Source organism: Pelodiscus sinensis, chromosome 24, assembly GCF_052426305.1.
Source record: "Pelodiscus sinensis isolate ZL-2025 chromosome 24, ASM5242630v1, whole genome shotgun sequence".
NCBI classification, from domain to species: domain Eukaryota; kingdom Metazoa; phylum Chordata; order Testudines; family Trionychidae; genus Pelodiscus; species Pelodiscus sinensis.
In genome coordinates this window covers 9,034,310-9,176,039 of record NC_143075.1, presented here as the reverse complement: position 1 = coordinate 9,176,039, position 141,730 = coordinate 9,034,310, and the positions used below count along the sequence as shown (strand labels likewise).

The following is a 141,730-nucleotide window of genomic DNA, read 5'->3' as shown; positions in this document are numbered from 1 at the left end:
TTGGACATTGGGAAAAACTTCCTACCTGTCAGGGTGGTTAAACACTGGAATAAATTTCCTAGGGAGGTTGTGGAATCCCCATCTCTGGAGATATTTAAGAGTAGGTTAGATAAATGTCTATCAGGGATGGTCTAGACCAGGCATGTCCAAAGTCCGGCCCGCAGGCCAAATGCGGCCCGCGGTCGGATTTAATACGGCCCCCCGCTTCTCCCGGCTCCCCGGTGCTTTTTTTAACTGGCGCGCTCAGCGCGCCGCTTCGGGCCGCCGCGGTCCCAAACCCTGCCCCTGCACTCCGCTTTGGGGCTGAGAGTGCAGGGACAGCCCCCGCTTCCTCCCCCTCTCCTGGCTCCCCGGCGCTCCTCTGACTGGCACCGCTTCCGGCCGTGCCGCCGCCGTCCATGGCGGCCGCTGCGGTCCTAAAGTCCACCATGTAGGGCACGTCCGCAGCCCCGCTCACCCGCTTGGCTATGGGTTCGCCCTGCCCCCGGGCCGCCGTGAGGCCAGCGTGCCCTGCGCTCTTCGCCCGCCTCTGACCCTGCAAGCCCTCTACCTTGGGGCTGAGAGTGCAGGGACGGACTCCGCAGCTGCTGAGATCAGGGACGGACTCCGCAGCTGCTGAGATCAGGGACTGCCTTTGAACCAGACCTAGCCTATGTACTGCAGTCCAGATCTCAGTTTCACCCTTCACATTAGTGTAGGCAAGTTTTTTTTTCAATTGAGATGAATACATTGTAAAATCTCAGTTAATGTCAGTTGGTCTAAATCAGTTATAAATATATTTGGACACAACATGTATAGTTGGTGTTATGCCGTTTGCAATAAACTTTGCATAAAATAGTTAATTTGCATTTAATTTTAATGGTTCAAAGAATGTCAGGCAAAATGGTCGGCCCTCACGCATGTTCACTTCATCAAATCTGGCCCTCTTTGAAAAAAGTTTGGACACCCCTGGTCTAGACAGTACTGGGTCCTGCCATGAAGGCAGGGGACTGGACTCTATGACCTCTCGAGGTCCCTTCCAGTCCTAGTATCCTATGATTCTATCAGAACTAAACTGCACAGGGATGGGTGTTGAGTGCATCGGGGGCCTGTGGGAATCTGTATGGATGGAGGTTGGGGGGGAGGGGGACAGGCATCATCTACCACCTTCCATTTCCCAGAGAGGAATCCCCATCAGCAGTACAAGATGCTGGCAGCTGAGATCTAGGACATGCATCCAAAAGACATACTCCAAGGCAAAGACTAGCATTACAAAGACAGGGGAAAATCTCCAGCTGCCACATAGAAAAACACTCTGCTCTCAGGCCCCAGGGACAGGAGAACAGAACAAGACCGGGCCAAAGAAATGGGGACCTGGGACCAAGAGAGCAGCACAGATCGCCTCCACCAGCTCCCACCCTCCACTGATGAGACCGATGTCAGAAAACCCTTTCTAAAAGGTACAGTTTGGGTTCCTTGCCTCCTGGTTGTTGATCCTTTCAGCTACACGCAGGGCAGGTTTTTCTGCACAGCCAGGAGGGCTAGAAACTTTATCTTGAGATTCTCACATCACTGTTTGCCTCCTGGATGTGTAATTGTAATCCGCACACCTGCTGGGGGCGGGGCACTGTCCCACCTAGTGGCACCGAGACCACTTCCAGAGACAACAGCGAGTCTGCTCTACAGAGACTCATGCACTAAACTCCAGAGGTACAACGTTCCATTCTGCCCTCAGATGACCGGGGTCTGTGGGAATTTCAGACTTTAAAGTAAAACACCAAATATCACAAGGGCTGGCCAGTCGGAACGTACCATCGAGAAGTCAAAAGAGCAAAATGCACTGTTCTGTTGGCAAAACGATAGCCAGGTTGGCACCCAGCTTGACTTACTGCAGGAGTGCCCGGTCGTCACACGTGAATGTGAAAGCTGGTATGACATTCCCAATCCCCTATTTGTTAGTATCAGGTTTAGCGCACACAAAATCTAGCAAGGACTGGCTGAAATACCTCACCCTAATCTTTGGATAAGCAGCAGAAAAATGCATGAGCCCTGAGGCACCCAAACCTGATTGACTGGTTACAAAAGCTGAAGGACATTCAAAACCCCAAAGCAATTCAAATCCATCTCTGACTCAGAGATGTCATTTTATAAAGGGATAAATAACTGCCCAGCTGCGTTCCCTCTTCTCTATTCCAGCCTTGTGCAAGATACATTTTATGTACACCAAAGCAGGTGGGAATGTGCACCACAAGTCGAAGCACAAAACCTAGCTGTGGGTGCTCTGCTAATCGGCTGGGTGCTGTCTGACTCTCTCTGGAGTCGCTGCATGAGCACACAGCTTCCTGGGAACACTTGCTGCTTTAGCAGCTGTTTCTATCCCAGATTCCATGCCCACTTTGTAGGGGCTACCCAGCTGCCTAGCCATGTGGGAGAGGGTTTTTAGGGGAGGCAGGCAAGGCATGGGACAGCAAACCCCAATAAGTCACTTCCCATGGACCACCAAACTTCTGCCAGGTATCAGGGGTTCGTGATCACTGCTGAGCCCAATGAAATTCATCCCGGTGGCCTGAAGGGGGGAAGGCTGTTTGTTCTTCTCCTTGGACAAGAGGGAGCTGTTTTCATTGCAGTGCCAGCTCACTGTCCCCGGGGAAAGCAATCAGCACTAGCTAGATAGAAAGAGACCAAAGCCAGGCTTGTCAGAAGGTCCTAGGAACATGGGGAGAGTGAAGAGAAAGCTACTAAAAATCACTCAACTCCATGCTTCCTTTAACATCTTTTTGAAATCTTTGGACCGATTCCTCTCCTCCCCCCCTCCCCTGTTGTCCAATCATGTGCACTCAGCAGTCACTGCCGGAACTGTGCTTAGAGAAGATTAAGCGAACAAACGCGAAATGGTGCCAAGACAAGAGGAGAAGAAAAGGATCTGTCAAAGCTCCATTTGTGGGATTCCTGGCGCACCCCCTTATCAGCAACTCCCCAAGCCACCTGGGCAATTCCCCTCGCCTGGTTCACATCAAACCGGCCCTGACACTCATTGGCTTTGAAATGTTTTCACACCCTTAGAACTGGCACCTGGCCACTTTCCCTTTCTTTTCTGTGTGCCGAGGGCTTGAGTTTTGCTGGGGGGCTGTTTGGATAAGGGAAAGAAAATAGATTTTGCAGGAGTTTCATGGAAATTGGCAGCGCTGAAGATTTTCTGGCCCCTGATTCGAGGCAAAATGAAAGAGCAATTTCATTTTTCTTCTGAAATGGGAAACTTTCACTGCCTGATACCAGAGTCCATCAGGTGGGTTTCAGTTCAGTGGAGGGTGCTGGATGGGAGCATGACCTGGACACTCTGCTTATCCCCAGAAAGCAGCACAGTGACTTAGCCAGAGGAGGACTCCTCTGGATGCAGAGGGTCTCCCTTCACACCATGGCAGGGCCTGGCTCTATCAGGTTTGATGGAAAAGCCAGCAACTTTGTTCTCTAAAATGTCTGCCTGTGGACAGTGATCTAGCCTGGGAGATCAGACAAGCTCCAGGGGTGGTGAGTGCAGGTAGGGCTGGGGGAAGGCAAGCCCCCAGCCCTGCCTCTAACTCCATCCCTTCTGAGGCCCTGCCTCCACAAGAGCCAAACTATCCTCCCCAGCACCACGGGAAAGTGGAAGGCATGTGGCCAGAGCACGGGGAGAGGGGTGCTCAGGAGCAGCAACACTCTGCCCGCAGTACCTACTGTATGTTACCTACCAGCCCTGTGCTCTTGGGGCCCCAGGGACTGACATTCATGGAAAACCATCCTCCCCCCCCCCCCCGTTCCCCTAGAATCAGATGAAAAGGCCAGGGAAGACACAGCCTAATCTAAACACCCCAGCCTTCAATCTGCATTGAAGATAGAACAGAAGGACATCTCATTAGCATACAGAATGGAGACCAGCTCTGCCAAGGCAGGAACCGCAGTGAACTACAGGATACCGAAAGCAGAGAAACACTGCGGCTATGTCTACACTGGCATGATTTTCCGAAAATGCTTTTAACGGAAAAGTTTTCCGTTAAAAGCATTTTCGGAAAAGCACGTCTAGATTGGCAGGATGCTTTTCCGGAAAAGCACTTTTTGCGGAAAAGCGTCCATGGCCAATCTAGACGCGGTTTTACGCAAAAAAGCCCCGATCGCCATTTTCGCCATCGGGGTTTTTTTGCGGAAAACAGTACTGTGCTGTCTACACTGGCCCTTTTGCGCAAAAGTCTTTCGGAAAAAGACTTTTGCCCGAACGGGAGCAGCATAGTATTTCCGGAAAAGCACTGACAATTTTACATGAGATCATCAGTGCTTTTCCGGAAATTCAAGCGGCCAGTGTAGACAGCTGGCAAGTTTTTCCGCAAAAGCACATGATTTTGCGGAAAAATTTGCCAGTTTAGACACAGCCTGCCTGATGGGAAATCTCTGCTCCAGATGCTAATGAACCCAGGCCTGCTCACACCCAAATTAGTCATTATCAGACCAATTCTAGTAACAATCCTATTGACATCCAAAATACTGAAGCTGCCCAGTTGCACTCTGAGCTTGTTCAAAGAACATCACCCATAACCAGGGGTGATCAGTCTCTATTGTCTCGCCTCTGTTTCTCTTCAAACTATTGTCCTATCCCTATAAAAACTTTTTCTTGGGCAAGGATAGAACTGTTCTGATACCTGGATTTAAACTGCATCAGTTCCATTGCGACTTCACCTCCTGTCTGATCGTGCTGGGGGCTCTGCTCTGCTCATCTCCTGCCCTCTGGACCCCCAGCTCCCATCACCATCTGGGAACCCCGATCAGTGCAAGCTCCACGGAGTGGTGAGGTTGCATCCAGTGCTCCCCCGCAGTTGGGGAACCCGCGGGCAGCGAAGCCGGCCACGGTAGCATCCATGTCACGCAGGCGGATGACTCTTGGGAGCAGGACGTCATTGATGGCGTGGACGACCTGCAGAAGGGTGCAGAGAAACACGGGAACACATCACATAAGGCAGGGTGAGTGTGCGCTCCTTTGGGCCCCCCCCCGCCCCCGTGATGCCCTCTGTGCTCTCTCTTTCTCTCTTTCTCTCACACACACACACACATATACCAGGGCCCCCTCGCCCCACAGAGCCCCCCTCCACCAGCAGGCCTGTGCAAGGGAGGGACGGCCCAAACCCCCGAGTGACCCAGCCTGGAGTCTTGGCTGTCCCTGGGCATGGAGTGCAAACACCCTCCCCGCACCCAACTCCCCGCTCCCCCTGGGACTTACCTCCATCACGATGACACCGACGGTGGATCTGCCCACCCTGAATTGCTGTGCCACCGATCGGTAGCTGTCCGGGGTGGCCAGCTCCCATAGTGCAATGGCGACTCTCTTGTCGTCGGGGATGGGCACCCGCGGCCGGGTGGTGGCTCTCTGGAGCGCAGGGGGAGCCAAGCACACAGCTCCAGGATCATCCACTTTCACATGCGAAAGTTCTGGAGCCATTGCTGGTCGTCCCATTGCCCAAGGACCAGCCGGTCCCACCAGTCCATACTGGTGTCCAGTCTCCACAGTGGCCTCTCCACGCTGCGGTGGGGATGCCACAGGGATGCCATGGCCTCCGTGGTGAGGGAGTCCAAAGCGATCTGCACTGCCAGGTCCTGGAACAGGAGGGCAGCAGCCTGGAGCACCAGCTGCAGGCACTCACTCCAAAATGGCCGGCAGGGGCCAGAGCAGGGACATGGCCACCCCTGGCTCCACGGCAGAAAAAACAAGGGAGATGAAAAAAAAACCAAGCAAAGGCTCTAAGTGACAAAAGGCAGTGGTGACCAGAAAGGCAGAGGGCAACCATCAAAACTGCTCCGGCTGACAGTCCCTGCAAGAGGTCCTATAGCACGCAGCAGGAGAGAAACGGCTGTCCAGGGAGATCCCTTTAAGCACGTGTCTCAAAGGAGCTCCAACCCCCGCCCCTGGAAAGGGCTGGTGCCCTTTTGCCCTCTTCAAAATGGTTCCGGTTAGGTGCAGCCTAATAAGAGACTCAACTAGTGTCTTCAGGCTACATTTTAGGCCAGTCAGCAAAATGTCTATTCTCTGTTGCAGTGTGTGGACAGATGTTTTGAGACACTCTGAAGAGAAGCCTGAACCCTGGGCTCAAATACTGCCTGCAACTTTGAGAAAATTGGAATTTGATTCCAAACTTTGGGACTTGTATCTTGTGGCAATGGATCCTTAACTAGAGTTCAGAAAGAACCAAACCAAAGACCCAGCTACCTCAGAACTTTGCTGTGGCTCACAGCAGTTCAATTTAAAAAAAAAAAAAAGCAGATGAACTAGAGCCAGGTTCAGAAACATTCCTGAAACTTGGCAGCAAAGCAGGGCTCAGTTCTCGGAAGCTGGGCTCAGCTTCAAGCCAGCTGAGCAAGTTCTCAGGTGGAAAGGTTCCATGCCCATTACCAACCACCTAGGCTATCAGTATGATCCCATTTAATGACTCATGTAGGGTTGTCAAAACATCAGTGCTTGTTTCAGGGAAAAGATACCTCAAGAGCCTCAAAAGAGGCTGAAGGGAAAACTGATGGGTGTCCAGGTATTTGTGCTGCTCTGTCACCTGCCAGCCCAGACAGCCTGATGGAACCTTTCTGTGGCTGGTGTCACATGAAAAGAAAGGATTTGCAACAACCTGGAATCACACAGCTAAAATCTGCTTCTGAAAGGAAACGTAAGAGAAAGCACGCGCTGGCGTACGTCCAGCTTAGCGGGAAGTCCGGTGTGTTGAACGGAATATTGAGGAACTATTGACTTTGATTTTTATCTGCTTCCGTTTAAGTACCCATTCTCCAGATGCTTACTGATGCTCTGTCTCTCACCTCCCTCCCTTTTTCTTCCCTCCCCTTCCCCTCTCCTATTTATTTTGAGTGTACACATCCCAAACTCATAACTCCAGTCATCTGAAGAAGTGGGCTGTGCCCACGAAAGCTCATGATCCCATCTACATGTTATGTTAGTCTATAAAGTGCTACCAGACCATTTGTTGTTTTTTTCTCAACCCTCAGTGACCTTTAAGAGAACGGCTTAGAACCTCTCAAGAGCAAACAAAGAGCAGGCCACTGGAATGTAGACTCTCACCAGCTTTCTGTTAAATACAGGTGGGGAGTTTACTGGACTCATTAGGAACTGCAGACTCTCAGCTCTCCCCCTGGAAGCTTGAAGACCCTAAGAGGGAAGACTCCAGAGGGGCTGGGTTTCTGCCATTCACCTCTAGTGTGGGAAGCCAGAACTGGTTTTGCAATGGGATCGACACTCACCTCACAATAGCGCCCCCTTCTGGTGTAAACTTCTAACAGAGGCCCATCCCAGTGCCCTCTGTAGTGCATCTCCATTCAGTGCCATTCCCTTAGTTTGCTGGCTCACTCTGAAGGGGAGTGGTGCCCCGAGGGCTTTCCCTCCTGGAAACAAGCCCTTTGCCCCTTACTCAGGGCTTAACCTTCACATCCATGAGTCTCATAACAGCTCTCAGCTGGGTAGACAGGCCAGGCTGGGCTGACCTGACCTCTCTTCCAGGTCTGGGCTGTAACTGAGCTGCCTCTAGCCCTGCAGCTCCTCTTATATAGTCCCCTTCTGACCCCTGATTGGCTGGTTCCCTCCTAGCTACTCTAAGTGCCCGGAGAACTTCTCTATGGCCCTTTTGGCCGTAGGGTCTAGCCCCATTACACGTTCCCATGTTGATGGTTCATTCAACTCTGTGCTGTAGAAGGAGATGGGCTGAAAAAGACCCTCCTTTTCCACATCACTTTAACCAGTGGCCATCCACTACACCGTGGAAAGGGTGCCCTTGAGAGTTGGGGAGGTGGTTGTGATGCTCACCCACTTCTTGAGCTCTGCTGAGTTAAACCAGGAGTTGACTTTGGCATGTTTTCCATTTTCAGGACACTTCATAAGCAAGAGCCAATGAATTCTGGCCACACGTCTGGGAAGTGGAGAAGTGAAAATGGTTATCCTCAAATTACGAAGCAGGACCCAGCGTGAGAGACTGTGGCCTACCGGAGACCTCTTAGGAATCCTCCCTGTTGAGATTTAACTTCAGACGCGGTTTTGTGCAAGAAAGCCCCGATCGCCATTTTCACCATCGGGGCTTTTTTGGGCAAAACGGTTCTCAGTTGTCTACAGTGGCCCTCTTGCGCAAAAGCATTTGCACAAGAGGGCTTTTTCCCGAATGGGAGAGTCATTGTATTTGCGGAAGAACACTGACAATCTTACATTAGATCATCAGTGCTCTTGTGCAAATTCAAAGCGGACAGTGTAGACAGCTGGGAAGTTTTTCCGCAAAAGCGGCTGCTTGTTCCCATTGGCCAAGAACAGTGATCCATAGTCAACAGGAGCTGCAATCACAGTATCTGTGGCCACACAGGTAAATAGAGTGGTGGGAGCCCGTGAGGAGCTATCCCTGGCAGACCAGACCCAGCCCGTGGGCCGATATTTGCCCATTCCTGGTCTACAGGATCTCAGTTTTAAAACACCACCCCTGCGCCTGTCATTTTCCACTCCAGTTCATCTGATGACGTGGGTTTTACCCACAAAAGCTGATGCCTTCATACATGTTAGTCACTAAGGGTACGTCTAGACGACAGGCTTTTGTCGACAGAGGCTTTGTGGACAGATACTGTCAACAAAGCTTCTAACGACAAAGAGCGTCTAGACGACAGCCAGTTCTGTTGACAAAGCAAGGCGCTTTGTCGACATGAGAGTGTAGATGCAAAGGACAGCGTAGATGCAATAATGCCTTCTGTCAACAGAACTCTGTCGACAAAAGGTGTTATTCCTTGTAGAATGAGGTTTACCGCCGTCAACAAAACTGCCGAGTTCTGTCGACGTCGTATCGACAGAACTCAGCTGCAGTGCCAGAGGTTCCCCACTCATGTAGTCTAGACACATGCTAAGGTGCCACAGGACTCCTCCTTGTTTTTGCAGATAGAGACTAATACGACCACCCCTCTGAGACCGAAAGGGGTCACGGCTGATTACGAGCCAGCCCCACCTTCCCAAAACCTGGATGGTGCACCTGCTGGTGCTTTGGGGTCAGGTCTGGCCCTACCACGAGGTGCCCTACCGGACGCCTCAGGTGCCAGATTGTGTGTGGGGGGCACCACTAGGACCCAGAGTGTGGAAAATTGTGTCTGGTGCTGGTGCAGATGTATTCTCTCTGCTCTAGATGCACAGAGATGCTGGAGCGCTGTGGTGGAGGAAGGAGGGCAGAATAGAGACCTTTCAAAGTTTTGGCCCAAGCGAAGGGGTATGGGGGCGTCATTTGAGCTCCCTGCCTCAGGTTCCAAAATGTTGTGGGCCGGCCCTATTTGGGGTTGCACATCTTGCAGAAATCTTCCCTATGGCATGTGTGCAAGCTGCTTTGGCACCGCTCCTGCCATTATATCAGCACTGCCAAGCTTGGCTTGTGCCTAGCGGGAGCCCCGGCCTGGTAACAAGGCCCATTAGCATAGATCTGATTAGAGAGCACAGGCCTTTGGCCCATGCCCTAGCCCAGTTGGATGAAAAGCAGGGGGTGGGAAGGAAGGAGGATTCCTGGAATACCGAGGTTAGATGCTGAAGCACAACTGCCCTTCTAAAAAGTTGTGTGTGCGCCAAATAAATCAGCCACATTCACCAGCTTCGGTCTGCGGCTCCTTTTGCACAGTCAAAGGCTCTTTTCTTCCATGACCGACCCAGGCCAGATTCTCCGCCGGTGGAAACCGACACGGCGCTCCTGCAGCCAATAGGGCTGCACTGGATCACAGCAGCTTCAGCTACCTCATGCTCTGGCTTCACCTTGCAGCAATTTCTCTCCATTCTTGACCGTTGCCATGACCCTGTGGAGTTCCCCATGGGGTTGTTGTTGTTTTTCCTCAGCAAGAACACGTTGTTCATGTCTAGAACAGCATGTTCCTTTTCATCCTAAAATATACTCCATTCGGTCTGGGGCAGCACATGCGCCATGCGCCCGGAGGCGGGCCCGCGTGCCCTGGGGGGCGAACCTGCGCATGCGCCATGTGCCCGGGGTGCCAAAATGGCTTGGGCCGGCCCTGCTCAGAGATTGATAAAGCGCAGTTAGTGGAAGGTTCAACATGTAGCCTGCTAAGATACATCTCCTCTATCCTAGCCTTTTCTTTTAATATTTTTTCAATAGTATGCCAGTAAGGAAATGCTTGCAGGACTTAATTTACTCTGTATAAATTAGCTTTATTGTGATAAAGTATAGGGTTAAAATTATTATTTTTATTTCCTGTTACTCTTTGATATGCATTCTGTGAGGATGATGAAAGATCTTGCAGTTAAACGGTTTGGCTAGAGATGGACCATTACTCAATATGGCGTGAGACGAGAAGTTCAGATCTGCAAATTCCAGCAAAATTTAAGAGACCAGATTTCCTACGACCTCACCACAAGATTTCCCACCTTTTCTTTGTTCCAGGAATCGGTCTAAGGAGAAGTCAAGTGGATCATGGTAGGGATATAATAGTGTAGTTGATTAACCAATAAGCATAAGCTTATAGGTCCATGCTATAGACTACACGCGTATTTCCTTCCCCCAGCTCCTGCCAGTAACGTTTTTAGCAGTGTGGCCAGCACACTGGCTCAGCCCTGGCTTGCGACGAGTCTGGGACCTACCCCTGCTGCAGCTCTGCATTTCAAGTATATTAGGAGGCGGGCAGGCAGGCAACCCAGCTCAGTTCTGGCTCGCTGGCTTCAGGCCAGATGACATTAAGCAGCAGGCCAGAGGTTCCCCACTCATGGGCTAGATGAGCCATTGTGTTCTTACCGTGTTTGGATTAGAAACACTTCGGACGCATCAAGGTTACTTCGAGGTACTGACTCTCAGATTTTGTGTACACTGAATAGTCCAAATAGCCATTGAAGGGTGAAATTATTTGTTTTGCTTTGTGTGTGCAAAACACAAGTAAAGGCAGGTAGTTTGCTGGCTTTCAAACGGATAAAACAAGAGACCGGCTTGGTTAAAAGTAGTTAGCACAGCTCTAGGCTAGTATTTCCCACCCCCCTCAGACTCTTCAATTCTATTCCTGGGCACTGCGCAATCCTAATTTAAGTGCTAGCGTTTTCCCACAACTCAGCATATAGACAATCGCTTCTACTTGGGATACGTAGAAGCAGGCATTGAACATACCTAAAGATCAGACCCTCTAGTGAGACTAGTAATGTAAAATAATGCAACATTAGCAAAACCCAAGTGCATATAAAAGCTATTGTGATGAAACTATCCAGTAGCTACATGGAAAGCTAGGTAATCCTGGGATTTTACAGTAATCCTTGTGCACACAGACTTCAACTTGGGTCCAGCTCTCTTCACATCAGCTGCAAAATTAGACTGCATGCTGTGTGAGGGATAGGTGAGTCTTTCGTGTTTGTAGGAGGTTCCCATAGCTCCCCCACGGAATGTTGTTCTGATGAGGGGGTGGTTCCACAGGGAAGATCAAGAGGTAGAATTCCCCACGTAGACAGGACATTTGTATCTCCAAGGAGAGCTCTTTTCTGATACCCATATTGCTTTCAAAGCAAATTAAGATCAGAAAACAAGGACTCTTATTCAAGGAGACTTGCATTCACACGATTTTAACTTGAGCATTGTACTGATAGAGCTAGACCAGTAACTGTCTCTACCTGGACATCATGTTCTCATAGAAGATTACAGTTCCTTTCAAGAAATACTTAAGTTTCTTCTGCTCCAGTGTTATTCTTTGGAGAGGCTGAGACTTGCTGGATGGAATAAAGCTTAGTTAGTGGTTTAAGTTCAAGTTAAAAAATGAGAGGACATGCCAATAAACTTATCCACAGGACTTAATGGAGAGAGACTAAACAATGGTGCAGTTAAGTTTACCTCCACCGTCAGCACAATTAGCATCAAGTGGTTTTGCTTTAAAAAACAGGGTTTATTTTTTTTAAAAGAAACTCAGTCAGATGGCAGAGCAAGCAGCATTTAACCCTTCATTAGTGACAAAACAGCAACATTCATGATACTTTACGGCATGTGCAAGATGTGTTGAGTGACATTGGGTGCCTCCAATTTTATCCCAATTTGAGAAACTTTGAGACCTGATTATTACAGGTGTGGGGCTGACTCAGCACTCTAGATGATCCACAGGGAACAGCCCTGCTTTGGGAGCCAGCTCTAGGTCCTCTTGGCTGCTCTGCTCCCCCCGCTCCAAAGCCATCTGTGGGAAAGGGTAGAAGCTACCATGAGATTCACTGGGATATGAGAAGAGCTGGGGTAAAAATAGCAGGAAGAGATTGTTACGGTTCCGCTATAGAAACCGCAGCATTCTGGTCTCTTCTCCACCAGCAGCCCCTTTTGTCCAAGGCATTTTGCAAGTTATACTGCATTGCTTGCTTATTCCCATATCCAGAATATAATTTTACAACAGTGCCACGCCAATGGCTTGCTCACCCTTAAAGTTGCATACTACTGTTGAAGGGATACTGGACATGACACTGAAAATCTTTGTAAATGCTCATGAGGGGAGCTTGCCAGCAGATCAGTCCAATACATAAGGGCATTTATAATGCCCCACCCTCACTGTAATACTTAGGCTGACAATGGTTACTGTGACTTTCAAGCCAATAAGGATAGGTCTACATAGCCTGTAGCAGCCAACCTTTGAGCCCGGGTTGACAGGTTCCCAGTCACACTACGAATAGCTGTGTAAATGTCATAGCTCAGCGTTTCCCAAACTGTGGGCCGCTGCCCGATACCGGGCCGCAGGAAAAAAATACCGGGCCTCAGCATGGCTGGTGGCTGCGGGCAGGGCTGGCCTTAGGCCGATTCGGGCCCTCCGCCCCTGAACCCGGAAGTGCCGGCGAGTTACAGAGCCTGGGGCCCTGCTCCACCTATATGTGGAGCTGGGTCTCTCCCCCAGCTCTGCCTGGCGTGAGTCCCCCGCGCATCCTCCCACCCCACCCCCGTGTGCGGCTCCTCTTCACCGCCTGCTGCTGCCCATGTGCGGCGTTGCACATGGGCGGGGAGGACACCCGGGCGTGATGGCCCGGGATTTTAAAAGTCTTCGGAGGCACGTGGCAGAGCCACACTGGCTCCGGCAGCCTCCGGCCCCACAATGTGGAAGGCAGAAGGTAGGGAAGGGGCTTGGGCGGAGGCAAGGAGGCTGTGGCGGGCTTGTGCGGAGGGGGAGGAGTGGAAAGAGAAGGGGCTTGGGAGGGGAAGGCACCAAGGGACAGGGTGAAGGAGAGAGACACAAATGCCAGGGGGACAAGTGCAGACAATGAGCGAAAGGGCAGGAGGGGAGGTGTCAGTGGGATGGGGGACAGGGTGATGCTGGGAGAGGAGAGGGGCATTGGGGGCTGGAGGGGGAGGTGCTGGGAGAAGGCTTGAAACAAGGGGTGGGCATGAGAGAGGTGGGGATGGAGCAAGTCGTGTGTGAGGGCACAGAGGGCAGGAGCAGATGGGGTATCAGGGAAAGAGAGGGCAAAGGGGGCAAGGGCAGTAAGGGAAGGGGGAGGCACCAGGAGGTTTCAGGGCTAAGGGAAGGTGTAGGTGCCAGGGGATTCTGGGGTGAGGAGGGGAGAGCTGGCTACTGGAAGCAGCACTGGACGGGGGAATCGGGGCAGGCTGGGGAGATTGGGGGGGGCCAGTGGAAGCAGGGCTGCTGGGGGGGTGCAAGGCTGGGGGCAGGGAGCTGACCGGGGAAGATGGAGGGGAGGAGAGAAGAAGCGGCTGCTGGAAGGGGGGCTGGCCAAGGGAGACTGGGAGAAGTGGGGGGGACCTGGCTTCCCGGGAGGGGCTTGGGGGAAGCGGGGCTGGCCAGAGGCACAGCGCGGGGAACGGGGGGGAGGAATGAATCGGCCTGCAAAGAGTGGGACTGACCCGGCCATATGTAGATCTTGGGACGCTGCCCCTGTTACCCCCCTTCAAGCATAAAGCATGAGTTAGTCCGGCCTGGGGATTCTATTGTCCCCCCACACCTCTCGAGTAGTTGCCAACTGGCTGGCTGGTAGACACACTCATGCAGCCTGAGCACATTTACCAGCCAGGCAGTTCGAAACCACAAACTGATACATCTAGTAATAATACAACTTACCTAATGAGAAAATGCCAGACATGTTATATGTCTGGTATTTTCTCAGTTTGTTTTTTATGTGTTTATATTTTTGGGCTACAAAAAACAGTACAAAAAAAAAAAAAAAGGGTTCCAACTAAAGTAAAAAGTTTGGGAAACCCTGGTCTAACCAGCTTTCTGTCTGTCTTACAGTCCATTTATCCAATCCATATTCCTTAACTTGCTGGCAAGAATATTGTGGGCGACCATATCAAAAGCTTTGCTAAAGCTGGCACTGGGGGTTTTGGGAGGACCAGAAACAACGTATTTGAATATTCATCATTTGATTAATGAATATGCAAATGAACATTACCAGTCCTCCAAAAGCTCATGAATGGATTTACTAGTCCCCCTGTCAAAAAGTTTGGAACCCCTGATGTTTACATGGTTATTTTTAGATTGGTAGTGAGCCTGAGTCTTTGACGTAGGCTTGGAGGCTCGCAGCCCAAGGCTGTATACATGTGTCCTCATACAGTGTGGGTTAGTTGTTGCCTATCAGCATCCATCATTATTTTCTTTCAATAGATAGTAAAACTCATTGCTCCAGGCAATTAACCCTTTATCGCACCTGCACGTATGAAAATTCTTATAGACCTGCTCAGCTGCATACCTTTTAACTCCCTCAAGTGGCAAAGGAAGAGACCTGGTTTATCATTACTCGCATCCCCTGTGCTACAAAATTAATCTGAAACTATGTGTGTGTGGCAGCACACTTGTTTTAAAACTAAACTTACAAATTATTCATTTACCATACTTAAAGTCAGGTTATTTTTTCCCTTTACTACTAGACATAGAACAACTTAGAAGAAAGTGTCTGAATTATCACAGTAACATCACACAGTTTAAATACAAAATCAAATACTTTAATGAAATTAGGGAGCACAGGAACAGCTCAGATATACCACTAAAACGGATACCACTGGGCTGTCTATTGAACTGTTATTTTTACACCTTCTGTTTTTAAACAAGCAAGCAGATTGACAAACTACCAATTCTTCAGAGTGTCAAATATCCTGAGTATAATTATTCAAAACACATAAAATGTATATATATGAAACGTCTCTGAGCTGGTGGCCTGCACACAGCATTGCACAGATAAAAATATACTACTTTCAATACACAGAGCTAAATACTTTCACATTTCTCAGAATTCTCTACACAAATCTTAAACTGATAGAATTCAAGTTTTGTCTTTTCAGTATACAGCATTCACTTGTATTAAACAAATGCTTATTTACACTGTGGCTAAAGTGTAAGGGCTAATAAGGCCATATTCCCATATTGTATTGTTAAACACTGCAAAATATATACACAAGTGTAACCTAATATAGGTATCAGTTGTAGAAATATCACCTTACATTTGTACAACATAATTGCGTCAGTATGAAACCGCTGTTAGCACCAAGCCACTAATAGTTTTCATTAAATGTTTGAGCTTTCTTCTAGTTCCATCAAGGTCTGTTCAGCAGAATTCTCTAATCACTAAGCAGGGAAATTGGTGCCGAGTACTTCAATCCCAGAAATATATTAACACCATTGCACTACAGTATGCAAATATATCCATTACCAAAGAACAGGAGTCCAAGCATCCACTACAAGAGGGAGGCTCTTCAACATTTCTAAGAGACACTCCAGTAGCAGAACAACTAAACCATTTACCAAATTAAGTCTTCCACATTATATCTAACCAGTGTCTTTGGATTTATGCTAACAAGTAGAGTTAGCAAAGTTTACTGAAGCTAAGTGGTTTACAACCCAGGCTCCACCCTGAATCCCCAAGGACAGAGGAGAACCGTTTGTAACATTCATCTCCTATGCCTGCTGTGACCTGGGTGGTCTCGGTCATAGCGATGACCCGCACGCTCATAGGAGCGTGAACGCTCGTGTCTCTCTCTGTAGTAGTGACTTTTCTTTTTGTACTTCCCAGAATGATCAGAACGCTCTCGTGAGCGGCTTCGGGAACGTGACGAGCTCCTGCTGTGGGACTTCCTTGGCTTGTGTGCTGAGTATTTGTAGTCCTTTGACTTTTTGTAACTCCTCATTTTAGAGCCTTTGTAACCAGTACTGTGGTTGAACTGTCTCGGGGGAGAATCACTGCGACTCCTGGAGCGGCTGTGGGATTTGGAGCCACTCGATGTCGAGTAGCTTTCGCTTTTCCTAAAACAGGGAAACAGGAGGAGAACAAACAGTGAGGGCCTTAGCAATCAATGCCATTTGCAACATTAGAAGCACGCTGTAGGACACTGCAGATTACAGTAACCTTAGGTGCTATGTGGAACACAAGGAAAAAGGATTCTGAAGAAAATGATTTGATGCTGTCCTTTAAAATGCAATCTTTGAATAGAATTACTTGCTTGTAAACTACCATTCAGGCTGAAAGCTGCCTTCAGAGTATTTCCCCATCTCACACCCACAAAATACAACACTGTCGTGGGAACTCTGAGTAAATCAAAATGATTTTTCTGTGTGGGATTCTTTGTTCAAACAAGTTTACAGCCTGTCACTGCGTAGCAATATAATTTAATATTTTCATAACTCATTAAGGTACAGTATATATTTCCTGCAGAACTAAACCAGGTACCATTTATAATCATTACATTTGTTTTGGACGGGAAAAAACCCCACATGCTTTGAAATGCTGAACAGTAATTTTCACAATATGTTTTACTAATAATCCAAAGCCTTTTGCTATAAGTAGGAAGCTTTTAGGGCAGAAGAATTAAAGATGATGCATGGATTTTGGGGGGTTCCACGATTGCCTTTCGTGGATAGTTATGGTAAACTGGCTCAATTTACAAGTATACAGATGTTTAACCTCTCTAATTTGTAGCACTGAATACAGCTTATGGCATGAAAATCAAGCAGCCTTTCATACACTAAGCACCACCACCAGTAAGAGGCTTGCCAGGCCAAATCTGGACCTCAGTTCTGCTTGTGCGACTCCAGTATTTGGCCCAGGTATAATGGAAGGAGACTCCTAACCTGCTGCTATTCTGTTGATCTGTGAATCAAACAGAATTCATGTCCCTATCTACCAGCTTTGTCTATGGCAAAGAGTAAGAAGCAGTATAAACTTTGTCACTGACCTTAACAAAAAGGCTTACTAGTACAAAGAGCAGATCTGTTGGGCTAAGGGGATGTCATTCATATACAATCATTCTTCCAAACATAGCTTCGTTTGAAAGCTACAGTGGCTGCCATGCTGCATCTCCATATACTCAAGTCTAATTTCCAGAGTTCCAAACATTGTTTAAGTTTTGTACAAATGGCTGCAGTTACTTCAGAGCCCACTGATTACTGAAGTGAAACCCTGGGAGGGTACTTTGCCATATGCATAGCAGGCTAAGAATGGGACTCAGCACTCCCACCCATTTCAGTACATACCTGTGCTTAGGAGATGCTGATCTAGATGGTGATCTTGAATAACTCTGCTCTCGACTTCTGCTTCCACTTCTGCTCTCCCTTCCTTTCTGAATGCTATGAAGGACAGAATCCAAGTAAGATATAGATTTGGGTAACAAGAGAATCAAAGGCAAATTTTTATCATGTGGAATCTTACCCATTCACTGGGCTATTGGAATTTGTTCTTTTTGCTCCATCCATTTTTCTTTTGGCATTCTTCATTGCCTGCACAGGAAGGGGTGAAGGCTTATTTCCTTTACCTTCTTTTGGAGACTCTACAAGGAAAGTGTAAAAGTTTATACTTATCTCCCCTACATGTGCATCAAAGAGATGTCAATCTTTAGTGGGAAATCCAATCAAAGATGTGGCAAACAGTGGCTGAACTGGTCCCTCCCCTTACTAATGATTGCAAAAATTGACCAATTATCAAATCCCTTTAGATACACTTTGCAGTATACAAAAAAGGGATGAAGTAGGGTCAGAAATTATTCAAATCTAAAATAAATTCAAAGCTATAAACATACAATACCGAAAACAAAAAATACAAAACTTTAATCCGTGAAAAAAAACTTTAATCAAAACTGCCAGAACCAGCAATTTATGTAAATATGCCACATTATTTCCAATATCTTGGAAAGGCAGATTACTAATACTTTTGTATCTTCAGGAAGGTCCGCTAGGCAAAAGATAACACTAGCCAGCCAGTTTGCAAACAGTACTCACACCGGCTATTTCCAGTAGACAATGCTTTTGTTTGGTGTCTCATTACAATGGGATGATGTCCCAAAGCTACCTTTCCTCCAGCATACACACTCACATGTGGCCAAGAGAAAAAAATATCGGAAAATATCTTGAGTAGTTTGACTACTCCTTTTTGTAGAGCTGTAACACTGCAAACAGCAGTATTTGTATAATTTCAAATACAAACAGCTTAATGAAGAATTCACTGGAGGAATACCTGAAATCTAATTTGGCCAGACAGAGAGGATTCTTACTCAAGTTATGAAGTCACTCTAATCCCCACAAAACATGGGAGAAAAGCAATGCAGTCCAAATACACAAACTAGATTGATACCAACCATTTTTAGGAGCAGGGGAAAACCCTGATGTATTATCCAAACTGGGAGTCCCATCAGGTAGCAGACCTTTAGCTTGTGCTTTTGCCTCTTCAATTGCTAGTTTTTTCTTTTCTACTTTGCTTTCCAGATAAGACAAGTCAACCTGCAAATGAACCGAAGCGTTCAACTGACCATCCATGCTCTGAAAGGATGTGACTTTCAGGGCCTGAAGCCTTCTCCCCCTGAAATTGGGAATTTTGCAACAATGGGAGCAACAAGTGTTGTCCCATGTTCTGAGCAATACTAAATTTATTCTGAATACATGATATAAAGCAGCAAACCTTTTTCCGAGTATACAGCTGCAGGATTGTTATACAGATTTCTTGAATTTCCTCCTCTGTTGCTCCAAACAGTAGAAACCAGTGAGGACGATTAGGAAGTGGGATCTGCAATTGACAAATCACAGGTCCAGTTTTCTACTACATGAAAACCTTAAATGTAAACTTAAGCAACATAAAATAGATGATGTTCACCTCCAATGTTCTAGCTGCAAGGTAGATACAGGCACAGGCAATACTTTCTGGCTGGAATCTAACAAAGACATCAGTTCGCAGACTGTCATTCATGTAATTCCTAAAAGACAAAATAAGGGGAAAATTGCAACCCCCTGCAGAATTCCTCAGTTTTAGTCTCTCCAATTCTACAGTAACTACTTCTCTATGCATTCTATCACTAAGCTCAAATGCTTTACTCCTATAAACCTGAAGAGAAGTTAGAAAAATTACTTCAAAGGGGATGGATATGTGGTTGGGAATAAATTTGACTGGCTGTCCGACAAATCAGTTTTGAAAGAGAACCAATTTTAACTTTACTTTTCCCTCTAGGACTACTGGCCTGCGCTCTCATGCAAAAACAAATGTTTTTGTAGAGACAAAATCTGTCAAGTACTCAGTAACAGAAATCTAGGCTCAATCCCAGAGTGCAGAGAAGCATGCAAACTCAAAGCTAGCGTTCAAAGTTGCCGATGCTGCCGGAGTTCTTCGTAGAAAAGCAGTCCACTTCAGAGTGTGCCCATTTCCACATAAATACTTTTGGAACCTGTCCATTTTCCATTAGAGAGTCAGCATCCAAGACAGAATCCATTTGTGATGCAAAAAACCAGCCGCAGAAGAAATCCAGGTATTTCGGAACATCAATGCTGAGGATGGGTCAGTATTCTAACAGATCTCCTCTTCTCTGGCACGTGACAGTATCGTTTCCAAATTGTCCCATTTCAACAAGGTTTCTTAAAATGAATGTTCACAGAATGAGACAACTGTAAAATATTGCACATATTCCACAACAGTCAGTATATATTTTAAAAGATTTTGATTTTTAAATCCTTAAGGAAATTCATATTTTAAAAGTGCTTTGCATCTGGATTTGTCAACAAGTGAAATGCTTAAAAGATGTAACTTGGGCAAGAGATAAAATACCACCCAGAATGAAGGCCACTGGGTAGTTATACAAACTTTTTAATAAGCTTTTGAAACGGATTGTGGGTGGGTATGCAGTCCACAAGGACACTCAAAAAAACAGCCCACGGCCCATTTAAAACCCGTTTACAGGTGCTAATGAATTCTAAAAGGAAAGACGCTCACACTTCTATCAGCATTTTAGTCCTCTACCAGATCTCAGTTCTAATACCTGGGGAATGACTGAGACCACTGGAAAAACAGTGGCAAGTTAAAGACTTAGTCTTGACTCTCCATCTTGCCAATGTAGAAAGCTTACACTAAGTTATGCTATTCTACTTTGTTTTTGCTATGGAGACAATGAGGGAAATCAGAGAAAGCTTTTATGAAATGAAGTGCAGTGAGAAGTATTATTCAAAGGTAAGGGGAATGAATGGGCTTCCTTTTCCAAACTGCTAAAGTAAAGTGTCTAGTTAACTGTGCAGCTGGCCTTTGGGCTCAGAGTTTGGGTGCATATAGAACTCAACATTTGTTTAAAGAACTACTTTTTGTTGAAGTTATGTAAATCAGAACATTTCAAACATCAGTTATACTGGATACCCACTACTTTTCAATAATGCATCTATGCTGTGTCCACATGCACATTTTTAAATGTAATGGTTGGGCATTGATCTAACAGTTATTTCTCTGCAACCCAAACAAAGGGAAGCTGGTTCCTATAGTCCTACTTTACATGTACATTCTGAACGCAATAGTTGTGTATAATTTTGAAGTGGAAAGTGTCCAGTGCCATTGCTGAACTCAATTCCAAATTACAGACCTTCTAAATCAAGTATGTTAAGTGCTGGATTAAATTTACACAAATACGATAAAACACTCTGAAATGTTAGTTCACCCCATAAGATTTAAATCCCACCTTAAATAGGACTTTTTTTTTTTTTGCATTTTATAAAGTTACAGCATCTTTAACACAGTTATAGCATCTTAACATAAACAGTTTTCATACAATATACAATAGAGCCAAGGGCACAACAATAAAAAAAATCAAAAGTATAAGCACAGGAAGCAGTTGGCCAGTTACTATACTATCGTATTTATACCACCTGTCTAGAGTCAGCCTTCTCTTTGTAGAGCCTGCTTTGGTTTGACTGAAGACGGCAGTTATCCCTGCACCATAGCGCTTGGGCAGCAGAGGAGAAGTCTTAGTCACTTACCCTCAGAGGCTACCCTTTGATTAAAAGAGTACAGAAAAGAAAAGTCAAAATAGGTTCTCCATCAAACAGATCACAGTACCAGAGAGTTCAGTCAGCAGAAATATGACCTTTAGATTCATTATTCCAATTCTGAAATCATGTCATTGTTTTCTGAATTACAAGTTTGTTACAATTAAAAATCAGGAATTTTTAACTTTGATACCCATCCCCAAATGATTCTCTTCACTACAGTGAAGCAACAAGGCAGGCAGCAGAAGTTTCAAGGCAAATGCAAAAAACACTGAGTTATCCAGTCTTAGTAGCTGACATCTTGGATTATCCATGAGGATAAAAGGATGTGTCGAGGGTTCCTGATGCCCTTGTTGCAACCAACAGCTCAAGTGTTGGGAAAGTCTGTCTCCCACCATCAGCGACGGACAAGAACTGCACGCATGATTTACCCAGAGAAACAACCACTTAACATATTCACTTTAGAGGGAGGGCAAAGAGTGGGAGAAGAGGGAAGAAAGAGCAAGGGGTGATGGGTTTAAAGCTATCTTACCAGTAAAGACAGCGCCTGAAACTTAGAGAGGCCGACCAACATTTGGGTAGTAGGTTGGGGCACTCCAGGAAACACTGGAACTGTCTATTCCATGAAGATAGCTGTGGGCTACACCAATGTTGCCCAGAGTGCCTCAAATGACATATTTCTGCCACTGCCCCGCTGATCTCTTACAACAAGAAAGATCAACTTACCAAGAAGTCTGGACCAGGTGTTGGTTACGTTCACATTCTAATACCTGAAGGTACATAACGATTATCTGGAAGATATGGGTTATTGAGTTATTACCAAGAATCTCTAGAGCCAAATATTTAATTCAGAGGGGTGTCCATGCGGCATTTGCTATTCTGTTCTAGATTTTAATACTCAAGTATCCAGAGTGAGAGCGCATGCTTAGAAGTTGCCTAGTGTTTACTCAGGTAGTTTCTGCCTTCAAGTGCAAGGGAGAAAGAACAGGCTCCAAAAGTTTCTGTGCACAGCCAAATATGATCTCCCTCATACTCCCCTCTTTCTGAGATCAGTCATTCTACTTATCTAGAAGTCTTGCTTTCAACTTAGTTTTCAAAAAAGATATGCTTTTCTAATATGAATACATTCCCTTTCTCGCTGCCAGATAGGAGGAAACATGATCACCTGGGAAAAGCGGCACCAGCCACTACAAAACATTTCTGTTGAGAGACTCTAACAACATTCTTCCTCTTCTGCTTATGTAAAGTCCTACATAATATATTTTAAAAGGTTCACAGAAGCATAAGAGACAACTGAGAGGTTGTGAACCACAAAAAAACCCAAAAAGGATTACAGGAAATTCACGGGAATTGGAGGATAAAGGAGTACAATCATTCCTGTGATCAGTACCCCAGTAATAAGGAGGTTCAGAAAGAAACACAGTGGTGGCAGACAGAGAAAACCTGAAGAGATCAAGGTATCTACACATTTTTAACCAGAAGGCTCTTTAAATTTGAGATAAGTGCATTTACAATACAGCAAACCCAAGAGGTCTGAAGTAATATACTGCCCATTACTGCAAGACAGAGAGCATTTACCTGCAGTACAAGGAAAAGGAGAATGCTTACTCTATTTCAGCAATCTTTTATTACATCAGAACAGCAGCACTGATTAGCTCTTAGGGGGAGCAGAGTCTAGCACACTTTGGGGAAAAGCATTCTTGGGAATGAAAATTTCACATAACCATTAGTAATGACAAGTATTATCAGGCAACTAGATTATATAAAAAAGATACTCAAATGCCTCATCAAAAAGGAATTAATTCATAATGTTCAGAATTTGACACCAAAATTACCTGCTTATTCAATAATAAGTTGTTTTCATGCTATGACAAAGTGAAGAATCCAAATACAATTAAATCTAACCAGTTCTTAACATCTGCATCCTTCTCCAGTCTTCACTGACCAATGAGATACAAGACCAACTATTAAGACTCTCTTGAATGAGAAACAAGATAGCAAAATCACAGTAAGCTAGCTTCACTGATTTCAGTATTGTGAAACAAGAAGCTTATTCAGTGTAATAATCTGCCAAAATAAACAGCGTGTAAAACACACCCCTACTGTTTTATAAGCTAGCTGAACATCATACAAACCTTATGAGGGTGCTTTACATGAACACAGAACCCCAGCTCTTTTAAAACTCTTCTCTCTGCCTTTATGATTTGGTTCTTCAAATTAACATAATCTTGATCCAGCAGCAGAGGTACAGGTTTTCTGTAAGACATTTCAGTTTCCATCAAGAAAATATGAACTGCAAATATTGAAAGACAACCAACTGTCTTACTTGGACACATAGGTGAGTTACTATATTTTGCCTCACCCTAGCTAGTATTTATAACAGTAAAACATTTCAATTTTTAGGTTTTCACTCCCCAAATAGTTTTATCCATATTCATGATGCATCTGAACTCCCCCATAAGCACAGCAACAATTATGGCTAGCTGGGGAATTAAATTCAGGCCCTCACATTTGGTAGTCTCCACATTAAAATAACTGGCCACAAAGAAATGGACATTTCAGATTCTAAACTTACTTTTTCTCTCTTAGATGTCGAAGGCGATGAAACACGTTAATTACATCTCTTATACGCCTTGGTGCTTCTTCAATTTTGGATGCCAAATGAACACAGGCCATTGAAACATGCTGAAATATAAGTATTGCAACATACTGATGTTTTGCTCAAATCTGGAACTGATCGCCTCCAAGAGCTTAAGGAGGGATAACAAGAGAAAATGTGGTAAAACCAAGAAATATTCAAAATCTGAGAAGTATGTTACAATATGTGTAAAACTGTGTTTAACTAACCACTGTACCTATAGCTCAAAAGTTTCCTGTACACATAGTTCAACAAGGCATCATACACGCTCTCAAGAAATCATATAGCACTTTTTAAAAAACAATTCTTACCTCCATGGAATGCTTCACAAAAGATTTTGTATAAAAGAAACGCTGAAACAGCACCTGCCCTGTTGCCATTGCCACCTAGAGAGAAAGGAAGAAATGGTAATTTCCAAATGGTAACATCCCCAGACAGGGTTCTAGAGCAAGATGAATTAGATAACTGACTTGAGTTCCACAAAAACTATTAGAAATGCCTGACTCAGCACCAAGCCGTTCTCAAAGGAAAATAAATTACTTAAGGCTTACACTATAATGGGGATTCTTAAAACAGATTACACAGCAGAAAAGCATCACCTGCAGCAAAATATTTTATGGATAGAGCCCTGCAAATCCACTTAATATCTGCAGGTATTAGGGATATAAAGGTGTAACTGGTTACCCGATAAACGTCACCTTACTGGCATACTTATCAGGGTAACTGGTTAACCAACACTCAGCTGGACCAGTCCCTAGCCCACCATGTCTCATTAACATTTTAAATAGGATTTTACACCCCCGTGGGTATCCACCTCTGTGGGCATGGCTGCAGATATCTGCACTCAGTTTTGCAAATACTGATGCAGATACAAATTTTCTTTCTAGAACCCTAGCAAATTTGCAAATGCCACTTTATATTAGGGATGTTAACTATCATGTATTTGTAGAATCATGTAACTGCCAGATTTTTTCGTGGTTACACACAGGGGGCTTTGTCCCCCGCTCTGATAGAGGCAACAATGGGGGAGGGGCGAATCTGTGGGAGCTGATGCATGTGGAGAGTGGGCTTGAAGGCCACTTCCCACATGTACCAACTCCACAGAAGCTGGCTCCCCACACATACTGGCTCACGCCTGCCCCCACTGCTACCTCTGTGGGAGGGGGAGAGGGGGAGGAGAGAGCGGTGCTTCACAGGCACTTAAAAGCCAGTTCCCCACCTCTCTTCCCCTTGCTGCCTCTGGCACAGAAACAGCAAGAGGGAGAGGTGGTTACATGTAGTCATAAGATTAATTGATAAGTCCAGGCTTATTGGGGGGGGAGAGATGGACTAACTATTAACATCCCCACTTTTATAGCCACAGATATGGATGTGAATATTCAGAATATTCATGGCTCGGTTGTGTAGATATGGATACAGATACAAACTTTGTATCCACACAGTGCTCTATTTATTGGGACACTCTGAATTAGTTCTGAAGGTGGACAGCACAGTCCAAATGGCTCCAGGGCTCTGCCATCTAGCAATACACCCCTACTTTGTTGGGTTAAGTTTATTGAGCAATATTAAATGGCAACCACCAACTCATAGCCGAGTCATTTTCATGTTTAACAGTGAGTCAGCACTAAATGTCAAATACCATCTGCCCCCAAGCCGGTCTTTGTGGTTTCACAATCGCATATTTTTAAAAAATCTCCCTTGTTGCCATGAAAACATATTCCTATGCAAAACAGCTAGACAGATTAAAACCGCTAAAATAAAGATTATCGGTAGTAACAGTAGACAACAAAAAAAATAGAAGCCAAAACTCTCCCCCTCTCCCCCGGACGTTAAAAAATGGCCTCTATAACTTTGTTTCTGCCTTATTCGCTTTTTTTGTAACCCCTCTGCCTTCCCAGCATCACAGTAACATGCAACGATCAGATCTGTTCGAATGGAGACTCGCCAGGGAATACTCGATTGGCGACTTGTCATACGAGAGATTTTACGAAACCTCCCCTGAAACACGAGGCAACATCGTGCCCTTTACCAGCGGCAACAGGGGAAGCCGGGAGGGGGAAATGAGCGAGAGTAGGCCGGCCTGGGAAACACACAGGGCCCAGGAGGGCCGAGCCAAGGCAGGCCCTGCCTGGGTTTATGGGAAGAGGATGACGTCACTCGCTTCCGCTCTCCGCGGAGCCGGTCGCGACAAAGCGCGGGGGGGGAGGGGGATGGTTCCCCATGAAGGACACAAGCGGGGCTCGCTGCTTAGTCCACAACGGAACCGCATCGGGGGGCCCCCCGGCCGCCCTCCCCCCTGCAAACGCGGCGGGCGGAGCCGGGAACTGCCCCGATCGCTGCGGCTCCGGGTTTTCCCCAGGCCGGGAAGGGGGAGGGGAGAGCGGCGCTGCGGCCGACAGAACAAAGCCTCGCTCCCAGGCAACAAAGGCCCCGACCCGCCCGCGGGCCCGCAGCGGCGCCTCGGCCTCGCTCGCCCCTCCCCCCGCCGCCGCGGCCTTTCTCCCGCCGCTGCGCGGGCGCGGCCTCACCTGCGGGAGCCGCAGCAGGATGCCGGCCGCCTGGATGAGCTCGCAGCCGGTGACGCGGAGCTGGGTCTCGGTGTCGATGTCCAGGCCGTTGCCCATGGAGGGGGTGAAGCGCAGCGCGTGCTCGGGCAACAGGCAGTTCTCCAGCGTGATCAGCACCCCCGAGTACAGCCGGTCCCCGATCAGCACCGCGCCGGGAGCCGAGCCGCCGCTCCCCGACGGGGCCGGCCCCGCCGCCTGAGGCCCGCCCGGGCCCGCTGCTCCCACGACCGCCGCGCTGCCTGCCCCCGCCGCCATCTTGGGCCGACGCCTCAACGCTCGCTCCTCCGCCCTCCCCCCACTCCAGCGCCCAGAGCCGGGCGGGCTCCCGCCCCCTTCTCTCGGCGCTCGCCTCCCGTTGGCGGGCCGTAGCGAGGCGCCGCTCCCCGATTGGCTGGCGTGACCCAGGCTCTGCGGGCTGATGCAAGCGGCGTGACGCAGCGGTTGGGAATTCGAAACAGGGTGGAGCAGGAGGAACTTCCGGCGCGCGCCGCCCGCCCCAGCCAGACAAAGGCTGGCTTCCTCCCCAGCTGCAGGCCCTGCATGGGGGACCTAGAAAGACTCCTTGGAACGCGGGGTAGCATGGCCAGGCCTGTGGAACAAAGCTGGAGCCCTGCTCCCTCCCTCTTACAGGTGGGGTGGGGGCTACTACAATCCCCCAACCCTGTTACTTTTCAGTAGGAGCCCTAAGGTGCGCTCCAGTCACCTTCTCAAGCTTTTCTCTGCTAGGCAAGAGGGGAAAGCAGCTTTTAAAGTTTTAGTTAATGATCCCTGACCAGCAGCAGCTGGGGGTTTTAAGGGACAAGCCTATCCTCCAAAATCCTCTGTCTGCAACACTAACCAAGCCTCCCCACTTTAGTTTTAGCTTACACTATTACTCAAAAGAGAGAAGGAAAAACTCTGTAGCACTTTAAAGACTAACAAGATGGTTTAATAGGTGATGAGCTTTCGTGGGCCAGACCCACTTCCTCAAAAGAGACCAACACACACACACGCTTTCGTGGGCACAACCCACTTCTTCAGGTGGGCTATGCCAAAAGCTCATGTATATATTTGTTAGTTTCTAAGGTGTTACAGGACCACTCTTAGTTTTAAGTTAGACTAGCACTGCTACCTGAGACTTGTATTACTCATAGGAACTCGCATAGAAACTCTCTTCCACAGCAAAAAGAACAAGAAGTCTGCTGGCACTTCAAAGACTAATTTATTAGGGCATAAGCTTTAGTGAGAACACTTATCTTAGATCCCTAGTTGTAACTGGTTAATTAAATGGGAAGGTTAACCAGTTAACTGAACAGAGGCTGCTCCTGCCTAGTTGCTTCCAGGCCTGCACTGGGCTGCTGGCTCCCAGTCCATGCAGGTGTAGGGTGATGCTTACTGGTTAACCTAAATACAACTCACTTCCTTAGATGCTAGAAGCAAAAGGCCAAGAAACAGCAACAGAAGTGTAACACCAGTGCTTATTAAATCAGGGTGAATGTGGCTCACCTCCACCAGTGATGAGGTGAGGGTACCTGAGTGGGAGGAAGCAAGTTGTATTTCAAAGCTTATGCCCCAATGCATTTTAGTTTTAAGTAGCCACTGGATGACTTTTTTGCTGAACAGGTTGACATGGCTATCTCCCTGAAACCTCAAAGCTGATGCTGCTGCTTTAGAAGAACACTCCAGCACACAAATTTCACTGGAAGATATGTAAGCATCCATGTGCCCTCAACTTTAGCTAGAATATTTATAATATGGTTGTGCTCCACTGAAGACTAAGATCTCAGAGGATGCCAGAATTTAAAGCCTTTACATGTATTGGGGTATAGCTTTTAACTGCAAGGACTTTTATCGAAACAATGTTACACACACCTAGGTACATCACTCAGGACTGGGAAAAATTCACCCTTTGAGTAATTTACTTGGAACCACCTAATCTCAAGTGTAAATGCAGGGTCAATAAGACTTCCTCCATCCACTTAATCCCTTCATAGAGGCTACGTCTACATTGGCAAGGTTTTGTGCAAAAACGACTGCTTTTGCGCAAAAACTTGCCGCCTGTCTACACTGGCCATGAGTTCTTGCGCAAGAACACTGACGTTCTAATGTAAGAAATCAGTGCTTCTTGCACAAGAACTATGACGCTCCCACTCAGGAATAAGCCTTCTTGCGCAAGAGGCCAGTGTAGACAGGGAACATGAATTTCTTGTGCAAGAAAGCCCTGATGGCTAAAATGGCCATCGGAGCTTTCTTGCGCAAGAGAGTGTCTACACTGGCACGGATGCTTTTGTGCAAAAGCAAATCTCTTGCGCAAAAGCACATGCCAGCATAGACACTCTTGCGCAAATACTTTAATGCAAAAAAACTCTTGCATTAAAAGTATTTGTGCAAAATCTTGCCAGTGTAGACATAGCCCAAGAGTAGTAACTAACCACACTGATGGAAGGGTCTCCCCCGCCCCAAACAATGTATACAGGGTCCATGCTACCCTGGCACAGCTTTAAGGTTGATATAGGCTTAGTCTCTTGTCAGGAGAACCTGTCATATACACGGGTTAGCAATTATGTGGATACTTTAGGCAACACATCACATGTAAGCTTTCCTTACTATGACTTCAGTTTAAAAGTTAAAAACTTATTTGACTGACGACACTTAAATATATAGTGTCAGTGCTGTACTCTTAAATACTCTAGTTCAAAGAAGAGCTAGAAATGCCACATTTTCTAGCATGACGTTAAATGGCACAATACTTAAGATGACATGGTTTATACTAAATCTGAATTTCTGGTGATTTCACTAGCCTCCCTGTTTTTTTGTTTTTTTTTTTTTTTAATTATTCCTTCACATGCTTATTCTCATGGACTCCACTAGCTGCAGCACAAGCCTTTAAGATTTTCCTTTTTGGCAAGTACTTCCGGTTATCTGATGTCTCACATTTAAGTCACAGCTTTGCAATATAATCTCATTAATATGAGGTCTGCCACACTGATGTTTTTCTACTTGCGTCTATGTGAGGTAGTGGTCAACATTTCAGAAAGAATTTAAAGTGTGAATTATTGTACTGTGACACCCAAAGTGACTATATGCAGATATTTTCATAAGACATAAAACCCTTTATTGGATTGTTACAGAACAAGAGTGTTTACACAACATTTTTACATAGCATGACTTCTGGAGAGTAGGGTTTATCCCTGTTAAGCGTAGATTGCAATTTAAACTAAAACCATTAAGGAGCAGTATGGCAGGCCAATACAAGCCAGCCATCCTTATGAGTTTACAAGCTGGTTCTCTAAGTCCTCCTCTAAAACCAGTCAAGTAGGAAAAGATCTTGTTTCACTTACATGATCTTTATTGTATATTGGGATATACACTTAACTTTGCAATACAAGTCCCTACTTAGAATAGGCAGCTACAATTGTAGGTTATGCCTGTCACTTTAATAATGGTGTACAGTACGTGAAAATATTCCCTCTGGTTCTTTTCCATCTCCAAGGGCAGCAAGGAAGCCTTCTTGTCTCCTCCTCTGAGCTAAGGCAGCTAGGGACTTGAATGTCTTTGGCTCATAAATAGCCAGATCAGCAAGCATTTTCCTATTCAGATCCACCTGGCACTAAATGCAAGAATGGTAAATGAAAAACATAGTAATTATATTTTTACTAAATGTTCATTGTTAAGTTTTTAAATTATACACGTTTCATTAAAACACTAATATTTAATCGATGTTTTAGGCAAATGAACACCCAATTTTGCTACTTGGGAAAGCCTCCCAAGACCCACAATTAATTTTGTGTGACTATCCCAAGAGGAAGGGATCATACAATTCAACAGCATACATTATAAAAACAGGTAGTCTCCTTTCTAACAAATGCCAGTGCCTACAGTGGGGAGTCTCTTCCTTTATGGAAGCATACATTGCGAGTGCCTGATCTTGGATGCTCAAGTGTTCAAATTCCAGCAAACAAGGTAAGTATGTTCCAAACGGGTGGGAATTTTTATTGAGAATGTTTTGCACTTATAGTGACTTCCATCCAAGATTCTCAGTGCTCCTTAGCTTTCTATCCATTTTAGAGGAGAAGAGATGGATACATAGAAATTGACTCAGCTAAGGTCACACAAATTGTCCCTTGCAGAGGTGGCAACAGAAGTTGGTTCTCAGGCCACATCTATACTTACATGTGGATTGATGCTCTGGAAATCAATCTTCTTGCATTCAATTTAGTGGGTCTCGTAAGGACTAGGGATGTAAGTGACTAGTCGACAACTACTGACTCGACTAGTTGCTTCTTTCCCACTCTGCAGAGATGGTGTTGGGGAGGAACCTCTGAGGCAGCAGGGGAGGCAGAGGCATAGCAGGGGACCAGGCACAAGCTGGTAATCAGTGGATTCCCAGCTTGCACCTGGTCCCCCTCACAGCACTTCATCCTTTTAAATGTATTTAAATACATTTAAAAGGCAGAGCCGCACCAGGATTAGCTCCCAGGCCAAGCGCTAACCCCCCTGTGGTTCTGCAATTTCTCCCCTCCTCCCCCATCAACTAGTCAATGAAAATTCCATAGACTGGTCGATTAGCTGATTAAACACCATTTAACATCCCTAGTAAGGACCTGCTAAATTAAACACTGAGGGCCACCTTCTCAGCACCAGTATGCCCCTTCTTCCTTGTGAAGAGTAGAAGTCAATGGGAGCATTTCTTCTGTTGACCTCCCGCTGTGGGGACAGCACCAAAATTTGAATCAAGGTATATCAACTCCAGCTACACAATTAAAGTAGCTCGAGTTGCATACCTTGATTAGAGCTTCCGGGTAAGTATACATGTGGCTCAGTTCCTAATCCAGTGCCTTAATCATCCTTACACAGTATTTCAGATCAGAAAACATCCAGAAATATTTTCAGCCCATCCATTTATTTTCAACTTTAAAAAGCCAAGTTTGAGTTTCAGGGCCCAATCCCATGAAGTGATACACACATGCAATTCCCATTGACTTCCACAGGTAAGTGGATGCAGGAAAGAACTTTAAAATGGTCTCAAAAGTGAAGGGACACAGGATTGGTCCATTTATAAAATACAGAAGGCAATGAGTGGATGGTCTAAAATTTCAAGTGATTATAGAAACCAGGTCTGAGTCTTTTGGAAAACGTAACTAAGGACCACCCTAACGGGCAATTCTAAAAATGCAAGGGACACTAATTTTCTCTGAAATACCTGTTCTTTTTTCTGAGTGAGGGAACTATTCTATTCCATTAGCTATCAAGAGTTAAAGTGCTTCTATTGTCTTCTAAAGTTATCATATTGTTACAGGAGAAGTGGTTCTCAAACTTTTTGGCCCATGGCCCACTTGGCTCAATGCATATTTTTCGGTGGACCACCAGTTGCTAATGGAAACTTGCCGTTAATTACACAATTAGGCTTGAGCCATTTTGCTAATGCTGCAATTTAACCAGTAAGAAAATTAAATTATTAGACAGATTAAGCACTTTAACTGTCTCATGTTAGTTTATCAAACTTCTTTTAAAATAATATTTTATGTCCAACACAAAAGGTTTCAATGTTTTCTTTGTTTACGGCAGGGGTGGGGAACTTTTTTGGATGGGGGAGCCACTGACCCATAGAAAAGCAAGCAAGCAGCACAAAAAACCCCCACCCTCCAAAAACTCCCTAATTGACACCTCATTCCTCTGGCGCGCCAGCTGCATGGTGGGGGGCAGGGAGAACTAAGGTTCAGGGCTTCCCCTGGGCCGGATTTACTCTTCTGGGGTTTTGGGTTAGTGGATTTTGTGGACCCCCTTTAGGCTCTGGGGTAGGGACAAAAATGAAGGGTTCAGTGTGTGGGACAGGGCTGCCAGTGAATGGGATATGGATGGGGGGTGAATGAGCAGGCAGGGAGTCCATGGTCTGGCTGGGGGGAGAAGGCAGCAAGAGCAGGCTGGAGGTGCCGGGTCTTGACAGGGGATAATGAAGGAACAGGGTGTAGCTTGGGGATTCTTGCCAGGGGGGAGGTAGAGTGTCTGGACTGTGGGGAGGATGCAGAAGAGGGCTCTCGACGGGGCAATGCAGGAGCAGGAGCAGGGTAGGGCAAGAGAAGGTTGGGGGGCACTTACTTGCTTTTATGCTCCATGCTGCTCACAGGCATCATGTCCCTGAGCAGAGACTGGCCCATGAGAGCAGCGGGGAAAGCCTCCAGGCAGTGCATCAGTGCACTGCTCTTTCCCTAGCTGGGAGAAGGGGAGGGGAGACCAGGAGCACGAGGAGCCGCTTCTGGCTATGCTTCTTCCCAACGAGGCAGATCTGGCAGGGAGGCTTGGGGCTCCCCCCACATGGAAACCAGCACTGGTACTTCAATCTCACAGGGAGGAGAGGGGGGCACCTGCAGAGTGCCAGCAGGTGCTCCCTGCTGCGGGGAGAGGGAGGATGAGCAGGGGGAGAGGGATGAGTGGAGCTCAAGTCATGGGCCACCTGGAAGGCACCCACTAGTGGTCCACAGACTGCAGTTTGAGAACCACTGCTTTAGAATCAAATAAGCTACTGGTTGAATCTTCTATCCAGCTGTCCTCCAGACTTAATTGAGAGGGGGGGAGGAGAAAGAGCGAGCTAACAGTGTTTAATGCACACAGCTGTTTTAAATTTCGCTCAGATTAATTAACCGTTTGGAGAAAAGTCTAAAACCAACAAACTTTCGCAATCCCAATGTGAAGCTCTGAAACAAATCCCCCATATTTTTTTTTAAAAGTACTGCTGAGCATCTACTGGCAAAGTTTTTATTTATTTTTAGGTATCCCCAGATTAAAAAAGGCAGCTATTACTAGGACCACCTGACAGTCATCTAGATAACAAGGTTTACCTAAACCAATGTAAGATGACACCATTCCTTTAAAAAAAATAAATGAAAGACATTTTTGTGATCACAAATCAATAGTGAAGAAGTAGGAACTGGATACAAGTTGTATACGGCGTTCTTATACTGCCAAGAGCACAGAAGGTCACTTGCAGCAGATACAAACATAACAGGAGTATTGCAGTAAGCAAGAAACATTTCCTATGTAGGATTTATCACTCAGCAGAGCTGGGAGGTTTGAATTAACCTTGCATGACCAACTGAAAGGCCTGTCACCATGTCAGTGCAACTATTCTTCAAGCAACACACTTACCTTAAGCAGATTGCCTATGAAAGCTGGATACTTCAAACCATGTTCGAGAGAAGCTGCTTCAATCCTCGTGATCCAAAGCTTAAAAACACACAAAGATTTGAATAAAAAAATTAAAATTAATATTCTAGTTGAAGTTTCTTTCATGAACAATTAAACATACGAATGTGCTCAGATTCAATAAATACAATAAGAACCAATGAGGAGTCTGTGGCACCTTAAACTAAAAAATGTATTAGGGCATAAGCGTTTGTGAGCTGCAGACCATGAAAGCTTATGCTCTAATACAGTGGTCACCAACCAGTAGATCAGTATCTACTGGTAGATCTTGGAGCCTCTGACAGGTGATCTTGACTGGGGTTTGGCCAAGAAGCTATCAAGTGCTTGCACTTCAGTTACCCCCTCCAGTCACTGTTATGCTGCATTTGCCCTCTGCCTTGGAGTTGCCCCCGAGAGCCTCCTGCTTGTTGTGCAGGGTGTGGGGGGAAGAAGAGGGAGGGCTGATGTCTGGGTGTACCCTATCTTCACACAGAGAAGGGGATGGAGGGAGCTTGGCAATGCAAATCTGTCACACACTGTGTGCGCCTGACACACACACACACACACACACACACACACACACACCCCCCCCCCCCCCCCCTTCACGCTGCTCTCCTGACCCAACAAAAAATTGGGAGCAGGAGGACGGGGGGTTGTTGTCACTACTTTTACTGCTTGCAAAGTGGGTTACGTTTGCTTTGTGACTGGTCTGTGCATTTCATCGTTTTCATTTCTCTTACGCTTAAATTTAATTCTTTGAGGAGTGAGCTCTAAAATGCCGAACCTGTTGTGTCTGGAGTAGTTATCTCTATGGTAAATGCTGCTCTTAGAAGTGGCTGCAGCCCCTGAGAAAGGCAGAGCGGTGGGAGGGGTAGGGGGTCTCTACATGCTGTCCTTGCCTGCAGACACCACTCCTGTGACTCCCATTGATCAGTAACGGGGAACCGTGGCAAGTAGAAGCTTGTGGGGTCTGTGCCTGTAGATGTGGGGCAGCACATGATGCCATGGAGCCATTGCTGTACATGCCAGCTGCGTTGAAGTGGTGCAGGGCCATGGCAGGAGTAAACCTGCCTTAGCTCCGCTGTTCCACCACCTGGAAGCCATCTCAGTTAAACGGTACCAAGCCAGAACCTGCATCCTGAACCCGTTGCAGCCTTGAACCTCCTTCTGCACCCAACCTTCAGCCCCAGATGTGAGTCATAGAATCACAGAACACTAGAACTGGAAGGAACCTTGAGAAGTCCCTGCTCACCCAAACTCCTTCTCAGAGCTTGCACCCTGAAACCCCTCCTGGACCCCAATTCCCTGCCCTGGGTCAAGCCTGGAGCCCCTCCCACACTCCAAACCCCTTGGCCTGAGACCAGAGCCTAACCTCCTACACTAGCCTGGTGAAAGTGAGTGAGGATGGGGAAGGAAGAGAGATGGAGTGAGCAGGGTGAGGCATCGGAGAAGGGGTGGAGCAGAGGCAAGGCCTGAAAGAAGGGGCAGGAAGGAAGCATGGAAAGGGTATTTGGGTTTGAGGTAGATCTTACATTGGCCTTAAATTGAAAAAGCGATCTGGTGGTTAAAAAGGTTGGTGACCACTACTCTAATAAAATGTGTTACTCCTCAAGCCATAGGACTCCTCATTTTTGCTGAAACAAATTAACATGGCTACCTCTCTGAAAAATACAATGTATTCTGATCAATATTTCTTCAGTGCAACATGAGCAACTGCAAAACTACTCTTTCAACAACAGTTTGAAAAGCGTTTTGGGATACCCCAAGTAGGAAAATGGCTATATAAAAATGATTCTAGTGTCTTCCAGTTCCATTGTTTAGATCTAACATTTTGGTCTTTTTTACCTCTCTCATGAAGCTCTTCTTTTTTCGTCTGGCCTTTGTAGTCTTCACAAAAGCTCTCTGAACACTTCGTATAGCCAACTTAAAGCAACGGTTTTTCCTTCCACGAAAATGCTAAGACAAAAACAAGATCAGTTCAGTTAACTTTATAAGGCTGTAAAGCTCACCAGTAATATGACTATAGAAGACATCACATTTCTATAGAGCCTTGCATTAGGAGGATCTCAAAGCACTTTATAAACATTTACAAACATCAGCCAATTATCTCACTTTACAAATAGGGAAACAAATGCAAAGATTAAAATAACCTGAAAAAAGCCAGAGTTTCAGTGGCTTGACAAAGTACAGAATCAGATTTCTTTTTCAGTCCCAGACAAACAATGGGAATCACACTAATTTTCTGACGTAAAACATAAGGGCATGCCTCTATGCAAAACCCACCCCACAAACCCACAGGATATCAATTGGGAATCCCTACCTTAAGTTATTTCTCATAGCTTGAGCCAGTTTATATACCACTGATGATCAGAGTTGCACATATGGAAAATTAACAATGGGGGCAAGCAGCCTGCGTCAGTCACCACTTCATACAATTTAAACAAAGAAAAACCAGTACCATGTGATTAATCTGTCCTCCAATAAAGGTACCCATAGACTATTCATGATACATGGTTAAACTGGGACCCACCAGTGTAGAATATGTCCATTCATTGTATAAAAACCCCTACTCAGTGCTACAGCTGACAATACACCCTTACAGAAAATTCCTTCCTGGCCCTATACTCAACAGCTTAGGCCAGGTCTATACTAGACCCGGAACATCATCTTAAGGCAGAGGTGGGCAAAAGGGCCTTGGGGGGCCTGATCCGGCCTGCTGAGGCCCTGCTGCTCCCCCCACCCCCAGGCAAATTAGGGTGTGGGGGGAAGCACATGAAGTGTCCACTGCCCTGCCAGGAGCAGACAGCACTTCTAAGAGCCTCATTCTCCTTGCAGGGCAGGATGGAGGAAACTTCACCTCCTTTCCTTCCTCCCCCTCTCCTAAGCCCTGACTGGCCTGGGAGCCAACAAGGGAGCATGCAGAGTCTCCTTCAACCCCTGGGACATGGGCACTTAGGGGGAACCTCTGGGGAGGGAGCAGAGACTTCACATGCTACCTCATCCTCAGACCAACCACGGTCTGTGGGTGGGGAAACAGGGAAGTATCCTGGCCCCGCCCCTTCCCAAGCAGCCCGGGGCCACTTCAGAAATTTTTGAAGTGGCCCCCAGCAAAGAATTATTGCCCACCCTTGGCTTAAAGTATGCAACTCCAGCTACAGAAACAACATAACTGGAGTCAACACACTTTAAGCCAAGCTTGGCTCGGTCTTCACAGTCGGAGATCAACAGGAGCAAATGATTCCACTGGCTTCTCTTAGACCTTGTGACCACCAGAAGTACTAGCACTGACTGGGGTGCCCTCAGCATTCAATTTAACAGGTCTTTATTAGACCTGCTAAATCAAATGCCAGAAGACCGATCTCTGGTGTGTAAGGATATATGCGGCCTGACAGCAGGGCTGGGCAAAATACAGTCTGGGGGTCAGATCCGTCCATGGACTCTCATCAGGACCCTCAGGTACGCAGCTGCCACTGTTTCTAGTGTAACCTGTTGGCCTCTCTGCTCCAGAGGCTTCAGTGCAACCTCCCACTCCCAGCCCAAATCTTCAGCCCCTATTGGGTGGAAACAACCAGCCCAATAGGAGCTGAGAGATTGGTCTGGGGGATGGAGGCAGTTTGAGCCTCTCCCTCTGGAGCTGAGAGCCACATGGGGGGAGCAGGCTGCATTTTCAAGCCATCTGGGGCTGCAGCAGGCAGGGAGCCTAGCCTGCCTTGGGGATGCTGCAAAGCTACTGGCCCAATGACTCTTAGGTAAATGCCTCCCAGGCAGAGACTGCCTCTGGCACCTTATCTCCTTCCCACAGGTCACCATCCAAACCCTCTGCACCCCACTGCCCCAGCTCAAAACTCCCTCCCAGTCCCTGTACCCCCCCACACACACTCCTCCACTGACCCAGAATCCTCTCCTGCACCTAGACCTTCTCCCAAACACCACACCCCAATCCCCTGACCCAGGTCACAATGCACTCCTTCACCCAAACTCCCTCAGACCTCACAGTGTCTCTTGCACCCCAGTTCCTTACCTCCTGCACCCTTCTGTACCTAATCTCCATCCTAGACCCCACACCTCCTCCACAGAAGCATGCAGCCCTTGATCACTTTCCAAAATCTTCAAGTGCTTCCCCCCCCCCAAAAAAATTGCCCATCCCTCCCTTAGTCACTGTCCACTTAAGTCTGATTGTAAAGTATCTTTACTTGGTCTAGCAGCCCCAGAAGAACTAAACTTATAAATACAAAATGCTCTTTACATTTTGATCAGTTCAAAATTAAGCCAGTTTCAGCTGTTTATAGCCAAGTGTCATTTTCAGATTGTTTGAATTCCACACACCGCCACAGGCTCAGAGGGAAAGTTTGGTTAAACGCTACTGTTTAATTACAAATAAAACCGTGGAAGTGTTTCTGGTATAAATCTTTGTCAAAACTGTTTCCATAACATTTATAGTTCTGGAGACCAAATTGAAGTTCACACCTTTAACCTTACATGTGCCAGCAAGGCTGTTAGCCATCCAATACATGCATATGACAACTACCTGGCCACCGTGTTTCATTAATCAGTTATTTTCCTTTAAAATACAACATTGTGCCTCCTCTTTGAAAAATAAAATAAATAAAGGGTGAGAATTTTTGGTTGTTCTGGAGAAGAGCACAGCCTGCAGGGGAGAGCAAGGGGACAGCTTTATTTGTGCTCTCTAGCCACTGCCAGCACCATGCAAGAGGCAACTGGGAGAGGAAAACGAGTGTCACCTTCCAGCCCAGAGGAAGGACAAGGCTAGAAGTGGGGCCTACCTGGGGAGAACGAACAAAGAGAAAGGGACACCCCACACCCAGCTCCACCTGGAGGAGCATGCATCCCCTTCACCCCTTTCTGCGCCTAAGAGGCAGGCCTCCTCCCCCACCCCACCCAGACCCTGACCCTCGTCTGTTCCTTGGAGACAAGGACACCCCCCTCTCCCCGGGGCACCCTCCTGCTCCGGGGGGGCGGACAAACCCCCCCCTCTCCCCGGGGCACCCTCCTGCTCCGTGGGGGCGGACAAACCCCCCCCCTCTCCCCGGGGCACCCTCCTGCTCCGTGGGGGCGGACAAACCCCCCTCTCCCCGGGGCACCCTCCTGCTCCGTGGGGGGCGGACAAACCCCCCCCTCTCCCCGGGGCGCCCTCCTGCTCCGTGGGGGGCGGACAAACCCCCCCCTCTCCCCGGGGCGCCCTCCTGCTCCGTGGGGGGCGGACAAACCCCCCCCTCTCCCCGGGGCGCCCTCCTGCTCCGTGGGGGCCGCCGCCCCCACCCCGGTTCGCGCTGGGTGCAAGCGAACGCGCCCGGCACCACCCGCTGCGCAGAAAGCAGCGAGCCCAGGCCCGGCGGGGAGGGGGACGGGGAACCCGGCCGGCTCCGGTACCGCCGAGCGGGGCGGGTCCCCCGCTCACTCACCCGCGCATGCTTGAGCACGGCTTGCACCCGCCAGAAGCGGTCGGTCAGGCGGCTCCGCAGCCAGCAGGGCAGGCTCAGCAGCACCATGGCCCGGCCGGGAGCACGTGGGCGGGGCGCGGCGGGCCTGGGAAGAGGAGCCTGCCGCCCGGATATAGGGCGGGGCGCGGCTGCTCCGCCTTCCCCTGCCCTCCGGTGATTGGCGGGGGGGCGGGCGATGCTAGGGGTGCTGCTGCACGCCCTGGCTGGAAGGGGTCTCCATTAGAAGTGGGGTGGGGTGACCTTTCCCGTCTCTGTGCGGAATACATTTTGTGCTGTGCACCGAGGCAGGAGTGGGTGCGCACCACCCATAGAAACACGTGCTGCTGCCTGGGGGCCGCACTGCTAATGGGGGGCGGGTTTGACTCTCCTGGGTGGACGCCCAGCGCTCAGCTTACAGGGAACAGTGCTCAGCTGCCCCTCCTCCTGCCTATTACAAATTGCACACACTCAGGGAAGGCCCACGCCAAGGGGGCATTTGCATGGGGGACTGGCGTTGGAAAGGGGCCCAGAGCTCCTGGCTACCTGCGCTGCTGTTGCTACTTGGGCAGCCCTGGCAACCTGGGGCCACTGCAGGAGCACTGAAGGGTGGCAACATTGCCAGGGTCCCGGAGGAGCTAAGGGCTGACTGCTCCATGCCCTGCCACTTCAGTCCTCAGCCTTCTCCCTCCAGGGGCAGGGAGCGGGACTGCCCCCCCACCTAGCCCCAGGGTCCACCGTGGCTTCCAGCCCCCTTGCACTCAGGGCAGGAGTTCAGAGCTGCCATGTTTTGTGGGGGAAGAACCATAATGGGGGAAATCTCAACTCTGGACACAGCAGATTCCATCCTGAGAAAAGCCAGTTATTTGCCTTGTCCTGTGGGCTCTTTAGCATTAGCAATAGGCCAGGCAGGAGGTGCTGCCTGTTACTGACCCACAGCACATCTGCTTAGGGGATTTTCAGTGTTCATAACTTCCTCAAACTTTAGCTGACAGAACCCAAGCTTCTTCCCTGCCAGCTGTCTCCTTAAGATGATTTTAAAAAAAAAAGTTTTAGCCAAAAGAGTTCAGGCATTTCTGAGAAGGAGTTAAAAACTTCCCATAACCTTTTCTTTAGGAAGCTCTAGGGTCCTCCTGCTTTGGAGCAAGAACAGAAAATTAGGCAAGGCCTTTGAGCCAATAATGTGCCATTTACTGTTCCCCAGAAATCCACTCTCTCAGCTGCAAGCTGAAATCAATGGGAGCTGTGCTTTGAACATATAAAGTGCTGCCTTATGCTAAATATGTTGGACTATCAGGTCCCAGGTGTCACAAATAGAACACCCCAAATTAGTAGATACTTTTGACCTCCATTTCTTTGTGCCTTAGTTCCTGGGAATAAGCCCTCATCTCAGACAGGTGCTGTGGAAATTAATTAATGTTTGTAACCCTCAAATGTTAATAGTGATGAGTGCTGTTGTATTAATCATATTAATTTAGAAGGAATAAATGGACCAAAAAAGTTAAAGGTGTGAACATGACCCTATCACAGTCCAACATTAAAAGGTCTTAAACAAGATTCAGTGTCTGGTATACAGTTATCTTTTGCACTTTTCCCATCAACATTTGTTTTTATAGGCTATTGTGACCCTTTCTGAACTTTCATTCTCTTTTCACAGTTAAAATTAGGGTAAATGTGTGCTCCCAAAATTAGGGTACATTTGTACACCCAGCTACCACAACCATGCTGTAGAAAAGCCCATGAGGAGATCAACAATTCTGTCTTCAGAGCAGTTTGAATTGTGTGTAGTAGAGGCCTTCAGCCAACCATTGCACAATGTAGAGAAAACAGAACATTAACTAGCTGTTCTTTCAGTGAGCACCCTCCACCCTGTGCATGGAAGGAGACACGGGTCTTGTGGAAAAATCAGTAAGTGGTCATGGTCATGTAAGTGAAGACTAGCTTAATGCATGTGCCCAAGGAGTCTGATTTAATGTTGCACCAGCCATCTTAATTTTGGGATTTCCTAAATTTTGACTGTGCAACCTTAATATTATTCTATTATCTTAGTATTTTTGGGGTAATATATAGATATCCACTATGTATTTTAGAGAGTTTGTACATCTGTTGTGTTTGTGCGTGTGCACACGTCCATCCATCTGTCTGTGAGTCCGTTTGTTCAAGAACTCCTAAACAGTAAGAGCTAGGCAGAGTGCAGAGCTTTCCTGGTCAGTAGGAGCACCAGTAAAACTCTCCCTTGCTGAGGCAGAGGCGTAACACAGTGGCTCATGATTCTGGGTGCAGTGAGGCAGTGTCACAGTGGTGACTAGGTGCAAGCAAATTAATGAAAAATCAGTCTGGGAGGAGCAAATTTTTCCAAGTTGAAACCTTTCATGACCATGCAGCCTTTCGATCTGATCATTGGCTAGCAGGTGTTATCTGTAGCTTACTGCCCCCCTCTCTCTGCATAGGGGAGGAAAAGGAAGCAGTACTGGGTTCTGTAAATCAGTCACGTTGAACAGAAAGAAGGCTGGAATCTTTACTTTGTGTTGAGAAGCTAGCTTGTAGCATCCCCCAGTCACCGACAGAGCTGAATGTAGTTGGCCTACATGAGAACTGCATAGCTGCAGCTGATGTACTTTGAACTGAATTTTTGGGGTGGTCCCATTATGGGAGGTCAACGGGAGAAACTCTCCTGTTGACTTCCTTTACTCCTCACGACCCCATGAAGTACTAGGGTCAATGAGGGTGCTATCTGCATTCAATTGAGTGGGTCCTTACTAGATCTGCTAAATCAAACTCTGGATGATCGATTGCTGGAGCATCGATCTCCGCGTAAGTATAGACAAGGCCCAAGATTGTTATACTAGAAAAGCCTGTGGGAAGGATTCAGGTGACTGGACAGAGTTTTGCTATGATTGTTGCACCTTGCTAGTTTACACCTTCGAAAGGTGTTCCCATCTCTCCTCATCCAAACTGTTGGTCCATGCTTTCTCATGTCTATTCTAGGCACTTACACACTGCTTTATGCAGAGGACTTCACACCAGTGGAGTACCCCATTAATTTCCCAGGGGTCCTACACGGGTGCAAGGATCTGTCTGTGTGAATCCAGCTAAAGCAGGGGTGGGCAAGATACGGCCTGCAGGCCGGATCCAGTCTGCCAAGTTGTTTAATCCAGCCTGCTGCCTGCCCTGCTGCCCCCTCATCCCCGGCCAATTGGGATCTGGGAGCAGGGAGCATGCGAAGTCTCCTCCCCTGCCAGGGGCGTGCAGCACCAGAGGGAACCACCAGCTGTTCAAAATGGGTGGGGGTTGGGGAGAGACCTCCCATGTTCCCCCACCCCATGAGAGAGTGTGCAGTCTCCTACCTCCTGCACACAGTGCCTAGAGGGAACTGCCCCTTCCAGTGGAGACTCTGCCCCTTCTGGGACTGGACTGCAACCCCTATCAACACTGGTGAAGTGATCCCCCTTATAAAAATTGTTGTCCACCCCTGAGCTAAAGGAACAGAGCCTAAGACTGTATCCAGTCGTATGGCCAGGGACTACATCTTAGTCTATGCTTGGAAAGAGCTATCTAAATGAATAACAGTAAATAACAAAGTGCTTTGAGATCATTGGTTAGAAGGGGCCATAGACGTGTAAATTACTATTGTAACATGATTTAATGTCCATGGGTGGGGGGAGTGTTATAGACTGAGAAGAGAGCCAAATACTAGCTAATATGATTCATCAAGGACAATATTGGCCGGATCATGTATTATTAATCAAATATTGCATTCAGCCTGCTGTAAAGTTGAGTAATGCAAGATGTGGACTAGTAAATTGTGCCATTACTTACAAATATTATCTAGCCAGCTCTAACCAAGACCTAAATCTTATTTTCATTTAACTTCTGTTGACATGTTTGTATTTCATGTCTTGGATCCTCCTTTAAAATGTACACATTTGATTTTGACTCCAGACACGGAAGTGACAACTTGGGAGCATTCTGCAGTTTGGAGCTATTTTCCCACTCGGAAATAAATTATATCCTGCATCCATTTGGAACTCTGCCTACGGCAGATGTAGCTATTGCCTAGCCGACAGCTTTGCTGAGTCAGTTCTTCTTGCTACAAGAACAGATTTATTGGTTGATTCTGTGTTTCTCTTGTGCATACACATTGATGAAGTGTCCTGTGACTGAATACAATAAGACATCCGCGTAGGATTATTCTAATATACAAAGGTGTATGTTAGAGATAGGCCAATTGTGAATAGTAGAGAACTGGCTATTTTGCCCTTATGCAGCCAAAGCTAAAACAAAAGTGAATTTCAGGCACTTCAAATGGCTACCACCATGTGATGGCAGCCATTTTAAGTGTGGTCTCGCTTCTTCTCCATGCCTGGCCTATCTTCTGCCAACCTCTCTCTTTTGCTGCTTCCTTACTCCAACCAGCAACCACCCTCTCCAAGCCCCATCTTCTGCCTTGTGAACCACCCCACTCCACCTCCCTATGGCTTTGTGATCCATATTAGTCACTATTGCAGGGGTGGGCAATAAGTGGCCCGCTAATTGGACACGGTTCACCATGGTTAGCCTCTGTTGGGCCGCCAGATGTGTTATTTACCTGTCCCTCTGTAGGTCTGGCTGCTCACAGCTCCCATTAGCTGTGGATCACCTTTCCCAGCCAGTGGAAGCTGCAGGAAGTGGCGTGGACCAGGACATCGCTTCCTGTAACTCCCATTGGCTGGGAATGGTGATCCATGGTCAATAGGAGCTGCGAGTGGCTATATCCATGCGGCCCACCAGAGACTAACCCTGGCAAACCACATCTGGCCCATGAGCCACTTATTGACCACCCCTGATCTATTGGCTGCCTAACCTGGTGCCTAATGAATCCCCAGAGATGGTTTAATCACATCCCTAGTAAATATGTATTATAGCAGCACATCGGTAAAGAGTACCTTTTAAAAAGAGCCTTCTTCTCATTTATACCAAGGCCACGCAACACCACGCCAGCAGTATGAAGGGGCCTTACAATGGGTATAAAGTATATTTATTCTCTTTTAAGTTTCCATTACACTACAAGAACAATGCAAATGCGGATCAGGCCCTTTTTCTATTAATACTGGAATGAGGAGAAAGTCTAATCCAGTGGTGGGCAGCCTGTGGGCTGTGGGTGGCCCATCGGAGTTCTATGTGGGGCCCGCCAGACATTTTGTTTAATGTTGCCCACGTGCAGGGTTGCCAGGTTCTGCTGCTTTCTGTCTCTGTAGATTTTTTCCTACCGGTGTTACTGAAGTGACACGCCTGTAAAGCCAGGGCACATGAAGTGAGGTGGGTGCTGATTGCGCACAACATTGACTGTGAGAGTCATGTGCTCCCTCTGCATCCAATGAAAACGCTGTTGTGGTTCCATCGGCACATCCCTCACATTGTAGGTACACAAGCTGAGAGAGCAGAACTCCCCTATTCCGGGAGACCGTCTTGTTTATGACAGTGTTGAGATGAAGGAGACCATTCATGCGGGCCACTCACTAGCCTAGGTTGCCCATTATTGGTCTAATCCTTCACAAGATGGCAGCAGAGGAAGGACAAAATTGTTCTCATGTCTCTGGACCGTAGTGGAGTTGGGATCTAGCTCAGATCCGGGTTGCAGTTTGCCATTGTTTCCTGGGGAGGGGACACAGGGCCCCCAGAATAGCAGCTCGCAGGAGCTGTTCATTATTTTGTAGGATTGGGTCCAATAGGCCAATATGTTGCAAGAAGGTAGAACACATGCCCATTTGTTTGGCATGGTGCCTGTCACAGGGTGGGACTCACCGCTGCAGCGTCTCCTGCTGGTAGCACTGGGAATTAGTTGTCAGCAGGGGACCTCCTTCTGGCGGGTGTCTCGCTCGTCCCTCTCACTCCTGTCTGAGGCTAGATCCTGCACCGTCTCGTCCCAGCGAGTTCTGAGGGACAGACTTGCTCCCTTCCCCAGCAAGAGCTCCCTTAAAAGGAAATGATTTTTTTCCACAGCCAGGTGCAGCGGCGTTTTGTTTAGCCAGCCGGCTGCATTGATCTCAGCTCTATGGTCCAGAAGGTAATTGGCGACCTCAGTGTGCCCACAACAGGCAGCTCTGTGAAGCGGAGTCAGATGCAGACAGTCCCTAGCATTGACAACTGCTCCTTTCTTAACCAGCCGGTGGACCACGGCCAAGTGTCCGGCAGCTGCTGCCTTGTGAAGTGCTGTGCAACCGGCACGGTCCCTCAGGTTCACATCAGCTTTGCTGTTCAGCAACAGTTCTGCAATCTGGGAAAGGAAAAAGAAAGTTCAGTGGCGTGGCACTGTAGTGGGGTGACTGCCCCACACCGGCCAGAAGGGGTTAAAGCAGGCAGGAGTGAGAAAGAACAGAGCCCTGGCCAATAAGGGGGAGGCATTTTAGTAGCTAATCAGAGAGAAGCTTTTAAAGAGCCAATCAGAGGGTGGCTTGCTGGGGAAGTCCTGTATATAAGGAGCTGCCCTGCAGAAAGAGTCAGTTAGGTTCTGACCAGGGAAGATATAGGAGCTGGTTCCTGGCGAAGAACCCAGGAGAGTAGTGCTGGGGAGGTAGGGAGGGAGGCTCCTGCCTGATGTAGCCTTTCTCATGTATCTTTTCTCTAAACATGGATGAGGCCTCTTTAGGGAGGCTAAACTTTGCCCGTAGAGAAGCCACGTCCCCTGTGCTTATATGTCAGAGGTCATGTAGTTCTATCTGAGCAACCAGTCAATGGAGGTAGCTGCATCTGTTCAGGCATGTCTTTGCACCTTGCAAGGGGCTTTGGAACCCCAGAGGACAATCGAAGGAGGAAGCTGTCTGTATTGGTAACCCAGACATAACAGTCAGGGCCCAACAGCTGGGGCTAAGTTGGCATCTTTGATCATCCAAGGTAGCATTGAATTGGGACTCAGAAGATCTGGCTGCTGTTCCCAGCTCTGCCACTGACCTGTGGAGAGTCCTTGGGCAGGTCACTTTCCCATCTCTGTGCTTCAAGTTTCCCCATCTATAAAATGGGGATAACGAGGCAGCCCTCTTTACACAGCATTTTGAGCTCCATGGATGAAAAGTGCTATGTCAGAGCGAAATGTCCCTGTTTATATTATGACCGATAGACCTGAGTGGCCGTCTCTCCCACCTCGCTGACCCTAATCACCTGATAATGAAGCATTGCCATGAACCTATTGCAGAATTCAGTGTGTTAAGAAGAACGGTTGTTGGGAACCTACCTCCTGATTGCCATTTTCGGATGCAATGGCAAGTGCAGTTCTCCCCAGCTCATCCGGAGCATTGATGTTGGCACCCTTGCCTAGCAGGAACCTTAGAGCTTCGCTTCTTTTAGTCTCTGCCGCGATGTGCAGCGCTGTGATACCTCCATGACTGCCCAGGTCTGGGGAGAGACCCTGGCTAATCAGCAAGTCCATGATATGCAGCTGGCTGTTCACAGTCGCCCAGTGCAGTGCTGTCCACTGGTTGTTGTCCCCGCTGGCAGGATCTGTGCCTCGCTGTAGTAGCAACTGCACAATGAGGGTGTGACCGTTGGCTGCTGCACAGTGGAGTGGGGTCAGGCCCCCTTGAGTCACAGCTGAGGCTGGGGCTCCCCGAGCCAGGAGAAACTCAGCCACTTGGGTATGGCCATTCCAAGAGGCGTGGTGCAGCGGGGTGTAGTGCGATCTGTCTGTGGCATGGACCACGGCGCCACGTTGCACCAGGAACTTGACCAACGTGATGGACCCTGTCATTGTGGCACAGTGTAAGGGGGTCCATCCGTTCTCGTCCCTGCGCGGGTGCAGAAAAGAAACCTGAGCATATTTATGTCAGCGAGAGATGGACAGAGAGAGCAAGAATTAGACAGCGCCCGGGGCTCACCTGCTTTCCATCGTTGCCCCCTGCTGCAGGAGCTGTTTCATCAGGTGGGTGTTGCCATTCCAAGCTGCCAGGTGAAGCTCTCCCCAGCCCTGGCGCACAGGGGCAGATGGTGAGTTATTCTCCATGAGCCCACTGACCAATTCAGAGCTGTTCTCCACTGAATCGCCTCCCAGGGACATCTCCTCACTCAGCTCCAGCCACCTCCTCAGGAACTCGGCCTCTGCTCTCATTCCTTATAAATAAATATATATATATATGAATAATCCACAGAATACTAGTTCCATTAACTACCTGCCCAAACCATAACCATCACCATTAGCTGCAGACTGCGAGAATTAGGGATTAAAACTAAGAATGTTAAGTAGCATGTAATTGACTAATTGAATAGTCAATGTATTTTTGACTATTTGATTAGTCGATAGGGCGGTGCTGTCCCTTTGAAATGCCGCTAATGCGTTCCAAAGGGGCAACTACGCATGGAGTCCCCAGCTGACCCAGTGTTGGGCTCCTCGCGGCATTTTAAAGCGGCAGTGCCACTTGGAGCTCGGGGTCCCCAGCTGAGCCCAGGCTCCACGCAGTGCTGCCGCTTTGAAACGCCGTATCTGTGTTTCAAAGGGGCAGAGGTGCACAGAGCCAAAGGTCAGCTGGGGAGTTCTGGGATTCATGCAGCACTGCCCCTTTGAAGTACCCCTCTATTCTCTCTATTCTCCCCCCCGCACCGCCTCTAGCCGATAGAGGCAGCAAGGTGGAGGAAAGTGACCAGTCGACTATCCTGTCGACTGTCCGATGAGCATTTGCTTATCAGATAGTCGACTAGTCCTTAACATCCCTAATTAAAACTAGGCTACACTCACAGGTTTCAATCTAACAGTAACTGAAATTGATTGCTGTCTGGCAGGGGCAATGGGTATAATACGCAGGGGAAGGCCTAGCCCCACCCACATGCTGTCCACAGAACGCCTACTGTAGGCATATTGGGGCGGAGTGTTGCTGCCCCTGAGTGCCTGCCCTCCCCATGCTCCGGGGCTGGGGAGGCTGAGGCCGCGTGCTGTCTGCCCTCCCTGTGCTCTGGGACTGGGGAGGCTGGGGCCGTGCTCTGCCAACATGGTGCTGTTGGGAAAAGGGCTGGCTCCTTTGGGGGCGGAGCCTGGGCAGAAGGGGTGGGGCGGGGACAGGGCTGGAGCCGTACTGTCACCCACCGTTCATGGTGTCTGGTGACTTTTATAGGCCTCGGTGGTACTTTTACCCTGCAAAAAACCTGCCAGGAGACAAAATGAGAAGGATGATCAAGTAATGAGTCCCTTGTTCCCCTGTGGGGCTCAGCTCTCTGCTTTAGAGGTGTGGCTTCTCCATATAGAGAGTAAAGAGACGCATGTGGAGAATTTCTGGAGTTTCACAACACCCACATCCTCCAAACTCCACAGACTTCGTTGTGATGTTTCCCATGATTAAAAATACACAAAGAAAGCTGGGTTTTGTTCCTAATAACCCACCTTTTGGAAGACTGAAAGGACAGATATTTTCCTTACCACTCATTTTCCTGCCCCAGCGATATGCGTAGGGTGGCTCTGGAAGGTGCGGCTGTATGCACGGCTTGTTCTCGTAGGGTTATTGCTCTGTGCAAGATTTCACATGCTGGTTTGTTGCTGCAGGATTGCCTCAGGAGTGCAGCCTTTGCAAGCTCTGGTTATCACAGGGATGTTCCTTGGTGCTGGCCCACTGGCACTAAGTCAAAAAGAAAAATCTGTTCATGGAGCAAAGTTGTTAGGGAAAAATACAACAGACGTCCAGGCCAGGCCGAGATAAAAACTAGTGCAAGTGAAATGTGTCCGTCTCTCTGCCCTTGAGTGTGTCCCATCAGTGTCCAGTGATGCATGTAGGTTCTGTAAGTGCACCGCCCTGGCTTTCTGCCTCTAGTAATGCGCTCAGGGCTGTTTACTGAGTGACTAAATGGATTCCGGAGGAGGACCTGGTTGCTAATGGTTAATAGGATAATGTCTGTTTCCCTGCCCACATGTAACTTCTTTCAGCTGTGCTGCCAACATTCCACTAGACAAGAGACAAAGGGTCAGCTGTGTCCCACAGCACTACTCCCTCGCCTCCTTCAGTCTTTAGCAAGATACACCAGGCAAAGACAACCTCAGACCCGATCCTCCAGACAACTGGGGGGTCAGCTGCTCAGAGCTTGGGAAAGTGAAAGTGGCTGTTGTGAATTGGTGGGAGACAGTCATTGGAGGTCCCGGTCTGCCCGGCACAGCTAAATAAAGTACAGGTATATGCCGTGATACTTGAATGGCAGACCTCCAACAAGCACCAACATGTTGCCTCTCTCTGAGGCTCCTTGTGTTACATGATAGGCACCGGCACAGCCTTTGATCTTCCCGACAGGGTCATCAGGCGTGCTTGGCTCCAGGAAGCGCTCTCCTGATGCGTTAACTCTTGTTTCTATGGGGCCACGGGCATCTGGTTGGTATAATTTTTGGTGGTATCCAGAATGGGTCTAAGTCAGTGTTTCTTAAACTATGTTCCGCGGAACACTGGTGTTCCGTGAACAATGCACAGGTGTTCCGCGACCTCTTCTTTGATTTTGTTACTTCTTTGTTTTTGTCTTTTTCTGTTTGACAACAATTTTTTTTTGAAGAAAATTTTCAGAAGTGTTCAGCATAAAAAAATATTGTTTGGTGTTCCATGGCCTCAAAATTTTAAGAAACACTGGTCTAAGTAGATCTGTCCTGTCCATAGGCCAGACTGGGGCAGCTTCCCTGGGCCCTGTGCTTTGGGGGGACACAGGTTCCAGGGTGGCTGAAGAGCTAACGGGGGGCCTGTTGGCGGAAGCAGGGAGCAACCTGCTCGTAGACTGCTCTGCTCTGCTGGACTCCACCCCACTAGTTCTCCATGTCACTCAGAGGAAGGAGCAGAAACCAGAAAGAGGCAGGATGGGGCTTCAGGGAAGGCGTGGAGTAGGAATGGGATGAAGCAGGGTGGGTTGGGGCTGGGTCACTTGCTGCTGCTGGTGTCAGGCCCCCCGCTAAATCCCCAGGCCACTCTGTACACCAGTGTTTCCCCATTTTATTTGGTCACAGAACCCTTTTCACCTTAAAATAATTTCAAGGAACCCCTAGGGTTCCCAGGGTAAAATTTGGCAAGCAAAAAAAAATAAAATAAATAAAAATAAAAAAAATAGCTCCGCCAGAATTGGTTGAGCAAAAAACCCTGCAAAATACACTGTCTCTTTAAGAGGGGGGCGGGGCAATGCCGCGTTCTCGCGGAACCCTTACTTTCACTTCGCGGAACCCCAGGGTTCCATGGAGCACCAATTGGGAAACACTGCTGCACACTGTTTCCTCCTGTAGTGTAGGGGCCCCCCAAAACATGGTGTTTGGGGCAGTTGCTCTGGTCCATCAAGATGGCTCTGAAAATATAAACCCCAACAGTGATGGAGCTGGGCCCATGTTCCTGTATAATGGTGGAGCATGAGCATGCGCCGCTTCTGTATGGGGCTGTGACGGGGCTGGCCAGTCCCGCACTGAACAAGGGGGCGGAGAGCTCACCTATTGGGTAGAATACGCCCCTCCCCCGCATCCCTGCTGGGCATGCTCGCAGTGCAGCCCGGGTATAAAAGGCTGCAGGGCTGCTCAGTTGGGGCGGGCTGCTGGAGGGGAAGGAGCTTCTCTCCAGACACAGGAGCCACAGCCGTTGCAGCTGGAACAAGAGGCGCCGGGCCAGTTACCCCTGCCGCTGTTGTCTCCGGGACAAGCCAGACCGCAACGCTGGCTGCGCTGTGCAGCCCCCCTAGAAGCTGGTGCTGCTCCAGCCACTGCTGTCTCCCAAGTGGCGCCTGTCAACGGGGCTGCTGTAGCCTGACCTGCATCCACAGGTGGGACTGCTGTCGGCCAGGGCGAGGGGGTAGGAAGCAACCCAGGGCAGGGACGAGGAAAGGACCCAGCAGGCTCGGTGAGTTTCGGGGAGAACTCCCTGCTGAGCCAGTGGTGGGAACCGCCTGCCACTGATAGGGCCCTGGGTTGGGGCCCGGTGGAGAGGGAGGGTCCGGGCCCTCCTACCCCTTCCTCCCTGGATCCCGGATGAAGAGGGGATCCTATAAAGGACCAGGCTGCTGGGCCTGCAGTTAAAGGACCAGGCTGCTGGGCCTGCAGTTAAAGGAGCAGGCCTTGGAGGTTGAAGTGGGCGGGGCTGGGGCCCCCGCCACAAGGGCATAAGAAATAGGAACGAATGTTTGGCCTTTCAGATGCCATCCATTCTGCAGGATCCTGGATAGAGTAGCCTACCAATGACGGGCCTGATTTTCAGATGCACCCACATCTCCCACCTGGAATTGTGGGTTGCCAGCACTTTGGAAAACCATTCATCACTTTGCCCACCAATGAAGTGAAGCCAGGTGGAACACAACTGTTCCTGGCAATTCTATTAGGCTACGTCTAGACTGAGGGCTTCTTTTGGAAGAAGCTTTTTTCAGAAGAGATGTTCCAAAAAACACTTCTTTCAAAAGAGAGCGTCTACACCGCAAAAGTGCATCGAAAAAGCCATCTGCTTTTTCGAAAGATAGTGTCCACACTGAATGGACCCTCTCGCATGTAAGCTGTGATTGCTCTGGACGGAATGGCCACCAGGGCACCTGTGCTTTTTCCTCTCCTTCCAAAACAACTCCCTCTTCCCAGTTCACGCACGCCTTTTTGTGAAAGAGCCCATTCGCAAAAAGGCTTCTTTGGGGTGATTACCAATGCTGGAAAAACCCCTCTGTTCTTTCGATTTTCTTGCAGAAGAACGCAATAGCAGTGTGGCCGTTTTTCCGACAAAACTCTGTAGTGTAGACATACCCCAACAAACATTTGTCTCGAGGACAGGAAGAAGACTCGTGTAATCCGAGTAAACCTGGAGGGGGAGCCCAGGTCAGCAGAGTGCAAGCTGAGAGGTTCTGAGAATCATCCATTGCTTTGGGGTGATTGTACAAACAAAGCTTTGGTCCACTAGGGCCATCCTTGCCCATAACATGGAATACGCAGATGCGTAGGGACACCTGAAAATCTGGGGCACCTCAGAGACTTAATGTCCGCCCATCCGCCTCTTCCTATGCTTAGTCTGTGGCTTTGCTTCCTCCGGAGAAGATCTCATTACCTTAAAAGTGACAAAGCCTGCCAGAGCTATTAGGAGAACATCGAAGCAGTGAAAGAGCCTTTCAAATGGTAATGAAGCCGTTTCACAGGCATCTGCCAGTCCCAGATCTAGACTGTCAGTTTCTGAATTGAGTTAGTCCACGGGACCTTAGTTTTAAAAAAAAATGAGCGTGTTGCTGAAGATTATAAAATCACATCTCAAAAAACCCGTCATCCCCTCACCGCTGCTGGCAGGCACAGAGGGTACTAGTTCAATAGTACTGTGTAGGCCCCCTAAATCCTAAGGACATCCCTGTGGTCCACCAACCACTACAAAGACTTTAGTGTAATAAATTATCACATGATCCATTTACTACAAAGTTCTCAGATTGTCACATGTGAATTCTCCCCAGATGGCAGGTGGCACATAACAGATGGCAGTGGTCCTCTGTGTCCAGCTTTCTTCAGGATTTGTGCTAAGGCCCCTTCCACCGTTCTGGTTGTGTAAAGGGACCTGCGAGTGGGTGTGTATGCGGTGCATGTAGTTCCATTCTGCCAGAGCTGTGTAAAGGGGCCTTTGTGTCCATGACAATCCATCCCCACCATGTCTTTCGTGGTTGGGGGGGAGGTTGGGAATGGGTCATATGCCCCAGAACAAATATCTCCTTGGCAGTGAGCGAAGGCTGTGAATAAACAAAAAAAGAAGGCAGGAGCTGTGAGAACCCACAAGGTGGTGCTCTAGCTATGAAGACGTTTGAGAAATTGTTCTCCTACGGGTAGGGCTCTGGGTGGCTCCGGCTGGTCTTAGGGAAGTTCATGTTTACTGCACCAACTGCAGCATCTAATAGCCCAAGCTTTGACCCAGAATCTCCTGGCAAGAGACTCTTCCACAGGTCTAGACTTCTCTCCTATGTACCAAGGAGTCCTGACCAGGGCTGGGGAAAGCTAGAGGAATGGGAGGTATTTTTGAGGTCTGCAAAGCTACCTTGATTTCTAGCTGATTCATTTGCACCCATATTGCTTTCCAAGTACACTTCAATTTTAAAAATACAGTTTCCTCTCAGCCCCCTATGGGCTCAGTTCAGCTTTCATTTACCTGGAGGGAAACCTGGAAGAACTCCACTAGATGCACTGAAGTTGCTCTGGATTTATGCCAGCATCACCGAGATCGTGGTTTGAGCCAATCTGCTTTCTAGAGCCAGGAAAGGATGTGTTGTGCATTAGTAAGAGCTCCCAACAAACTAGGCTAGCCCATGCAGGTACCCAGTATTATAGGTATGTCTGGTAAGCAGGCTTAACTTATTGAATCCAATTTCACTGATTTGCAGGGACATCTTGGACTGGGTATTATGCTTCGTTCAGTTCTGTGATACTTGTAAAAAGTTATTAAATGCTAATTACTAATTACTCTGTGTTCTCATACTGGCAACCTCTTCCTGGCAGCAGAGAATCTGACCCTAAATGTCCTCTTGCATTTTTAGGAAACCAAACACAACAACCACGTTATTAATGTTGTTTGTCATTGCAGGGCAGCAAAACCAGGCAGTGTGCAGGCTCCCCTGGGTTCAGGGCCATACAAACCCAGAGAAAGTCTCTGGGTCCTGCCCCAGACTGACAAGCAACAAAAGTGACGCTGACCAGTCAGTTTTCAGAGTCAAGTATTTCGAATGTGCACATATGTCAGTGCATGCAGACAGCGGGCTGTGCCTACGCGGGGGAGTTTGTGATTGCTCAAAGTTCATCATGCGCAACATCGGACCCTAATCCCTCAGGGCAGGGGTCTCACATTCCCAGCCCCCGGGCACCCCCAGCTGGAGCAATTGTGCAATCTGGCCCAGGAGTGCTGGTGGGCTTGGGGGTAGGGAGCTGTCCATTACTGGCTCTCAAGCTGCATCCCTTCCTGCCACTGCACTTGGTGGGCACACTCTGCTGTGTTCCGCTTCTCTGCGGTTCCCACTGCGGATGGGAGTGTGGGGGGGCCCAACCGCTGCTGCTGCCCCACACCAGCCTCCCCCCCAGCGATTCCCCAAAGCACATCCTTGGGGGACAGGGTGCCATGGGGGAAGAGGGCAGAGCAATAGTGGGAAGAGGTGGGGCTTGGGAATTATAATGGGCAGTCCCCCCTCCTCTGGCCCATCAGTGCCATTGCTCCAGCCAAGGGTGGCCTGCGGGCGGGGAGTTTGAGACCCTTGCTCCAGGGGAATGAGATGAAAAAAGCGAACCACCAGGAGAAAAGGGGGAATATCCCTGAGATTTTTACATACCAGCGTTGCGAATGGCAGGTATTCTGTGTAACATGCAAGGACCGTAGTTTTAAAGCAGGCGGCACCTCTCGTGACAGCCTGCTCGGTATCATCATAACACAATGAGCACGAAGCGTGTGAATGTCAGCTGCCTGTTGTGAAATAAACCTGCCTGTCACAATCCCTCAAGCAAGAAATGGCCTGCCTCTCTCCGCTTTGTTTAGTGCCAGCACTCCATGCAGGTGCACCGGGGATGTGTTTGTGCTTATTTCATGATGTATTTACTAGAGGTGAATGTACATATTAGTACTGCATTACACTGGCCAAGGTCAAAGCTGCCTATCTACACTGCAGTCCTCCTAAGAATGCTAATAAGTTAGATGGAATCTGTCAGTCTTCAGAAGGGTTTCCATTAATTTATTCTGAGACACTTTATCTACATCAGTGATTGCCCTTGTCAGCTAGGAAACCTGAAACCTTTAGGAAACACAAATGCAATTTGCTTATTTGGAATGCTAACAGACAGCAAGCTGGGAACATAGTTCAATAATGTCTCTACCTTTGAAACAAAATCGATGTTCCTCAGAAGGGTTTTAATGCGGGCTGTTTTTTAACGCTGCATTTTTAATACATAAAATGTGCCCGCAAGGCCAGTTCCATTGGATCCTACAGGTATGTCTACACTGCAGAGTTTTTTTTTGGAAAAATGGCTGTTTTCCCAAAAAAACTTCACTTACATCCACACTGCAATCACATTCTTTTGGAAAAAAAATTGAAAGAACAGAGGGGGTTTTCCAACATTGGTAAACCTATTTCTACGAGGAAGAATGCCTTTTCTGAAAGAGCTCTTTTGGAAAAGGGCATGTGTGGACGGGGAAGAGGGAGTTCTTTCAAAAGAAGAGGAAAGAGGAAAAAGCACAGGTGCCCTGGTGGCCACTCTGTCCATAGTAATCACAGCTTAAATGCGAGATAGCATCTACACTGAATGGACACTATCTTTCGAAAAAGCAGACTGCTTTTTCAGTGTGCTTTTGCTATGTAGATGCTGTCTTTCGGAAGAAGTTTTATTGGAAGATCTCTACTGGAAAAGCTTCTTCCGAAAGAAGCCTGCAGTTTAGACATCGCCCGAATGAGAACTGGAACGGGTGTAAATCAGACATTGTTTAAGTCATGGGAACTATGCTGATTTACACCCGCTGCAGATCTGGCCCACAGTGCCCATTTAGGAGCAAAGCAGTCAGTACAGTTGGATGAAATCTACAAGAACGTTAAAAGCACTTTTTGTCCTGTTTTTCCTCCATCCAGCAGTTCATCAAGTTTAGGAGCTGGCGGCACAGATAAAATAAAAGCCAGCAGAAAGGCAGAAAAGGGGAAGCCCTAAATGCTACCGTTTTTTGGACTACAAATGTTGTAAAAAACAAAATAAAAAGAGCCAGGTTGACTGTGATAGGCTCCTTCAGTTTATAGGATCAGGGCGTCAGCTGGGAGCAATTTAAAGGCATTGCCATTTGACCCAGCTGTCTGATGTGAATGGCAGGAACCCGGAAACGGCTGAGACATAAAATAAGAACATTGCCTGAGACTCAAACAGAGGCATTATGTTCACCTTATTTTCTCCTCCCACACATTTGTACTTCCTGGTTCCATCCGGGACAAGAAGTATTTCACAGCACAGGCTGTCCTAGTATTTCAGTTATGCCAACCCCAAGTCTTTGAAAACCATGAGTCAGGGCCCCAACTGATCATGAGATGGAATTAACAATCTGAGTTTGGAGGGTTTGTGAGCCCCCCCTCCCCCATGCTTTCTGAAATGGATTTATGGACACAAATATGCATAACTCAAAGATGATTTTGACAAATTGCTTCATGTAACCTGTGACTCTTAATGTCTTAATCCGCTGGATCTGTTTATCTTATTTTGGTGTATGTATGGAATATGGAATGCTCTGTGATTTTAAATATGGAAATGGAAAGCCATCAAGGGTGTTTCCAATGTCAGGACAATCATATGCAAATAGACTTTTGTCCTTGAGTCTTAGCAGTGGTTAGGCTGAGGAAGTCATGTGTCCACCCCAACTGGAATGTAGAAACAGAATTCCCACCCAAAGGGAATCTTTAAAACTAGTAAGAAGCTAGCAAGTTTTGTCTCTGGTTTCTTCCCTCAGGTGTGCTAGCCAAACACCCCAAGGGGAGGAACAGCTCTGTTTTGGGAGGCTTAGCTGGAAAAGAGAAAGTTTGAGGGTGAGTTTGTAATATGTTTGTACTGAGGGTGTAGTGTAGAATTAGCTACGCGTTTTCTGTTATTTTGAGCTTGTAATTTACTTTGCTCTACTTGTTCTCACTTATTACCACTTAAATCCTACTGCTTGTACTTCATAAAATTACTTTTATTTTCTCTCAAGCCTGGTGTAAATAATTGTTACCTGGGGCGGGGGACAATCTGTGTGTACAATCCCCCTTTCATTGCTGAAGGGGGCTTACCTAAATAATTCCCTTGGGGTTCTGATGCCATTTGTGGAGTGGCATCCCAGGCAGCTGGGCCCTAAACTGCATTTTCCTTGGACCTGAAGAGATTCAGTGTTTCCGTTGCTTCTCGGGGTTGGGGTGTGTGTGTGTGTGATCTTAGCCTGGGGCCTTGGCTGGGGGAGACCAACAGAGCTGGCCCAGCAGAACTGGGCAGCGAGAAGCCCCAGAGAGCAGGAAGGGGAGTGGAGGTGACCTTGTCAGCATTCTGGGGGGCACCCCCACGGGGTTGACCATGACCACCCCCCATCACAGGGCGATTCTTAGCTTTCTAGTTCTTGAGCCTTAACTTGCACGCAGGCTGCATTTTCACGCTGTGTCCTCCATCACAAGAGTCAGAAACTCACCTTTTTTAAACAGATGCTATGACTTGACTCGGAGCTGGCACTTGGACAAAAATATCAAGTATCATGAGATTTGTGATAAAATCAGGAGAGTTGTCAGCACTGGTTTCTGGCCTTGCTTGGCAGACCCAAGATATTCTAATGGTTCCAAGAAGCATCCAAACTTCTAGGTGCTTCTCCGATCCAAACCTCCAAGCGATTTGGAAAGCACATTCCAGCAGCCCTGACCTTTGTCGGGCTGGGTATGTGATCAACAATAATTGTGCGGGTGGAAACTGAGCCAAAGTCTGGGTTGATGTTTGCATACCAGCCATGGGCAGGCCCGATCTGCGTTCCACCGCATGCTGCGAATTTCTGCGGCTGGCCCAGTGCAGGGAGGTGACCTGCTGAAATTCAGCCAATGTACACTTTCTTCTTCATTCGGTGCAGCTTAGGGCCTCTCTTGCAACTTCCCAAGCTTGGCACAACAGGCCCCTTTGTGCTGTCGTGGACACCTGTGCAAAGGGTGTGCAAGGAGGCCAGAAAGTGCTGTGAAATCAGACTTCTCCTCTAGCCTCCAGGGCAGGATTGTACACCCGCTTCACAGAGCTGAGAATGCAAACACAGAGGCGGGGGGGTGGGGGGGGAGAGGGGGATTGTATACCCGCTTCACAGAGCTGAGAATACAAACACAGAGGTGGCGGCGGGGGGGATGCGTCTCAGGTTCTGTAACAGGATATTCCCGGAGACCTTCCATGGGAGTCAGTCTTGCACGTCTCTCTCAGATGAGACTCTCTTTGGCTTGAATGAGTGTAAGAACTCAGGCCAGGTCTACACTAGCGGAGAAAGTCGGCCCAATATACGCAGCTCCAGCTACAAGAATAGCATAGCTAGAATCCATATACCTTAAGTCAAATTTCTGCAGCATCCCCACTGTGGGAAGTTGATGGGAGAAACTCTTCTGTTGACTTCCCTTGCTCCTCGCAACCCAGTAGAGTACGGGATCAATGGGGGTGCCATCAGTGGTCGATTTAACAGGCCCTTACTAGACCCGCTAAATCAAACCCTGGCAGATTGATTTCCTGAGTGTCCATCTCGGGGTAAAGGAAGAAAGCCCTGAGGAAGGGCTGCAGAACCAAATCCTGGGCTATTAATGTGCGCAAAGACCTTTTAGGCCATTTATCTTTCAGATGAGACATAAAACCAAAGTTCTCACTGTTCCTAGTTTTACCTCAGAGAGTAGAAACTAGCCCCTGTGCCTGGCACATCCCAATAGGGCAGTTACATTCCATGCTTGAAGTCCTGGGCCATTTCAGCTGAATCTGGTGGGCTAAATCCTTAGTTGGCATATCCCAGTGGCAGGGATGTAAGTGACTAGGGGTATGTCTACACTACCCCGCTAGTTCGAACTAGCGGGGTAATGTATGCATACCGCACTTGCTAATGAAGCCCGGGATTTGAATTTCCCGGGCTTCATTAGCATAAGCGGGGAGCCGCCATTTTTAAATCCCCGCTGCTTCGAACCCCGTGTAGCGCGGCTACACGGGGCTCGAACTAGGTAGTTCGGACTAGGGTCCTATTCCGAACTACCGGTACACCTCGTGAAACGAGGTGTACCGGTAGTTCGGAATAGGACCCTAGTCCGAACTACCTAGTTCGAGCCCCGTGTAGCCGCGCTACACGGGGTTCGAAGCAGCGGGGATTTAAAAATGGCGGCTCCCCGCTTATGCTAATGAAGCCCGGGAAATTCAAATCCCGGGCTTCATTAGCAAGTGCGGTATGCATACATTACCCCGCTAGTTCGAACTAGCGGGGTAGTGTAGACATACCCTAGTTGACTATCCGATTAGCAACAGCTTATCGGATACTTGACTAGTTGCTTCCCCCCTTTCTTCCTTGAAGGAGGGGGGGAAGCAGGAGCTGGTGCTGGGGGGAGCTGGCTTAAAAGCTGGTTTCCCCCAGCACAGTGTCCTTGTGGGGCGGGGAAGGAAGGCGGTAGCAAGGACTGGGCGCGAGCTGGGAATCAGCTGATTCCTGGCTTGCACAGAGTCCCCCCATTGCGCACCAGCCTCTTAATACTTTTAAACAGCAGAGCCGCAGCGGGGTTAGGTCCTGGCCTTGGAGCTAACCCCGCTGCAGCTCCCCCACTTATCGACTAATCGAGTAGTCAATTAGTTGATTAAACTAAATTTAACATCCCTGCCCAGTGGCACCACCCTGGTCTGCACACACCAAGGATGTAGCACTCTCTTCTCCTCCCGCCCTGAGATGTTGAGTAGCAGTGTTGCTCTGTGCTGACCAACACCTGCTGCACGGTGCCCCAGAGGTGGCTGCATTCCAGCCCTGGGGTGAAGCGACCCCGAGCATGATGAGTGTATAGCAGGGGTCAGGTCTTGTCTCTGTACAAATACCCAATCATCATCATCGCTGAAATCTCAGGTGGTGAAAAAGGCGTGTGGCTTGGAGGTTCCCTCATGCTTGTTGCTAAGGATCTTCCCCTTGGCCTTCAATCCCACCCCTCCCTTTGCTCTTCAGTCCCAGGACTTCTGCGAGCTTCTTTTGACCATGCTCCCCAGCAGACTGTCGCCTTTCCGGTGACTTGGGCACTTTGCTTTGAAGCCGTGCACCCACGGTGCGTCTCTGTCGGACAAAGGGGACTCCAGGTGCACAGCGAAATCTTTTTGAATGGTGAAAATAGGAACTGAAGCCTGCAGACATTAATCTCACTGTAGTGGCTTGCTTCAGCTGCCGTCCTGAGAGATGCACTCTGTGTCTCCATGAATATTTATTTCCCCTTATTATTTTTTCAATGTATATATTGATGGAAGCATAGGTGGAGGGGCTACAGGGAGGGTCACCCAGAGGAACAGAGAGGGGGCATAAGGGAGCACCCCATCTAGTAATTAAAATGTCGGTGGAGGTACAGTGGGGCAGCACACCTCTGAGTGCTACCATGAGTCACCTATGGGTGAATGGAGCTGGGATGAACTTTCAATGTGCAACATCAGTCAAAAAAGCAAACAGAATATTGGGAATCATTAAGAAAGGGATAGAGAATAAGACAGAGAGGGTATGTCTACACTTGCTCCCTGTCTCGAAATAGGGATGCAGATGTAGTGTTCTGAAATTGCTAATGAAGTGCGGGATTTAAATATCCTGTGCTTAATTAGCATAATCACGTCCGGCCGCCATTTTGAAATCGCATTATTGCAAAATAAAATGCCCCGTGTAGCAGTGTTATTTCGAGAGAAAACCCTTCTCTTGAAATAATTGTTAAACCTCATTCTAGGTTTGGAATGGCTTCCCTATGAAGAGAGATTAAAAAGATGGGGACATTTTAGCTTAGAAAAGCGGAGCCTAAGGGAGGGGGTATGATAGAGATCTGTAAAGTCATGACTGGTGTGGAGAAAGAGAATAAGGAAAAGTTATTTACTTATTCCCAAGACACAAGAACTAGCAGTCACCAAATTAAATGAATAGGTAGAAGGTTTAAAACGAAAAAAGGAAATACTACTTCACACAATTCACAGTCAACCTGTGGAACTTCTTGCCAGATTATATTTTGAAGACCAGGACTTTAAGGGCATGTCTAGACTATATGGTTCCGTCGACAGAGCCATGTAAATGAGTTTACTAGACATAGGAAAATGAAGCGGCGATTTAAATAATCGCCGCTTCATTTACATCAAAATGGCCGCCACACTGTGCCAATCAGCTGTTTGGCGGCACAGCACAGTAGTCTGGACGCGCCGCGGTTGATAACGGAAGCCTTTGTTGACCGCTCCGGTAAACCTCATTCCACGAGGCATAACGGAGCGGTCGACAAAGGCTTCCGTTATTGACCGCGGCACGTCCAGACTACCGCGCTGTGCCGCCAAACAGCTGATCGGCACAGCACGGCAGCCATTTTGATGTAAATGAAGCGGCGATTATTTAAATCATCTGTTCATTTTCCTATGTCTAGTAAACTCATCTACATGGCTCCATCGATGGAGCCATGTAGTCTAGACATACCCAAACAGTGTTCAAAAAAGAGCTAGATAAATTCGTGGAGGATAGGTCCATCAATAGCTATTAGCTAGGATGGGCAGGAATAGTGTCCTTAGCCTCAGTTTGCCAGAAGTTGGGAATGGGTGACAGGAGAAGGATCACTTGATGATTCCCTGTTCTGTTCACTCCCTCTGGAGCACCTGGCATTGGCCACTGTGGGCAGACAGGACACTGGGCTAGATGGACCTTTGGTCTGACTCAGTCTGGCTGTGCTTATGTTCCCCCAATGTCACTGGTGGATTTCGTCAGGGCTGGAGACAAAGTGAGGGCTTGGGGTGGAGATAGGTAGCAGGCACAGTGGGGAAGGGAAGGGTCAGGAGAATGCACAGCTCCGGTCAGGCTGGGTGAGACAAGGAAATTCTCCAAGTCGCACTGATGAGCTGTTGACATATTTACTCCAGTTCATCGCCAGGATGAAGCCAGGGAATGGAATAGACAGGCCAGGCCGCCGTTCTCCATTGGCGCCCCTCACTGTAACTCCAGGGACTTCAGTGGAGCTGCTCCTGATTTACCCCAGCGCGGGAGGAGCATGGGAGGCAGGTACAAGAGGCAAAGCCTCCCCAAACTGCCTGCCTGGCCCAACCCACACTCCACCTCCACCCCTCCCTCAGTATCCTGGGCCTGCCTGGGCTTCAGCCCCTCTGAGGCTGGGGTCATGCTGCTGGCCCTTCTGGGGCCAGGGAAGCTGGGACTGGGTGCTGCTTGTGCTCTGGGGTCAGGGGAGAGGGGACACCCACCGTCCCTGTGCTCCAGGGAAGGCGGGGGCTGCGCTCATTCACTGCCCCCATGCTCCTGGGGTCAGGGGAGGCTGGAGCCTGCCCTCCCTGTGCTGGGGGCGGAGGGAGCTATGCACTTCCCTCTGGGGGGATGCCGGTCTCCCATGGGGGGCCTGGGCAGCTGAGGCAGGACCTCAGGTAGAAGGGGTGGTTGCCCCCGTCATAGGTTCACCCACCAGCCTGGGGAGGAGATGGGGGCCCAGTGTTTTGTAAAGCTTGTGCATGGACCCAGGGTGAGCAGGCAGGGAGTGTGTGATGGAGAGGGGCAGGGAAGAGCCGGGTTAGTTCTATGTAACCCGGCAACCAGCAATATCTTCAACCCGGCCTGTTGGCAACGGCTGGCCCTGCTTAGATGTGGTGCCAGGCTGGGCGAGACACCCCATCCCCCACGTTTGGAGTTGGTAGGGGTGGTGGGGTTAAAGCATTAGTAGGGGAACCCTGGGCATGACCCCGGAAGTATTTTGAGATCCCTGTGCAGCTGGGTTCATGAGAGAGGAAACCAAACAGCTTGTCATTGGCAGCCTGGGGTCGCTTGACTGCGGCGCATCCAGGGCGATTTTCTGCCAGGATCAAAGGGCGAGACCCTTGCCACTGCTCCTGGGGAGCACATCGGCGTAAATGGCCACTAAGGCCTCCGCAGAGCCCACTGAGCATCACAGCCCGCCTGATGGTGGTTGTGGTCCTGAAGGTGGCCGGCATGTCCCTGCAGCCCCTGGGCGGGTCAGCTCAGGGGGTCTCCATGTGCTGTCCTTGCCTGCAGACTCTGCTCCTGCAGCTCGCATTGATCGGTAGTGGAGCACTGTGGCCAGTGGAGGCCGTGGGGTCGGGGCGTCTTGTGGATGGAGATGGCTATTCACAGGCTGATTGGCTGGGGTGGGGGAGGCGCGTCCCACGTGCAAAGCATATTGGGTTCTGCCTGGATACAGAGGGCTCTTTAAGTCACTCTGCTGGGCATGCTGAGCTCCCTTCTGGCGCATCTCCGCCTCAAGGCGCTTCCCCAACCAGCGGGACCCAATTAGCCCAGTGGCGGGGCACCTTGCATGAGGGTCAGCGTCCCCGTTTCACAGAAGGGGCAGCAGAGGGGGTCAGTTGCTTCCCAGCAAGCCCTACTTTGCTTTCTGTCATGGGCGGAGGATTCTCCCTGTGAATAGCACAAGGCCACTCGCTGTCCTCCGTCCAACGCTGCCTTACGACTCACCCCCCCAGCCGTGCCTGCAAAACACTCAACAGCTGGTGCACTAGGACAGTGTTTCTCAACCGGTGGTACGAGTACCCTTAGGGGTACTCGAGAGAAGTCTGGGGTACTCGAGAGAAGACCAGCTCTGTAATTTGCTACTGGGGTTCCTGCAAGCATGGGTTATAAAGAGACATTCTTTTGACACAAAACTCATATTAAAGGTAAACCCAATGCATAATCTGTTTCTCATCCCATCTTAGAATAACCAAGCTGAAACAGGCTTAGGAATCTGATGAATTTTTCACCATCTGTGTTATTTTAAAAAAATTTCTACATTTCACTTCCTTTGGATGTGATAGCAAGGGTGATCTGTTTTACACTGAACTTATAGTCAGTTTCACTATCTGGGTGGATTTTGCTTCACAACACTGGGGGAGAGGGGGAAATCTAAGAAGGAAGTTTGGAGAAAGAAAGAAAAGAAGGGAAAAGTTTGTTTAAATGATTAAAACATGTAGGGAGGTTTCAACCTTTCATTTTCTCCCAAAGACGCTCACCCTTTTATGTTTTCAAAATCTAAATTTCAGTTCTAAGGCTGGCTCAGCGTGTCTGTGTAAACATAAACCCATGGTGTCAAAAATAAAATAAAATTAGACTCAGGCATCAACACCTTTCAGAGCAACTTCGTTAGCATCAAACCTTGTGCCAGTGGGCGGTGTGAAAGGAATACTAATCGAGAGAGGTTTTCAGGTGTTTGTAGATGCTGGCAGATCTGGAATTGTTAGAGAAGCTATAAATAATTCTTACGTTTTCTAGCGCACTTTTTATCTTTTGATCTCAAAGTGACGCACACAAAAAAAGGAAAAGTATAATTATCCATGTTTTGCCGGGGAAAATTGAGACATGGGGAGACTTAGAATTGTTTTTTTTAATAGAAAATGGCTTTTTGGACAAAACGGAAACTTTTGCAAAAAATGTCTGCTTCTCACAAAATGCTGCAAGTTTCAGACAAAACTTGAAATGTTTAATTTTATCCAATATTTGCTTTGCGAAATCTTTCTTTTTCCAGAGCGTTTTATCAGAGAGGCAGGCAGGGCTGGGGGGAAGGAGACATTTCCTGACTCTCCCTGGCTCTTTTCTTGACCAGCTCTTTCTAGAAAGGAAAGCAGCCCAGTTATTTTGGAAGTGGAAGGAAAAACAAGTGTGCCCAGGGCTACCGGAGGCATGCTGCTGCTGCTCCATGTGCCGGCATCCCAGCTGCACTGTGTGCATGATAGAAGAGATCCCAGCAATGTGTGTTTGGCCATCTCCACGGAATGTGAAAGGGCAAATCTGACCTGCAATAAAGGCTCCCTGGCTCCGAGTCCCAGAACCTGGGCCAGCTGACTCAGGTTCGCAGGGCGTGGGTGGCAGGTGTAAACCTTTGCCCTTCACCCTTGGGCTGTGCGGAGGAGGAAAGTGTCCTTCTGGGACACTCAAGACACAGCTGTGTGCATTGGGAGGTGTGATGAAGTGGGGATTATATTCACGCTGTTCGCTTTGTTATGTTACATGAGATGTCTACTGTCCTATAGTGGTGCAGTGCCCAGGGAAACTGAGGCATGCACACAGGGTTACTATAGCACAGTAAAAATCCCATGCAGAATAACAAAGTGAACAGAGTGAATACAATCCCCACTTCATCACAGCAGGCAACCACTTTCTAACTGGAAGTCAACCAGGATCCAGCTATTTAACGGGAAATAAGGGGAGGGAATGAAGACAGCCATTTTTAAGAGTGGCGAATCGAGAAGAGTCCTCCCCCCCCAAAAAAAAACGTTCTCCAGAAAGGACTTTGGCCAGAAACTCCAAGCCTGCTCTAGCCTCTTTGCAGTGCTCCCCGACAGGGCAGCAAGGAACCCCACTGCCCAGTGCTGGCTCTATGGCACCTCCCTCAGAACCCAGAGTGGGGGTGTATTGGGAATGGGGGGCCAGGCTGTAGTGTCTTGTGTTCCAGATCCGAGGTGGGGAAAGCCCTTGTTAGGAGCTTACACATGCCGGAGCAGCCGTGAGACTGCTCTAACTTACCCAGTGCTCCAACGGCCTCTCTATGCTTCCAGAATCAGACGAGTGAAAAGACACCGTTTAGACGCTTTTGTTCTCCATCTACCCAGACCCTCCTTGCTTTGGGATCTGTACTGAGCACAGAATCTGGCCCTTTCCACCGGGTCCTGCAGAGTCCATTGACTATAATCAGGGACAACGTGCCATAGAGGGGCTCTGAACAGAGATCTGGACCGTGGTTGGCCTCAGGGTAAGGACAAGAATAAGGAGCAGCTGTGTCATGTGGCCTCGTGTGGAATGCTCCAGGGAGTCTCCAGGCTGTTCCCAAAAGGTAGGGGTTTGTGTCATGAAAGACCTCCTCCGAATGGGCACGGCTTGTCCCCCGGCTGGCAGTTAGAGGACAGACCACGGAGTGGATGGGCTTGGAGACTGAACTTCCAGTCCCAGCACAGGCATAAGCCGGGGCGCATTGGTGTGCAGGGCAGTGTTCCCGGTCAGCGGTGTGCTTGTGCAGCCACTCAGGACAGATTCCAATGCTGCCCAGCTGATTAGCAGAGCGCCCACAGCTAGGTATGTATTTCTACTTGTGGTGCACATGCACATGCTTTGGTGCACATAAAATTATTCTGCACATGGCTGGAAACAAATCCATACATGGCTGGGTAAGACTGGAAGGAACACTGGTGCAGGGCAAGACAAACACAGAGGCAGAATGGATACTTGGATCATTCCTTAATCCTTTGCCTGGGTCAATTTCTCTCTGCGTAGGAGCAGCACCGGGATGTGGCTCCGGAACGACTTACCAGTCAGCACTGTTGGCAGTCTCAGAATGTGCTGGGGAAGGATAATGCTGCGGGTCGAGCCTGGGGCTGGCATCTCCTGATGGCAGATTAAAAAAGAAAAGCATTCAGGAGAAAGCAGGGTTCTTTGGCTGCCCAGATCAATTCCCAGGGGATGGAAGGAGGAGGAGGAGGGATGTGAATTGTTTTGTGACAATGGCGGTGGAAATCTATCAAGAGCCCCTGCTTGCACCGAATTACCTGGCGCGGGGGAAGAGAGAAGCAAAGCACCTTATTTATTTCAAAATCCCAGGACGATTTAGGGTTTTATTAAGACCCTCATAAAACTCATCTATTGCCATCCCAGCTCTGTCTAGGGAGGAAAAATCCTTCCAGCAGCACATACACTTGGAGCGGAGCATTTCATTTCCATAAAGCAATCATTAGAAGGCACTAGTTTATGGTGCCCGTAGAGTGGAAAAAGAAGGGTTTTACAGCATGCCAAGGCCTCATCCATTATTCATGGCCCCGGTGTGGCGATAGACAGATTGAAGCTAGATTTAGAGCCCTGCTGCTGTCCTGGGGGATGTGACAGAGTTGCCGTTTGTGGGCAGGCTCATACACAACAACTGCCGGCGACAGACCGCGACAGGGAGGGGGGCGCTCACGGCGTGAGCAGGGTCTCAGCACACACGTGGCCAGTGGAGATCATGGATTTTAAACATCTTCACTCATTGCTCCCTCCTTCCAGTGTGGCCACCTGGACGGCAACGCCAGTGGACAACCAACAGCCACAGAGCGGCTCCACGTACTACAGTGGTTCTCAAAGTGTGGTCCACAGGCCACTAGCGGGCCATTGTGCAGGTGGGCCATGGGCTCGGGGCTTGCCCCCTCTGCAGCGGGGAGCCTGCGCTGGCGCTCCAGCCCTGTGCCCCCCCATAAGGGGGGAGCGCCAGCAGCAGCTTCCCACTGTGCAGTGGGAGGGCAGTGAGCCTCGCGGGCCAGATCCAGCTTGTGAGGGAAGGAAGTGGCTTCACGTGCTGCCACTCCCCCTAACCCCTACTGCAGGAATGTCAGCGCAGGAAATCGCTCACCTGGCGGCTTTCTCCACTGCTCCTATTGGCCGGAATCTCTGCCAATGGGAGCTGCAGGGGCAGTGCCTGGGAGTGGCTAGGGGTGCGGAGCAAGGTAAGTGCCTCCCATCCCCCTTATGTCCCGATCCCACATTCCCACCCTGTTCCTGCACCCTCCCTCCCAGACCCCCATCCTCAGCCCGCTGCTGCACCCGACCGTCCAGCCAAACCCCGCGCCCCGCACCTCCTTCTGCACCCATTTTGCCATCATGAGTGGTTGGCTGGTGGTCTGCAGAAAGGTCTGTGTTAAATGGGGTGGGCTGCGGGCTGCAGGCCAAAAAGTTTGAGAACTGCTGATGTACTGGAAAGGAATGAATGTAACACACCTTTCCCCCAGCCATTACTGCATTCCTACAGGATCTGGCAGCTGAACTGACCTAGACCCTCAGAGCCTCATGTGCTGAATGGGTCTGTTCACCGAGCTGTCCGTCATTCCTGGCCTCCTTGCACCGGGACCGCAGGAGCAGAAGTGGCCCTTGTGAGGCATCTGGGCATTTCCTATCACCAGTGCTAGAGCTGCTGCCTTTCAGGTTAACAGGATGTCCCCTTGGTTTTGGTGTGATGGGAAATTAAACAGGGCTGAAGAACTAGGCCGAGTTAGGTCAGAACTGCCATGCCGGCAGACCTCCCTGTGGGGTTGTTCCACACGCCTCTGCCTCAGGACCACCAGGAATGAGGATGGGCAGCAGCAGCTGAAAATCAGAATCAGAGGGATAATTCTTGGCCCCAATCAAGGCGTCTGTCCACTGCTCGAGCTGCACAGTTAGCTCCCCTAACTGCACATGCTGCCGAAGGGAATCCCAGGGTGGGATACGGGTGGGATAGCCAGCTATATGCCAGCCCCTGTTAGGCCCCCTCCAAAGCTGGGATGTTAAGAATTAGTCAGGGGAAGGCAGCATGACTGAACCCCTTAAGGCTGCCCTGTGTGTGCTGGGGGGGAGGTGAGGGTGGATCACCCACCAGACCACACACACACCTTAAGTCTGCATCAAGCACAGCTCAGCCAAACCCCAGGACTGAGCCCAGAGAGCCAACCAAACCTTAGAGACCTCCAAGCACTGAATCACGGAGGATTTGGGAAAGAGGTTCAGGGGATCCTTACGTTAGCCAAGCCTGCCCACCCGGGCCTGACTCTTGTCTGTGGATAGCATGTGCGATTCAGTGCGGAGGGTTTGCTCTCTGAATCCTTCCAGGCATTGCATATCTCTGCCATTGGGAGCTCCCGATCTGCATTGTAAACACAAAGTCACACTTGAAATCATCCATTACAAATGTAATGCCCCTTTCCTAATGCTATCGATGGCGTATATTTCTTTCCCATCAAATTACATTCAGACGCCATCCACTCCTAGAACTTAATTGAATTCAATACAATGAAATGCAGTTCTCTCTCCACAGAGCAATCTCATATTTTATATATTAACTGGTCCTCTCATTTATTGTGGGCCATTAAATCTCCCAGACTTTAATTACCAGCCAAGTGACAAAGTCTTTGGGATTGTCTTTGAAACACAAGAGCCTATTGGCTTTGAATTTGAAGTTGTTCACAGTCAGAATCTGCATGTGCTGAAACCTGAGCTCATTGGCACTGGTGTAAATTCAGACCAACTTGAATGACTTCAGTGGAGTTACACAAGATTTTTACCGGTGTGTTTGAGAGCAGAATATGGCCCATTAAAAGTAAATTTCTGCTCCCTCTGTCTGTGCTACATATTCTGCTCTGCTTGTTAATCCAGCATTCTTGTTAATGACAGTGGAATTGCTTTAGCCAGTGTCATTGCATGATACACAGCAGGGCTAAAGTCGAATTAAGCTACACATTAGTTGTGTAGCTTAATTCGGCTTTTGACGCTGTCTACACAGCAGGAAGTCAAAGGAACAGCTTCTCCGACTGTTCCTCATGCAATGAGGGTTACCATGAGTCGGAGTAAGAAGTTCTTCAGCTTGACATTATTTTGAAATAAAGGCTTGTAGTATAGACACGCACTATGTTATTCCAAAATAACGCTGCTGTGTAGATGTATGTCTACACAACAGGGCTAAACTTGAAATAAACTACGCAACTTGAGCTACACAAACTTAAGTCGAAATAGCTTATTTTGAATTTGGGCGTGTCTACATAGAACTTATTTTGAAATAGAGCACTCTTCCTCCAACTCCCCTTAATCCTCGGAAAATGAGGGCTACAGGAGTCGGAGTAAGAAGTCCTTCGGCTGGATGTGATTTTGATGTTGTGTCGAAATAATTGCTTGTGTGTAGATGCACATTTTGTTATTTCGAAATATCGTAAATTATTCCAAAATAACCCTGCTTTGTAGATGTACCCTAAGAGTCTCTGTTGTCTGCCTTAAGAGGGTGAGTAAGGTTTGGGGAGAATGAAATGTTAAGCTAAGTTCTACAACTGCTGAGGGGAATGTGGGTGTTCAGGAGGGCGATAGGTGGTGAGATGAGATGTACCTAAATCTGGGGGAAGGAAACACACTTTCCCAAAGGGGAGTGAGCACAGGAACAGCCTTTTAATGTTGTCATGGAGCTGTGTTTTGGTACCATCTTTGGAACTGTTCACTGACTAAATGTATGTCTGAAGTTCAAGTTTATAAGCAGTAACAGCAGATCTTGTGTCTGGCATTGGGGTGCCCGACTACCGCTGGGGTACTAGTCCAGAGATCCCTGTACTGTTCTGTACTCTTTTACTCACGCCATTTCACATGATACCCTCCACCCATGCCTGGAGTGTCCCCAGCCCCAGCTAAAGGTGAGAGCCGAATTAGTCTCCAGGGCTCCTTCTGTCCTCTCTGCTGAGACTACCGGTACCAAGGGCACTACCTAGTGGCCACTGCAATTATTGATTTTTTTAAAAGACAGACACCTGTTCCAATATGTGGAACTCATTGCCACAAGATATTGATGAGGCTAAGAGCTTGGCAGGCTTTAGACCAAGTTCAGATACTGCTATGGCTAGCAAGAATAACCCACTGTGACCCCTATCAGATGCTTCATGGCCTGTTATAAGAAATCATGGGCTGGCTTTTGTAGGATCACTGCCCACAAACAACATTTCTTCCTAAACCCCAAGGATTAGAGGTTGACTGGAGCTCTAAAGCATGACGGTTTCAGGCTCAGATCCTCAAAGGTATTGACATTAATGGGAATTAGGGGCCACAACACCATTGAGGACTGGGCGTAAATCCCTTCCTTGACTCCTCGACTCCTGTCTTGGTTGGCTGGTTTGTAATCGGTATTATTCTAATGGGTTATTCTTGCTGGCCATGGCAGTATCTGAAAACCAGGCAATTGGCCAGCTCCCCTACTGTTTGTCCCTAGAGCAGCGGTGGGCAACTTGCAGCTTGCAGGCCACACATGACTCATCAGGGCAAGCCACTGGCAGGCCACCAGACTGGTTGCTGACCTTTCAACGATAGCTACGGCTGCCTGCCTGCAGCTCCCATTGGCCACAGTTTGCTATTCCCGGCCAATAGGAGCTACAGGCAGCCCTACCGGCAGAGGTAAGGTACACACCACCTGTCGGGCGGCCTGCCAGTGGCTTGTCCTGATGAGCCATGTGTGGCCTGTGGGCCTTAGGTTGCCCACCACTGCCCTAGAAGGAAGCATGCTTCCTAGAACCAGAGATGAGGGCGATGGCCCAGGGCTGCCAGCTTCAGCGAACCATGCATGCGGTTGGGGCTTCAAGTTTTGGCTGATTTCAGGACCCGCCAGGAAAGTTTCACCTGGCTCTAAGCCTCAGTGGCTTTGTGTAGGGCTCCCAACCATCCCCCGCTGCATTAGAGGGGTTCCTGCCTTCCCACCCCCGCGACAGTGTTCCCAACTCAGCCCTGCCCTGCAGCATTACCGTGGCACCTGCCCTTCTCCCTCTGAGCCCTGCCCCCACACCGGGCGGCTAGTATAATTTCTGTTTGTATTTCATCTCGCCTTTTCTGTTGATCAGTTCCTGCTGATTCCATTAGCAGCCTGACTGGATAAAAGTGGAGTTATTAATGCACGGAGATTTCTCAGCAACTGTCACTTTACCAAGCAGCCTGTCCTAAAGACAAAGAGGATGAACTGAGAATTAACCAGCACCCGGAATTAAGGCAATTAGGAGCGCTTGACATATAATAGCAGGATTGTTCTGAATCATTTCTCTCCAAGCCTTGAATTATGCCTCACTGCCAAGAGATGTGAGATTTTGTTTCAAAAGGAATTCCCCCCCCCATGAAAGAAACCGACTCCCCACCCCTACATTCTGTGTGTTTAATGCATTTGTACCTCCCGCACTTGGACAAAGATAATGGAAATGCTTTTCTAGGTCAGCCGGTGGAGTTTCCTTTGCTCACTTAGGAGTCTGCCCAGCGGTTCTCGAGGCATTATACAATTCTATCATCTCCTGGTAAAGTGACTGGCTAAGCAGAGCTGTTCCTAGGGTCACAGGTAGATTAAAACAGAAATGGGTCTTCCAGCCAAGTGGCTGGTTTGAATCAATTAAATGTGCTGGGGCTAGGACTGGCTGAAATGTTTCAATATTTCAATGTGAAAAATAATTGGGAAACAGGCAGAGGATTTTTAGGGGCAGTTTTCCTTTGGTTTTCACCCAACAAGGCAGACATTGGTCTAAGTTTTAAAAAAATGCCAGGGTGGTTTGCTTGGTTTTTTAATGTTTCCTTTTGAAAAATATGGGAAGCCATTTTTTAAAGTGAGTAAATGCTTTCCTGGGCTACGTCTAGACTACATCCCTTTTTCGTAAAAGGGATGTAAATTAGACGTATCGCAATTGCTAATGAAGAGGGGATTTAAATCTCCCCGGCTTCATTAGCATAAAAATGGCTGTCACTTTTTTCCGGACAGAGCTTTGTCGGAAAAAAGCTCCAGTCTAGATGCTGATCTTGCGGAAAATAAAGCCTTTTCCGAAAGGGATAAGGGATCTTTCGGAAAAGGCTTTATTTTCCGCAAGATCAGTGTCTATACTGGCGCTTTTTTCCGACAAAGCTCCGTGTGGAAAAAAAGCGGCAGCCATTTTTATGCTAATGAAGCCGGGGAGATTTAAATCCCCGCTTCATTAGCAATTGCGATACGTCTAATTTACATCCCTTTTACGAAAAAGGGATGTAGTCTAGACGTAGCCCTGGGGTTTTGACCAGGGCTAGTTGAGGTCTTGGTTGGATGGTCCAAGGAAAGGTGCCCGTGTGACAAACCCAGAGATCCATGTCCTCTCATTTTCCAGCTGGGCGAGTTTCCCACACACTTGGTCTGCCTTTTCAGTGCATCTTGGTCTGGAGGAACCCATCAATGGAAGATGGAGGGAATTCCCTCTCTATGGCCCGCTCCATTCTTGGGCCTCTCAGCTGAGATTCCTAGCAGCTAGCCCCGATTGTCACAGTCATTTTTGTGAGGTCACTGAACACGCTGACTCATGCTGCAGAGGCCACCGAATAGCTGTCAGATTATGGTGATTTGGTCACTACTCACTCTCTCTTTCGCTCTGTCTCTAGGCATGCCTGCCTATCTGTCACTGCTCAGCCCATGCTCAGCCTGTCATCTGAAGGCCTTGGTTTGAACTGAAGACCCAGACCTGAGTTGCTCTTGCTTTGCGTTTCAATACCCATCATCCACTCAGACGTAGCCCCACACAGGGAGAGCCGTCACCCACAGGTGTCAGACAGCCCCGATGGATGTCTCCTATTCTGTCCGCTGTGTGCATGGCAAAGACTTCTGTGTGGCTTTTTGGTTCAGACCGGCATGCCCAGAAGCAAAAAGCACGCTGGCTCTAATGCAGCGAGGATTGCTAGCCAGGAAATGGCCCCCGAGAACTCGGGCTCAGCAGGGAAATGACAAGTTAGTGAAAGTGCAGAGATGACATATGCAGCTGTCAGGAACACACTACTCCAGCCTACCTCTGTTATCTTTCACTTGTTTCACCTTTTAAAGAGGCTTGGAAGCTGATCAGATTTCCCAGAGGGGCACCTTAGAAAATTAAGCCTCGTGTTATCCCCTGAGACATAGTAGGCTTTACAAATGGAAAAGACCTTGTAGGGTTCTGTGAGGAAGTGGGGAGTTCTGGAGGTTCAAAGAGGGGGGGGGGGGCTGAATGCAGAGGGGCGGCCCCGGGATGTTACTGGTTTCATGTGTCAAGGGGAGAGGGAGTTTGTTGTTGCAGAGAACAGCACAGAACCAGCGCCCTGATATCTGGTGCCCTGGTGACCGGCTGACCCTGCCCAGAGGACACAAGGGTTCCCGCCACATGACAGACGATGGGCTGCTGAGGGGAGACCTCGACCCAGCTGGTTCCAGCAAGGCGAGAACAATGGATGGAGAAGGGAGGGGTCCAGGCGACCCTGACTACCTGGAGAGAAGACACTGGACAGGGGAGGGGCTGTCGCTGAGGGATGTTGGAGGCTCTGCTGGAAGACCTTTTTCTGATTGGGACAGGGAGCAGAGCAGGCAGGGCTCACCTAGCTGCAGGGGAGACTCAGACGTGCGGGGCTGAGGGAGGCCAGGCCCACCGGCCTGAGGGATCCTTTGCTGCGTTCAAAGCTCAATAAACCCTCCTGTTTGGTGCTGGCTGAGAGTCGCTCTGGGCTGAGAACAGGGCTGCACTATTCCGTCTGGGAGTGGAGGCCCCGGGGCTCCAGAGGGAGTGGACCCCCCGAGGGGCTCACGGCGGAGGCAGGTGGGCGGAAGGCCCTGAGAGGTGCCGTCCCGGAGGCAGAGGGGCAGACCCCCCAGGTGTGAGTGGGCCCCCCAAGAGAGGGTCGCCGCACTGGAGTGGACTCCCCGAGAAGGGGCTGCCGCACTGGAGAGAGGGGTCCCACCCAGGGACCGAGGGGCCAAGTGTGGGCACGACCTGTGACAGGTTCCTAGCCCATCTCTGCCACACGGAATTGTTCCCTATTGCACTTCTACACCTGGACTATGTTTACACTCGCGGCTTCTTACGCGAGTAATATGCAAATGAGGCTAAGCGTAGAATATCGCTGAGCCTAATTTGCATACCTAATGAGCCACCATTACTTTTCAGGAAGAACGGCATTGCACAAGAGGGTTTTTCTTGCGCAAGAAGGGACAGTGTAGATGCTCCTTCTTGTGCAAGAGCCTCTTCTGAAAAAAAATGGTGGCTCATTAGGTATGCAAATGAGGCTCGGCGATATTCCATGCTTAGCCTCATTTGCATATTACTCGCGCAAGAAGCCACAAGTGTAGACATAGCCTTATTGTACATATACCGGCAGGGGAAAGCTTCCCATCCATTTTGCAGAAGGCTAAACTAAGCATTGTGTGACAGGGCCCACCTTTTTGATTTGTGTTTGTACAGCATCTTGGTGGGAAGCTGTGATGGGGTGGACTAGGCCCCAAGGCCCCTACTAGATTCTTGTGGCCTTGCCACACCCTGCCCCAGAGAGACAACAGAGAAGTCCTCCAAGCAGCCTAGAGTGGCTGTTGAGGAGGCAGCCAATCAGAGGCCAGGAAGGCTGTATAAAAGGAGCTGCAGGACCAGAGTCAGTTCAGTTCCTCTGGAGGCCTCAAGCTGTGTGAACCAGGTGACTGGTAGACTAAGAGAGTGGTAGCACTGCAGAGACAGCTCACTGTGGTGAGCTTAATGAAGACTGGACTCTGATGGGACTTTGAGATAAAACCCTGGGGTAAGGGCGCAGATGCTGCCTCCAGGAGGGGAATCCCTGGGCCACCACTCTCAAGCTAAGCAGTAGACTTGGGACATTATAGAGGTGACTGAGATGGACTCCTGGTAGATGTGTACCCCAAAGGGGTTTTGTTGATTACACACCGGGGCTATGTCTACACTGGCGTGATCTTGCACCAGAAGTATGCAAATGAGGCTAAGCGTGGAATATTGCCGAGCCTCATTTGCATACGTAAGGAGCTGCCATTTTTGCAGAAGAGGCTCTTGCGCTAGAAGGAGCTGTCTATACTGCCCCTTCTTGCACAAGGAAAACCCTCTAGCGCAATGCTGTTATGCTGATTATTTTCAGGAATAACGGCATTGCACAAGAGGGTTTTTCTTGCGCAAGAAGGGGCAGTGTAGACAGCTCCTTCTGGCACAAGAGCCTCTTCTGCTAAATGGCGGCTCATTAGATATGCAAACGAGGCTTGGCGATATTTCACGGTTAGCCTCATTTGCATACTTCTGGCGCAAGATCGTGCCAGTGTAGACATAGTCCGGGTGTGACTCTGCCGATGGGCCAAGTTGCCAAAGACGCTTTTAAGTTGAGTCGCTGAAGAGGTTTTAAACAGGAGAGTGTGGGCGCATGTCCTCTACCTGAAGGGATGCTCTCGGGAGAGGTGAGTGCTGCCCTGTTACAGAAGCTCCTTAGGGGATTGTGCTTTCAGTCTGTGTCTGTACAGCACTGAGTAGGGTAGGGATCTGGCTCTATTGCCATGCAATGATACTCGCTAGGGAGGTTTGAGGCAGGACACAAGAGCCGCAGCAGTGGAATGCAGGAGTCCTGGCTCATTCACTTGGGCTCCAGGCAGGAAGTGTTGTAGGTACCACAAGCAGACCTGCTCCTTTTGTTGCTATGTCTTTAACAATTGCAGAATTTATTGACTCATAAAAATCGATTTTCATTTTTGTAGAACAGTCCAGCAGCTGTTAAATTTGAGTGGCGCTGGCCACAGAAGGGTGTGGGGGGGGGGGGGGCGGCTACCACCAAGGAGCTCTGGGTTTAGGAAGGCCTCTTAGCTCAGCAGTCATGGCCCAGGCCTTTAGCCCCACAGGTCCTGAGTATGAGCCCTGCAGCTGATGTTTATCTTAGGGACTTGTGTAGTCTCTGGATTCCTCACTGCCTATACTGTATTATCCTCCCAACAGCCTGGGCAGTGCTGTTATTCCCATTGTTCAGAGGGGAGCAGGGGTGTCCGAGGTACAGGGAAGCTAAGTGCCTTAGCTACAGGCTCCACAGGAGGTCAGTGGTGGAGCAGACAATTGACTCTAACCACTGAACAGTTCTTCCTCAGGCAGGGCATAGCATTTGGGCTGCTGTTTTAAAAAAAACCCCACTTTCTTCATTCCCCTTCACTTTCACTCTCGCCTTCCTCTCTGGACAGCTGGGCTCTGCTCAGAAGGATAGCTCGGAAAGTGTACAGGGCTGGCTTAATCCACGCCAACAAGGAATGTTTTCTTGCTCCCCACTAGAAGATTTACTCGTCCTTGCTCAGGTCTTTAACTCCAGTCATTTTTTATTTTTGGAAAATAAAATGAACATGTTCAGGCTTCATTAGAATCGCTGCTCTGGGGTAGGGGGGGTGGGGTCTGGGGAGGAGGGGTTCAGGATGCAGGCTGACCTGGCGAGAGAGGACAACCCCAGCCCTCTCTCACAGCTTGGGACCAGGTCAGAAGTGCCTCTTCATGGCCACTGCAGCTACCATGGCACAGCTGGTGGAGGGGTGCATGTCCCCCAGCTGGGGCAGGTCCAGGTTCATCTGCCTTCCCAGCCAGAATGAGGAATGCAGCAGACTGTGTGCTTCCCCTTCGCCAGGGAGTGAGGGGAAACAGCCAGCAATATTCATCTATGAATCAGGAGGGGGGACGTTTCTGCCTCATTAAAGGATGACTGGGGGGGTGGGATGCTCAGGGTTCAGACAGTTCTGGACTGGGAGGGCATCCCCTGCCAGCCCCTTTCACCTGTGTGGTGATTCTGTCTCTTTTCTGTAGGGTTTTCGGAGAAGCAATCCCATTCCAGGCACATCCCATTGTCCTGGCCCAACCAAACCCTGCCCTTGCTTTAAGTTATGAGAAGAGGAAGCTGCAAACCAAATTTGATGGTCCTAGTCCTTGCTGTTTAGGACGAGCTCTTGAACACAGAGAGACAGATTCTCTCAAATGTATAGTGGATTATTCTCCAGCTGGAACGACTCATGTCTCAGGCTGGTGTCAGGGCTGCTAGTCTGAGCGCCTCCTTTTAAACCCTCCCTCGAGAGCTTGCACCTGTTTTATCTGAAGAGAACTTGACACCAAAGATAAATAATAACGAGCAAAGCCTCTGAATTAACTGTGGTGCCACCTGCGGGGCTGAGGCGAGGGGAGGCTGGGGAAGAATGAAAGACTCAGGGATTGTCTGGGGCGAGAGGATGGCTCGGGGCCTTAGCCACACAGCTCTGAGCAAAGGCGGCTGCGTAGACACGACCAGCGCCACCTCAGGATTGGCCCCAGAAGGCGCTGTGCTTCAGTCACCCCGCCAAGGTGTTGTCACAGACTCACAGATTGTGCCCGCGTTTCGCCTGTACGGTCCCCCGGGGAAGACTCATCTGCCCCACGGTGGCTGCACCAACCATCCTATGGCCAGGAGGGACCCAGGGGATTATGGGGGTCTGGTGCAGTGGCAGCAGGAGTTGCTCCCTCTGGGTATGTCTAACTACCACCCTAGTTCGAACTAGGGTGGTTAATGTAGGCAACCGAAGTTGCAAATGAAGCCCGGGATTTGAATTTCCCGGGTTTCATTTGCATCTTGCCGGGCGCCGCCATTTTTAAATCCCCGATAGTTCGGACTCCGTGCCCGCGGCTACACGGGGCACAGACTAGGTAGTTCGGATTAGGCTTCCTATTCCAAACTACCATTACTCCTCGTGGAACGAGGTGTACCCGTAGTTCGGAATAGGAAGCCTAATCCAAACTACCTAGTCTGTGCCGCGTGTAGCCGCGGGCACGGAGTCCGAACTATCAGGGATTTAAAAATGGCGGCGCCTGGCAAGATGCAAATGAAGCCCTGGAAATTCAAATCCCGGGCTTCATTTGCATCTTCGGTTGCCTACATTAACCACCCTAGCTCGAACTAGGGTGGTAGTGTAGACATGCCCTCACTCTGGCATCAGTAGGAGCCAGCATGGCCCAGTAGCCTGCTCTGCTTTGCCCTGCCATGCTTCCCTCTCCTGGCCCCTGGGTGCTCCATTGCCTGCTGCCATGGAGAAGTGAGGTACAGCAGGCTGGGAGGATGGGCTGGAGTGCAGCAGGCTGCCAGGCAACTCTGTCTCCCGCTGCCCGTGTGGTCGTGGTTGGGGAGGTGACTCCGGCTCCCGCTGTGCCAGGCCCTTATAAAGCCCCCCCCCCCCCATCTCCGATCAGGAGTCCGGGTGCGTAGAAACCTTTCAGACCCACTTGGCAAGGTCCTTCTTTTCCTGAGAGCAGCTCCCATTCTCGCTAGCGCAGTCCTCGACTGGCACGGATTTCATGTGCAGAGCCGCTCGGGGGCAGCCTCCCAGGTGCTTTCTGGCAAGAAATGCTCCCAAGACGCGTTCTTGGAGGACTATCAGCTCTATAGTGAGGAGCAAGGAAAGTCCATGGCGTGCTGCAGCTTGTTCCCAGATCCTCCTCTCGTGGCCTTGGTTTGTGCTGCGCAGACATGGATTGATCTGAAAAACGTTCACGCATGTGAATGCCAGGGAGATCCAGGACTCTAGGAAGTCAAGACAGAAGGCTACACGCTTCTCTGCTCCCACGGCTCAGCTGTGCAAGGGACGGCCCATTGCTCAGCCCCCACACACACCAGCCTGGCTTTCCTTTTCTCCCCTATGCAAATCCGACTGTTATTCCCTGTTCCCTTCCTGGGCTTTTCAGTGTCCCCATCCCCAAAGGTGCTGCAGCCACTCTGCTGCTTCCATCTGGCTGAGCAGACTCAGAGCCTGGTTGGCCGGCACTTCCTTGCAAAGTCTGGCTCCTCTAGCCAACCCTGATGTTTCTGCTGCACTCATCACTGTAACAGCTGGCTACATCACATGGGCTCAGAGTATCCACAAGGCGAAGAGAGTTGTCAGGTCCAAAGGCAGCAGTGTGGGAGAGGGTCAAAGATTTGTCCTCAGAAAAAGGTTTTGCTTTTTGTCTTTGCCAGCATGGAAATCTCAACTCAAAACGTGTTTTCATTGAGACAGGTTCGAGTTTATATCAAAGGCTGGAAATTACCCCTGGAATTCTGATATTTTTTTCCTGGAGGAAAAATAAACATTTCTTGACATACTTTAGCTTGTATCTTAGAAACCTCTATTTTTAAGTGACACATGCCATGGTTGATCTCACACAAGGTTTGTATTAACAACCAGCAGTCCTGTGGTGCCTTAAGAGACTAACAAATGTATTAGATCATGAGCTTTCATGGGTAAAACCCACTTCATTAGATGAGTTATAGTGGAAATGACAGAATCCAGGGTAGATCTAACAGCAAAAACAGTTACCTGTCAATTGTAGGACCAGTGTTAATGAAGCTAATTAGCTCAGGCTGGCTGTCTCCCTTTCATAGCATTTGATGTGGAAATGTAAATATCAAAGGTGGGGGAAATGGCCTTTGTACTGCATTAACCAGTTTAATATCATTATCCAAGCCCAAGTTGATAGTATCAAACTTGTAAATGAACTCCAGTTGAGCACTCTCCCTCTGTGACTGGGTGGGAAATTCCTTTCTAGAAGAATGGCTACTTTAAAATCCATTATTGAATGTCCAGGCAGGTAAAATGTTCACTTACAGGCTTATGTGTGTTACATTCCTGATGTCTGATTTGTGTCCATTTTCCTTTGGTGCACAGATTGTTTGGTTTAGCCACTATACATAGCAGAGGGGCATTGCTGGCATATAGATCTCACTGGAGGATGTGCAGTTGTATGAGCCCCTGATGTGGTTTGCAAAGTGCAAAGTGGCTCAAAGAAACGAGCATCTAACTGCACTCGGACTGCTGGACTGCTGATTAGCGGTTCTCCTTAGGCCAGATGTGCAATCTGTATTTGCCTTAGTTTCCCCATCCGGTCAGTGGAGATGTTTCTTTATTCCTGGTGCTGAGAGGCAGAACCAAACCTGGGACTGTGGGAGCTTAGTGCATGAGCCTTGACACAGCTTGAGCTAAAAGCCAGCTGGCTCTCAGCTAAGGCTATAGAGCAATCTCATTCTTTCTCACTGTAAGTGGTCTAAGAGCCACTACATGGGACAGTGAGCCACACTCAGGAGGGGTGTGGTTTACAAGAGCACATCTGTCAAGTGCTATGCAAGTGCTAAGTGTCATCTGGAGAGACATCACCTCCATTTCTTTCCTTGGGTTTGATCACAAGTCAGGGTACGGCTAGACTGCAGGGGTTTTTTGGGATACCAGAGGTATCCCAATAAAACTCTGCTGCATCCAGGGAACACGTTTGCTCTTCCGCTTTTTTTGCGGAAGAGCAAACACACTCTTTCGGAAGCCCCTGTATTCCTCATTCCATGAGGAAGAAGGGGGCTTTCAAAAGAGGGTTTTTTTCCCGACATTTGGCCCAATCTAGATGGAGCCAAATTTTGGAAAAGCCTCTTCCAACAAAAGGATCAGAAAAAGATACGCAAAATGTGCTCTGCATTGTGTGTATCTTTTTCTGATATATCCTCGCAGTCTAGACATACCCTGTCAAGGAAAACAAACACCCCCCTCCATTCATTGCAGTGCTGGTTGCCTTCAGAAAGAGTTACTGTTCGCAGAGCGTGCTGAGGTTCCTAGCGAGCAGGTGCAATGGTTATTCGCTGCTTCAATATTACAGAAAGAAATTGTGCAAAGAAATTGTGGCTGGAGAGTTGAGGAGAGAGCAATTTCAGCATCAAAAAAAGACCATTCTGACCTGGGAAGAGGGTCAGAGCATGGTACCCCAGGGACTGCATGCTAACTGGCTTGGGTGGAGAAGCAAGCAGCAAAGGATTGGCTAGCACAGGGAGGCAATCAGATGAAGCCGCTGGAAAGCCAGCGCTGTGAACAGCGCAGCGTTGCAAAGCTCCGGAGAAGGGAAAACGCTGCTCCTGTCTGAGTGCCTGTGAATGCAGACAGCTGTGTGCATCGAAACCACACACGCTGCTCCAGTCCGCTTTTGTCTCATCGCCTTCAGCACGGGTAGGGATTCCGACAGTTTGTTCTCCGACTCAGGCACGCCGGTTGGAAGAAAGTTGGGCGATGGCTTGGTGCTGGGATACTGGCCACAAATAGATGATTCAAAGGCAAGCAACAGTCTCTGAAAAGGCCGGTGCCTGATGCTCTTCGCCAGCAGGACATGCTGCGAACTGCAAGAGGAGGCTAAAAGGAGGTGATCTCTCGGGAGCTGTGCAGCATATCCAGGCTAGGACAGGAAGAGCTGGGAAGTCCTTGAGGCCATATGCCCCTAAGGCAGCGCCCCAGACAGAGAACATACGGGGACACCGTGGAGTCAAACGCAAAGTGATAGCCCGTGGCTGGTTCAGGACCAGACTTCCAGCTGGTGCCGGTCTCTTCCCAGGCAGTGGTGAGGAATATACTGCAGGGCATGACTCTGCCCTCGCCAGGCTGGGGTGCACTAAGTGGCCCAGTAGGGCCATTCTATCGCTAGGGGGCTTACTGCTATCTGGCTAGTCCTTCTGTGCCGGCTTCTGGCCCCGGAGCTCCACACTCGGGTTGGTGGCCAATAGCAAAGGCAGGAAAAAAGCACAAGGGCAGGAGGGACAAAAACTCCTCTGAGAATGTCCGACCAGGAGACGGAGGACTTTGAAGTGGACAATCTGTCCGACACGTCCCGGATGATCCCCGGCCTCCCTCCGTACGACATGGACGACCAACTTCTTCCCCTGGAGCCTCGGAGCACCTGCTGCTGCTGGGCTTGGACCCTGCTGGTCGTCGCCACGAACTCTCTGGTCTTCCTCGTGAACTTGCTCCTGGTGGTCGCCATCTTTGCCGTCGTGCTGCTGCCGACGATCGTGGTGGTGTACTTCGGCTTCCAGTGCCACTCCCGGGTAAGTGAGCGCCAGCCTCGGCACTCCGACCCATGACAGGGCCCCGGCTTCCTGGGGCTTCTGGACCGAGCTCCTTTGAGGGAAGAGAGCAGGGACGGTGGCTTTAAAAGCCACTCAGCTTTAGCTTAATTTTCAAAAGGTGTATATGTGTGAGTGGGGGTGAGGGACAGACAGAATGTGCTTTGGGGTGTAAGCATCTTTGCGCACCAGCCATTGCAATGGCTTCAGATTCCCCCAGGAGCAATGTCCCCTCTAACTTTTTCCAATCATGTGTGGAATAACGTTATGTGCACCAAGCCCTGTGCGGATGTGCACCACCAGCAGAAACACATGCTGCCGACTGTGGGGGCTCTGCTAATCAGCCGGGCAGAACCTGAATCGCTCCTGGGCAGCCGCCCAAGCTTACAGGGCATGCTGCCCAGGAAAACTGACATTAGCAAGAGCTCCCCTGTAGGGCCTGATCCAATGCCCATCCAAACTGCTGGGAGTCTGTCCCTCGACGACACTGGGCATTGGAACGGGTCCTTATTCGAGCCCTTCCCAGGTGCTCCTTGCCTTCTCCTCTGAGCAGAGGCGACTCCGGTGGGATACATGGGCGGGAGCAGCGAGCTTGGTAAGAACCTAAGGAACCAAAAAAGCTGGAGCCCAACTTTCTAGAACAACCAGCCTCCATCCACACAATCCTGGCTGGAGCCGGCTTGGCTTTAAGCCCATCCCTGGGGTAGAAATGACAGATTTGTTTCCACTAGGACAATATTTCCTAGGAGAAAAAACAGCTGTACTGTGGGCCACAGGCCACTTGGAGCCTGGCATGCGGGGGAGAGGGGAGTAGAGAAACCCTGTGCACTGGGGCAAGCAAATGTCTTTCCTGAATACAGAGAGTTTAGATCTAGCCTCTGCGGGTTGAGATTTCAAGTTCCCTTTACACGGAGAGTTGAAGTGCGACAGAAATCTCACCTTTAACCCTGCCCGCCCCCCGGCTGCAGGAGAGTGTTCCCTGGACAGTGGGCTGACAAGCTGTGGGACTGGGTCACAAAGAGCTTTTACAGCAATGCGCTCCCCACTCGGCCAAAGCTCCCGCAGAGGATCATGGGAGTTGGGGCGCTCAGAGGATGCGGGGTTGACCTTTAGGGGTTATATTGCCCTGCCGTGCAGTCAGGGGGGTCACCCCTTTCTCCTTTGCTGGGTGCATGTGGGGGATTCCCATTCGCAGGGCAGGCACATGCACTCTGATAGGGAGGCAAACTTCTATATGTCCTGAAAGGCTTTCCCAGCACTTGACAGACTAGTGCATCCCACGCACTTACCGTCCAGGGCGGGCAGCTCCCAGCTGTTATCTTCATCCCGAGCCATGGACACTCCAGTACAGCGAAGTAACGTGTGTCACCCGTGGTGACCCCATGAGCCAGCAAAGAGCAGCCAAGATGTGACTGTAGCATCCTGTGGCTTTCCCCTTTGTGCTGGTGTGAAAGGGCCCGGCGCCGGGGGATGCATGACGCTCTGTACTGTTTATTCAGCATGCAGAAGCGGCGTTTCTTTCCTGGCTGTTTTCTTCTCGTTTACATGCAGATTTAACGGGTGGGGGGTGCAGCTGGCTTGTTGAGGCAGGTCAGTCATGGGCATGCAGACATGGCACGTAACCTCCTGGAAGTTCCTTTGTCCGGCCATCTGCAAAATGCCCTCTGCGAAGGGGGCAAAGCAGGTCTCTGGGCTGTTCTCTCCTGGGGCTCAGTGGATTTGCTGTAGCTCAGTGTGGGACTTCCCCTCAGTGCCACAGGAAGGTCACCCCCCTGCCTCCATGGTTGGGCTCCCCCGAACGCTTGCGGCAGGACTAGATGGGTGCTAGTTTTTGGATGAGATGGTGCCAAGGAGGCCCCTTTTAGGCCTGGAAAGGGGAAGTGTCAGATCCCCTCCCCCAGCTGTGGCATTTTAGGAGAGGTTTGCGATAGTGCTGCTGCCCTGGGCCTTTCTCTACAGCCGTTCGAAGCTTCCCCTCTCTGAGCTGCGGAGTCCAGGGCCTTTGCCTGGGGAATGTGCATGGGAACGCAGCTGAGGTTTGTTCTCCCAGAGGAGAAGCTGGGAAACAGCTGTGTCCTGCCCTAACCCGCCCCCCTCGCCGCCCGCAGCACATGCCACTTCTCCCGACCAGCACGAGCTCTTCCTCCCCCCTACCCTCCAACAGCATCCAGGCAGGGCTGAGGCTGGACTTCGCCAGGCCAGGGGGAGCTTAGTTCTGGGCCCCCAGAAGAGGCAGGAGTTTGGGCAGAAGGGGGCAGGGCTGGGACCTCGCCTCCTCCAGCCAGGCCTTCAGCGCTGCTGAGTGTGCACTACCCAGAATCTGGTGGCCATTTAAAGGACCCAGTGCTTGGTCCTTTTAAATCACCAGGCCCTAGTGCAGCTGCCTCATCTCATTCTGCCCCCACTCTGCTGCGGGGGGTCCTGCATCCAGGATAATAAGGAGATTCCATGGGGCTTTTGGGAGATCCCCTGGCACGTCCAAGTGTGTCCCACTCAAACCTCCAAGGGAACCTGGAAGTCTCCAGCAGCAGGGCTCTGCTTGCCCCTCTGGGTGTGAACTGACCCTTGGTCAGCTCCCCTGGCCCTTGGGCACTGGGGTACTCCTGTGCCAGAGCCAGACAGCGGCTCCCCTCCTCCGGCCCAGGCCGGTGCGCGGTGAGCGCTGGTGAGCACATCACAGCTCCATTGGCTGCACTTCCCCCCTCCCCAGGACACACACTCGGGGTCCACAGCAGTCCAGCTCTCTTCCATGTGGACGTTCTTTTCCCCTCCCCCAGCCCAGTGGCCTTGTGGGACAGCCCCCCGGATCCTCCCTCCCCAGAGCAGGCTACATCAGAGAGTCTCAAACTTCATGGCACTGCCACCCACTTCTGACAACAACAAGATTCCCTGGCCCCGGATGGGGGACTGAACCCTGAGCCTGCCAAAGGCGGTGGGGCTCAGGCTTTGGCCCTGGGACCCAGCAAGTCTAACACTAGCTCTGGTGACCCCATTAAAATGGCGTCAGCGTGACCCACTTTGGGGTCCTGACCGACCTTCCGAGAGCTGCTGGACTACATCACTGTGCCCTGCGGTAAATAGGTTGGAGACTCAGACTCCAGATTAGAAATTCTGCAGGAGTTTCTGCTTCAGATGCAACTCCAGAGCCAGACTTCAAAGCTGGGGTGGGTCTCTCTTGCGTAGAAAGACGTGGGGTTTTATAGAGTGGGGAGAAATTGGGTCGGCTTCTAGTCGGTCTTGAATGTTTTATGTATGTCAGCAAGGCCTGGGCAGGTCTGGCGGCAAGGCAGGTTTCTGTAGTGCTGATTTCTTGGAAAAATTCCCTTTGAAGTCAGGGGGAATTTTGCTCAAGGAGTGAGAGAGCCTGCCACAATTTGGCCCTGTCTTATTCAAAGACCTTTTGGCCCCAGTGTAATTCCATTTGCCTCACTGGCTCGCCTCCTGATTGACGCCCGTGGGAGATCAGACTCGGGCTCTGCGAGGTGCCAGTCATAGAGGACACATGCTTTGCTTCACATAGGAGGGGTTTAACCCTGTGGATACGAACAGGATTGACCCTCCCCTGTACATGTGGGAGCTGTAGCTCTATCGGGCGCAATTTTTTATTCCCATTTTAATTAACAAGCAGCTGTGACACCGATCAAGTAAATACACTGCCTGGGTCGACTGAGAATTCTGTGCAGCTTCAGTTACTCACTGTAGTTTGCATTTTAATGTCACAATATTTCTCTGTGACTCCCCTGCAGCATGTACACCACAGAGGCAGCAAAAGCAGACGGCAAAGAGTCCTCCCCTGTGATTTGCAGCCTCCCCACATGGACTTGAATTTGGTTTGTTTAATTTCATTGTAAATAAGTCCTCTTCCTGCAAGTGTCATTCTGTGATCTACCTAATGATAAGAATAAGATCTAATAAAACGTGTGTGTGTGTGCACACGTGTGTAGACACACACACACACACACACACTTTCCCTCTCTCTTCCCCCTCCTGCAGATCTGGCCAGCTTCCCAGGTGCATGGGCTGAAGTTTTTGGTTTATTCCCAGTGAAACGCTTGTTTTGTTCCCATTCAGAATTCTGCCTCTGTGCATGTCAGTGTCACTCGGATGCTCTGCTCTGAGTTTTTTGGGGCTATTCTTTTTAAAGCATGTTTTTGAATTTCCATTTCTCGTCATATTTCCCTATTTTGCTCCAGCATCATTTTGTCTGATGTGGGGACATGATATGAACATCTTTGTCCTTGTGCTAAGCCACGTTTGTTTTCATGTCTGGGTGAAAGGAGATGAGAGCATTTCTTGGCAAATAAAGACAAAATCCTCATAGGTATTTTGGGAGCTAACTCCTGTTCAAATCAGTGGGACTTTAGCATCAGAGTGTCAAATGTACTTGGGTGCCTAAGTCCTGATCCTGCTTGAGAAATGGTGGGACACAGTCCTGAGTTCACACAGAGCCCCTGTCAAGACTGATTCCCCACTCTGGCATGATGAATGCAGAAGTGGAAGCCTGCAAAACACCCCCAAAACCTGATCTCCACAGGCTTTGGTACAAAACTTCCCCCCCAAATCCTAATACCTGGACTTTGGAGAATCCACTGCCACCACCAAGTGCTTTTGAACCCCCAACCAAAGGTGGACACTTGAAACCAACCCCAGGAGTACCCCAAGCTCTTTTCTCCAAAGAGCTTGAAAGAGAAAATATAAACGTCCGTCTGTGGCTACTATCCCCTAGTCGGAGGCAGGCAGATCCCACAGACAGATTTTCCAGGACACAGAAATGAACCAATACCAGGTTAATAAAAGAAAGAACTTTTATTATCAAAACAATACTCCTGTTGCAAGCATAATGACTAGATGAAAAAGTCACCAATTAATATTCTCATGGGCTCAGGACTTGGTTACAAAAGGGAGGAAACCCCATTTCTAACAGCACAGACATCAGATCCAAAGTCCCACAACATAAAACAATAAAACCTAATGGATTTATCTAAACTTTACCCTACTTACACATTTTGAAGAGTTTTTTTCTCGGAAAGAGACCTGTCTTCTGTCTCCCTCAGTATCTAGAGAGCAAAATGTCCCAGAGATAAAGGAGGGAAAACCCCAAAATTCCTTTGTCTCAGTTTGAAATCCCTATCTGCATTTCTATTGGCTGACTGCTACCTGGTTAGGTACAGTTAACCCTTTAGTCCCCAGGCTGCTGGCCATCCCTCATGACCATGACAGCCCCCATGATGTGCATAGAGTACCCCATGGGCAGAGGGGTTCACACATCCAGGTCTCAACACAGGATCAGGGTGGTTGTCTATGGCTTACATTTTCAAAAGCCAATTGTGATGGTGGGTGTCCCCATTTTTGGGGTGCCCATCTTAAAACACCCAAAAAGGAACTAGACTTCAGTCCGTGCTCAGCACATGTCCTCTGGGTAGATGTCCACCCAAATATTGATCCAACCTGATGATTAAAGTAAACCACAAACCAGAGGACAAAATCTAATGATGCTGCAAGACTGATGGGAGCCAGGCTGAGTCACCCTTTAGTGGAAGGGATCCAAGTCACAGAAGCTGATTAAGAACCAACCCCATGCTGCTCAGGTTTTTGCCCCTAGCTTGAACTCCACAATTCATCAGATGCTTGAAGATAGCAATAAACGTAATAACAATTCTACATACCCAAACAAGAGGAAGCCATTTGTGCCCCTGGATACGCCCAGTGTGGAAAACTAGAACCTCAGTGTTTTCTCTTTATGATGCTGATCCTGAAATCAATGCCAAGACTCTCATCTGGCTGATTAGAGTCTAAATTATGAGATGTATTGTAGTTCATAGAGAGCTCTATCCGGCTCCCAAAGTCTTTTTATTGATTCGACCACTAGTTGGTCCAAGTCTGTACAATGTGCACATTTTAGGATCCAGTAATCTAATCTCGGGTTTGATTCTGCATCTATGGGATATTTAATGTAGTGTTTATTACCGCAGCTAATCCATTGAAACCCCCTGGGAATGTTGTATTTGCATGCCTGGGCTGTAGTTACCAGCCAGTAATTAAACAACAAATGGTCTGGCAGCACTTTATAGACTAACAAAACATGTAGATGGGATCATGAGCTTTCTTGGGCACAACCCACTTCTTCAGATGACCGGAGTTACGAGTTTGGGATGTGTACACCCAAAATAAATAGGAGAGGGGAAGGGGAGAGAAGAAAAAGGGAAGGAGGTGCGATTCAGAGCATCAGTAAGCATCTGAAGATTGGATAGTTAAACTGAAGCAGATAAAAATCAAAGTCAATAGATAGACTCTCATGTCAGGAAGGATACAACACAGAGAGCTGTTTGCACCTTCAGTGTCAGCAAACAACAGCATAGAACATTCAACCTCAGTCATGCAGAATGCAATGCTATTCACAGCCTCAAAACCAATCCTAACATCATAATCAAAGAGGCCGACAAAGGGGGCGCTGTAGTCATCATGAACAGGACAGATTATGAACAGGAGGCGAACAGACAACTCACCAATACCAGATTCTACAGGCCTCTCTCCTGTGACCCCACTAAGGAATACCAAAAAAACCATGAAAAAACTGCTCACAAAACTCTCTGATGACGCTCTGGAACAAATTTACACTAGCACCCCTCCTAATCCCCAACCAGGAACTTTCTATCTGCTACCCAAAAACCTGTTAATCCCAGACAGCCCATCATTTCAAGCATTGGCACACTCACCACAGGATTATCTGAATATATCGACTCCCTCCTCAGACCCTATGCTACCAGCACTCCTAGCTACCTCCGCAATACCACTGACTTCCTGAGGAAACTTCAAAACATCAGTAATCTTCCTGAAAATACCATCCTGGCCACCATGGATGTAGAAGCCCTTTACACCAACATTCCACATGAAGACGGATTACAGGCCATCAGGAACACCATCCCTGATAACAGCACTGCACACCTGATTACAGAGCTCTGCAACTTTGTCCTCACCCACAACCACTTCCAATTCGGAGGCTATTTCTATCTCCAAGTCAGCGGCACAGCCATGGGCACTCGCATGGCACCACAATTTGCCAACTTTTTTATGGCTGACCTTGAACAACGTTTCCTCAGCTCTCAACCCCTAACACCCTTACTTTACTTATGCTACATCGATGACATCTTCATCATATGGACCCATGGAAAAAAGACTCTTGAAGAATTCCACAAGGATTTCAACAACTTCCACCCCACTATCAACCTCCACTATCAATCACCCAAATACTGATCCAGCCTGATGATTAAAGTAAACCGTAAAGACCAGTCCACATGAGAAATCCACTTCCTGGACACTACTGTACAGTTAAATAATGGACAAATTTCCACTACCCTATATTGGAAACCCTCCAACCGCTACACTTACCTCCATGCCTCCAGCTTCCATCCCAGACACATTTCCCAATCTATTGTATATAGCCAAACCCTAAGATACAACCAGATTTGCTCTGACCTCACAGACAGAGACAAACACCTACAAGATCTTTACAGAGCATTCCTAAAACTGAAATACCCACCTGGAGAAGTGAAAAAACAAATTGACAGAGCCAAAAAAGTACCCAAACATGAACTACTTCAAGACAGACCCCAAAGAGAAAATAACAGAACTCCTCTTGTTGTTACCTATATAGTCCACAACTCAAACCCCTCCAATGCATTATACACAATCTACAACCCGTTTTGAAAATGATCCCTCACTCTCAGAGGCCTTGGGAGTAAAGCCTATTCTTGCTTACAGACAACCCCCTAACCTGAAACAAATTCTTGCTGGTAACCATGTCACACAACCACATCACAAGCCTCCAGGAACCCAGCCCTGCAACCAAAAAAGATGCCAACGCTGCCCTCATGTCTATACTGGCGAATTCATCACTGGAGCCAACAACATCAGCCACCAAACCAAAAGGTCATTTGACGGCACGTCCAGTAATCTGATCTATGCCATCAAATGCCAGCAGTGCCCCACTGCTATATATATTGGACAAACTGCACAGTCTCTGTGGGAAAGAATCAATGGACACAAATCAGATCTACACAAAGGAAACATACAGAAACCTATTGGAGAGCACTACAACCTTCCAAATCACACTTTAAAAGATCTCCAAGTAGCTGTCTTGTCACAAACCAGTTCTACAAGCCAGATCCACAGGGAAGCATTGGAATTGGAGTTCATCCGCAAATGCAATTCACATGCTAATGGACTCAGTCATGATGAAAGTTCGTTGGGACACTACCAATTTAACAACCATTGAAGGTGCAAACAGCTCTCTGTGTTGTATCCTCCCTGACATGGGAGTCTATCTATTGACTTTGATTTTTATCTTCTTCAGTTTAACTATCCAGTCTTCAGATACAGGCAGTCCCCGGGTTACGTACAAGATAGGGACTGTAGGTTTGTTCTTAAATTGAATCTGTATGTAAGTCGGAACTGGCGTCCAGATTCAGCCGCTGCTGAAACTGACCGCCAGTTCTGACTTACATACAGAATCAACTTAAGAACCCCAAGCATCCCCAAGTCAGCTGCTGCTGAAACTGATCAGCAGCTGATTCCAGGAAGCCTGGGGCAGAGCAACTCTGCCTCAGGCTTCCTGTAGTCAGCGCTGGTCAGTTTCAGCAGAAGCTGACTTGGGGGCGCCTGGGGCAGAGCAGCTGGGGTGCTGCTGGGTTGCTCCAGTAGCACCGCTCCTCGGCACTACTGGAGCAACCCAGCAGCACCCCATCTGCTCTGCCCCAGGTGTCCTGATTCAGCCGCTGCTGAAACTGACCAGCAGCGGCTGAATCAGGACCAGAGCAGCTGGGGTGCTGCTGGGTTGCACCAGTAGCGCCCAGAGCGGCGCTGCGGGACTAACCGGCAGCACCCCAGCTGCTCTGCCACAGGCGTCTGGAGAAAAGCCTAGTCTGCTGGGGGGGGGGGGGAGGGGCGTACTAGCTGCGCCCCCCCCACCCCAGCAGACCAGGAAGACTCGGGCGGCGGAGTCCCGCCGCCTGGGTCCTCCGCGGCTTTGCTCCCCGTCTCCCTGGTCTGCTGGAGACCAGCAGACCAGGGAGACGGGGAGCGCTTCTGAGGACACCGGTAGCGGAGCAGCCCAGGCGCGCCTGGGGTGCCCCGCTGCCCGAGCCCCCCCTCGGCTTTGCAAAGCCTCGGGGAAGCCGTCAGCGGAGCAGTCCGAGCCCCCCCCCCCCCCCCCCCGCGCGGCTTTGCAAAGCGCGGGGAAGCTGGCGGGGCAGTCCAGGCGCGCCTGGGATGCCTCGCTGCCCGAGCCCCCCCCGCGGCTTTGCAAAGCCGCGGGGGGCGGGGGGGGGGCTCGGGCAGCGAGGCACCCCAGGCGCGCCTGGACTGCCCCGCCGCCGGCTTCCCCGCGCTTTGCAAAGCCGCGCGGGTGGGGGGGGGGGCTCGGGCAGCGAGGCACCCCAGGCGCGCCTGGACTGCCCCGCCGCCGGCTTCCCCGCGCTTTGCAAAGCCGCGCGGGTGGGGGGGGGGGCTCGGGCAGCGAGGCACCCCAGGCGCGCCTGGACTGCCCTGCCGCCGGCTTCCCCGCGCTTTGCAAAGCCGCGCGGATGGGGGGGGGGCTCGGGCAGCGGGGCTGCCCCGCTGCCCGAGCCCCTCCGCGGCTTTGCTCTGCGTCTTCCTGGTCTGCAGACCAGGGAGACGCAGAGCAAAGCCCCAGAGTACACGGGCGGCAGGACCGCGAGGTCCCGCAGTCCGTGTACTCTGGGGCAGCCCCGTTCGTAACTGCGGATCCGACATAAGTCGGATCCGCGTAAGTCGGGGACTGCCTGTATTTACTGATGCTCTATCTCCCACTCCCTTCCCTTTTTCTTCTCTTCCCCGCCCCCTCTTCTCCTCTCCTAGGGTATGTCTACACTACAGCGCTAATTCGAACTATCTTAGTTTGAATTAGTTAATTCGAACTAAGCTAATTCGAACTAACGCATCTAGAACTAAAAACTAGTTCAAATTAGCGTTTTGCTAATTCGAACTAGCATGTCCACATTAAGTGGACCCTGAACCGGGGTTAAGGATGGCCGGAAGCAGTGCCGGCAGGGCATCAGAGGAGGACTTAGAGCGTGGAGATGCTGTCTCAGGCTAGCCGAGGGCTGTGCTTAAAAGGTCCCGACCCCCACCCCGGACAGACAGTTCTCAGGGGTGCCCCGCTTGCAAAGCAGTCCTGGCTTGGATTGCCCGGAGTACCCACACTGGGCACATCACAACACTCGGCCATCAGACCGACTGCACTTGCCGCAGGCTGCCATCTGGGGAGATGGGGCAATTGGGGGGCTGCAGGAGAGCTTCCACCCCCAAAAGCCCGCAGAGCCAGCCCAGTCTTCCCCATCGGGGGCGCGTACCCCATTCCTCCCTCACCTCCTTCCACTTACCATTCCGTAGCCCCTCTTCTTGATGTACAAAATAAAGGACAATTGTGTTCAAAAATGGAATCTGTCTTTATTGAACAAAACTGGGGGAGACTGGGAAAAGGAGGTGGGAGAGGGGAAGAGAGAGGCTGAGAGGGGAGGGCAACTACAATGATCAGGGGTTGGGAACAGGTCCCATATGAAGAGAGGCTAAAGAGACTGGGACTTTTCAGCTTACAAAAGAGGAGACGGAAGGGGGACAGGATAGAGGTCTCTAAAAGCAGGAGTTGGGTGGAGAGGGTGCATACAGAAAAGTTCTTCATTAGTTCCTATAAAGAAGGACTAGAGGACACCAAAGGAAAGGAATGGGTAGCAGGCTTCAAACTAGTAACAGAAAGTTGTTCTTCACAAAGCAAAGAGTCAACCTGTGGAACTCCTTGCTGCAGGAGGCTGTGAAGGCTAGAACTAGAACAGAGTTTAAAGGGAAGTGAGATCAAGTCATGGAGGTTGGGTCCATGGAATGGTATTAGCCAGGGGGTAGGAGTGGTGTCCCTGCCCAAGGTTTGTGGAAGGCTGGAGAGGGATGGCACGAGACAAATGGCTTGGTCACTGTCTTCGGTCCATCCCCTCCAGGGTCCCTAGGGTTGGCCGCTGTCGGCAGACAGGCTACTGGGCTAGATGGACCTTTGGTCTGACCCAGGACGGCCATTGTTAGCTCAGGGCTCAGGGTTGGGGGTCTCAGTGGACCACCTTGATTTTCATGCACACCTGCTCCTGGGTGGCCAGGCTGGCAGCTCTCGTGCCCTAGCTGGCCACTTTCCTGTGCCTAGTGTGGAGGTCGTGGACGAGGTCCACAATGTCCGCACTAGCCCAGGCGGGTGCCCGCCTCTTGCGGTCCCGGGCAAGCTCCTGGGAGCCGCCAGCCTGGTCCCGGGAAGAGGGGGAGGACTGGGGGGCATCAGGTGGCTGGCTCGAGCCGTGCCAGGTGCAGGGTCTGCTGGCTGGGTGCTGGCAGGCTTGCACCTGGCACGGGTACCGTAGCCAGCCCGTGCCCCTTTAAGGGGGCCGGGGCCGGGAAGGGGGCAGATGAGTTTCCCTGGTGTTGGCCAGAGTGGCCACCAGGGAAAGCTGGGGAGGGCTAGCCTCCCACTAGTTCAAATTAAGGGGCTACACACCCCTTAATTCAAACTAGCTAGTTCGAACTAGGCTTAGTCCTCGTGGAATGAGGATTACCTAGTTCGAACTAAGCGCTCCGCTAGTTCGAATTAAATTCAAACTAACGGAGCGCTAGTGTAGCGCCTATGAAAGTTAGTTCGAACTAACGGCCGTTAGTTCGAACTAACTTTGTAGTGTAGACATACCCCTATTTATTTTGGGTGTACACATCCCAAACTCATAACTCCGGTCATCTGAAGAAATGGGCTGTGCCCACGAAAGCTCATGATCCCATCTACATGTTATGTTAGTCTATAAAGTGCTACTAGAGCATTTGTTGTTTTTTTTCTGTAACAGACTAATTCGGCTACCCCCTGAAGCAGCCAGTAATTGTTAGAGATAAGCTAGGTAGGCACCCATTTCCCCTCTCTCTGTCTTTGTCTCTCTGGGATGGATTCTGAACTGCATCCTCAGGGAAAATACCAATTGACTCCACTGTGAATTTCCCCTGCAGGGTTGGTCCCTTAAATATTGTCAGTTTCAAGTACATCCCAGCTGTCATTTGTAGAGCCGTGCGCGGATAGAACATTTTGTATCAGCATCCATGTCTGTATCCACAAAAATGAGCCACGGATCTCTGCATCCCCATCCACCGATGTAGATACCTGCGGGTATAAAGTGGTATCCGCGAATTTGCGGGGTTCTAGATACAAAATTTGTATCGGTATCTGCAGCCGCAAAAGTGAGTCGTGGATGCCCGCATCCATATCCATGGGTGCAGACACAGGTGGATATAAAGCATTTATAAATCCATGGATTTGCAGGGCTCTAGTCATTTGCCTCCCTGCCCACCGGAATTCTAGGTTAAAAGCACCTGCCCCCACCTGATTTACTCAGCTCGTTGCACTAAAAAACATTGAAAATAAGTTTTCCCTTCCGTTTAATAACATAAATGGCATCCCCTAACTGATCTGCCACCTCCTGCTGCTTTTCCCATCACAGTCCAGTTTCATACATATAGCAATCCAATCCCTGCAGTGAGGTGACATTCTAGGAAATCTTAAATGATGAGAAAGAATTAGAAGCTTTATTATAAAAACAACCAACCAACCAACCAGATCCTCAGCTGGTGTAAATCAGTAGTTTTACTGACCTCAGGGGAGCCACGTGGAGTGACACCAGCCGACGACTTGGCCCAAGATTTGCCTTCAGAAGGACTGAACTTAGGAGTTTATCCCATCACCTATAGATCCAATACAAAATGCCCCAGAATGGGGTGGAATATCGCTAGCTAGAGATAAGGGCTGGATGGAGTTAGGGGTGGAAAAAAATCCAGGCAATCCTAAAATGGAAATAAATTACCAACAGAACTTGCCTTGAATTAAAATATGGCATCATGAAGTTAAATCCTGCCGCGCCCTGCCCAAAAAGCTTGATCCTGGTTCTCCCGCTGTTTACACCAGCACAATTCTATTGTAACTTTTGATTTTGAGAGGGGAGTTACCTGTCTGCTTCTCTTCGGTCTGACCAGTGTATTTGTTTATTTCCCCCTTAGCCTACATATGGTGAGAGGACACAAGGTGATTGGGTTTCTCTCTAGGCTCTGGAGATTTGCTTCCTGTCATTTTGCCCGTGGCAAAGAGTTGAGAGTTAGGGCATAATTTACCCAGGAAGAAGCCTGCTGTGAGTTTTGCGTCTATTCAGACACTTTATAGAATCATAGAATACCAGGACTGGAAGGGACCTCGAGATGTCATCGAGTCCAGTCCCCTGCCCTCATGGCAGGACCACATACTGTCTAGACCATCCCTTATAGAAATTTATCTAACCTACTCTTAAATATCTCCAGAGATGGAGATTCCACAACCTCCCTGGGCAATTTATTCCAGTGTCTAACCATCCAGGGTATGTCTACACTACCCCGCTAGTTCGAACTAGGAGGGTAATGTAGGCATACCACACTTGCAAATGAAGCCCGGGATTTGAATTTCCCAGGCTTCATTTGCATAAGCGGGGAGCCGCCATTTTTAAAACCCCGCTGGTTCGAACCCCGTGCAGCGCGGCTACACGGGGCTCGAACTAGGTAGTTCGGACTAGGATTCCTATTCCGAACTACCGGTACACCTCGTAGTGTAGCTAGTCCGAACTACCTAGTTCGAGCCCCGTGTAGCCGCGCTGCACGGGGTTCGAACCAGCGGGGTTTTAAAAATGGCGGCTCCCCGCTTATGCAAATGAAGCCCGGGAAATTCAAATCCCGGGCTTCATTTGCAAGTGCGGTATGCCTACATTACCCCGCTAGTTCGAACTAGGAGGGTAGTGTAGACATACCCCCTGACAGGTAGGAACTTTTTCCTAATGTCCAACCTAAACCTCCCTTGCTGCAGTTTAAGCCCATTGCTTCTTGTTCTATTCTTTAACAGTGCAAGCAGCTGTAGAACGGCACATGTATAAGCAATTGCAGAGATATCATGCTTGTGAGACAAGGAAAAGATGAAGTAACTAAATGTCTAGAAGAGATGGGTCGAACTAACCCTAAGCCTATTCGGACAGGGGAGGAGCGTTAACAGGGAAACGAGAGGCAAATACATGGGAATAAGAAAATAAGTTTGTGTAACAAAGGGGAGTTTAAAGCTGTATTGTCTGTGGCAGGAGATGGGATCATCTTTCTGAGCGTCCCACTTGCAAGCAAGTGAGCACCATGTGTTGAAAATTTGCCTTTATTATAGAGATTTGTTAGTCCCATAAATGAAACTTAGGGCAGATCTACACTACAGGGCAAAGTTAACTAAATTTATGCAACTCAACCTATGTCAGTATTGTTCCGGGAGTTAATGTATCTTAGCTCAAGTCATTGCGGGGTCTCCACTGTGTGGGATCAATGGGAGAAGCCCTCCCATGGACTTCCCTTACTCTTCTTGTTCCTGTGGAGTATTGGAATAGATGAGAGAGCAATTGGTGGTCAAGTTAGTGGGTCTTCAGTAGACACACTCAATTGACCCCCAGGGGATTAAATGCCACAGACTGATAGGACCTGAAAACACAGGAACTGAGGGTCTTTTTTTCCTTCAGCACTGGGAAGCCACCTCTGTTCTTAATGGGAGCCTTTAGTCAGTAACACTAATTTCAGCAAACAAAAGGCCACCCATTGGTGGAGAATCTATTGCTGAAATAATAACCTCCCACCTGCAAAAATCAATGCTATTGTTCAGCAAGAATACACTCTCCACCAGTGGAGACCGCTAAAGGATCTAGAGCTTTGGTTGTAAATACATCTAACACAGTGGTTCTGATCTGTGGTCCGTGGCACCCTGGGGGTCCACAGACGGTCTAAGGGCTCTGCAAATTTGCCATTAACACAGAAAACATGTTTTTCAACCTGTGGTCCACAGCACTCCTTGGGGTCCATATATTATGTCTAAGATCTCCGAAGAGATACGCACCATGATTTGAAATATTTTAGGGGTTGACAAATGAGAAAAGGTTGCAAACCAATGATCTAAGAGATCTTCGCCTCCACCTTTGGGTTGACCCTGGCCAGCTTCCATCAGGTAAAAGGTGTAGGTGCAAAGTCCTGCTTAAGAGGAGCTGGTTAACAGGATTGTAAATAATGCCTTTCCCCGGAGTCTAGATTAAGCCTGAGACCTTGTCTACACTAAATGGAAGATTGCCTCTGCCACGGCCTACCTTCCGGAGTTTGATTTAGGGAGTCTAGTTAAGACTCACTAAATCAAACTCAGAGGGCGCCCTCATCAGCATCTGGGACTCCTCTTTTTGTGAGGAGTAAGGGAAGCCAATGGGAGCGTTTGCTCCCATCAGCCTTCTGATATGGGGATAAGGTAAGCCGACTCCAGCTATGTATTCTACGTATTCTATGTAGCTGGAGTTGCGTACCTTAGGCTGAGCTGCCGCCTTTAGTATAGACCTGGCCTTTGAGTTTTGCATGTTACAGTGGTTGTGTAGCTTAGCAGCCTTCCCTCCTCAATATATGACACTGGGAGTCAGCACTCCTGATTCTCTTGGCTCTGACACTATGTGATCTTGGGCGAGTCAAATAATTCCATCCTATCTTATTTTCCCGATTTGCTCACGTATCTCATGGGCATGTTGTGAAACTTAGCTGAGGTCTACATAATGTGCTTAGACCTCATGGATAATGGGGGCGGATGGGGAGGGATATGCTGATGAGGCTGTTGTGGATGCTTAGCAAAGGAAGAAAGGATGATTTTTGTGGTTCAAGCACTGGGATGGGGCCTCGAGATTGGCAGTTTCCACCTCTGCTACAGGCTTTCTGTGTGACCCCGGGCAAGTCACAGAATCCATCAGGGCCACAGAGCCTGCCTGTAAAATAAGGATAATAGTACTTCCTGTCTCCCCTCCTTGGCTGTCCAGACATGCTCTTTGGGCCTCCTACTATGTGTGTGTGCAGTTGGAGTTTCTCGGTGCTGTTGTAATGATAATATATGATAATACTATATGTCCCTGTAGCAGGGTCAACTGACTGGCACGGCGCCTCCTGCTGGTCTCCACAGGAATTAGCTCTTCCAGCCTCAGAGCGCCCTCTGCTGGCCGGTACCTTGCCCTCAGTTACCTGTTTTCTGTGCTACTTCAGGCCTCATGTCCCTTCTGTCTCGTGGTGCCCTTTCCTCATGGTACTGCCCTGAGGCAGCGCCCCCACACTCTGGATTCCTCCCTTCCCAGGGAACCCCAATCCCTTATACCCAGCTTGCCTCAGGGGCCAACTACCAGTCATCACTGAGCCCCTTCTCAGGGACCAACTGCAGTCTGAAATGGCCACTAAGCATTGGCAAGTGGGGGTGAAGGAGGCGGGGTGGACCTGCTGCCTCCTGCTGCTTTGGCTGCCTCCCTGTAGCCCTAGTACCCTCAGGCCCCTAAACCAGGCCTGCAGCCTCAGAGCTGGATCAAGCCAGAGCACCCCAGCTCTTCTCGTCTTTCCCCAGCACGGCTCTGTGTCAGGAACCCTCTGTAGCCTACCAGACAGCCAGGTCCTTCCTGCTCCACAACAGGAGCAAGCGTGAGCTCCTTTCAATCCTTGCATCCTTTTATAGTGCCCAGCCTGGCCCTGATTGGCTGCCTGCTCCCCACTCTAATTGTCCAGGGCTGCACAAGCCTCCTCTGCCAGATCTGTAACCCTCTCCTTGCTGGAGTGCAGCACCACTACTGCCCCTAGCACATGCTGTCCATAATGCCCAGAGAGGATCCGCTCTGGGCATGGGCACTGAAGCAGTGGAAGCCCAGCCCCGGATTTCTCCCTCCCAGGGCATCCCGTGACCAGGTGCATTTGGCAGTGGCCAGTGAGTGCCACGCAGCCATCCAGCCAGAGTGGCTGTGCCATGAAGCAGCACACGGAGCTTTCGTGCAGTCAGTCGAAGCACTCCCAAGCGCTGAGACGTGACAACACGTGGAGTGTGCCGGGAACTGCAGGCATTTGTCACCTCCCCCAAGGGCCGAGACAGCCTCATGGGGTACTTCACAGCTAATGCACCATGGCAAGGACTGAATGCGGCCCTGCCTCGCGTGTTCCTTGAGGCGGTTTTGCTCTTTGAGTAGCCGCCAGATGTGCAGTTTCGCGTTGTCATGTTCACGGCCCTGGAGTGTTCTGACCATGCGGCGAGCTGCTGCTGTTACACAAAGCGCCCGCCCAGCCTGCTTGCTCGTGAACAGAGAGGCCTTTGTCAGGGTAATTGCAGGTTAGAAGCAGGCCGGCTAGACGTGGCTGCTGCTAACACACAGAAAGCTAATAACCGACTCCGGCTCAAGGCATCCAGATGTGACACTGAGTTGTCCAGCAGCCCTGATCTCTCTTCTGTCTCCCTGCCCTGCCTGCAGGAGACAAGCAAAGGCCATGAACCCCAAGGGATCTGAGGGGGTGGGAATGGTGGGGGTAAAGGCAGCATGGGTGGAGTGGTTACATAATCCTGCTGTAGGTTTCGTGCCCTCTGGTGAGCAGTCTCATATCCACTAGCCTTCATAGCTGCTCTGTTGTAGAAAAAACCTCATCCCTATGGGCCATGCTACAGATCCAGACTCGCATAAAATAGTCCCTAAGACTACGAGTCTCCTCTGGGAACACCTATGGAGCCAGGCTGTACTTGCTGTGAGTAAAGCTACCAACGTCTGGCCCCCTGAATGGCCAAACTCAGCCCTCCCCAAAGACATGAGCAATGAATGACCGATTTTCTACCTCTCCCTGCCTGGGATTGGTGGTGTTATTTCCCTTCTGCCCAGCAGTAGCTCCTTAGAGGAGGTAAATGACTAAACTGGGTATCCAAGGGTAGCACTGCCTAGGAACAAATCACCTAGGTGTTGTCAGAATGAGTCTCCGCAGAACAGCAATTGCAATCAGAGGGGCCGTTTTTCCTTTGGTGCAGCGTGCATTTGCCTTGTAAACACAGAGGCAGCTGACTAGCAACATTGATTTCCTGACGAGATATGGAAGTTTATCCTTATTTCCTTGGCTGCATCTACACTGGCAAGTTTTTCCACAAAAGTGGCCGCTTTTGCGGAAAAACTTGCCAGCTGTCTACACTGGCCGCTTTGAATTTGCGCAAGAACACTGACAAGATCTCATGTAAGATTGTCAGTGTTCTTCCGCAAATACAATGACTCTCCCGTTCGGGAAAAAACCCTCTTGTGCAAATGCTTTTGCTCAAGAGGGCCAGTGTAGACAGCTGACGAAAATGGCGATCGGGGCTTTCCTGCGCAAAACCGCGTCTAGATTGGCACGGACGCTTTTCCGCAGAAAGTGCTTTTGCGCAAAAGCGTCCGTGCTAATCTAGACGCTCTTTTCCACAAATGCTTTTAACGGAAAAACTTTTCCGTTAAAAGCATTTGCGGAATATCATGCCAGTCTAGACGTAGCCCTTGTGTTATTTTCCTTTGGTGACTTTTTAAAGGGACAGAATTGTGTTTGCAGAGATGTTGATTCCTATTAGAAATGGGCCCTTGGGTTCAGATCTAATAACACCTCCTGATTTACTCTGAACGATAGTTCATTTCTAGAATCAAACCAACGCAGTTCGGGAGGCTTTTCCTCTTCACTTCTGCGTGCCCTGGCTCTGCCCAGAGCCAAATAAATTTGGAAGAAACTGGTGGCCATGAGAAAACCTATTTCCTGGAGTTTCCAGCCAGGACTCCAAGCAGAAGTGCTGTTAATCTCACCTGTTCTCCCGAGGTTTGCAGCCCAGCTTAGCAAACTGAAGAGCTCCTGATAATGGGGATGACTCTTTATGGATAAAGCAATGCCTGAACTTTACTGATCTCGGCTGAAAATGCTCCCTAAAGTCCATCTGTCCATACTTGCTGCTGGCTCCTGCACTGGCAGCCCCACTGAAAGGAACAGAGTTGCAGCGGCTTGCGTCGGCATTGAATATGTCTCAGAAACTTCTGCAGTAATAACTTCATAGTCTGAAGATGCATCACCTCCCTTTGCCCTGAACTCCACACACCCCTCCCATGCTTCCATGGCTTAAACGAAATGAATAGGTAGCAGGTTTAAAACAAAAGGAAGTTTGTCTTCATGGAGCACACAGTCAACCTGTGGAACTCCTTGCTGAAAGATGTTGTGAAAACCAGGACTTTAACAGGTTTCAAAAAAGAACTAGAAAAATTCATGGGAGGATAAGTCCATCAATGGTTAAGCCAGGATGGGTAGGAATGGTGTCTCTAGCCTGTTTGTCAGAGGCTGGAAATGATGACAAAAGAGGGATCACTTGATTTCCTGTTCTATTCATTTCCTCTGGGGCATCTGGCATTGGCCTCTGTCAGAAGACAGGATGTAGGGCTAGATGGACCTTTGGTCTGACCCAGTATGGCGGTTCTTATGGCTCAGAGCCCTTGCTGCCCTAGGAAGTCAAGAGGAGGTCTGAAAAGACCTGCCTCTTCAAAGGCCTGGCATGTCAGGCATGCCAGGGCCCTGTGACTTCTTGCAGGCAGTGTGGGTCCTGCATGGAGGACTCTAATTACACCTCAGGCACAGACAGCCTGGATGGGGATCTGTCCCTGCCCTCTGGAGCTTTCCTTGGCACACATTGCTCTGCTCTGACATTTCCCTCATGCAGGCAGCTGGGGATGCTCACAGATTGCTCTGTTTACCGTGAGCACAGCAAATAAGGTGTGAGACCCCCTTGTCAGTTACAGCCCCTAATTACCTGTCATGCTTTCCAAATACCAGGCCAGTCTCCCATGCGGCATCTTGACAGCCTCTTGCATTTAGCTGGGCTCATCAAGCTAGCTCCAGGATTTGGATCCGGTCAGGGGAGGTGGAGCGCCAGGTAGATGAAGTGATTTGCAGCATGTTTACTGCATCCACCCAGATCCCTGAGGCCCTAGCTGAGATCTTTCCTCACGGCGAAGTGCCCCTGCCGAAAGCCTGTGAAGCCTCCTGTTAGACGTCCAATCACATTGTTGATCTTCCACTTGATGGTTCCCTCTAGGCCTGGCCTACCTCCCCCCTAATCCTTCCGTGCTTAGTCATTCCCCACCGAGTCTCTTTGCCAGGCTCAACCCTTCTTGTTTAAAAACGGAAACCATTTGCAGAAGGCATTTTTTACATTAGCTGCGGTCCGTGCGGACGATCCATCTCCCAGCTGGTGTCGGGTCCTCTCCATTTGCCAGCTGATGCTGAAAGCTCCTCGCGTGGCTGGGGACTGAGAGACGGGCAAGTGTTTAGTTCCCGTTCGCTAGGCCTGCTAAGTGCCTGGTTTTGAGTGTCTCAGGGAGTTGAGAAGAGCATTCCCAGTAGGGATGTAAAATCCCATATAATTGGCTAACCGCCCCCGCCCCCAGACAAGGGGTGCTCCTCCCCCAGCCAGGCAACTCCGTGTGCAGAGTCCTGAGCCCCTGGCTGGGCAGGGCTCATTAAACAGCTGTAGAGCCGTGCTGCCACACAGCTTAGAGGGAACTTTGCTACCGGTTAACTGGTTAAACCTTCACATCCCTCGTTCCCAGAGGTCATGCTCCAGCCCATTCACCGCTGGCTTTTTTCATGTTAAATAGCATTGTTCTCACCGTAGCACCCGGGGCCAGAGTCTTGGGCCAGGAGCCCTTTGAAGCAGTGCTGTGCAGTCCCAAAACAAGCACAGTCCCTGTACCGATGGTTCCTTACCCCATTTGCTAAGGGCAGAAGAAGCTATTTGTGTTTAAACAAGGGCTTTCCCCCCTCTCGGCCAACAGGCTCCCATGTTCCCAGCCAATTGGCTTCCTTCCAAACATGTCAGAAGACATGAATGTTAAGACTTCTCTGCAGACCAGAGGGGGAAAGCGCGGCTCAGATTCTGCTGTTGCATACCTCGGAACCTAACTCCACTCAAGTCAATATGTTGTTTGCAGTGTTGTAGCCGAGCTGGTGCCTAGATATTAGCAAGACAAGGTGGGGTGAGGTAAGATCTTACCTCCAGGCCTGAAGAAGAACTCTGTGGAAGCTTGAAAGCTTGTCTCTTTCATCAACAGAAGTGGGTCCAATAGAAGATGTTACCTCTCCGACCTTGTCTCTCTATGGTCAATAGAATTAGGTTGGATTCAGATTAGTCTAACGAAGCAGAATCCATCCCCTTATTCCAAGCACTATTGTTCTCCACAAGAGCACAGGGAACACAGGCTGCGCAGACTTCTGCTGGCCCAAACACTGTCTCGCTTCCAGTTTGCTCCCCTGTGAAACTCCTTCTTTAAGTAACGAGCTTTAAAATGCAGGGGTGGGATGGTTTTGGAAAGCTCTCAAGAATCATCCAACAATGCTGGAAACAAAACTTGCTCAGCTGGGGCACCGTGGAATGGCTGTGTGACCTGGGGCAAGTCCCCAAACATCCCGTGCCTCAGTTTCCCCACCATTACAATGGAGATAATACATCAGTTATGTTACAGGGATGCAGCAGAGCTTAATTCATACTTGTAAGAAGCGCTGAAAGCCGAAGAGCTGTAGGAGTGCAAATAATTAATATTTTTAATTGCAGTATAATTATGAGTGGGAGAGACCCTGCTTTCCTTAGTCAGTCCTTACTGAGGGAAGATTCCTCTGAGAACTGGAGGTTCTGGCCTTGTATTGTTGTCGCATATTCATAAATACAGGCTGTTTTGTCCTAAGCCCGAGAAAAGCTAAATAGAAGGGGTGAACCAGCCTCTGTGAAATGTGACTTCAAATGGTGTTCCTCTTGTAGTCATGATGACAGGAGCTATTTCTGAAAGCTCCCAGGCAGATGAAGTCCTTGCTCTGTATGGGCTCCTCTCCTGCTAATCGACAGAATGTTAGCTGAATAACACTTCTGTGATGTTTTGACCTCAATTATGGAAAGAAAAGAACAGAATTAAATGTAAAATCCAACTGGGTAGAAAGGCAAAGCCGTTTTCTGCAGCTGCCGCAGGGCTTCAGGAAATGGGCTTGATCTTCAGACAAGGGTAATTTTGTTACAGACGGCAAGGTAGGAATTGTCACCCCAGGAAAGACTCGTGGTCCATTTGGTTCACTGCCCTCCTGTCTCCAGCATCCATCCCGTCTCCATTCCAGCCTTACACCCTTTCCCCTTCTTCAGGGTCACACGAAGATCTGTGTGATCTGGGGCAAGTCACCAAATATCCCCTGTGCCTCAGTTTCCCCACCAATACAACGGGGAGAATTCTCAATTTTGTTACAGAGATGCAGGGGGAGGCGGATTATTCACGCTTGTGAGAAGCTTTGAAAGCCGAGGAGCTATTGGAGTGCAAAGAATTAATATTTTTAATTGCAGAATCATTTATAATTGCTCCCCACATCCATGCTATGGGTGGGCAAACCCGGTGTGACTGCTCCCCTCCCCCCGTCTAGAACTGAATCCGACCGAACCTAGAGGACATTGCTGAGTCCCTCTGTCATTTGTTGGCATTGTTGCTGCTGCCTCTTCATGGCTGCCTGTTGGCCGTGACAGCAACCAAAGTACTGTACAGGAATGGGGAGCTGCTGCCCAGACTGCCCCCCCCCCCCACACACACTTTCTTCCCATATACTGCATGTGGCTATTGCCAAGGACCTGCAGCTGGTGTGAGCCTGTGCCTTCCTCCCCGCCCCGCTTATGTCCCCACTTCTCAGCCGTTCCACATGACTGAGCCAGTCTTGTGCCTCCGTGCCCGCTCAGCGGGGGTATGTGGAGGAATCAGGGTCTGTCCTGCTGTTCTTAAGTGCCCGTGATTCCCACAAAAGCAGCAGGCCACTGGCTATTACAGGACACCCTATTTGTCAGTCAGACTCACGTGGAAGTGAGTCTGCCTGTGACCACAGCCAAATCCAGAGCTAGGAGCGCCACAGTCCACAGGCAGTGGCTGCTCTAGCCCTGAGCCTCAAGGGCGCCCCCTTCTGGTCTTCTCCAGAGTGGCAGTGCTAAGCGGATCTATCAGCCGGAGGCCAAGAGCTGATTCTTTGGCCTCGTTAAGTCCTGTTCTGTGCAGGCATGAACCCGTCAGACTGGGCACTGGCCCCCTGCCAGCCAGGGGGCACCTTCTTTATCAGCCAACCCCTGGGCTGGGAAACCTCTTTCAGTTCTGCGGTAGCTGCTGAAAGGCTGAAACTCACCCAGCAAAAGGCCTGTGCCCCCCGAAGACAGAGCTTAGGTGAGGTTCAAATGGTGCACAGGCTCCCTGCTGGCCCTTCTGCATAGGGGGTGAATTCCCCTTTGTGGAGGGAGGGCTGTGGTTATCGTGAAAAGGCGAGTCATAAATTCCTGCCAGCACTCAGGGGTCCAGGTCCTTTAAATTGCTGCGCGGTGCGCTCTGGGTAGCTCTAAGGGCTGGGTGGGTGTGTCACACACTGGCCAGTGCTGAGGGCTGTGTGTGTGTGTGTGGGGGGGGGTTGCATGGCATGCTTGCCGCCCCCAGTCCTGCCCTTCTGCCCCCAGCTCCGCCCCTTCCGGAGCTGCCCCCCTCACCTTGCCATGGGGTGCGGCACAGCCATCAGCCCCCCTGCCAGCATTCTGTTACCACCCCCCTGCAGGGAGAGGCAGAGGTGTTGCCTGGGAGAGGAAACAGGTTGCTGGGAAGACGTTGTATTCACACTCATATTGATTTGTTTAAATTCCAGCCCCAAGGAGCCAATTTGGGTTTTTAACTTAATTCTGCTGTTGACTTGTGACTGTGAGGGGCCAGCCCTGCTCCCCAGGACAAACAGCTTCCCTCAGGCCTGCTGCAGCGATGGATAACCATCCGCCCCACTGAGCCGGGGCGCTGATTTTCTCACAAGCTCCCGATCAATCGTTGTTCAGTGAGAGCCGGCTGTTATTATTATCACCAGGCAACAGCCTCTGGCTGACATGTGCCTGTTAATATTGGGTGCCCAGCTGTCTCCTGATTTCCACCCACCATTCTGCTTGGTGTCAGTCGGAGCAGCCGATGCTCAGCCCCTCTGCACAAACAGCCCCTAGGTCAGTCCGTCCTGTCAGGGAACGGGTGGGTCAGCGGCTACATATTGGCTTCCCTGAGCCAGAGGTCATGTACCAGCCCCTTGGCTTTGTTCTCTTTGCAGGGAGTGAAAGGGGCCTGCCCACTCTCCCTATAGCAAGATGACGTATCACAGGCCGAGTATGAGGCCCGAGGCCCAGACTTTGCTAATATAAAGCAGAGGGAAGCTGTGAGCAAGAGGCAGGCCCTGCTCACAGAAGCTGGCAAGAACAGGGCCAATATTACAGCAACTCTCCGACCTCAGAGATACAAGGCACAGGCCGTAAACACACTCCAGCGGGGTCGTCACAGAACACCTCGTTAAGAAACATCTTGGTACTAACTCACCCCACAGATAACAGGAACATACCAACCCAGGTTCAGGGCTGGGTCTAAATTGACAGCATGACAGAGAGTAATTGAACCCCCCCCCCCCCCACCATGTATGAGGTGAGGAGTGGTAACCAAGCAACAGGAGGAGACAACCTGAAATGTCAGGAGTGATGTGTAACTTGTTTGTACCTGTGTACAGAAGCGTACCCCCAAAGAAGTGCCTGTGCCCAGCCAACGGGGCCATCATGGATTCCATACTATTGACTGAGCTGAGTCCATTCTCGGAGGGTATATATGATTAGTGGAGCAGTGGCAAGTCTGTCCACTGACAACTATTATCGTATTTCGTTTGGCAATAAACCTGGCCGGTGCCGTCATGGTCTCTGGGGGCTCTCTCAGAGTCTTCTGTTGACCAATTGTCCATGGTCAACACAGTAAATGGAGCAAATGCAGGAACGGACACAGCTGACGGGTTATTGTCATTGATGGAGCTGGACACCTGTCAAGACAGCACACCAGTGAATCCTGACTGCTACGATCCCCAAAGAGCAAGTTACCCAAATTGTAAGCTTGGGGTGTGAACACTGCAAAACGAGCCCCCACCTTTCCATGGCACAGGATGTTTCCTGGTGCTTTCCTAGAGGGAAACGGTTAGCCCACAATGGCCCTGGTATTAGCACCAGAGCTGAAAGGGGGACATGGGCCAGAGGGTTAAATGAACACCCCCTGACAGTGAAAAATCAGCCCGTGGTTTCTCACACAGCAGATCTCTGGTCAGGCTGCTCTAGACATGAAATGGGAACTGGGCTTCTGTGGTGCCTTTTGCACAGTGATCGTGCAGAGCTCATGACAACTGAGCTCACACGCTTTGCACACTGGGGTGTCTTCACTGACACCAGAATCGCTCCTGATTTGCACCGGTGTGAGCTCAGATACACTGCAACCCTCTGTGGGGGAGACAGGTATCTTTAACCCCTTCTTCACAGAAGGGGAAACCAAGGGCTTGTCTACTGAGAACTAAGCCAGGCAGTAGATTTTAATTTCAACAGCCCTTCTGGGCTGTCCCCCATGTCACTGAGCCCTAAGGTGCAGGGGATGAGGAAGACTCACCCCATGTCACACAGCAAGTCTGTGGTACAGGCTAGAATACAATATTGCCGCAGGCTGGGGACCAACTGGCTAAAGAGCAGCTCTGCAGAAAAAGACCTGGGGATTATAGTGGATGAGAAGCTGGATACGAGTCAAAAGGGCGCCCTTGTAGCCAAGAAGGCTAACGGCATATTGGGGTGCATTAGGAGGAGCATTGCCAGCAGATTGAGGGGAATGATTATTCCCCTCTAGTCAGCACTCCACATCTGGTGTATTGTGTCCAGTTTTGGGCCCCCCACTACGGACAGGATGTGAACAAACTGGAGAGACTCCAGCAGAAGGCAACAAAAATGAGGAGGCTGGAGCATATGACTTATGAGGAGAGGGAATTGAGGGAATTGGTCTTATTTAGTTGACAGAAGAGAAGGGGGGGGAGAAGGGAGTTGATAGCAGCCTTCAACTACCAGAAGGAGGGTTCCAAAGAGGATGGAGAGAGGCTGCTGTCAATAGTGGCAGATGGCAGAACAAGGAGCAATGGTCTCAAGTTGCCGTGGGAGAGGTCTAGGTTGGATATTTGGGAAAACTGTTTCCCTAGGAGGGTGGTGAAGCACTGGGATGGGTTCCCTAGGGAAGTGATGGGATTTTCATCCTTAGGGGTTATTAAGGCCAGCTTGACACAGCCCTGGCTGGGCTGGCTTAGTTGGGGTTGGGCTAGAAGGCCTCCTGCGATCTCTTCCAACCCTGATCTATGATTTTGTGAATACAACCTAGGGCAAACAATAGCAATGGGAATAGAAATGGAACAGAATCCCCATTCGCCCGCTGTAGATCTTTGATAGCACATTTGTCTATCGAGATATGGATTCGATTGCTCTCCAGACATGGCTACTGTGAGCCTCGTTCTCTGATTCCCTGCATGAGTGCAGCAAGGGGTGTGAAGAGCGGCCAGTGCAGAGTCACAGAGACCCTGGTGCAAATGAGTGCACAGGGGACAGGGTGACATAGAATCCGGCCCAGCATGCACATGATGAAACCGAGGCCCTCTTTATGTAATGCAACGCGGGCGCCTTCTTTTAAGTGTTGCTAAATGATCCCATGTGGGTTTAGTTCTTTGAGTTGCCGTGATAAGAGCAGGATTGATGGCACTGACTTTAAAGCAGCTCTTCCCAGCAATTTGTGGTGATTAGGGGATTGTCTCTAAGACTTCATTGGAAGTTTAAAGGCCGCTCTGTGAATTTGTTCTGAGTTAACAGCAGATGATGGGCAGATTTGCACTGATGGCTCTCTAGGGGTTTAGCCTCTCCGAATTAACCACCAAGCAATGTTCTCTGGATTACTGCTCTTGCCTTTAGCAGCCAAGAGAGGATATTTACCAAGTGCCACAGCCATTTAATGAATTTGAATCTCAACCAGCTAAATGAAACCAAACTGCTCAAGATAGTCAAAGCAGACTGTGAAGAGCTTCCAAAGGATCTCACAAAACTGGACAACAAAATGGTAGAAGAATTTTAATGTTGATAAATACAAAGTAGTGCACATTGGAAAACAGAATCCCAATGATATGTATAAAATGATGGGGACTAAATTAGCTTTTACCACTCAAGAGAGAGATCTTGGAGTCATTGTGGATGACATCTGAAAACATCCACTCAATGTGCAGCAGCAGTCAAAAAAAGCAAATAATGTTAGGAATCATAAAAATGGGATAGAGAATAAGACAGAGAATATTGAATTGCCTCTATATTAATCCATGGTACGCCCGCGTCTTGAATACTTTTTTGAGATGTGGTCACCTCATTTCAAAATAGATATCTTAGTATTGGAAAAAGTTCAGAAAAGGGCAACAAAATTGATTAGGGGTTTGGAACAGCTGCCATATGAGGAGAGATTTAAGACTGGGACTTTTCAGCTTGGAAAAGAAGAGAATAAGGTGGGATAGGATAGAGGCCTATACAATCATAACTGGTGTGGAGAAAGTGAATAAGGAAAAGTTATTTACTTGTTCCCATAACACAAGAACTAGGGGTCATCAAATGAAACTAATAGGTAGCAGGTTTAAAACAAACAAAAGGACGTATTTCTTCATGCAATGCACAGTCAACCTGTGGAACTCCTTGCCAGAGGATGTTGTGAAGGCTAGCATTTCAACAGGGTACAAAAGAACTAGATACGTTCACAGAGGATAGGTCCATCAATGGCTTTGTGCTAGGAGGGGCAGGGATGGTATCCCTAGCCTCTGTTTGTCAGAAGCTGGGAATGGGTTACAAGAGAGGGATCATGATAATGAACTGTTTGGTTCATTCCCTCTGGGGCATCCGGGATTGGCCACTGTCGGAAGACAGGATACTGGGCTGGATGGATCTTTGGTCTGACCCACTGTGGCCGTTCCTATGCTTTTTTGATGCAAGAATCAGTTTCTAAATGTGGCTTCAATCTGTGTTCAAATAAACACCCAAAGGCAGAGCTTTTCTGTAGAGCTATCCCAGGGGGAGACCAACATATGTGCAGGGTTCCAATATTACAGGCCAGGACTGATGTAAGAGAGAAACCATACAAGCATCAACTTCAGCGTTCCATGCTCTTAGGAGCTCTAAAGAAACCACTCTGAGACCCTCTGCACACAGAGGGCAACTGCCGTGCTAGTCTGAGCTGATCTACCTGGTGGTGGTAGGACCCCTGGAATCACAGGCGTGCCTGCCATCACACAGAGCAAAGGGTGAGATAAAAAGGAAGGAGGCGGTTCTGAATCTTTGCCCTGTGGCAGGCAGAATGAGGGCATGCGATGAGAAGGAAAAGTCAAACACTGGAGAAGAAGGCTCCTGTGAGTTACACATTAATAATCACCAATTATTGTTGATCCCACTCTGGAGTCAGCAGCGAAGCCCCCAGGGTCTGAAATAATGAGACAGGAGCATCTTCCCCTGTCGCTGTCTCCATTGGAGAGAATAAAAGTACAACGCACTGAATGCATTAAAAGATTTTTTGCTCCTCTCTTTCCGAATTACATGTATAAAATCATCTCTCTATCTCAGAGGTGCCTTTTGGAGATTCATTATTACCGATGGTTTGGTTCTAGCTTTGCCTGCATATGTAAAGGCTTGTAAGTCACAAAGCCAGTTACAACCAAGCGTGTCTTTAACCGCCTTCCTCAAATGTATATCCAGGCATTATCCATGGCTGTCTTTATAGGGGGAGAGTCACGCTCCTGAAAGATGTGTTTGATGTCGTTTATTCAGTGCTAATATCTGCACTCTCGTTTATTTCCTTCCAAGCCTCTGGCAGATCCACCGGCAAAGATAAAACTGTACCCTGTGTGGACATTGCCTAATTAAACAATACGAGGGGTCCTCTAGAAACACTCAGACTGTCCACAGCAATGTAAACAAAGAGCGCTTTTTAACAAGATGAGGAATTGTCCAGGAACGGTGGAGACAGCTGTAATGAAATGCCATTCACCTACTACAAATGATTGGTTGGGAAAGTGAGAGTAAAAGGCAACACTTAAAACTGCATCATGTGCTGTCTGTTCCCTAGAATAGTTAGCAGAGGAAAGCATTAGGATAGTCTTTAGGTCTGATTTACAAGGGACTGTTCAGAAGATAAATGGTTCTACAGTTTGCTTGTTATATCTGTTGGAAACGACCTGGCCCAGAACTGGACACAATACTCCAACTGAGGCCTAATCAGCGCAGAGCAGAGCGGAAGAATGACTTCTCCTGTCTTGCTATAAGCCCTGCCTGCCCGGCGTGAGATCGGGGAAGAAGCGCTCTTGAGGCCACTAATTATTTTAGGAACAAACTTGCCACCACAGGAGTAAATAGAAGTGAGTGACAAACACGTGGGGAGGAAAACAATGGAAATAGAAGCAGAAGGAAGGGGAGTACATTGTCTCCCTGTGACAGGCACGCCTCCCTCCCACCCATGCCTGGAAGGGAGAATGGACAGCAGGCGTGCCCATTACACCCAGGCTGCATGAAGGAGCCAAGACGCTCTCTGCAGCCTTACAACCTGTTCCAGAGCATCCTGTTTAAATAGCCGTTTACAAAGGTAAACCACAATTGATCCCTATGGGTATGTCTACACTGCCACCCTAGTTCGAACTAGGGTGGCTAATGTAGGCATTCGAAGTTGCAAATGTAGCCTGAGATTTAAATATCCCGGGCTTCATTTGCATCTTGCTGGGCGCCGCCATTTTTGAATCCCTGTTAGTGCGGACTCCGTGCCCACGGCTACACGCAGCACGGAGTAGGTAGCTTGAATTAGGCTCTCTAATTCAAACTACCGGTACACCTTGTTCCAACTTCGAATGCCTACATTAGCCACCCCAGTTCGAACTAGGGTGGCAGTGTAGACATACTATGGTATTTGCGCAGCCCCTTTACTATCGTACCTCCCAATCTTCTCTCCAGCCAAGGAGGGGCGCACAAATCAGGGACTGGAGCAGAGAGCGAACATGTGACCTGCTCAGTGCCCCGTCGGGTGTCTGTGGCCAAGCAAAGAACTGACTCTAGGTCTCCCGAATTCCAGCCTAGCACCTGGACCAGCCTTCCAGGACTATGGTGGCCCTTCTGGAAAGCATTCTGTGGGTGCTCCTGGGTGAGAGTCAGCCCTGTCCAGAGAACTGGCCCAAGGCCTTGGCACCACATTGGGCCCATTTGTTGTCCACAAAGGGATTTTGAACATCTCATCAAGCGGGTTGCAAAAGTTGCAGCAAGAACTGATGCTTGTTCCATGAAAAGTCTGTGCTACAAAAAATGTCTGTGCTCCTTAACTACGCAACTCCCCCCTGCCCCCACTTTAAATAGCAAGGGAGTAAATCCAAGTGGCTAAGGGCACTGGACCACGGCTCATGCGAGGTAATTGCAGGCAGGTCAGTTCCTCCTCACCCTTTTTCTGGTTTATTTAGCTATAAGCTCTCCGGGTAGAGCCTGCATCTTGTTGCAAGTATGTACAGAGCCTAGCTCATTGGGGCTTCATTCTGAGTTGGATCCTGTGCATGCTACTGTAATACAATTAACAAGAGATGTGGGTGACTAAGGAGCACAGAATTTGGCCCATAGGCCAGGATGATATTGAGAAAGGACAAAAGGCTGGTCTGGAGTTAGATGTAAAAGCTACCAAAATGTTTTGGAAGTTAGGCTAAGTTATTCCTTCCCGCCATTGGAAATGCCAGACAGAGGAGGGGCTGGAGAGCTGCAGGAGAGAGAAGAAAGATGCATGAAAGGCAGGCAACAGGTGAAGTGGGCTATTATTTATTAGTATTTATATTGTCACGGAGCTGAGAAATACCAGTTTTGGACCAGCACACCAGTGAAGCACTGTATAACCAGAGAACAAAGAGCGGTCCCTTGTCCCATAGACCTTACAATCAAAGAAGAGACAACAGAAGGACACAACACACATGGGCAAGTACAAGGGAACACGAGAGAATGTTGGTCAGCATGATAGGCTGTGGTCCTAACACACCAGCAGCCTAATCATTGTGGAGCTTTTGCCGGAATCCTGCAGCAGATGAGTCTGACGAAGGGTGTGGAAGGATAATGTGTCTATTCTGTGGAGGTTTAGGGAGCTCCCTGGGGCCGGGGTGAGGCCGCGGGGCCTGGGAGAAAGCGTGAAGGTGCTGGTTTGAAAATGTAACATAGGCGATGGAGGATGGGGTTAGGGGTGACCGGAGGCGGGAGTCGTGAATGAGAGATGCTAAGTCCAGTAGTCTTGAAAGTGAATACACGCAGCTTTGTTTCACAGGAGAAGGGAGAGGGAAGAAAGGGGCTGATATGGATACGTTGGGCTAGGGAAAGTTATCTTTCCCTCAACACTCTGAATGCATCTGAATGGGGCAAAACTGCATTGGTCCAGGCCAGAGAAAAGCATCTGGCAATAATGGAGACCAGCAGTGCCTGGCCGAGAGGTGTCGCTGTGTGGTGGGGCAGGGAAAGACTCTGTAGTGTCAGACTTAGCCTAGATGGGAAGCCATCGAGAGAGGCTGAGTCAACAACGATGCCCAGGTTATAGACAGGCTGGTGGTGGTGTCCCCAGTGAGGGGAGGTAGCAGGGAGAACTCGGGGCATGGGGGGAGGGTTAAGAGCTCTCTTAGGAGCAAAGGCATCAGAAACAGAGGAGCTGAGCAAGCAGATCGACAGCTGCTCTAAACTGACATGAAATCAGCAGGGCAAATGCCCAGCTAATGCAAAGCAGCATTGCCCCTTTGGCTTGAGGAGAGCTATGCCAGCTTACATCTGCTGGGGCTCTCTGGCCTGTTCCTTCCCTAAGGCCGAGCCCCCTCTGTTAATTGACCAAGGTCGCTCTTTGAACTGCCATCACAGCCACAAAGGCTGGCGTGGATGGCCTTTCCCTTCTGGGCTGCGGCTTTTGATCCAGCCTAACGGTAATGAGCGCAAATAGTTTTGACCCAAAGGCTTTAAAAGAATCATAAAGAGGCTTCAGATGCTCCCAGCCGCTTTCTTTCATCAAGCGCCGCAGGAAGCTAAGGAGAAGGCGCGCCCAGCTTGGGACGGCTTGCCGGCTGCCTGGAGTGAGTGGCATAGGACTGACAGCACCGGGCAGGGGAGGATTAAGGGAGCACATTAGAAATGTGGCTTTGCTGCTGATGGTTCTACCAGTCTCAGAGGCCTTGGGCAGAGGGGCTGCTGGTTTCGTGGGGGAAAAGCCACGGAAAGTTACTAAACATCAGTCCCACCCTGCGTGTTCCATGCTTTAAATTGCAGGATCAAGCAGTGGCAAATTAATCGGCGTTTAAAAAAAAAATCAAAGTTAAAAGCCAGTATGAGAAATAAAGATCAGTGCTTGGAAAGTCTGGCGGGTTATTGCCAGAAACTAATGAGGGTCAATGTGAGGCTCCCCTAGGGGAAATGGCTGGAGACATTTTAGAGGCAGCGAGATAGTCTGGGTCACCTGGTTGTGAGCTGAGAGGCTGCTTCTCATTGCTCTGGGTCCCGCATGCCTCAGCATTGAGAGGGCAGACGTGTGTGCCGGGAATGAATGAACCAAGCACAGTGCTAGCCGGCCCCCAGCCGCAGGGAAGGGGGGGGGGGGGGAGGGCTGATGGGGAAAAAAAACCAGATTTTGAAAAAAAATGCCCTTAACCCTCCCCCCCCCCCAATTTGTAGAAACTTGGTTTCTTTCAAGCATTTCGGGGGCACGTGTGTGTTTTCAACAAAAAAGCAAAATATTTTGAGCTTTGGTTGGCTGCTTATCATTTTCTTATCATTAACTGTAGGCTGGGTCACACTGGCCAGTGCAGAACGGGATTGTCTGAGGGTGACACGGGTGTTGCCCAGCTCCCATTCAATTCAGCAGGAGTGGGGTGTTTAACTTTTCAGACACCTTTGCAAAAGTCAGCCATACTCATTATCATACTACTAATAGACCAGTGTCCCTTGCTCTGCTACTGATTTTCCTGACCTTGGGCAAATCACTTAACCCCTCCGACCTTGTCTTCGCTAGAGAAGAAGGTAGGTTGTTTTGTTTAACAGGTGTTAGTGTTAAAATCATAGTGTAGATCAGGCAAACTGCAGCTGTAACACATGAGCTGGTCTGCATGAATCCCCATACTATGTTCTGATCCGGAGCCCTTTCATGCACACACAAACATGTATTAAAACAATGAATCTGTGACTTGAAAGGGATGAGAAATGTTTGCTGGGGAAGCCCAGCTGGGAACTGCATGAGCAAAGGTGTCTGTGAAGTGGAACCTGCTTTTCCCTGGGATCCACGTCTTTGTTTGGTTGCTCTGTTAATTCCTCTGCTCTTCTGAAGATGTTGTTGGTGTTTTGTTACTAAAGCAAAAGGTGCTAACAATTGGCACCAATGTTCAAGCAATCCTTTGAGGACATAACATAATAGGGTGGGCAGCGTAGCTCAGGTAATCACTTACTAGGCATAACAACAGCAAGCAAATGTCATTTTCCTTCAACTCTCAATTCACGGAGCTATAAGCTGCATTATTACATCAAGTGTCATGGGGAAGGCAAGAATTGGATGGGTCACTGAACATTTTCCTTGAAGCCATAGATTCATAGAACACGAGAACTGGAAGGGACCTTGAGAAGTCATGAAGTCCAGTCCCCTGCCCTCATGGCAGGACCAAGCACCATCTAGCTCATGTCTAAAGGGTGTTTATCTAACCTGCTCTTACATATCTCCAGTGATGGAGATTTCACAACCCCCCTAGGAAATGTATTCCAGTGCTTCATCACCCTGACAGGCAGAAAGTTTTTCCTAATGTCCAACCTAAACCTCCCTTGCTGCAATTTAAGCCCATTGCTTCTTGTCCTATCATCAGGTGTCAAGGAGAACAATTTTTCTCTTTCCTCCTTGTTATCACCCTTTTAGTACTTGAAAACTGCTCTCGTGTTCCCTCTCAATCTTCTCTTTTCCAAACTAAAACCAATTCTTTCAGTCTGCCTTCATAGGTCACGTTTTCTAGACTTTTAATCATTTTTGTTGCTCTTCACTGGACCCTCTTCAATTTCTCCACATCTTTCCTGAAATGTGGCGCCCAGAACTGGACACAGTACTGCAGCTGAGGCCTAATCAGTGCAGAGTAGCGTGGAAGAATGACTTCTCGTGTCTTGCTCACAACACACCTGTTAATGCATCCCAGAATCATGTTTGCTTTTTTTTGCAACAGTGTCACATTGTTCACTCATATTTTGTGGACCACGATGGCCTTGGAATTCTGGGAAGCAAGGGCAAATATTCTAATCATCCCCTTCACAAGAGTGCTTGGTTTTAATGGCTTCAGGCCTTTGGTTGAAAGCTTTAAGGGCATAATGCCATTTTGTAAGAGTAAGACAAGGAGGGAAGAGGCAGAGGGAGCAGCTCCAAGGAGGCAGCCACTGATATGTACAAAAGGAACAAGAATCTGAGCATCAAGAACAAATTGCTACCTAAGTTTCGCTGCATATACCAGAATCCAAGAGGTTGATGTATCAATATCCCAAAGTGCTCAAGAACATGCCTCTAGCCCCATTGAACTGGGCTTTTGTTAGGGGTGTAGTACTGAATGGATGCTCTGTCTCATCCAGTGAGCTAGCTAGAGCAGCAACCTGGCTGAGTGCTTCTCCAGACCTCTAAATGGGTTAGGTTGTCAATTATTAAAGCAGAAGCACCATTAGCCAAGAGCTGAGTACCGTAGAGGATTGCCTCATTAAACAGGGGCTGTTGGATCCGTCTTAGGCTAGTCCCAGTACAGACACCAGTTGCAGATGCAACTTTAGTTCTGTTTATGTTTTCTCTGGCCTGCTTTTGGGGACAGGCACGTTGCTTCAGGAAAAATGAAGAAACCCTGTGGAGTCCTTGCAGGATGTTAGGACAGAAAACCCTCTGAAATGAGCCTCTTCGGAGGGTTGGAAATGCCCCAGTAACTTTTTTTTCCGTATCCCATTCTGTTCTCTCCAATACAGGCTCTTACACTGTGTTGATCTCACAGTACTCAAAACCCAGAGTAGGCACCTAACTCCTTTGAGGTTCTAGGTCCACTCCAAGGGTCTTTTTTCTCCTCGTTTTCAATGTTCGTGGCTGCTTCTGCATGTCCCGGTGCCATCTGGAAAAGGAGCTCGAACCGTTCTTGAGCAAAGCCCTTCCCATGGCATTTCCTGCTGGGATCGGTACTGCAAACCTAAGCCCCCAGCCTAAATCCTCAGCCCCAAGAAGTTCCTATAAGCACCCAGACTCTAGCGTTTCTCTGAACCTGAATTCAATCCTTTCACAGTTCAGCCATCGCTGGATGAGCTCATGTCGCCTGTTGGGAATTCGGTTCTGGTATGGGCTGGACTTCATCCGATTAGGGTGGCCAGGAGTCCAGTATTGAACTGGACAGTTTGGTATTTTTGCCTCCTGTCGGTAAAATAATGCAGAATATACCGGACCTCTAAAATGTCCGGCACTTTCTGATTTTTTCCTGGCCAGGAGGCAAAAATCCTGGGCTGTCCAGCTCAATACAGAGGCAGCCTGTCAACCCTAGTGCTTACTAGGTCCGCAGGGTGCTGCCTTGCCCCGTGCAGGGAGGCAAGATGGCAGGCGGCCGCTGGCAGCCTGTTGGGGCCAAAAAAGCCTCACGCATTTCTTAAAGGGGCCACACTGTTGTTTTTGTTTTTGTTTTGCTTAACAGCTCTCGGAGTCCTTTGGTCCTTTTTTTTGTTTTCGTTCAGTATTTTTTCTGAAACCATCTGGTAGCCCTACAGCCAATCCATTCCAGTACTGGCTCGTGCTTCTGCTGCTGCATTTGTCCCCATGGACAGAGGGATTTCAGAAAGAAGAGCAGAGAATCCTTCATCCCCCAGGCCTCAGCAGTCCCACGCCTACTTAAGTATTGACCTTTGCCCTCCAATGCCATTATTACGTTACCGTAATTAGGCCACTGTGTTTTCTTTACAGGCCCAGGCTTCAGAAAATTGCCCTTTTTTAGTCTAATTAAGTGCCAGGGTTCTCTGTTTGGCTGTTTTCATCCTCCCGCACCTAGGCTGGAGCTACAAATTCTTGCTGTGCTCATCTTATTTGCTGCATCCTTCTGACAGCCTCTGTGGCACCCGCCTGGCACGAGTGCTAACCAAGCAGGAATCTGGACGCCGAGCAGCAGAGGCGAGGCGGTGGGCGTGGTAATTGGGAGGCCGTGCAGTAGGCTGTGCGTGGGGCCCTGGTGGGTTTGCACGGCAGGCGCTGCTGTCCTAGATAGCAGGCGTCAAACACGCCAGCTCTCTCAGCCTGCACTGGAAACAGCTTCCTCCGGCTGCTGAGTGACTAGGCAGGGCTGAGTAGCAGCCGGGAGAAAGGAGAGAGAAGCGGCCCACATGCAGGAGTGGCCACAAGGGCTGCTGAGGCTGAGGGAGCATCCTGTGTGTAACAGGCTGGGAGCAGGGTGACCAAGCTGCCTTATCTGACAGCTGGGGCGTCAGGCCTTTAGCCAGTGGTTGTCAAGGGCTCTAGACAGGCCTAGTCTGGTTGTGGGAAGCAGCCAAGTCCTTTCTGACGCTCCAGATGGAAGACCCACTAGCCTCTTGTAGCATATAGTTGCCCTTTGGTGGGAGCAGCTAGCCAAATTCTAGGGTCTTGCAGGTCTGAGAAATCAGTGCTAGGGCTCCAGTCCAGTTGGGGTGCAATTGTGTTGATTTACACAAAACACAACCACAGCGTCCTGCTTCCCTGGCCATAGTGGACACAAACCGGAGCAGAAACCCCCAAGTCTGCCACGCCAGCGAGCTCTGTGCCCAAGAAGCTTAGTCTGTGCTTCTTCTAAGTGTCATACTCACAACCGCACTTCTTTGCTTTTTGTCTCTAACATACAACCTGCAGCCCCTTGTTTGCCACCTGGCAATCTACCCGGGCCTTGCGGTCTGGTTTAGTGTTCTGGGTGGCTTCCCTCATGCCCTGCAGGTGTCTTTGCTACATAAATTGTGCTTTCTGCTGAGCTTTTAAAAGCACTTGCCACCCCAGTTGGCTTTGTATCCAAGACGGCTGCTGTTAACACCTTCCAGCATAGCCACGGCTATGGGACAGATTCCGGTACCTTTACTCCTGCTGTTAGTGCAAATAACCCCTTGCTTACTCAACTAACGCCACAGGCACCCTGCTGGAGCAAGGCATAAGTGAAAGGATCTGGATCTAGCCTATACATGGGTCATAGAGGAGTGGGGAGTCCCTGGGCCCTGCACCCCTATCACCCACTCTCAGCCAGCACGTGGAACGGAAGGTTTATGGGTTCATAGGGACACAGCGTAGCACAGACTTGTTACAGGAACCAGGAGCCGTCAGGACAACCCTGCCCAGCCCCCCAAGCCAGCTAGATTCCCTTCTTCCTGAGCCAGCCAAAAAACTCCCTCCCACATCCAGCAACTGGTCCCAGCTCTCTAGGCAGCCCCGCCCCCTCCTTTGTTCAGATTCCCCGGGGCCAAGGTGTTATCTGTTGTCACCTGGTCCGCAGGATGTGAGACTGAACGGACTTCCGCAGTGAGTTGTGCTCAGCCTTCCCTTCCTCATCCAGATGGTGCTGCAGTGCTCAGGGAAACTGAGGCATGCAAAGACAGAGTTACTGTGGCACAGGACAGTAGAATCACGTACAACACAACAGAGCAAACACAAAACAGTGAATACAGTGACTACAAGAGTGAATAGAATCCCCACTATGTCGCAAGATGCCCCCCACCGTAGCCAGTGAGTTATATGGGCTCATGGTGCCCACGCTCCACCGATATTCAGGAACGTTGGCCCAGGGTCACCAGTGATATTCTCAAACCCTTTCTGTCCATAGGATGGGCCAGGGCAACTGCTCCAGGTCCTGAACTTTGGGGGACAGGGGTTCTAGGGCAGCCTGGGGGACTAGTGGGGGGGCCTGTGCCGACAGCAGCAAGCGACCCACCTCCAGCCCACTGCGCTCTGCCCTGTGCTGCTGGTTCCTAGTGTTGCTCTGGGGAGGGGGTGGAAGCTGGGAGGGACTTGGGGGAAGGGACATAGTTATAGTTCCATCCTTGTGTGGAATAATTTTTTTCTGTGTGCACCAAGGCACATGTGAATGTGCACCACCAATAGAAACAAAACACCCAGCTGTGGAAGCTCTGCTAATCAGCTGGGAAGCACTTGACTCTCTCCTGAGTGGCTGCCCCAGCACCCAGCTTACAGGGAACACTGCTCACAGCTGGTCTTGACCTGCTCCCGGGATGCAGCCCCTTAACTCAAGGCAGAAAGGCCACGCAGGCTCTCCAGAAAGCAGGCTAGAAAGAGCAGGAGTCCTGTGCAGCCCCTGCTCCCTCTTGCCTGGGGAACCCTGCTCCATATGCTCAAACCCTAGAGGGTGGAGCAGGCAAGCTGAGGCCAAGCTGCTCAGTGCTGCCGGGCTCAGTGCCCACCCACTAGCTAGGAGCCAGCAGGGTGGGGCAGAGCAGAGCACTGCAAGCTGGGGCCAAGTCACTTGCTGCTGCTGGCACCAAGGCTCCCACTAGCCCCACGAGCTGCCCTGGACCCCATATCCCCCTGGAGTGCAGGGCCACCCCCCGATCATGGGGCCCAGGGCACTTGCCTCAGCTCATCCTACGGACAGGCCAGCCCTGCCTGAAACCATTCTGGGCGCCCCCCAAAAATGATCCAAACCTGTTGCCCAGGCTCCCCACCCGGCGGCAGTGGCTTTATTCTGGGAAGTAGGCGAGACTTGGCTAGGGAGTCCTGAAATCCTGCTCAGTGGTCAGCACCCTGTGGCCAGCCAGTGGCAGCAGGAGGGGGGGGGGGTCTGCAAAACCCCCACGAGCCGTGGGAGGTCAGGTCAGAGGCTCACAATGGGCCTTTTGGACCTTCTGAGTGATGGTGAAATACATAAAAAAACAAACCACCCCCCTTCAATCCTTCAGGCATGTAGCAGTCCTGACCTGCAACCCCCTCTATTCTGGCCCTGGGCTCCCCACAAACAGCCCTGGCAAAACCCCCCAGTCCTGACCCGAAACCCCCTCGATTCCAGCCCTGGCTCCCCACAAACAGCCCTGGCAAAGCCCCCCAGTCCTGACCTGCAACCCCCTCGATTCCAGCCCTGGCTCCCCACAAACAGCCCTGGCAAAGCCCCCCAGTCCTGACCCGCAACCCCCTCAATTCCAGCCCTGGCTCCCCACAAACAGCCCTGGCAAAGCCCCCCAGTCCTGACCTGCAACCCCCTCGATTCCAGCCCTGGCTCCCCACAAACAGCCCTGGCAAAACCCCCCAGTCCTGACCCGCAACCCCCTCGATTCCAGCCCTGGCTCCCCACAAACAGGCCTGGCAAAACCCCCTCAGTCCTGACCTGCAACCCCCTCAATTCCAGTCCTGGCTCCCCACAAACAGCCCTGGCAAAGCCCCCCAGTCCTGACCTGCAGCCCTCTCCTGCTCCACTCTTGCCCCTCCTCCCTGACCTTTCTTCGGCTGGTCAGTCTCAGTCCTGACACACTTTGCTATTTTACTGCCCCTACCTCTCCCCCATGACACCCTTGTGAGCTGGCGTCAAGCACTCCGGCTCTCCCACCCCACACAGCCAAACCAGCGGGGGGGCGGTCGCCCTGGGGAGTCAAACCCCATACCCAGCTCTCCCCACGCACCCTGGGGTGGGGCGGGTGGCTGGGCTTGAGGTGCTGGATTGGGCCCATCGCTGGCTGGAGCTTTGTGAATGTTTCCTTCCTCCACCAGGGAAATGGCACTGCCGCGGCTGGCCCAGGACAGTCGGGAATCCCTCTCCCCACCTGCCCCTGCGCTGCTTTTCCTTTGGGGCTCATGCCCCTTGCCTCTGCAAACCCTGCCGAGAATTCAGAGACCTCCCCACGACCCCCTCCCCAGAAATCCATCCCCGAGCCAAAGCAAGCACCGGATAGCAATAGGGGACGTGGTGCTGAAGGGGTTACAAATCCTGCCTCCCCAGGGTCTCCTCTAGGCCCGCCCTGCAAAGGAAATGGAGCCACCAGTGCCCAGGGCTGCCTGCCCTCTGCTAATTAGCGCTCATCACAACCCACATGGGGGAGATGAAGCCTCACTTCCTGCAACAGCAGCTATAAAGCCCAGTGAGGCTGAGCTAGCCTGGGTTGTTAGGGTCTGCACTGTGCTTAAACAGCAGCAGCAGGAGGCAGGCAGGGTGTGGGTCGGGGTCATTGTGGGTGCTTTGAGAGACTGTTCAAAGGGTCATTTCACCTGGTCAGCAAGGAGGCAAAGCCAAGGAGCTAGGGGTGTTCCGGGCTTTGCTAGTACGATCTGGAACCTATTGACTCCAGCTCTGCATGGCAGTGACTGAGGCTGCTACTGCCTGACAGGGCTGGGTCCGGCCTAGGTTTGCAGTGGCAGAGAAGGCATCTTCCCGCTAACTGCCCCCCACCTGGGCAAGCTCAGCTGACAGGCCAAGGGGTGAGCTAGCCCTAGCTGCTCAGGGTGGGGCAGGGAAGTACCATGCTGGGGGAAGGAAAGGTTGTGGTGTGGCTTGTTGCACCCACTCTGTGACCAGAGGCTGTCTTGAAATCCATGGTGCGCCCCCATCTTGAATGCTGCGGGCAGATGTGGTTGCCTCCTCTCAAAAAAAGATATCTTGGCATGGGAAAAAGTTCAGAAAAGGGCAACAAAAATGATGAGGGGCTTGGAACAGCTGCCATATGAAGAGAGATTAATAAGACTGGGACTTTTCAGCTTGGAAAAGAGACGGCTAAGGGGAGGCTAGGAGAGAGGTCTATAAAATCACGACTGGTGTGGAAAGAGTGAATAAATGAGAGTAATTTACTCTTTCCTCAAACACTAGAACAAGCAGTCACCAAATGGAATGAATAGGTAGCAGGTTTAAAACAAACAAAAGGAGGTTTTTCTTCACACCAGGCACAGCCAACTCGTGGAACTCCTTGCTAGAGGATGTTGTGAAGGCTAAGACTAGAACAGGGTTCAAAAAATAACTAGATCAATTCAGGGAGGATAGGCCCATTGATGGCGATTAGCCAGGATGGGCAGGAATGGTGTCCCTAGGCTCTGTTTGTCAGAAGCTAGGAATGGGTGACAGGAGAGATTACGTGATTATCTGTTCTGTTCAATCCCCTGGGGCACCTGGCATTGGCCACTGTCGGCAGACAGGCTACTGGTCTGGATGGACCTTTGGCCTGACCCGGTGTGGCCGTTCTGATGTTTTTATGTAGTGAGGCTTCTTGAGGAGATCCATCGACCTGGGTTTTTAAATAAGATTCGCCCTCTGTAGCCGCTGCCTGAAGCAGCACGAGCCCCTTAAAACTGAAACCAAGGGTGTCCCCACTCCTCTCTTCTGAGCGCTTCTGTCCCCGCAGGCACTCACGGCCGTTCCCTGAGCTATTACTTGTGCAGTTATTATATTGATTCCTCAGTGCCTAGTTATCACTCCGAGGCCTGGTGGGGTCAAGGCGAGGCCCAGAGATAATAGAATTGTTATTCATTCAGGAATGCTGACCTGCACTGTGGCATTGTTCACATTAAAGATAAGCCCTCAGTGTCCTCCATGACTATTCATAAACATGTCCCACCTTCCCTATCCAGAGCTGAGCTTCCTCACCCCCGTAATGTCGGTGCATCCTTATTCTCTGAGGCTACGTCTACATCGGCATGATCTTGTGCAAATTCTCTTTAACGCAAGAGTTCTTGCATTAAAGTATTTGCGCAAGAGAGCGTCTACACTGGCATGTGCCTTTGCGCAAGAGATGTGCTTTTGTGCAAGAGTATCCGTGCCAGTGTAGACACTCTCTTGTGCAAGAAAGCTCCAATGGCCATTTTAGCCATCGGGCTTTCTTGTGCAAGAAATTTATGTTGCCTGTCGACACTGGCCTCTTGTGCAAGAACAGTTGTGCAGGAGGGCTTATTCCTGAGCAGAAGCATCATAGTTCTTGTGCAAGAAGCACTGATTTCACACATTAGAACGTCAGTGTTCTTGCGCAAGAACTCCCCGTCAGTGTAGACAGGCAGCATGTTTTTGCACAAAAGCGGTCGCTTTGGCGCAAGATCACGCCAATGTAGACACAGCCCAGGTGAGGCTGTGCCTTATCGCTAACTCATTAGCATATCTGGCAAGTGGTTGCGATCTTGCGGTTGAACATCTGCTGATGGTCTTGTCCGAAAACACCCCAACTGGCACTGCTGGATTTCTTGTGGTGACCGGTCAGCCGTTAGGAGCTCTCACGGCCTGATGCTAGATGGTGTTCAGATCCCTTCTAATTAACTTACTTCTGCTAAGGCTTGGAGGCCTCGCACCCATTGCTCAGCGAATGTCACAGAGGTTTGAGCCAGCAGGCCTCTTGCATTACTGCAGCATATCTCCTATCCATAGGCTGCCGGGGACTTGCCCAGCCCAGAGCCTATGTCAGGAACGCAGCATCATTTTATGCAAATCTCCCAGTGAGGAACCGCCCTTGGAGTCAGTGTGATTGGCAGGGCTATGCGGGGACTGAAGGGCCCAGCTCCCCTTTGCTGGCATGGGGTGGCAGGCAGGGGCACCAATAACCCGCACAGGGGTCTGTTCACAGGCAGTTTCTGCCTTCAGTGAATGTTGGGTGAATTTGTTCCACATCAGGGGTGAATGGCTCTAGCTTGACCCTTGCGTATTCTAGGTCATCTTTACAAACCCATTCCCGTACCATGGGCATGGACCGCAGCACGGCCTGCTCTTCTAGCTCTGGATCCCTGCACAGCTGATGCACCACAGCCCTGATGTCCGGTGTCCCTTACTACTCCTGGCCTAGGTGACAGCTTTGCCCAGGTTGGCCAAGGCCCCCCACGGCTCTTTGGCAGCACCCCCGCTACTCCAGCACTGCGCTTCCCATGCAACAATGCAACCCTGAACAGCAATGCTGAGCCTGCCCATCCAACAAGCTCTGGCAACGCCCCTCTTGCTCTCCTCTCACTCCCCAAACGGCCTGTGCCACAGCACCTCATTTCTGACTTGGGACAACAAGCGGGGAGGTTAGCCATGGTCACTGCACTATGTGCCCTGTGTGCCCAAAAGTCCGTCCCCATCTGTGACATGGGCAGACATGTCCAGACCTTCCTATGGTCCGCACCAGAGCCTTTCACTGGGCACCTCCGGGCAGGTAACTCCTGAGCTGAGGCGCATGTGCGGGGAGGTGTACGGATTGAGTGGAGGCCTGCCCCTTCTCGCCCATTTTGTAGCTAGGTGGTAGCAAAGGCTGGGCTCAAGTCTAGACATCCTCCACCGCCTTTCCCACAATTCCCTGCACCCACCCCTGGGTAGCTATATACAAAGGTCTCACTTTTCCCATGCACTGGGAGCTACCTCAAAGACTAGGCAGGATGCATCAAGTCGGTGACTCATTCTATGATCCAAAAGGCTGGGTTTGAATCCAGGTCACCATCAGGGAAGGAGTGAGGCATTAACCCGATCTGCTAGCCAGACCCAAAATCTCAGCAATGGGGAATCATTTATTGACAATAACACGTATCCAGGAAGCGCTCTCCATATCTTTCCTTGTGCAGAGGGTTCTAGCCACGTGGAAAGAATAGCGACATTAAAATGCAATTCCTATTAAACCTACAGACCCAAAGATGAATCAGCTGAAAACATGCTGCAGTAGGAGTCTGAGAATGATCATTTGCATACTCGGCACTTACACTCCCATAGCATAATCAGACTGTCCTTGGGCTGGGAGGCAAGTACATTATATCAGCTCATGAGGGAGAAGAGTGAAGAGTTTAAAAAAAAAACAGAGGGGAAAAGTAATGGAGAAGGGCTGCTTAATGGGGATGCTACTCTATCCAGCGAGGCAGGAGAAGCCAGTGGGGTCAGCTGTTCTCATGAAGCACGAGTCACGTGAGGGGTGACATAGCACACTGTTCCGGCCCTCATGATTGTGATACTCTTTAAAGTGCCGCTGTAGTGCTGGGGGGATTATGCTGATGTTTTGTTGTGGTTTTTGTCTAGCTCGGTCTCTCTGCCGTGTCTTCCTAGCAGAGATCACATCTGTGTGGGGAGGGCAAAGGAGGCCCAGCCTCATGCGACTGCAAATCCCTGCCCTTCGATCTTGTTCCATTTCACAAGGTTTGAAGTAGGTCAGTGATTTTGCATGAGAGACTTTCACGTAGCATCGTGCTCTGCTGCCCACGCTAAACGGTAACTTACTGGTAGTACTTTTCCAGCCATGACACGTCATGGAAGACGCTAGGGACACATCTTTTTGCAAGATCGGGGATATTGGCCCCACATGGTTCAAATGCCGGGGGCTTGGGTGACCTTTTAGAAACCGAGATCGATCGTCTTGAGCAAATTACATGCTGGGTGATTCCAATCTACCCATCCCCCGACCATTCTAATTCGATACAATGTCTTTCTTTACCATGTAAAATTCCAACTCCCTTCTTGAACAGCTTCCGTGGTCCACTCCGGAGGTGGCTCCTATTTCTACTCAACAAGCATTTTTGTGTCATTTGGCAGGAAAAGCACAATGTGAAGGGCCCAAGCCATCCCCACCCTCGACATGGCTAATGACATCTGATTAACCTGCCTTTTTTATCAGCAGGCTTCTTCCTGATTTGTAGCAGGCCGCCTGTTGCGGGGTGTATTTAGTCTCCAGGCTGCCAGCTGTGCCTGTTTTTACTTGCCAATGGAACATGACACTTGTCAGATTAAAGGTTTAATTAGACCATTATGTCTGTGTCCCTCACTTATAATTCTGCAGTCCTGCCTATGGAGTAAGTAAACAGATATTTTTGGCCATCTGACAAGATGGCTTATTTTACAAGGCCCCTGTAAAAGGTGGTTGGTAGGATGGAGAGCAAAGGGGTAAGAAAGGAATCTCAGTCCAGCTCCTGGGGGAGGCGTTTCCAAAGTTTCCCACTGCACAGTCAGTTCCCAGAGAGTGAGAAGAGGACAGTGTCACTTAAAGCCTAATCCAAAGTCCTTTGCAAGCAACAGAAAGATTCCTCCTTGATGTAGCAGTATAGGCTCACAGAAATTTCAGGCTGGAAAGGACCCCCAAAAGTCATCAAGTCCAGCTCCCTGTGCTGTGGCAGGACCATGTAAACCTCATCCCAGAGAGGGGTTTGTCCAACTGTGACAAGGTAGACCAAGTCCTGAAGCCAATGCTAGAGGCCCTGTAGTCCTGCCACACCCCACCGCAGAGAGGCTACAGATAAGTCCTCCAAGCAAGCTAGAGTGTCTGCAGGAGAAATGGCCAATCAGGGGCCAAGAAGTCTCTATAAAAGGAGCGGCAGGATCAGAGTCACTTCAGTGCCTCTGGAGAGGTGAAGGTGTACAGACTGAGAGAGCAGAAGCACCACGGACAGCTCCACGTGGTGAGCTTAGAAGTGAGACTGCTGGACTATGATGGGGCTCTGAGGTAAAGCCCTGAGGTAAGGGCAAAGAAGCTTTTTCCAGGAGAGGTGGCCCTGGGGGGGACCACTCTTGTCCAAAATGGTGAGCAGACTGAGGGAATGGACTGAGACACCCAGTACAGAGGGCACTAACATGGGCCCTTGTTAAATGAGTACCCCAGAAAGGATTTCTGAACCACACACAGGGGCTGTGTCTACACTGGCCAGTTATTCCGGAAAATCAGCCGCTTTTCTGGAATAACTTGCCAGCTGTCTACACTGGCCGTTTGAATTTCCGGAAAAGCACTGAAGATCTAATGTAAAATCATCAGTGCTTTTCCGGAAAAACTATGCTGCTCCCGTTCAGGCAAAAGTCTTTTTCCGGAAAACTGTTCCGGAAAAGGGCCAATGTAGACAGCAGAGATTTCTTTTCCACAAAAAAGCCCCAATCACGAAAATGACGATAGGGGCTTTTTTGCGGAAAAGCGCATCTAGATTGGCACGGACGCTTTTCCACAAAAAGTGCTTTTCCGGAAAAGCATCCTGCCAATCTAGACGTGCTTTTTCCGAAAATAATTTTAACGGAAAATGTTTCTGTTAAAAGCATTTCCAGAAAATCATGCCAGTGTAGACGTAGCCAGGGTGTTTGACTGAGCTGGAGGGCTGAGTTTCTGAAGAGGCTTCAAAGAGAGAGTCCCGGCACATGCACTCGGCCAGAGGGGGGCGCTGATGAGAGGGGAGTGCTGCCCGGTTACACCGACCTATACTTAAAAACTTCTAGTGAGTGTGAATAAACCAAAGGCATCACGACCGAGGGCTCTCTACTCCACATCACTCACGAGAAGCAGTCACTTGACGGGGGAAAGAGAGCGCTAAGCAAAGAAATATTTGATTCTGAAAAGAAAACCGAAGTGCTAACGGCCTTATCAGAGTAATAGCCACAGGCTTGGGGACCCTCTCTGCCATCACCTGCACTTATTCCACCTCCCTTGACATAGAGGCTAGGAAGTGAGTCAGACTTTAATCAAAACAACATTAAGCCACAGTTTGTTCACAGCCCAACCCTACCAAATAAACTCCAGTTCTGTGTCTAATGTCACGATAGATAAAATAAAACGTAAAATAACATGGGAGGTGCGGATTTAGGCATCAGATGCACCAAACTCATCTCCGCTTCCCTTCTTTTGCATTGTATTGTGGGATGTTGCTAAGCACCCCATCTAACTTCTCATAGGATGGACCCAGTCTCCAGGCATTGCCAGACCCTCATGGTCTTTGGTCTTCCAGGATAGGTTCATCAGGGATATTTTCTCTCTGCATTAACATCCCATCCAGTGGGTCCCTTCCTCTGTGAACTTTGTAGAGATGGCATCATAGCTATAGATGTGGGCTCCTGGTCCCAGAATCTGAGGTCTGACTGGCGTCGCAGCAAAGATTCACCAGCCCAAGTGACAGCCTCCCGCCAGCTGACAGCATGCCGGGAGGATGCTGTCCCTGATGCCATGTCTTCTCCACCAGATGTACAAGTTCTAGTACAGCGGGGCACACGTGAGTGGGCTACAAAGGCCAAACCAGGATTTATGGACTGGCAAGTGACTTCTGGTTGGGAGGCAAAGAGTAGGTAGATGGCTAGAAAATAGTTCTCAGGTGGAATTGTAGGAAAGCGTTGGAGGACTGTCAGCACAGGCTGAACCTCTCTAGTCCAGCATCCTCAGAACCTGACTGGAGCTGAACCAGAGAACTTGCCAGACCGTAGGAGGCCAATATTGTTTAGCAGCATTACTAAGACTTCCACTCCTTGCTGAGCTCTTAGAGGATGTTTAGGGGTATATTAGAGCTAAATGACAGCACAGAACACTGAGAGCCAGGGATGCTGGCTGCAAACTTTATGGGATCATGGGAAACTTGGCCACACCCATGGTAAGTGGACATCCAGTGAACTGAAATCATGCCGGACCCTGGAGGTTTCCAGACCACAGAGTGCCGAACTGGAGAGGTTCAACCTGTACTGACATAGCTTAAATCTGCATCCACATTGCAGAGTTGTTGGGTTACCAGCTCAAGTGTTGGTAGTGCTCAGGCATTAGCCTCGATCCCTGGACAAACCTCTGAATGAGATATTTTGGGTGTGGATAGGAATCGGGGTAGGGCCAACAGTAAGAACTCACAGTGAACCTCGGATTGAAGAAAAGCCTTCAGAACACATGCATTCGGGTCTGAATGTGAACTGTATGGATGACTTGTGTCTGGAAAGGGCTGAACTAGAACCAGGGATAGGAATATATCATTGTCAACTTGTTTGCATTATGATGGCACCTGGAGACCCCAGGCAACAAATATCATGCCTCCAGTGTGCTGCATGCTGTCCCTCCTAGAAGGAAACGCTGGTCTTTGCTCCAAAGATCTCACCATCTAAGTAGGGCTCAAATTCTTTCAAAGCTCAGACTCAGGCCTGGTCTGCATTGTTAATTGCTACATTGCTCAAGGGTGTGACAGATCCACATGGCTGAGCTAGGTGGGTAAGCTGAGCTAGGTGGGTAAGCTGGTGCGGATTCTGTCCATCTAGTTCTGACCCTCGGGATTAACTGGTGATGGAAGAATCCTTTCCATCATTGTAGTTGGGCTGCTGTAGTGGTGTGAGTGAAGACATAGCCATAGAGCCAAGCCATGCAGCCCAGACCCATCCAGTTTTAGCTTCCTGCTGTGAACAGAAGGGTTTGCAGGCACTTAACAACTGTCAGGTTATTACCAGAAATATTTGCCTATTCTCTTATGTGGTTTATCTGGCTCATGTAAATACAGGTTGAACCTCTCTAGTCCAGCACAATCTGGTCCGGCAACATCCGTTGTCTGGCATGATTTTAGTAGCCCAATGTCCATGTATCGTGGGTGTGGCCAAGTTTCCCACAGTCCCATAAAGTTTGTTTACAGCCACCAGACCTGGCTCTCAGTGTCCTGTGCTGTTATTTAGCTCGAATGTACCCTAAATGTCTTCTAAGAGCCCAGTGAGCAATGAAAATGTGGGTAATGCTGCTAGACCATACGGACCTTCTGTGATTCGGCAAATTCTCTGGTTCGACACCAGTCTGGACTAGAGAGGTTCAACCTGTATTGTTACAAAATAGACTGTTCTGGTTAGATATCCCACTGTTGGGATCTCAGGCGATTCGGGACCCAGCCACACTTCTACAGATGGAATGGAGAGCTACCTAACTTGCAGACTACAGTACAAATGCACTGAAACTTTTTTAAAATCTCTCTCCTTAAAGTTAAGGGGGAACTTCTCTATGTGATCTATCACATATGCCACGTACTGAGGACTCCCAGTAGGAAGACAGATGACCCACCGAGAGGAACACCCTCTGTTGAGAACCTGGCATGAGATCCTTTCTCTGCTTGAAGAGATTTTATTCCAACTTCAAAATGATGAGGTTACAAAGTCGAACGAGGTCCTTTTCCTTTTTAGCAGTTGGAGTCACTAGTAACTACTTCTGCTTTATCTGTGGGGTGGGAAGTTGCTTGTTAGTAAGTACCTTTCCTGGCTGCCCTAGGGAGGTTTAAAAAGTTTGCTATTGGCGCTTTGCTCCTCCTTGAGATGGCAAAAGCCCGAATTGTGCAGTTTAGTTTGATCTCAAGGCTACAAACTGCACAACTTATGCGTAAATTTCTTAGTGCTCAACATTAAGGGTTAATAACCATGAGAGATTTGTGGGTGAAATGGACAGGCAACGGATGAGCATGTCAGAAAAGACTCCAAGTTTTAACCCTGTGAAGCAACTTGGTGATGGCTAGTTTAATCATCCCAGGTAGGCCGAACCAGAGATGGCTGTGGCCTAGGTTTTGCAAAACCTTACCTTACTGGTGGAATTTGGTGTTAGCAAAATCAAAAGCAAGGTAGTCTGGACTTGTTCCTATTTCTCCAGACACCCATAGTTCATTGGGTATGGATGAATGGTTCCAGTTTTGGCCCAGTTCTCACATCTTAGGGATATGGTAATGCAGTTGCCATGGTAAGAAAAAAACCACCGTGGGCATCTCTCTAACTGTGAGCTCAACAAATTCTGCTCCAGATTCTGTTCCTAGTATAAGTGGGTACAACTCCATTGAGAACAGTGCTCTCCGCTGACTCTGTTTACTCTGCAATGCTCTGCAATGCTGGATTTTCCAGGCCAGAATTTTGGGAGAGCGTGTGTGTTGACACCAGATTGTGTTAGTCTGGCAGCTAGAGAGTCCAAGAGAACCCCGGGATCTGTCAATACAGAATCATAGAATACTATATAAAATACTGTAGTATTGTATATATAAATATAGAATCATAGAACACTAGAACTGGAAGGGACCTGGAGAGGTCATCGAGTTCAGTCCCCTGTCCTCTTGGTAGGACCAACCACCATCTAGATCATCCCTGACAGGTGTTTGTCTAATCTGCTCTTAAATATCTCCAGAGATGGAGATTCCACAGCCTCCCAGGCAATTTATTCCAGTGTTTCACCACCCTGACAATTAGGAAGTTTTCCCTAATGTCCATCCTAAACCTCCTTTGCTGCAATTTAAGCCCATTGCTTCTCCTATCATCAGAGGCCAAGGAGAACATTTTTTCTCCCTTCTCCTTGTGACACCCTTTTAAATACTTGAAAACTGCTCTCATGTCCCCTCTCAGTCTTCTCTTTTCCAAACTAAACCCAGTTCTTTCAGTCTTCCCTCATAGGTCATATTTTCTAGACTTTTAATCATTTTTGTTGCTCTTCTCTGGACCTTCTCCAATTTGTCCACCTCTTTCTTGAAATGTGGTGCCCAGAACTGGACACAATACTCCACGTGATGCCTAATCAGAGCAGAGTGGAAGAACGACTTCTCGTGTCTTGCTCACAACACTCCTGTTAATGCATCCCGGGATCATCTTTGCTTTTTTTGCAACAGTGTCACCCTGTTGGCTCATATTTAACTTGTGGTCCACTATGACCCCCAGATCCTTTTCTGCCGTTCTTCTTATCCAGCAACCCTAATTGCCTTCCCATTCAGTATCACCAAAGTCTGCCGTTTCTCTAGCCCAGGAGTTGCTCTCATGCCGGGTCAGCCCAGGGCGGAATGGGATCCAGTACGAAATGAAATGCAAAGGCCCTGAAGGAGGAATGTGAAAGGCAAAGGCAGCTGGCAGAAAACCACCGGTGAAACAGTTCAGAGCGTTTGACCTTTTAAAAAGATGGCTGCATTTGGCTGAGTCAGCATGGGTTGATTTTTAATTTCTCGCTTGACTGGGTCTAAGACGTGCTCCCCGGAGGCCAGTCACTTTCGAACTGGGATGTGGAGGGGGAACGTGTCCTCGAGCTTTCATTTCATTTCCCCCATAATCGATTGACCTTGACATCAACCCCATCCGCTATTCTCAGAAAACATCCTTGCTTGTTCCCTTCCTTCCCTCTCATTAATTCTGCATTAATTATACAAGAGTTGCCAGCCAGAGGAGGGCTGAGATTAAAAACATAAAATCAGCTCTTCAGCTCAGTGCACCGAGGAGGCGGGGAGGCAGGCAAGTAAACCATTTTGAAATTGCATGCTCTTGAAAATGACTAGGAGAGTGATTGTAGGATCATAGAACACTAGAACTGGAAGAGACCACGAGAGACCATCAAGTCCAATCCCGTGAGGCAGAGAGGTCGGTGCTGTGGAGATTGAAACAAAAGGGTCTGCCCCAAAGAAGGCTCTTCAGACAATCCGCCTCTACCCCCAGCTTGTAACTGACCAACAGACTTCCTCTGGATTGAAAGCTTGCTCATTTCAGGAGCTGTGGAAGGGGTTTTGCTGGCCGCGTTTGCATGGTGGGTTGCTTGTTTCTTCCAAAGCGGTGGTGGCTTTGGCTCAGTTTAGGGGCGTGAGCGGCAGCACCGTTGGGAGAGGTGGCAGCACAGGGAATGGAGGAGTTTGGCTGCAATTCCATTTCCATTGCAGGTCGGACTCGGCACTTGTATTGTCAAAGTGCCGTAAATGAATAAGGGCCCCATGAGTTAGGGAAGTGAGTGAGAGCTAATGGCAATCAGCAGGGATGCACGGCGCCAACCATTGGGTAGCATCAGTGCATACAAAAATCGGCTAACAAAGGACCCACCTGTCCCTTAAGCCCACCTGATGAAATAATGCAAGGGAGTGAAGACGGCAAAAAGTCTCTCTGTGTGTCTCTCTTTCCTCTACTCCTCACTGCAGTGTCTAACAGCCCCTTCTTTATAAAGAAACATCCATTGACTAAATATGACTGTGCAATGGATTCATTATGCTTCGTTGAAACCATCTAGGCTGGAGGGTGGTTTTTGTTGTTTTTTTTACATACAAATGGCAATCAGACCGAAAGTGACTTTAGGAAAAAATGACAACAAGAATTAGCCACCCTGAAGTCTCCCTGACAGAGAGAGCGCACGGCATGTGTGTTTCCTCTATAACCGGGCACAGCGGCTCTGAGAACAAAATGGCTGCTCTTTCTTCACATAAACAGAACCACATCCCCTGAGGGCCAGTGTGAGTTAGGTTTCATAGAAGCATCTTTCTGCAGACCTGAAATGTTGGCTGTCCTATGACTTGATGGCATCCCCGTGAAACCATAAACCTAGTCCCCAAACTGAGCCCAGGTCATGCCGGGAGATAACACAGCAAACACTGGAACATTAAGCTCCCCAATTAAACTCAGCGGTGCCTGGACCATTAGCTTGGATGGCCTTGAGTTCCAGTTGATAAGCAAAAGGAATTACTTCCAGATGATAGGCTGCAGGCATCAGGGAGCAGAGGATAGATTTATTGAGTGCTGGTATTGCCAGCCGGTCAAGGGAAATGATTGTTCCGCTCTCTTCAGCACTGGTGAGGCCACCTCTGAAGTATTGGATCCAGTTTTGGGCCCCCCACTACCGAAAAGATGCAGACACATTGGAGAGAGTCCAGTGGAGGGCAACCAAAATGATTAGGGGGCTGGGGTGTATGACTTACGAGGAGAGGCTGAGGGATTTGGGCTTGTTTAGTCTGCAGAAGAAAAGGGAGGGAGTTTATAGAAGCCTTCAACTATCAGAAGGGGCATTCCAAAGAGAATGGAGAGAGGCTGTTCTCAGTGGTGGCAGATGACAGAATGAGGAGCAATGGTCTCAAGTCGCAGCGGGCAGCGGAGGATATAGGGCACAGCGAGTGGGGCAGCTGTTCCGGGCCCTGCGCTTCCCGAGGCCCCACGCATGAGCCTTGTCAAAGGAGGGGCCCCGTGAAATTTCGCTGCCCTGGGCCCCATGGCACTCTTGTCCGCCCCTGGCAGTGGGAGAGGTGTAGGTCGGATATTAGGAAAAACTATTTCACTAGGGCCTGGTCTACAACACAAACACAAACCCCTCCCCTTTGTCTGAAACACAAACCCCCCCAAGGTCGAATTTGTGAGCGATGTGTCCACGCTACCAAGCCCATTATGTCCATGCTACACGCGGCATGGACTAGGTGGTTCAGATTAGGCTTCCTATTCCGAACTACCTGTCCACCTCGTTCCACGAGGAGTCCGAACTAGCCAGGATTTAAAAAGGGCGGCGCCCGGCAAGATGCAAGTGAAGCCCGGGAAGTTCAAATCCGCGGCTTCATTTGCAACTTCGCCTGCCTACATTAACCACCCTAGTTGAACTAGGGTGGTAGTGTAGACATACCCTTTGAAATAATCTCCTAGTGCAGAAATAGCTTAGGAGGGTGGTGAAGTACGGGGCTGGGTTCCTTAGGGAGGTGATGAAATCTCCACCTCTAGGGTAGGTCTAGACTACACAGTTTCTCTGGTATCCCGGAAAAACTGTTTCATGTCCAGGGAACACGTTTGCTCTTCTTTTTTTTTTTTTTGCGGAAGAGCAAACACGCTCTTTCGGAAGCCCCTGTATTCCTTGTTCCACGAGGCATAAAGGGGCTTCCAAAAGAGGTTTTTTTCCTGACATTTGGCCCAGTCTAGATGGGCCAAATGTCAGAAAAACCTCTTCTGACACAAAAATCGGAAAAAGACGTAGCCGAGCTGTACCGTTAGAGATATTTAAGGCCTGGAATGATTTAGTTGGGGCTGGTCCTGCTTCGAGCAGGGGGTTAGACTCGATGGCCTCCTGAGGTCTCTCCTATGATTCTGATATCCCTGTACCCATTTGTGAGCACATCAGTGAGATCAGAGGCAAGCTAAGGGTCTGCCTTTTCGATAGCTAGAGGGGTTTTTCTTCCTTTGAACGGGTGCAGCAGAGCGCCAGCCACTAGCAGGGCAGTCAGAGGTCGGTGAGACCTTCCTTCTGTCTTTGGGCCTAACGCTTTTCATTGCCTTCCCTGGACTCACGTTCACTGCCAGCCCTTTACGCGGCGTGGAGCAAATAAGGACTGTTTAAAACTGGATGGGCTGTGTTTACTGTATTGCTGTGGCGATGCCGAGAAAGCAACCGAAGCTTTGTCAAAGGGAAAGAGGCAGGAGAAAATTGCTTTCAGCCGCTCACACAGGGTGTTGGGGGGGCTGAGTTTGGAACATCTGTTACTCTGATTAGTGCTACAATAATGGTGCTTAGGAATCTTAACGGCGGCTCCGTTGTGCTAGGCACAGTACAAATACATGGTGAGACAGTCCTGCTTCTGAAGGACCTGGAGTCTGAGGAGAGGCTGGGTAGGAGAAAGGGATCTGATGTAGGTGCAGAGCTAAAAATTGAACTGATGGTTTGGCTGCGGGTCCCAGCCCACTGCCTTAACCAAAAGCCCATCTCCCCTCCCCCCCACCTAGTCATTAGAAGCTAAGATGTAGCTATAGCTCCTTTATTTTCCTGTCATTGTAAACATACTTTTGCAATCCATGTCCTTGTAGCATTGGGGGCCTCTGTATCCCATTATAACAGGCACATACACAAGGGTATTATTTGGGGTGACTCAGCACAAATAACATTTCCAGCTCCATTATCTGCATGCAGTGCCCCGGCCTTGATCAGCTAACGGCCTGATTAAAGAGGTTCTGTGAGCCAGGAAATTGTGAGCCTGGAAATTGCCAGGCCAGGCATGGAAGAGGGGGGAAGGCTGGTCTTTGGACTAAATCACTGGATGGAGACCCAGTTACTGGGTCGGTGTCACCTTGGGCAAGTCCCTTCATCGGTGCGTTCATCTTCATTAAAGACCTGGCCCAGGTGGCCCGGTGTGAGCAGCCACACTGCAAAGCCCTGCCGTGCTAGGGTGTCCTCCCTTGGGTGGCTCTCACCCCGATGTGTCGCTAGGACTCCTGGGGGCATCTCTCACAGGTCTCTCTGCTACAGAGCCCCTCTAGGGCCGTGTCCAGACTCAGGGGTTTTTCGGGAAAAGTAGCCTTTTCCCGAAAAACTTCCCCTGTGTCCAGACTCAAGCCGCGTTCTTTCAAAATTATTTCGAAAGAACGCGGCTTTTCTTTCGATGGCGGTAAACCTCATTTCACGAGGAAGAACGCCTTCTTTCGAAAGCTCCTCTTTCGAAAGAAGGCGTTCTTCAATGTAAAGAGGCCGTCTTCGAAAGAGAGCATCCAGACTCGCTGGGTGCTCTCTTTCGAAAAAGCGGATTTCTCTTTCGAAAGATCCGCCTGCAGTCTAGACGCGATCTTTCGAAAGAGGCTCTTTCGAAAGATGCTTTCGAAAGAGGCTCTTTCGAAAGAAGCCTGCAGTCTAGACATAGCCTAGGATTCTTCACCAGTGAATTGCTGAAGAACTTGTTTGCCCTTCCAGACATGTCGGGGGGATTGTGGGGAGGCACTGGAGGACTATCAGCCCTGGAGTGAATTATCCTGTGTCCATACTGCAATGTGGGCAGGTTACCAGCCCCCGGACCTGTTGCCTACTGAGCTAGCGAGCCTGGGTTGAAAGCACCACCACATTCAGGGGAGCAGGGGGGTGTGTGTGTGGATGGGAGGGCGTTGGGGGCAACGTCTGCACTAATTCTGCAATGAAGTCACACCCTGGGTCTTGGCTCCCTTCTGTGAACAGAGCTCGCTGCATTTCCTTTCGCTCGCTAGAGCAGTGGTTTGCAAACTACGGATTATGACCCAGGACTGGGTCATGGAACGGCAGGAACTGGGTCATCTGGCTGCAGGGGGACCAGGTGACTAGCAGGGGGGCTAAGGCAGCTCCCTCCCAGTCCTGCACTGTGGACCCCGCTGTGCCCCAGACGTGGCCAGCAGCTGGTCCAGCTCCTAGGCGGGGTGGATGGGGCTCCCTGTGCTGCCTCTACCCTGGGCGTTGGCTCTGGGGACCGGGGCCGGTGGGCAAAAGCAGCGCGCAGAGCCACTTGTGCACCTCTGCCTAGGAACCAGACCCACTGCCAGCCCCTTCCGGGGTGCAGGGCCGTCCGCGGTGCCAGGACAGGCAGGAAGCTGCCCCTGCTGCACTGCTCCCTGGGAGCTGGCCGGGGACAGCCCATGCCCACACCCTGAGCACCAGCCCCCTGCCCCAGCCCTGACCCTCTCCAAACGCAGAGCCCCTCCTACCCTCCAAACGCCTCATCTCCAGCCCACCCGAGCCTGCACCCACCCCGAAACCCACCCCCACCATAGAGCTTCTTCTCCAGCCTGGAACCTCCCCTCTGCCCCCAGCCTGGAACCTCCTCCTACCCCATCCCAGAGCCTGCACACCCAGATGGAGCCCTCTTTCCCCCCCCCCCCCCCACGCCACCCACCTCCCGGTCCCACTCCAAAGCCCTCACTCTGGTCAAAAGACACAATTATGCTGGGTCGTCGGCATCAACCGTTTTCTTCAACTGGGTCGTGAGGAAAAACGTTTGAAACCCGCGGCCCCCGGCTGTCTTTGGGGCAGGGTCTTTATTCTGTGTCTGGGCAGCGCGGAACAAAGCACAAAGGAACCCTGGCCTGGGCCGGGCCTCTCGGCACCATTCCAAGGAGTCACAGGGTCCCACTGGAGCCCACCTGCAGTGGGGACGGGTTTCTGGCAGGGAACAGTTTGCCCCTAGAGCCCAGATCTCCAGGTTCCCAGCCCCGGGCTTTTCCTGCCCTGCAGTTGTGGTGCTCTGCAGCTGAGGGGCACTGTGCTTGTTTCTGAAGGGCTTGGGTGGATCGCGCTGGCCCTGGCTGCTGAGTTTTCCAGCTGGGCCTGTGGTGCAAAGGCCGCTCGCTGTGTTTACAAACAATCCGCTGATGTTCCTATTAAAATCCCATCAATTCAAGTGTCTGGGGATGGCCGGCAGCAGCTGTCTGGCGGAGAACAGACCAGTCTGCTTCCGGCCAGGGCCGGTACCTCCTGGGAGGCTGCCAGGATACTGCGCAGACATGAGCAGAGCCGTTCCGTCCGTGGGACGATTTGGGGCCACCACTCCAGGCCCAGTGCTTCAACCATCCTATGGACAGGATGGATCCGGGGGATTAAGGGGCTAGGGGGAGGGCTTGCTGCGCCCTGCTTCACTGCAGCAGCAGGAGGTAGAGCGCTCTGATCCCAGAGAGCTTCCCTTCCCTTCCCTTCCCTTCCCTTCCCTTCCCTTCCCTTCCCTTCCCTTCCCACCGCTGCAGAGAAGCAGGGCGCAATGGGCTGGGAGAGGGCAGTGGAGCGGAGCAGAGCAGGCTGCCGGGTCACTCTGGCACCCCCCACCACTGTGAGTGTGAGTGGGGGGGGGGCGATCCTGGCTGCCAGCCTGTGCCAGGCCCCATAATCTCCCAGTTTGGATTGCTTGGGAGAAGGAGAAGGGGGCAGAGCAGAGGCAGGGTTTGGGGAAGAGGTAGAGTGGGGGTGGGGTGGTGCGGATCCGGGGCGGGGATGGGACCTGCAACTGGGGAACTGAGGGGGGGATTGCCCCAGGCCCGCACCCCCCCAGGGACGTCCCTGCGCATGAGCACGAAGGAAGCCCATCTCCTTCCCCAGGCCTCTGACCCGCGTGGCCCTTTCTCCCTTCTCCTGCAGGTGCTGCACTCCACTGCCTACTACTGCAAAACCGTCCTGGATGACAACAGCTCCTCCGCCCTCATCATCCTCGGCTTCGTCATCATGTCCCCGCTCGTGGTGGTGGCCATGGCTGTCTACTGCAGCCTGGCGCGGCGCCTCCGCCTCTTCCTCTGCTTCCAGCCCTATGCCCGGGCCGTGTACAAGGGGGTGAGGTGGCGCTGGTACGAGGAGGGAGGCCTGTGCAGCTGCACCAAGGAGTGGAGCACTCAAGTCAAGGCCTGGGTCTGAGCTCGCTGTACCAGCTCCCCCGCCCCAGCCTTCTCCTGCCTCCATTCTCCCCCGCCCTTTGGTATCCCGAGAGTCCTGGCAGTCATAGGCTCTCAGGGGCCAGAGGAATGTAACTGGGTCTGGAACAGTCTCCCCTCCTGTCGCCGTGACCCGTCGCTCTCCCCGCAATGATGGAAAGCCACAAAGCTTTGGGACTGCGGTGAGACGGGGCGTCTCCTTCCTGCTACTTGTGCAGGGCCAGGCATGTCCCAGCTGGCACAGAGGAGCCAGGACTCGCAGACACAGAAAAGGGGGTATTTTGCTGAGGCTGCTGGACACAGTTCTCCCTGTGCCCAGCTGTGTGTGGCTTGGTATCAGAACACCGGCACACCCTGCATCATGGACTAGACCGAGCAAGGACAGAAGGGGCTGCTGACGGCACTACAGGGGCAGGAGAAAATTAGCTATGTGGTTAAAAATAACACCCTGATTGTGCATCCTTTGTCCCAAAGAAGTGGCCCCCTCTAAAATGCATTCAGCCGAGAGGGGTCCATTTCTCTCTCTCTCTCTCTCTCTCTCTCTCTCTCTCTCTCTCTCTCTCTCTCTCTCTCTCTCTCACACACACACACACACACACACACACACACACACACACACACACACACAGAGCCTAGAATCCCATTGTAGTTAAGCAGCTTTTTCTGGAAAAGAGTCGCCTAAGGTGTTGGTGGGGATAGGATAGAGGGCTATAAAGGGAGAAAGGGAATAAAGAAGAGCTATTTACTCCTTCTCTGAACACAAGAACTAGGGGTCACCAAATGAAATGAAGAGGTAGCAGGTTTAAAGCAAACAAAAGGAAGTACTACTTCACGCAACACACAGTCAACCTGTGGAACTCCTTGCCGGAGGATGTTGTGAAGGCCAAGACTATAACAGGGTTCAAAGAAGAACTAGATAAGTTCATGGAGGATGGGTCCTTCAGTGGCTGTTAGTCAGGAGGAGCTGGAATGGTGTCCCTGGCTTCTGTTTGTCAGAGGCTGGGAATGGGCAACAGGGAGGGATCATCTGATGATTCCCTGTTCTGTCCATTCCCTCTGGTGCACCTGGCACTGGCCATGGTCAGAAGACAGGAGACTGGGCTCGAAGGACCTTGGGTCTGACCCAGTGTGGCCATTCTCATGTTCTTAGCAGGTCTCTGGCCCCTCTGATGCACCTGTGAGTCTGGGCCTATAGGACACTTGGGAACCGTCACTTTGCTGCACTTTGACTATGTCCGTCCCGCTTTGCACAGCTGCTCTCCTAGCAGGTTCTGATGCCGACTCTGTTCCTGTTGTGGTGTGTGGCTTAGGGGTTTCTACCAGGCTGTGGGTACCTTCTCCCTCTCCCGCTCCGGGCCAGGCGCTGGCCTGAACCCTGCCTGCTTGGGTTCTGATGGCCACTCAATGGCCTGCTAGACATTGGGTGTTCTTCCAAGATGCCACTGGGTCGCAGGAAGTTTCTAGGTGGGTTGTGGGCCAGGTGTGAAGGGGAGGGCTTAGGTGGGGGGCAGAGTGGAGAACAAGATCACCCCACAGTGGCTGAGACAGGCTCCCTGCTCTGGGTATTGCTGGCAGGGCAGCCGGGCCAAGCCTGAGTAGCACTGTGACTTGTTGGAAGGGTCACAGAGTCTCCCCTCTGCATCAGGCCAGGATTCGGTCTGGGGGGCTGAGGGACAGGGGCTGCTGTGGGGGTCGGTGCCCTCTGCAGGGGGAGGAAGCAGGGGAGAAGAAGGGCACCTGCCTATGATTTTTGACCCTCCCATGAATCTGCACCAGGTCTAGACAAAATGGTGGGTCTTAAAAACAGACAAATGCAGCTGGTGGCTCACCGCCACCAGCACTCCCTGTAAGCTGGGTGCTTGGGCGGCTGCTCCAGAGAGATTCAAATGGTGCCCAGATGTTAACAGAGCGCCCACCGCTAGATTTTGTGTTTCTACTGGTAGTGCACATTCACTCCTGCCTCAGTGCACAGCAAATGTATTCCGCTCCTGGATAGAAACACTGAGCAGGACCACAGTAAAGTTTGGGAACCACTGGTCTAGCGGACAGGCCGAAGCCACTCACCTGTCTCCTGCCCGCTCTCCCCAGACAGACCAAGGATTGAGTGGGCTGCAGAGACGACATTCCCCACCCAGCGCAGAGCCGTGGCATGTCGGCCGGGCAGTGCAGAGGACGGGGGCCCTGCTGATATCCAGAATTCACCTAGGCTGTGTCTAGACTACATGCCTCTGTCGTCAGAGCCATGTAGATTAGGGTTATAGACAAAGGGAAATGAAGCCGTGATTTAAATGATCGCGGCTTCATTTACATTTACATGGCTGCCGCGCTGAGCCGACAAACAGCTGATCAGCTGTTTGTCCGCTCAGCGCGCTAGTCTGGACGCTCCCCTGCCGACATCAAAGCCCTTTGTCGGCAGCCCCGTTATTCCTCGTGGGATGAGGTTTACCGGGGCTGCCGACAAAGGGCTTTGATGTCGGCAGGGGAGCGTCCAGACTAGCGGCGAGCCGACAAACAGCTGATCAGCTGTTTGTCGGCTCAGCGTGGCAGCCATGTAAATGTAAATGAAGCCGCGATCATTTAAATCGCGGCTTCATTTCCCTTTGCCAAAACAACAAATCTACATGGCTCCATCGACGGAGCCATGTAGTTTAGACGTACCCCTAGCGACACAGGAGGGGT

General features: G+C 49.9%; 4 protein-coding genes across 10 annotated transcripts; 1 reads left to right on the top strand and 3 right to left on the bottom strand.

Annotated features, from left to right (window-relative positions):
• Positions 1 to 14,893: 14,893 nt before the first annotated feature.
• Positions 14,894 to 26,694, bottom strand: CCNL2 (cyclin L2). Of its 7 annotated transcripts, none has more exons than XM_075906695.2 (11): positions 26,356 to 26,681; positions 24,139 to 24,213; positions 23,765 to 23,874; positions 23,325 to 23,445; positions 21,916 to 21,980; positions 19,046 to 19,145; positions 18,854 to 18,958; positions 18,534 to 18,675; positions 17,612 to 17,729; positions 17,437 to 17,529; positions 14,894 to 16,209 (listed from the first exon to the last, which is right to left on the bottom strand). In XM_075906695.2, exons 1-11 carry the CDS (start codon positions 26,647 to 26,649, stop codon positions 15,858 to 15,860), a joined length of 1,575 nt encoding a protein of 524 aa, XP_075762810.1. In that variant the 5' UTR covers positions 26,650 to 26,681; the 3' UTR covers positions 14,894 to 15,857. The 7 variants fall into 7 exon arrangements, 5 of the variants coding, with proteins under 5 accessions (XP_075762810.1, XP_075762811.1, XP_075762813.1 ...); XM_075906696.1 differs by having other exon boundaries at positions 23,765 to 23,939; positions 26,356 to 26,421; XM_075906698.2 differs by lacking the exons at positions 23,325 to 23,445; positions 23,765 to 23,874; positions 24,139 to 24,213; positions 26,356 to 26,681 and having other exon boundaries at positions 21,070 to 23,309.
• A 2,769-nt stretch (positions 26,695 to 29,463) lies between these two features.
• MRPL20 (mitochondrial ribosomal protein L20) lies at positions 29,464 to 39,139 on the bottom strand. The gene is made up of 4 exons (XM_075906701.2): positions 38,979 to 39,139; positions 35,401 to 35,511; positions 33,520 to 33,597; positions 29,464 to 29,983 (listed from the first exon to the last, which is right to left on the bottom strand). Exons 1-4 carry the CDS (start codon positions 39,063 to 39,065, stop codon positions 29,810 to 29,812), a joined length of 450 nt encoding a protein of 149 aa, XP_075762816.1. The 5' UTR covers positions 39,066 to 39,139; the 3' UTR covers positions 29,464 to 29,809.
• A 4,854-nt stretch (positions 39,140 to 43,993) lies between these two features.
• Positions 43,994 to 48,770, bottom strand: ANKRD65 (ankyrin repeat domain 65). The gene is made up of 4 exons (XM_075906471.2): positions 48,373 to 48,770; positions 46,844 to 47,075; positions 46,204 to 46,753; positions 43,994 to 45,249 (listed from the first exon to the last, which is right to left on the bottom strand). Exons 1-4 carry the CDS (start codon positions 48,377 to 48,379, stop codon positions 44,818 to 44,820), a joined length of 1,221 nt encoding a protein of 406 aa, XP_075762586.2. The 5' UTR covers positions 48,380 to 48,770; the 3' UTR covers positions 43,994 to 44,817.
• A 31,806-nt stretch (positions 48,771 to 80,576) lies between these two features.
• TMEM278 (transmembrane protein 278) lies at positions 80,577 to 141,333 on the top strand. Its single transcript, XM_006124663.5, has 2 exons — positions 80,577 to 81,706; positions 138,765 to 141,333. Exons 1-2 carry the CDS (start codon positions 81,437 to 81,439, stop codon positions 139,032 to 139,034), a joined length of 540 nt encoding a protein of 179 aa, XP_006124725.2. The 5' UTR covers positions 80,577 to 81,436; the 3' UTR covers positions 139,035 to 141,333.
• The last annotated feature ends 397 nt before the right edge of the window (positions 141,334 to 141,730 follow it).

Coding starts and splice junctions, on each gene's coding strand:
- CCNL2 (XM_075906695.2), bottom strand. CDS start 26,649: ATGGCGGCGGGGGCAGGCAGCGCGGCGGTCGTGGGAGCAGCGGGCCCG. Junction 24,214..26,355: donor TCCTGCTGCGGCTCCCGCAG/GTGAGGCCGCGC, acceptor CTTTCTCTCTAG/GTGGCAATGGCAACAGGGCA. Junction 17,730..18,533: donor TTCCCCTGCTCCTAAAAATG/GTTGGTATCAAT, acceptor CTTTCCTTGTAG/AGTCTCCAAAAGAAGGTAAA.
- ANKRD65 (XM_075906471.2), bottom strand. Junction 46,754..46,843: donor GGGGCAACGATGGAAAGCAG/GTGAGCCCCGGG, acceptor GCACCCGCGCAG/GGACGAGAACGGATGGACCC. Junction 45,250..46,203: donor CCGAAAATGGCAATCAGGAG/GTAGGTTCCCAA, acceptor TTCCTTTCCCAG/ATTGCAGAACTGTTGCTGAA.
- MRPL20 (XM_075906701.2), bottom strand. CDS start 39,065: ATGGTGCTGCTGAGCCTGCCCTGCTGGCTGCGGAGCCGCCTGACCGAC. Junction 35,512..38,978: donor CCGTGCTCAAGCATGCGCGG/GTGAGTGAGCGG, acceptor TTTTTGTCTTAG/CATTTTCGTGGAAGGAAAAA. Junction 29,984..33,519: donor TCATAGGCAATCTGCTTAAG/GTAAGTGTGTTG, acceptor TCTTGCATTTAG/TGCCAGGTGGATCTGAATAG.
- TMEM278 (XM_006124663.5), top strand. CDS start 81,437: ATGTCCGACCAGGAGACGGAGGACTTTGAAGTGGACAATCTGTCCGAC. Junction 81,707..138,764: donor GCTTCCAGTGCCACTCCCGG/GTAAGTGAGCGC, acceptor CTTCTCCTGCAG/GTGCTGCACTCCACTGCCTA.